At 43.2% G+C, this 134,072-nt stretch overlaps 2 protein-coding genes across 2 annotated transcripts; both read left to right on the forward strand.

The window, feature by feature from the left end:
• Window positions 1-51,318: 51,318 nt before the first annotated feature.
• UGCG (UDP-glucose ceramide glucosyltransferase) lies at window positions 51,319-97,744 on the forward strand. Its single transcript, XM_084834686.1, has 9 exons — window positions 51,319-51,773; window positions 66,707-66,848; window positions 78,147-78,249; window positions 79,604-79,705; window positions 81,368-81,480; window positions 83,803-83,981; window positions 85,525-85,611; window positions 92,724-92,913; window positions 94,116-97,744. Exons 1-9 carry the CDS (start codon window positions 51,676-51,678, stop codon window positions 94,284-94,286), a joined length of 1,185 nt encoding a protein of 394 aa, XP_084690812.1. The 5' UTR covers window positions 51,319-51,675; the 3' UTR covers window positions 94,287-97,744.
• A 32,174-nt stretch (window positions 97,745-129,918) lies between these two features.
• On the forward strand, window positions 129,919-132,280 carry LOC146352703 (uncharacterized). Its single transcript, XM_084832156.1, has 2 exons — window positions 129,919-130,655; window positions 131,533-132,280. The coding sequence occupies exons 1-2, from the start codon at window positions 130,068-130,070 to the stop codon at window positions 132,238-132,240; spliced, it is 1,296 nt and encodes a 431-aa protein (XP_084688282.1). The 5' UTR covers window positions 129,919-130,067; the 3' UTR covers window positions 132,241-132,280.
• The last annotated feature ends 1,792 nt before the right edge of the window (window positions 132,281-134,072 follow it).

The raw sequence follows: 134,072 nt of genomic DNA on the forward strand, positions 1-134,072 counted from the left end.
TAAATCAGCTATAACAACAGAATAGAATTAGCGGCAGCAGATAAAACAACCATTACATAAACACCATGGGTTGAATCCGAGATCTGCCTTCCATGGACAGAAGGGCTCCACTCACGTAAGTTTCCTTGATCTGAATTTTGGTGATTCCCCCTTCTCCTGCCGCATTGCAGCTCACCCTCTTCATGGGGGGGTCTCTTACCTGCTCCTCCCAAATTGTGAAACCAACTCTGGTTGGAAGGTCAGCATTCTATTTTCCAGGAGGAAATCACAATATGTAGTGCTGTACTAGAAGTACTGTCAATTGGGTTCCAAGTACTGCTTATATCCACTGTATTTAGTGGTGACTGCCATACCAGCTGCCATTACCCAAAAAGCATAAGGCCGTCTCCAGTAGAAAAAGGATAAAGTAATACGCACGAGAATGTTTTTAGTGCTGAATCTGCCTGTGCCTAGAATACATAGGAAGTGCTTAGATTAGGTTTTGAGAGGCCTTTTAAAAAGCTTTTCTCTACAAACTCCACCTATTTTAGCAAACAGCATCGCATTATACCGCAGTGTGTGTGTGTGGGGTACACAAAAGGGCATCACTTAAAACTCTTATTTCATCATCGAAAAAGAAAATAAATTTTCTGTAGCCTGTCATGGGCTGCAGTCTTATGTGCACTTTCAAACAAGTCCCATTGGACAAAGTGAGCCATTTCAGAGGAACGATGCATGGGCTGCATGTAAGGTCTGTGAAGAATGAATGAACGAGAGTATTTTTATCCCATTCCTGAGCCCCAAAGTGCTCCCAGAGTCACTTACATGCAATCAGTAAAACAGGACAGTCCTTGCCTGCAGGCTTACAACCTAACAAGACATGACACACAAGAAAAAGGGAATGGGGAGGGAAGAGGAAAAAAATAAGTAGTCTTTCAGGAGGGCTGGTCAAATGGCCCTCCTTCTCTTCTTATCTCTCTTTGCACCGCCTGCTGGAATGGCTGCTGGTGATGACAAAAGAGGAATACGATGTTGTCCCTTAACTGCTTCCCACGGCCAAAAATCCTGAAGCCAGCCCTGATTGGGTATCCAGGTTCCCATCTACCAAGGATGGGGAAATCAGGGTAAATAAAAACCTAAGAAAAGCCTTGCTGGATCACATCAAAAGTCCATCTAATCTGACATCCTGTTTCCTACAGTGGCCACCCAGATTTTAAATTTGTAAATAAATCTATGAGTTACCTTTCTGCCCTAATAGAGCCCCCAAGACAATGTATAATTAAAGCATAAAAACAATAAATTTAAACAACAACAACAACAAAATTTTAAAACTTTAAAACATCACCACCAGCAGAATTAAGAGGAAGACATCTTAAAATGAGGGTGCAGAGCCAATGCATTTAAAATACTAAAAGGCCATGTGGAACAAAACCCTGCCTAAAGCCGAACAGATAAGAAGCCAGTCTGACTTCCTCAGGGAGAAAGTTCTACGGGCAGGGTGCTGCCACAGAGAAGGCCCTGTCTTATGTTCCCACCAGCCAAGCCTCTCTTGGTGGTGGGACGTACCAGAAGGGCCTCTGAAGAAGGTTACAGGCAGATTCATAGGGGAGGACATGGTCAGATACCCTGACTGCATGCCATGCCAGGAAGCCTTCCAACAAGCCATGAGGGCAACTGCTGTCCCCTGCAGCTGGTATTCAGAGGCATTCTTCTGCTACTGAACTGGAAGATTTCCGTATTAAAACCATGGGGGAGTGATAGGTGAGTGTAACTCCCTACATCCTCGGCATTTAGTAGCCATCTTGTTGTTGTTGTTCAGTCGTTCAGTCGTGTCCGACTCTTCGTGACCCCATGGACCATAGCACGCCAGGCCTTCCTGTCCTGCGCTCTCTCCCGGAGTGTGCTCAAGTTCATATTCATTGCATCCGTGATGCTATCTAGCCATCTCATCCTCTGCCGTCCCCTTCTCCTTTTGCCTTCAGTCTTTCCCAGCATCAGGGTCTTTTCCAGGGAGTTTTCTCTTCGCATTAGGTGGCCAAAATATTGGAGCTTCAGCTTCATTATCTGTCCTTCCAATGAGCACTCAGGGTTGATTTCCTTTAGGATGGACTGATTTGACCTCCTTGCAGTCCAGGGGACTCGTAAGAGTCTTCTCCAGCACCACAGTTCGAAAGCATCAATTCTTCGGCGCTCAGCCTTCCTTATAGTCCAGCTCTCACAGCCATACATTACTACTGGGAAAACCATAGCTTTGATTAGACGGACCTTTGTCGGCAAGGTGATGTCTCTGCTTCTTACTATGCTGTCTAGGTTGGCCATAGCTTTCCTCCCAAGGAGCAAGCGTCTTTTAATTTCATGGCTACAGTCACCGTCTGCGGTGATCTTGGAGCCCAAGAAAGTAAAATCTGTCACTGCTTCCATTTCTTCCCCTTCTATATGCCAGGAAGTGATGGGGCCAGATGCCATGATCTTCGTTTTTTTAATGTTGAGTTTCAAACCAGCTTTTGCACTCTCCTCTTTCACCCTCAACAAGAGGCTCTTTAGATCCTCTTCGCTTTCTGCCATTAGGGTGGTGTCGTCTGCATATCGGAGGTTGTTGATAATTCTCCCAGCAATCTTAATTCCGACCTCTGATTCATCCAACCCGGCATTTCTCATGATGTACTCTGCATATAAGTTAAATAAGCAGGGTGACAATATGCAGCCTTGTCGTACTCCTTTCCCAATTTTGAACCAATCGGTTGTTCCATGTCTGGTTCTTACTGTTGCTTCTTGACCCTCGTACAGGTTTCTCAGGAGACAGGTAAGGTGGTCTGGTACTCCCATCACTTTAAGAATTTGCCACAGTTTGTTGTGATCCACACAATCAAAGGCTTTAGCGTAGTCAATGAAGCAGAAATAGACGTTTTTCTGGAATTCTCTTGCTTTCTCCATGATGCAGCGAATGTTGGCGATTTGATCTCTAGTTCCTCTGCCTCTTCGAAACCCAGCTTGTACTTCCGGTAGTTCTTGGTTCGCATACTGCTGAAGCCTAGCTTGTAGGATTTTGAGCATCACCTTGCTGGCATGTGAAATGAGCGCAATTGTGCGGTAGTTTGAACACTCTTTGGCGTTGCCCTTCTTTGGAATTGGAATGTAAACTGACCTTTTCCAGTCTTGTGGCCACTGTTGAGTGTTCCAGATTTGTTGGCATATTGAATGCAGCACTTTAACAGCATCATCTTTTAGGATTTTAAATAACTCAGCTGGAATACTGTCATCTCCGCTAGCTTTGTTGTTACTAATGCTTCCTAAGGCCCACTTGACTTCACTGTCGAGGATGTCCGGCTCAAGTTCAGTGACCGCACTATCATGGCTATCAGGGACATTCAGATCTTTCCTGTATAGTTCTTCTGTGTATTCTTGCCACCTCTTCTTAATCTCATCTGCTTCTGTTAGGTCCCTGCCTTCTTTGTCCTTTATCATGCCCGTCTTTGCACAAAACGTTCCCTTGAGATCTCCAATTTTCTTGAAGAGATCTCTCGTCTTTCCCATTCTGTTGTTTTCCTCGATTTCTTTGCATTGTTCATTTAAGAAGGCCTTCTTGTCTCCCCTTGCTATTCTCTGGAACTCTGCATTCAGTTGGGTATATCTTCCCCTTTCTCCCTTGCTTTTCGCTTCCCTTCTTTCGTGAGCTACTTGTAAAGCCTCATAATGTAGCAGCCATATCGGGGTCAGACTAAGTAGCCTCATGCAGTCTCATGCTTCATGTTCTTGCTGAGCTCTTTCTCCCTTGAATATATTGTTGTAAGCTGACGAGACACAGGAATTCCTTATCTTGTCAAAGGTCATACAACTGTATATCTTGTTCTCTGCTGTTCTCTTCTGTTCTCTCCTTATCATGGCTACCCTATAACCCAGTTCTTGTATTATAAACAATAGTGCTAAGAGAAGAAATGTTGAGGATTGCAACCCCATGCGGGAGGGAGAGGAGGAGCCATTTCATATATGTCACAATGTCTATAAAACCAATGTGCTAATGTAAATCGGGGCTTCTGGCTCTTTGGAAACGATTCCAGCCTTAAGCCCGCGCGTTAAATAAAGAATCTCTTTTTCCTTCACTCCGTGGTCTCTCTGACTCAGGGTTCTGCAACATAAATGGTGCCGTGACTCGGATGTGGCAGGCTCTGAGCCAGACAGGTGGCAGTTGCCTGCTCTTGATCGCCGCACCGGGAAGACGAGCTCGGCGCATGCCTCCCTTTCTTGGCGCCACCGACCTTTTTGTCGAGTGAATGGGAGAAAGCCTGCACCGGGATCGCCCAAACGGCAGCGAGCGGCAAGAGAACCTTGAGAAGCGGAGGAAGGAACTTGAGCCCTGCCTGTATCGCAGCTGCAATTGAGTTGAAACCCACATTGGAAGCCTTCAGGAGAAAGGCAAGTATATGGGAAAAAGAGGGCCCCGCCTTTAGGGAGAAAGGCCACTGGGCAGAAAAAAAGAGGGCCCCGCCTTATGAAGAAGGTCAGTGTTGGTGGTATACGTATACAAAAGAACCTACTCCTTGCGGGTAGAAGGGGGGCCTGATCACACCCCCGAGTGGGCGCCAGTACCTAGCACGCCAGTACTCAGTAGGAAGCTGAGGAAGCTGGGGAAGCCGTTTTCCGCTCTGGTAAAAAGTGGGAAAAGTGGGTGGCAGGGACATATGGATGTAGTGGAGAGATTGATGATTGTGTGAGTGGCTACTGCGGTTTCTGAAGCATACCGTTGACCGTCCGGGTGCCCAGGCCAGTAGCAAAGTGCGTGATGTGAAAAATCCTCTTGTGTCGGCCAGTGAGACCCCTTACTCACTGACCAATTCCCATTCCCTAATTGTGTCTGTCTTCAATTTAGGAGGGAGGCTATGGGTGGTGGGGGAAGCAAACCTTGCACCCCCTTGAGATGTATGTCAAACAAAGAAGGAAAAAGGTTTTTTTTAAAAAGATTCAGAATAGAAAGAGAAAACAGCAAAAAGCTCAAGGTCGAGCTGAGAGGAAAAAAAACAAGATCTGAGGCTGTTAATTAGAAAAATGTTGCAGGACAGTCTGGCTTTTAACAAAGCGTGGGAGCGTGAGAGTGTAAGGCCAAAGAAGTAGCTGTTAGCCTAGCGCGCCGAGAGAGGGGGGGCAGGAAAATTGCCCACAACGTTCTGAGTTGTGCAACATCATCACCTCGCCTAATTGAGATAAAATCCCTAAGAAATGGAAACTGAAAATGAAGACCCAGAAGATGAAGGCAAAATAGAAAATAAAGGTGAAGAATCAGCCCCCAGAGCACAGGCTAGACCCCTCTTCGAGTGAAAAGTGTGCCATAAGACTGTCCCAAAGCAGAATGAAGCGGAAAGACCATGTTGAAGATCTCTGTCAAGGTAACCGTGTTTAGCTTTGAACTGTGTTAGAATTGCATAGAGCCTGTAGCTACTGACCATCAGCTATATGATTTCTGAAGAGCGTAACCATTAAGCTTTTGCCGTGGGATTCCCTGCAATGAAGAAATCTCACTGATTTGAGTGTCCAGTGTTACACTGCCTAAGTGTGTGTGCTAAAGAGACCGAGAAACCAGACAGCATGTTCCTGGCCAAGCCAAAATCATGCTACTGCCATGCTCCTGAAAGCTGCAATAAACTGTGTAAGCTGAAAGACCCAACCTGATTGAGAAGAAGATATTGGAGCAACTGTCTTGAAAAACAATGAGATCTGTGTAGCTGGCTGGCTGACGCTGTCAGTGATGTTACAACTTTAAATTAAGACTGTTTTCCTGTTTGAGACCCCAGCGAAGAAAGCTAACCCGAGTTATTTGTTGCCCGTGCCAAAGCAAAGATTTGGCTGCCCTGTACCTCATCCTGTCCTGTTTTAAGCTTGGGATTTACAAATACAAACAAACTGAGAAGCTTGCCTTTGAAGTCCTGCAAATCACCCCACCGCCTTCCCGAAGATTAATGGCTGCCTGAAAAATGCAAGTATAAGGCGATGCCCATCACCCCCCAGCGTCCTGAGTTTCGGCACTCAGTGTTTCAGTGCTTTCGTGTACCAGGTTAGAAGAGAAAAAAAAAAAGAGTAAGTTTTTAAAATGTCTGTGAGAGAACCTGACAGAAGTAAAATAAAATTTACAGAGGAGTTGCCCAGGTTAAAGTGTCACGGCTAGAGAGCTGAGCTGTGCCGCTTTGTTTAGACAGAGGCCTTGCTAAAAAGTTAAAGGCCCTTGTCTGTCAGAAGGGGTGTAGGGCCACACTTTCCCTTTTTAAACTGATGCAAAAGTGGAGAGTCTTTGCTGGAAACATCACATCTTCATTGCCCAGAGCCGTCTCTGTTTGCTTCCATCAATGTCTGGGCTTTTTAGAGACACTCTGCACATGAACTAAAATTTTAAATTGTCACAAACTTGCCATGGACAGTGCTATGAAGCTTTTGATAAACTTGAACTCTCATCGCTGTGGACCGTGTGTCTATGTTTGTAGTCAGCTCAGTGTACAGCAGGCTGAGTTTGATCTATAACTTTTAGATTTCCTTCTGCCAGAACTCATGCAGCATAGAGTTGCCGATGCAAAAATGGTGACCTAGAACTCTTTGCGTGTGTGGGTATGCCCGTCCCTTGATTTTAATGAGCCCTGAGCTTTCAGCCAGAAGAGCAGTATAATTGCTGGATCTGCTCCATCATGCCTTACCATGCAAAAAGTGTTTTCCATTCATTGTGTTAAATTGCAGAAAAAGTTTGTTGTGTATATTTTATGATTTCTTAAATATCATAAAATATATGTGATATTTGCAGATTAGTGTTAGTTGCAACTCCAAATAATACTAAGTGTGGTTCCCGATGGATAACAAGGAGAAAAGACAAAAGCAAGTAGAAAAGAAGGAATAGAGAAAGTAGAAGACAGATAGAGAAGAAAAAAAAAAAGAAAGAAAAGACAAGAGGCAAAGAAAAAACATTTGTAAAAAAGAAGCGTGGCCATAGTTGCCCCCAGGGTAAATTAAAAGCAGCTGATTGTGCCTGGAGCTTATTACCTGGGGTAAAGTAGCCACAATAATGTAATAGTTCTTTAAGATAAAGAAAATCTAACTAGAAGGAGAAGAAGAGCCTATCCCAAATGTGTGTCATTGGGACTAGTGTAAGGCAGAAAGGTTTAAGTAAGTGAGTTTAACTTGAAAAAGACAAATAAAGAGACAAGGCTGGTGCATGGAGCAGAAAGTTTTATATAAAAAGTTTGAAACATGATCTGCAATACAGGCAGATCAGCAAAGAAAAAGAAAGCAAAAGAAAGAGAAAAAATTTGTCTTCCCATACTAATAAATAAAAAGTGTTATCAAGCACTTTGGGAAGCGAAGTTGTTTACAGGAAGCTGTGCCTGAGAACCAAGCACTTCTAGCCTATGCTGAAAATGCTTGCTAGTGTTGTGCTGCCTCATGGGTAACATGTATGGTATAAAAACCCATTTAGTGCAATAGCTCGTGGTTCAGAGAAGCTGTCTGATCCAAAAATTAAGTACGCCTGTGTGCTGTAAGTTACCCAATAAAGTCTCCTTGTAAATAAATCTCCCCCTCGCTGGAATCCCAAAACACAAGTGCGGCTAGAGCGCCTCACCCAGTATCAAACCCTGCTGTTAAAAGCCATGAAAGCAGGTATAAAGAAGTCAATTAATATGACCAAAGTGTCTAAAGTGCTGCAAGGTGCCACCGAGGCCCCAGAGCGTACTTGGAGCATCTTTCAAATGCCTATCGCCAGTACACCCCCCTCGACCCAGAGGCCCAAGAAGACGTAAACGAAAAAAGAAAAGAAGAAGACCCGGCAGAGGCAGAAGATTCTTAAAAAAAAGAACCAGTGTGCCCAGTGTGGACAAGATGGACATTAGTGGCATGAATGCCCAAATAAAATAAATCAAATACACAAAGGAGAAAAACAAAGGGGCCAGAATGGGCGAAGAGGGAGACAGCTTGAGAAGGGCCGTGACATTGACTGTGAGGGGCAGTGACATTGACTTCATAATTGACACTGGAGCAGCATCAAAAGCAAGCAACAAGAAGTCCAAACACTAAACAAAGTTCTTCAAGCCCAGCGTGGCTTTGTCTTAGAAAATAAGCCCCCAATTCCCATCACAGAAGTTCATCCTTTCCAACCAAGAGTTAAAGTATGAGTTAAAGAGGGAAAAATAACCCTTTGACTCCCAGATGGAGAGGACTGAAAACTGTCATACTTTCCACCCCCACAGCTATGAAAGCAGCTGGAGTTAAACCCTGGATACATTGGACACGAGTCAAGAGAGCGAGAGGGGGAAAGTAGACCATAAACAGAAATCCTGAAAATCCTTTAAAAATCATTCTGAAAAAGCAGTAAGAAGACTCAGGCTAGACCTTACTGTGGACACACCGGGAAACTGTCCCCCTGCGTACGGTCAGACCTGCAACTGGAGAATTGAAGAAGGGGACTAGACCCTACTGCAGCTTGCCAGGTGAATAGCTGCCCAGCGTACGGTCAGATCCCAAAGAAGATCAAACATGCGTGTTGTAGTGTTAGTAGTGTTGCATTGTGTTTCCTTAATAAGGTGCAAAAAGGGGGGTCTGCCCCTGGAAAAAGAAGTTTGTCCCAGTGATTTGCTGATAATTACTGGCTTCACCTGGCTAACATCACGAGAGTAAAACATTTTTGTTTGCCAAGAGGTATACCTGCAAACAGGCTTATTAGCTCTTGCCTAATACCTGTCTGTAGACATCCTGGGAAAATTCAAAAAGATACCATGTTAAGAGTTTATGGTGTAAGTTTAACTTATTCCCAAAATGCTAATTGGGGCGTGGTTGCAAAGATCCTACCCCCTACAGAGTTCACTCTACGCACCCCCATCATTGCTGAAACAAATGCTACGTGTGCACGAATGCTTAATTGTCAAAAAATTTTTCCAGAAAATACAAAGCTATCCCTGGCCCCCTTCCACTGTAATAAAATTCAAAACATATCTTTTAATGATGCCCACATACTTTTGCCTCATGGATGGTTTTAGACATGTAATTCCCGCACTTGGTCATTCATTCCTGCCAACTTGTCTGATAACCACCCATGTTGCCTCAGCCGCCAATTGAACTGGTGCCAGTTCTTCCCCTGTAGCCTGAAAAAATCCGTCAACGGCAGCCTCGAGCACTCCAACTAACTAAAAATTGTAATAGTCATGTGCAGTTATATTCTGACTCAAAAAAATTGGCCTTAGCAATGTCACTAGTTGAGGTTCCAGGTTTAGCCTTGGCTAATGGTCTAAAGAACAACTGGTTAGCTTGCAGCTTAGCCAAAAGCATAAATGCCACCTCACAAGCATTGTCATTGTTAAATAAAGAGTTGCGTGATCTAAGAGGTGCAGTTCTAGAAAACAGAGCTGGTATAGATTACCTCTTCCTTCTTCATCATTTAAGTTGTGAGACACACCAAAAGCTCTGTTGTTTTAACTTAACTGATAATGGCAATGCTGTAGATGAACAGATCAACAAGCTGCACAATATAGTAGCTAACAAAACAATAAGACAAAACAATTAGCTAAATTAGTTAACCCCTTGGCTTCCAGATCTTAGCTGGCTTAAAAGCATTGTTCATCCTAATTCTACCAGTATTGTTCATAAAAGTTCTGTTATGTCTCTGCGTTCCTTGTCTTATGCGCTGTTTAACCAATCTGTTTTATGTCTCAGCTAGTAAAACTGCTGCCCTCTACGCTCTAATAGCCCAACAAAAGGCTAAGTAATATGTATGTCACAAAAAGCTTTGTATAGTTATCAGTAATGCTATAATTGTAATGAAATTATGCATTTAAGGGGGGAATGTAGCAGCCATATTGGGGTCAGACTAAGTAGCCTCATGCAGTCTCATGCTTCATGTTCTTGCTGAGCTCTTTCTCCCTTGAATATATTGTTGTAAGCTGACGAGACACAGGAATTCCTTATCTTGTCAAAGGTCATACAACTGTATATCTTGTTCTCTGCTGTTCTCTTCTGTTCTCTCCTTATCATGGCTACCCTATAACCCAGTTCTTGTATTATAAACAATAGTGCTAAGAGAAGAAATGTTGAGGATTGCAACCCCATGCGGGAGGGAGAGGAGGAGCCATTTCATATATGTCACAATGTCTATAAAACCAATGTGCTAATGTAAATCGGGGCTTCTGGCTCTTTGGAAACGATTCCAGCCTTAAGCCCGCGCGTTAAATAAAGAATCTCTTTTTCCTTCACTCCGTGGTCTCTCTGACTCAGGGTTCTGCAACAATCAGACAGCCACTTTGCTTTCTTGCATTTCTTTTTCTTTGGGATGGATTTCGTTGCTGCCTCCTGAACAATGTTACGGACCTCCGTCCATAGTTCCTCAGGCACTCTGTCTATCAGGTCTAATCCCTGAAATCTATTCCTCACCTCCACTGTATATTCATCAGGGATATGATTTAGGTCATACCTGAACGGTTTAGTGGTTTTCCCGACGTTCTTCAATTTAAGCCGAAATTTTGCAAGAAGCAGCTCATGATCTGAGCCACAGTCAGCTCCAGGTCTTGTTTTTACTGACTGTATGGAGCTTCTCCATCTTTGGCTGCAAAGGACATAATCAATCTGATTTCGATATTGACCATCTGGTGATGTCCATGTGTAGAGTTGCCTCTTGTGCTGTTGGAAAAGAGTGTTTGCTATGATCAGCATGTTCTCTTGGCAAAACTCTATTAGCTTTTGTCCTGCTTCATTTTGTACACCAAGGCCATGCTTGCCTGTTATCCCGGTGATTTCTTGACTTCCTACTTTAGCATTCCAATCCCCTATGATGAAGAGGACATCTTTTTTGGGTGTTAGTTCTAGAAGGTGTTGTAGGTCTTCATAGAACCGATCAACCTCAGCTTCTTCGGCCTCAGTGGTTGGGGCATAGACTTGAATTACTGTGATGTTGAATGGTTTGCCTTGGATTCGTACTGAGATCATTCTATCATTTTTAAGATTGTACCCCAGTACTGCTTTTCCCACCCTTTTGTTGACTATGAGTGCTACTCCATTTCTTCTAAGGGATTCTTGCCCACAATAGTAGATATGATGGTCACCTGAATTAAATTCGCCCATTCCTGTCCATTTGAGTTCGCTGATTCCCAAGATGTCAATGTTCAATCTTGCCATCTCATGTTTGACCACCTCCAGCTTACCTTGATTCATTGATCTGACATTCCAGGTTCCTAAACAATATTGTTCTTTACAGCATCGGATTTTCTTTTCACCACCAGACACATCCACAGCTGAGTGTCCTTTCGGGTTTGGCCCAGCCGCTTCACTCTTTCTGGTGCTACTTGGAAATACCCTCTGCTCTTCCCCAGTAGCATATTGGACACCTTCTGACCTGAGGGGCTCATCTTCCGGCGTCATATCTTTTAGCCTTGTGATACGTTCCATGGGGTTTTCTTGGCAAGAATACTGGAGTGGGTTGCCATTTCCTTCTCCAGTGGACCACATTTTGTCAGAACTCTCTGCCATGACCTGTCCGTCTTGGGTGGCCCTGCACGGCATAGCTTATGGCTTCACTGAGTTACGCAAGCCCCTTTCGCCACAACAAGGCAGTGATCCATGAAGGGGAGTAGCCATCTGCCACCCCTCAAATAGCGTAAGGCCCTTTCCAGTAGAAAAAGGACGGAGAAACAAACATGACAACTGCACTGATCTTATTCAGCAGTGTGAGGCAGCCCACATCAGGTGACATATTTTGTGTGAAGTGGCCTGTGCATTCCTAATTTCTTATGTTCTCAGCTGACTGCATAGTTACACATGACTGATGTATAACACCTCCATACCTGGATGTAATTTTCACCAAGTTGATAACCAGGATAACCCACATTTTGGGCCAAGAAAAGCTGAATTCTGAAACCTGTATAAGTTAGGAAGTTTTGCAAATATAGGCTTATTTTGCATAATTTATTGTTTTTCTGATAGTCACAGGAATGGCCAAGAGGGCATTGAGTGTGGCCCTTCCTTGCCTTTTCAGATTTTATTGGGCACTGCCCTCATGATTGCATCCTGAGGGCTAGACAGTTGTTTTTTTAAAAAAAAAAAAAGGGGGGGAGCAGAGATGCTCAAGGTGCTAAATTTTGTTCTTGCACAGAGCATATACATATACCCCCACACAGACACACACACACAGCCTTGCCCTTAGGGTATATCCACATGGCAGCTTACTCTGCTTACTCTTTGATTCTTTAGCACATATCCAAGAATGCAGGAAATGCTACTATAAAAGGCAAGTTCAGTCTTCTTCATGACTCCCCTGGCCTGAAGTAATAGAACATAAGAAGCTGTCTTATAATGACTCAGATCATTGATCCATCTAGCACTAGGGAAGTCGGAGGAATCCGGTTGGGAGATAGAGCTCTGTGAGCTTGGCCCCCAGACTCTGGTTCACATATCCCCAGGCTTGCCTGATTTGACACATGCCGTCAGGCAAGCTCATGGTTTTCTGGGTTTTTTTTAAGTTGCACAAATCATGATTTGTGCAAAATTGCAGGTATAAATATTTATGGAAATCGCGATTTGCACAAAATTGTGGGCATAAATAGTGCAATTTGTGTAAAATTGCAGGCGTGGTTATTTACGCCCAGGGCCGGCCCTACCATTAGGCAGAGTGAAGCAGTTGCTTCAGGCAGCAGATGTTGGGAGGCAGCAGCATGGTGTTAGAAGAGAGGGCTGTGGACCACACGCCTGCCCTGCATCACCTAAGCTAGCTTGTGGCCTTCAGGTGTGGTAGAATATGCTGTCCCAGTTCTGAAGAAACATTCACCTGCCTGTCCAGTCAATTTTTGTCCATGGATCCAGAGGGGGTGCCATCTTGTACTTTGCCTCAGGTGGCAAAATAGTCTGGGCTGGTCCTGTTTACACCTACAGGTTTGTGCAAATTGTGCTCTTTAAAGCCACAATTTTGCGTAAATTGTGATTTCCACAAATATTTATATCCACAAATTTGTGCAAATCACAGCTTGCAGATTTTTTTTTAAAAAAGGCAGGAAAGTTCCTGAGTTTCAGGAACTGACCTGCCACTCGGCTTGCAAATGCTTCCCAAGTGGAGGGTGTCATGGGGATCAGTCAAGCCAAAAGTGAACCAGATTTCCCTGCAACAGCCATCCCTGTCTAGCCCAGTACCATTGCCACGACTGACAGTGGCGCTCCAGGGCTTCTGCAGGATACTTCCCAAGCCTACCTGGAGATGCCAGGGGTTGAACCTGGTACCTTCTGCATGCAAAGCATGTACTCTACCACTGATCTATGGTCTCTGCAGCACAGTAACTTCCTCCATAATGTACATAACATGATTCCATCCATCCATGTCACTGGGCTACATGTTAAGTGAATCCTTTCATGTTGTTACATGCATTGCTACATCTGTATATGCTTGCTCTACAGCATCATGGAGTAAACTGATGGGGTTACTTCTCTGGTGTAATTTTTAACAGGGGTCTTATTTTGAATCAAATCAGGCCTGAAGCACTTCCCACTTGAGCTGAGACACAGTGGCTCGCTACACATCACACAAAAATGTGTGTAACAGAATTGAGTCCGTCCCCCCCCCCGCCCGCCATTTATTTTAAATGAAAAGCTGCTTCACTGAGCCAGGGGTGGGGGTGTATTTAGAAGGCAGGAATGGCAAGGGAGAAGGTGCTTGATCCTTTCTCTGCCCACTGTTTCTCCACGCCAGAATTATGTAAGAAGGCTCCCAGAGTGCCTTATGACCAGTCAGCGAAATCAGGCTTACAACCAGACTTACGATCGAAACAGACACTTCATACAAGGAAAAAAGGATGGGGAGGGAAAAGGACTGCCAGCAGGCTTGGTGGAATGGCCCTGATTCTCATCTCAGCTCCTGGGAGGGGGGCAGTCCAGCTGCAGCAGAACCGTATGTTCCCTTTGCCTGCTTCTGCCTCCCTCCCTCCTCCTCCTCCTCCTCTTTATCTCCCACCATTCCCACAAGCAGCAGAAGAAATCAACCTCCCAGTCATCAGCTGCCTATTCTTTGCCACACAGCCTTCCTTGCATTGTGTGTAGGAGCGCCTGTGGGAGGGCTCGTGTTGCATTAGACTCTCCCCATGGCTGAAGCAATGTTTGTTTGTGATGTATAAGATACAACAATGAGCACGTCCTAATTGTTATGAGAAACAGGTCAGTCGTGTCTCCATTTCTCCACTTGGCTTACCAGGTGCAACCCTGCTACTTTGAACATGTTCCTACAGCTCACCTTTAGGTACAAAAATGACTTCAATGCCTTGCAACAGCTCTTTCCAGCACAGCCTGATGCATCAGGGTGTGACCCGTGATGTATGGGAAGGACGCTGCACAAACCTCCTCCCTTAAGTGATCATAAACAAATAAGTTGCAATCATTACTCTTTCATGTGCTCATCTTACAGAGGATTTAGTTTCCTGAAGCAGGCCAACCCTTATAGTGGGGTGGGGTAGGGGAGACGGGTCCTGTAGCCCTCCAGATGAAGTTGAACTCCAATCTCCATCAGCTCCAGCCAGCATGGCCAATGGTCAGGGACGATGGAAGAGTACAGGCAGGTAGCATAGAATTCTAAAGCTGAGAACGAGCTGAGGTTAGTGAGGGAGGCTAAAAGCAACAAAAAGGCTTTCTTCAGATACATGCATAGTAAAAGACAGAGGAAAGAAATGGTGGTTCATCTATTAAATAAGGATGGCAAAATGGTAACAGATGACAAAGAAAAGGCAAAAGTGCTCAATTCCTACTTCAGCTCAGTCTTCTCCCGAAAGAGGGTCTATGACCCCCCTGGCAAAGGCGAAGTACAGACTGAAGGGGCAGGATTACAGCTTGAGATCGATAGGCATATGGTCAAGGAGCACCTAATTACTTTGAATGAGTTCAGATCTCCAGGGCCAGATGAACTGCATCCTAGAGTAATAAAGGAACTGACAGAAGAACTCTCAGAACCGCTGTCTATTCTCTTTGAGAAATCATGGAGGACGGGGGAAGTGCCAGATGACAGGAGGAGGGCTAATGTTGTCCCTATCTTCCAAAAGGGCAAAAAGGAGGAACCTGGGAACTACAGTCTGACATCAATCCTTGGGAAAATTCTGGAGCAGATTATAAAGCAATCAATCTTTGATTGCTGGGGTTGGACTCAGTGGTCTTATAGGCCCCTTCCAACCCTACTATTCTATGATTCTATGAATCTGTAAGTACCTTGAAAACAATGCAGTGAGTACTCGAAGCCAACATGGATTTGTCAAGAACAAATCCTGCCAGACGAATCTGATCTCATTTTTTGATCAGGCAACCTCCCTTGTGGACTGTGGGAATGCTGTGGACATAATATACCTCAACTTCAGCAAAGCTTTCAACAAAGTGCCCCATGATATCCTGATTAGCAAACTAGCTAAAAGTGGGATAGATTAAATAACTATCAGGTGGATCCACAGTTGGCTACAGAATCGGACTCAAAGAGTGCTGATCAATGGGATTTTCTCAAAGTGGGGAGAGGTAATGAGTGGGGTACCGCAGGGCTCAGTCCCGGGCCCAGTGCTCTTCAACATTTTTTCTTAATGACTTGGAGGAGGAGGTGCAGGGAATGCTTATCACATTTGCAGATGACACAAAATTGGGCGGGATAGCTAATACTTTTGAAGAAAGAAACAAAATTCAAAGTGATCTTGATAGACTGGAGTGCTGGGCAGAAAACAACAGAATGACATTTAATAGGGATAAATGCCAAGTTCTGCACCTAGGAAAAAGAAACCAAATGCACAGTTACAAGATGGGGGATACTTGGCTCAACAATACTACAAGTGAAAAGGATCCTGGAATTGTAGTAGATGACAAGCTGAATATGAGCCAACAATGTGATGTGGCTGCAAAGAAGGCAAATGCTATTTTGGGCTGCATTAATAGAAGTGTAGCTTCCAAATCACGTGAAGTACTAGTTCCCCTCTACTCAGCACTGGTTAGGCCTCATCTGGAGTACTGTGTCCAGTTCTGGGCACCATACTTTAAGAAGGATGCAGACAAGCTGGAGAGGGTTCAGAGGAGGGCAACAAAGATGATCAGGAGCCTGGAAACAAAGCCCTATGAAGAGAGACTGAAAGAACTGGGCATGTTTAGCCTTGAGAAGAGAAGACTGAGGGGAGATATGATAGTGCTCTTCAAGTACTTGAAAGGTTGTCACAGAGAGGAAGGCCAGGATCTCTTCTCGATCATCCCAGAGTGCAGGACACGGTATAATGGGTTCAAGTTACAAGATGCCAGATTCCAACTGAACATCAGGAAAAACTTCCTGACTGTTAGAGCAATATGACAATGGAACCAGTTACCTAGGGAGGTGGTGGGCTCTCCCACACTGGAGGCGTTCAAGACGAGGTTGGACAGCCATCTGTCGGGGATGCTCTGACTTGGATTCCTGCATTGAGCAGGGGGTTGGACTCGATGGTCTTGTAAGCCCCTTCCAACCCTACTATTCTATGATTCTATAAACATCTGGAGGACCATGGGTTCCCCACCCATACTTTATAGATAAATGGTGCAAGGAGCAGCAGGGCACGAATGAGGAAGTGATGTAAACTCAGGTTTCGTTTCACCCAAGACTCAGCCCTTGAATTTACTTTCAGTGATAGGGATTAGCACTGGAATCTGTCAAAAGTGCAGATATCTGAAGAAATGCAGAGTATCCTTCTCTCACAATATGAGCAACAGGTAGCCTCCCCAAACATCTGTAATGGTGAGGAGGTATGTCCAAGGCAGAAAAGACGATCTCCTGACTGACCTGACAATTGCAGGAATCACCAGTTGCTGGATCAGAGATGGAACATAGGAAGCTGCTTTATTCTGACTGGATTGCACCATCACAGAAGGAAAATAAGCCACAGTGGCTTATTTCCCCTCCCTGTGTGTGCTGGTTACTAGCCGCCTAATTAGCATAGCTACTTTTGCCTGGTGTGGGTTGTCATGTGTCATGACTTCCAAACCTGGTGAGGTTGGGTGGCTGGGGTGGTTTACAAACCACCCTGAAACCCATGGCTTGTTTTAGGGTTGCTGGGTGGTTTGTAAACCACCCAGCCACCCACCCTCACTGGGTCCGGACAGCACAGTCGGCGAGGGTAATTATGTGATCATGCAAACTCACCCACTGAGTGAGAGCGCTGGTCCATCTAGCCTAGTATTGGCAACACTGGCTGGCAGTCAGACCCTGGAACACTGACCCTCTCCAGGGTTTCAGGCAGGAGTCTTTTCTAGCCCTGCCCAGAGAAGCCAGGGATTGAACTTGGAACCGTCTGCATGCAAAGCAGGTGGTCTCCCACTGAGCCATGGACCCTCCCAAAACATTTTGGTGCCAGAGACAGAAAATCCAAATGGCAACACATACACCCCAGATGCTAAAAATATGAGAAGAAACTAAAAAAAAGTTAAACTCTTACATTGTTGTACACCACCGCAATAGCTTGTTAACAAAGAAGGTGGCATAAAAATAATAATATAAATAGATGACAAATTGCTGCCCTGTAATGGGACCTCAGTATCTGCTGCCCCACATAACCTAGCGTAATGGTATCACCAAGTGAGATCCAGGTCCTTTCTTCGTGCATCTGTTTGCTGGTAATATCCCCCCCGGCCCCCAGGTGATAGTTTTACAGATCTACTTCGTGTTGTCACCATTTAAAGAATTTATACAAATAAAAAGGTGTGTTCAGTTGGTGCCCAATTCAGGCCTGGGCAGCTAAAAACGTTACACTGATACTTACAGATATGCAGGGTAGTGTAATATACTTTATCCTTTCTTTTGAGCCAGACAGGGATTTTTATTTTTATACAGAGTGATCTCAAAATAAAGCAGTCATAATACAGCGCTCTCTTTAGGGTAGCAACAATCACCTGCCTTCCCCACAGCTACTGCTGCAACAGGCCAGCAACAAATCTGCTTCCTGACCAGAGGTGGGAGGATATGTCATTGCCGGCTGCTGTTGGCAGGGGAGGGGAGCGCAAGCCAGCACTGCCATGGGGTAGGGGAGCACGAGCTGCCATTGTGCGCTGCTGCCGGGAGCGGGGGGGAGCACAAGCCGCCACCACATGCCACCTGCCTTCCCCTCTATACCTTGCTCTGTGGGGTCCTTTTTCAGAATGAGGCAGTGGTGAGGAGGTGGTCCTGGAGACTGCCTGTGCCGCAGCAGCACAGGCGATCTCCAGGGTCACCTCCCGCACAGTGCCCCTCAGAGCAAGGCATTTGGAGAGCTTTGGGGTTTGCTGTCTGGCTGCAGCAGTGATGCCTGGATGGTGGGAGTTTAACTCTCCCACCCTCACTGTTTTCCCGATCTAAAATGCTCCCATAGAAATATTTGTCCCACTGGATGAAAATACTGGGGGGGGGGGCAATTTAGATGATAGATAGATAGATAGATAGATAAAATTAATTTCATTTATGAGTTGTTCTATAGCCAAAGTGCTAAGAGCAACATACATAATGAAAAGAAACACAATAAAACCAATAACATCACTTAAAAACAAAAAATGTAAAAGCACAGTGGAAATGGGACCGGGCGAAAGGGTTTAACACTCTAGTGCCACTGCTTCAATCAAAGTTGGATCCCCAAATTTATTTTATTATTTTATTTATTTATGCCATTTATGTCCCTCTCTTGAGGCAAAAAGAGCACCTTACAACAAATTTGTAACATGAGGTGCATCTTCTAAACTGGCTGGCTCTCTCAGAGAATCTCTTTAAACATTTCTCTCTTCCTCTAATACTAATATAAAAGTGAATTTTATTTTTATATATATATATATATATATATATGTGTGTGTGTGTGTGTGTGTGTGTATATATATATATATATACATACATACACACACAAACACACACATACATACATACATACATACAGTTCTGAAATTTCAGAGCAGAATGGAAATTCAGTGCCCAGTTCTTTGGGGACAAGAGGGAATAGGCAAACCACAGACAATATGGTTTCATGGCTCCCTAGGAGTTCCCTCAGTGGTAGGAAGCAACTCCAGGGGCAATGTCGATTTACCGTGTTTTGTGATATCTTATTATTTACAAATGAAGCACTCAGAAGACAGTCTTTAAAGCAGCAACATTTTCTCCAAAAGCAAAAGCCTTGGAGTCCCATAGCCAAGCTGCAAAATTTAGACATCTGTCTCTTTTTCTGGCTACATTCAAACTCCAGGTATGTTAACTGAACTGGAGTAGGACTCAATAGCAGTTCCTCGATTCAGTAAATAGATTTTGATGATGCAGGACTTACTGATCACCATACTTGGAAGATGGGAAAGGATTTTCACTCTGGTCAAATTGCCTGAAGGCAAAAGGAGAAGGGGACGGCAGAGGATGAGATGGCTAGATAGCATCACCGATGCAATGAATATGGACTTGAGCACGCTCCGGGAGAGAGTGCAGGACAGGAAGGCCTGGCGTGCTATGGTCCATGGGGTCACGAAGAGTCGGACACGACTGAACAACAACTGGAAGGGATGGGGATGGGCGGGTGAAGATGTTGTTGTTCAGTCGTTAAGTCATGTCCAACTCTTTGTGACCCCATGGACCATAGCACGCCAGGCCTTCCTGTCCTCTGCTCTCTCCTGGAGTGTGCTCAAGTCCATATTCATTGCATCGGTGATGCTATCTAGCCATCTCATCCTCTGCTGTCCCCTTCTCCTTTTGCCTTCAATCTTTCCCAGCATCAGGGTCTTTTCCAGGGAGTTTTCTCTTTGCATTAAGTGGCCAAAATATTTGAGCTTCAGCTTCAGTATCTGTCCTTCCAATGAGCAGTCAGGGTTGATTTCCTTTAGGATTGACTAATTTGACCTCCTTGCAGTCCAGGGGACTTGTAAGAGTCTTCTCCAGCACCACAATTCGAAAGCATCAATTCTTCAGTGCTCAGCCTTCCTTATAGTCCAGCTCTCACAGCCATATGTTGTCGTTGTTGTTCAGTCGTTCAGTCATGTCCGACTCTTCGTGACCCCATGGACCATAGCACACCAGGCCTTCCTGTCCTGCGCTCTCTCCCGGAGCGTGCTCAAGTCCATATTCATTGCATCAGTGATGCTATCTAGCCATCTCATCCTCTGCCATCCCCTTCTCCTTTTGCCTTCAATACTTCCCAGCATCAGGGTCTTTTCCAGGGAGTTTTCTCTTTGCATTAGGTGGCCAAAATATTTGAGCTTCAGCTTCAGTATCTGTCCTTCCCATGAGCACTCAGGGTTGATTTCCTTTAGGATGGACTGATTTGATTTCCTTGCAGTCCAGGGGACTCGTAAGAGTCTTCTCCAGCACCACAGTTTGAAAGCATCAATTCTTTGGCGCTCAGCCTTCCTTACAGTCCAGCTCACACAGCCATACATTACTACTGGGAAAACCATAGCTTTGATTAGACGGACCTTTGTCGGCAAGGTGATGTCTCTGCTTCTTACTGTGCTGTCTAGGTTTGCCATAGCTTTCCTTCCAAGGAGCAAGCGTCTTTTAATTTCATGGCAACAGTCACCGTCTGCGGTGATCTTGGAGCCCAAGAAAATAAAATCTGTCACTGCTTCCATTTCTTCCCCTTCCATATGCCAGGAAGTGATGGGGCCAGATGCCATGATCTTCGTTTTTTTAATGTAGAGTTTCAGACCAGCTTTTGCACTCTCCACTTTCACCCTCAACAAGAGGCTGTTTAGATCCTCTTCGCTTTCTGCCATTAAGGTGGTATTGTCTGCGTATCTAAGGTTGTTGATAATTCTCCTGGCAATCTTCATTCCGACCTGTGATTCATCCAACCCGGCGTTTCTGATGTACTCTGCATATAAGTTAAATAAGCAGGGCGACAATATACAGCCTTGTCATACTCCTTTCCCAATTTTGAACTAAACGGTTGTTCCATGTCCGGTTCTTACTGTTGCTTCTTGACCCTTGTACAGGTTTCTCAGGAGACAGGTAAGGTGGTCTGGTACCCCCATCTCTTTCAGAATTTGCCACAGTTTGTTGTGATCCACACAATCAAAGGCTTTAGTGTAGTCAATGAAACAGAAATAGACGTTTTTCTGGAATTCTCTTGCTTTCTCCATGATCCAGCGAATGTTGGCGATTTGATCTCTAGTTCCTCTCCCTCTTCGAAACCCAGCTTGTACTTCTGGTAGTTCTCGGTTCGCATACTGCTGAAGCCTAGCTTGGAGAATTTTAGCATCACCTTGCTGGCATGTGAAATGAGCGCAATTGTATGGTAGTTTGAACACTCTTTGGCATTGCCCTTCTTTGGAATTGGAATGTAAACTGACCTTTTCCAGGCATATTGAGTGCAGCACTTTAACAGCATCATCTTTTAGGATTTTAAATAGCTCAGCTGGAATACTGTCATATCCGCTAGCTTTGTTGTTAGTAAGGCTTCCTAAGCCCCACTTGACTTCACTCTCGAGGATGTCCGGCTCCAGTTCAGTGACCGCACTATCATGGCTATCAGGGATGTTAAGATCTTTCCTGTTTAGTTCTTCTGTGTATTCTTTCCACCTCTTCTTAATCTCCTCTGCTTCTGTTAGGTCCCTGCCTTCTTTGTCCTTTATCATGCCTGCCTTTGCACAAAACGTTCCCTTGAGATCTCCAATTTTCTTGGAGATCTCTAGTCTTTCCCATTCTGTTCTTTTCCTCAATTTCTTTGCATTGTTAATTTAAGAAGGCCTTCTTGTCTCTCCTTGCTATTCTCTGGAACGCTGCATTCAGTTGGATATATCTTCCCCTTTCTCCCTTGCTTTTCGCTTCCCTTCTTTCCTCAGCTACTTGTAAAGCCTCATCAGACAGCCACTTTGCTTTCTTGCATTTCTTTTTCTTTGGGATGGATTTAGTTGCTGCCTCCTGAACAATGTTACGGACCTCCGTCCATAGTTCCTCAGGCACTCTGTCTATCAGGTCTAATCCCTTAAATCTATTCCTCACCTCCACTGTATATTCATCAGGGATATGATTTAGGTCTTACCTGAATGGTTCAGTGGTTTTCCCTACGTTCTTCAATTTAAGCCGAAATTTTGCAAGAAGCAGCTCATGATCTGAGCCACAGTCAGCTCCAGGTCTTGTTTTTACTGACTGTATAGAGCTTCTCCATCTTTGGCTGCAAAGGACATAATCAATCTGATTTTGATATTGACCACCTGGTGATGTTCATGTGTAGAGTCGCCTCTTGTGCTGTTGGAAAAGAGTGTTTGCTATGATCAGCGTGTTCTCTTGGCAAAACTCTATTAGCCTTTGTCCTGCTTCATTTTGTACACCAAGACCATGCTTGCCTGTTATCCTGGTGATTTCCTGACTTCCTACTTTAGCATTCCAGTCCCCTATGATGAAGAGGACATCTTTTTTTGGTGTTAGTTCTAGAAGGTGTTGTAGGTCTTCATAGAACCAATCAACCTCAGCTTCTTCGGCCTCAGTGGTTGGGGCATAGACTTGAATTACTGTGATGTTGAATGGTTTGCCTTGGATTCGTACTGAGATCATTCTATCGTTTTTGAGATTGTACCCCAGTACTGCTTTTCCCACCCTTTTGTTGACTATGAGTGCTACTCCATTTCTTCTAAGGGATTCTTGCCCACAGTAGGAGATATGATGGTCACCTGAATTAAATTCGCCCATGCCTGTCCATTTGAGTTCGCTGATTCCCAAGATATCGATGTTCAATCTTGCCATCTCATGTTTGACCACCTCCAGCTTGCCTTGATTCATTGATCTGACATTCCAGGTTCCTAAACAATATTGTTCTTTACAGCATTGGATTTTCTTTTCACCACCAGACACATCCACAGCTGAGTGTCCTTTCGGCTTTGGCCCAGCCGCTTCACTCTTTCTGGCGCTACTTGGAAATACCCTTTGCTCTTCCCCAGTAGTATATTGGACACTTTCCGACCTGAGGGGCCCATCTTCCAGCATCATCTCTTTTAGCCTTGTGATACGTTCCATGGGGTTTTCTTGGCAAGAATACTGGAGTGGGTTGCCATTTCCTTCTCCAGTGGACCACATTTTGTCAGAACTCTCTGCCATGACCTGTCCGTCTTGGGTGGCCCTGCATGGCATAGCTTATGGCTTCACTGAGTTATGCAAGCCTCTTTGCCACAACAAGGCAGTGATCCATGAAGGGGAGCCATATGTTACTACTGGGAAAACCATAGCTTTGATTATACGGACCTTTGTCGGCAAGGTGATGTCTCTGCTTCTTACTATGCTGTCTAGGTTTGCCATAGCTTTCCTCCCAAGGAGCAAGCGTCTTTTAATTTCATGGCTACAGTCACCGCCTGCGGTGATCTTGGAGCCCAAGAAAATAAAATCTGTCACTGCTTCCATTTCTTCCCCTTCTATATGCCAGGAAGTGATGGGGCCAGATGCCATGATCTTAGTTTTTTTAATGTTGAGTTTCAAACCAAACCTGTGTTTCAGACCTCAGGAGACAGGTAAGGTGGTCTGGTACTCCCATCTCTTTAAGAATTTGCCACAGTAGGTTTTGTGCATCTGCCTGAGGCAGTTTCTAGACATAAACTTTCTTCCTTAGGGATAACATGTCCCACCCTTATGTACTAAAACTATACAAATAACGTGAAATCTGCTCTGTCCATGTACTGGAGGGAGGGCGGACTAAGCTTGCTGCTGTGGGGGAGAACCCTGAGCAGCGGCTTACGTCTGAGTAGATAGTACTCTACAGATGCATAGGATAGTACTGTTGCATAGGATAGTACTGTTGCATAGTAGATGCATAGGATAGTTCTGTTAGGCTGCAATCCTGTATTCACTTACCTGGAAGTAAGTTCCATTGAATTCAATGGGACTTTTTTATTTGTATAGGATTGCGTTGTTAGGCATTCTGAGTGGTGCAGCCAAATGGGGGAAGAACCAAAGTCATGCCTGAGAGTGATGTCATATGGGGACCATTCTGTAAGAGGGTGGATTTATGCAAAAGTATCCTGAGCTATTTGTTCTGTCAGGAACTCTTCTCCAGAGCACTTGCTCTGCAGTTTGGAATCCAAAAACTGATTTTGTGGAGGGATGGAGGGAGGAAGGCTACTTGTGGGCAGACACTGCTGCTTTGTCCAGGGAATGGACTAATTTACTTTTAGTTTGTTCCTGATGTGGACAGTTTTGTTGAGAACTGTATAGACTTACTTTTTAAATATATAATTAAAGATATAAGAGCTATTAGCCAGTCCTTTACAGACTTTCACATATGCCTTGTGCACCCACATTCTTGTTTATCATGGACAAGTTATCCATTTCCATTGCAACTTATTTTAGGCTGCCTTCTTCAATCTGGTTGGACTACGACTCCCACTACACCATGTTGGCAGAGGATAATGGGAGTTGTAGTCTAACACATCTGGGAGGCACCAGGATGGGGAAAGCCATGTTGATCTGACTGATCTCAACTTTTGCTCCTACCACACAATACAGATTGAAAATATTAATTTAGAAATCATTAACAAAAGAAGGACTCATTTCCAGCCTGTTTGTTAGCACAGATTATTCAGTAGGTTTGTGGTGTTTACATCCTACTAGGGCTGGGCATTGCTCCAGTGTCAACAATGGAATGCAGTGAATCCAAGTCCATTTATGTGGAAAATCTGCGGGAAAATAATGAGACACTTCCAAGTAATAGGCTAAGGATCACGGTATGCTGAAGAAATATGTGAGTCACATGCCTATCAAACATCCTTCCTGGTATAGTTCTGTTATTTCTGCGAGGTTACACTCTGGCTATAATCCTGCGCACTGTTAGGCTCTTTAGATGGGACTTGGGTGAGATTCGCAGTGTTGTCATTGAGCTATAGTTGCAGAGGTGGGGCAGATAGTATTTTAGGCTACTATGCCACTTCTGCATTCTATCTACATGGCAGAGGAGACAAAAACCATTGAGCTTTTCTCCCTGCCAAGAAAGGCTTCTAAACTGAGACTGCACCAGTGAGCTCCCATTCGCGTACTTATCAAATGAGGGTTGATAATCTGAAAGAGGTAGACTCTTTCCTCCTCCCCAAGCCTGTACAATTTGTGACTCAGTTGAATGCTGTTGTATCATGTGGTGTAGCAGGTGTTTGACCGCTCAGAGAACTTTGGCTATTGGGCAGTATAGAAATGACGATGATGACGATGGACTCCTCTCCTGCGGGAGGGCCAATAGCTCAGTGGTAGAACACAGAAGGTGTTTGTGTGCAGAAGGTCCCTGGTTCAGTCCTGCTCAGCATCCCCAGTTCCCAGGCCTGGTTTGGGAAAACCTCACTAGCATAATGACCTTTCTTTGCCTAAGATGAGATCAGAGTTTTAAATCAGGTGTCCCCAACTTGGGCAGGAAGAGTAGGAAAGAACTGTTTCCTGGCCCCACCCAATCTTCTTTCCCCCCTCTCCACTCCCAGCCTGTAGCCTATTTCTCTCCCCCAACCCCTTTCCTCGCTATTTCTATCCCTTCCTAGCCCTGAGCCTTGCTCTTTCTCTCCCACTCGCCTCTTGCTGTTTTTCTCCACTTCCAGCATCTAGCTTTGCTTTTTCTCCCCCGTCCCCTTTTACCTTGCTATTTCCCCCTTCCCCCAAGACTCTAGAATTGCTACTTCCCTGCCCCGCCCCCCGCCGCCAGCTCACCTCTTTAGCTCATTTTTGGCTAGCCGGGCCCCCACAGCAGCCCTTATGTGACTAGCCACATCCATGGGAGCCATACAGCAGTATCTCAAATTCCCAATTGTGCCCATGGGTCCAAAAACATTGGAGACCCCTGGAGTAGATAATACTCTGGGGGTCTGATGGACTGATTCAGTTTCATGCATTGTCTCGATTAGACTTCAAAACCAGAGTGGGGAGATCTTAAGCACCTATCCTGACAGGCCACCACACTACGCTGCTTGGTAGCTTGGTTGGTCACTTGCTGTGCAGGCCTGTGCTAACCTGAGTTGCCACTCTTCCCTCCCCCCATTCAAATATGGCCACTTCTACCAATTGTACCTCACATACTCTGTCACAGGTTTCTAGGGTAAAGAAGAATGATCACAGCTCATTAAGAATATCTCTTACACAAGTCTCATTGAAATGAATGGGAGTTGCCCAAGAACACAGGTGTGACTTGAGCAATTCCCATGCAGCTGGATGGAGCTTATGCAAGAGAGATTCCTACTAGATTGTGCCCAGCATATAGATCACATTAGATCAAAATGTACTGTTAAGACTATAGGGCAAAGCAGTAGTACTTAAGTGAAATTAGTATTCCTTAGATGTTACTGAATATTACCTTAGTATTCTAATGTGCTCAGCAGGTACATTTTGATTTCTGGGGACTATCTTTGAAAAGCAAGATATTTAGGGCTTCTTCACATGGAGGTTTTATCCTGCTATTGAGATTGGTTACTCATTGAAGTTTGTGTGTCCTTTAGATGAGGTCATTGATCTCCAGGGTGTCTCCCACACTAAATGACCTTTATTCCATTTTTTTAAAGGTTGGAGATAACGAGCTATCAAATTACAGCACTTGACTTCCGCTTGAGTTCCCTTGTGAAAAGAGAAAAACCCATAATAAGAGGAGCTAGACCACAGAGCTATCTAGTGGCTATATAATGAAACATACGGAAGAGGGGGGAAAGGAGAGAGAAAGAAGGGAAGGGAGGAAGCGTGTGTAAAGGCAGTCTGTCATGATCCTGCATTTAAAATGAAAGCAGAAAGCCCCGTTTTAAATTCGGGATTTTAAGCTGGTGTAGAGATGGTCTTAGCAGTTTAGGAAGCTGCGCTCTGCCCCATGAGTATTAAGAGCTAAACTACACGCTATTTTAAATATGTGGCATGCAGCTGATCCTCACCATGTTTTTTACCTTGTAGTAAGTGTGTGGGGCCTTGATCTGGACCACCTATGTGAGTAGGGGAAGTTTAAACCTTCCCACCCAGCCATGCCCCCCCCCGTTGCCTCCCCCCCCAGCACAGGGGATTTATTTTTTTTAAACTCACTTGGCATGAATGGAGGTTTCCCTGGTTTTTTAGCTCCTGTGGGGGGGGGGATGGGGGGGGAGTGGCTATGTGAGAAGGTTTAAACCTCTCCATCCTATATGCAGTGGTCCCAATCTGAATTGGGCACATGCATGCTTATCTCGAGGTAAAAAAAAAGGTGAGGATCAGCTGCACGTTATATAGGGCCTGAGAGATTGCATCAGAACTCACAGGAGCATACAGACTCTTCACACTGGCTTTTCCGTTCTTGTTGGACCCAAATGGGAATGATGGAGGGTCCCCCCTCCCACTCACCGCCACCTCCAGTGTTTTTGACATTTCTAGCACAATCAACTTTTGGAACATTTATATTTGGACACTCGAGCAGGATCCATATCAGTGTCAAGGGCAGAGAGAAGGCAGTGCTCTTACTGCAGCAGCGCTAAGCAGAAATAATGGTTTACTTTTCTACATTGGCATGGATTGCATTTGGAACAGTTCACTTTTATGGGAGAAATTAAAGTGCTACACACAGGGAAATCACTAGAGGGGGGTTAAACCTGCTCCTGTCCCTGCTGATCCAAATGAATCCATCCATTGAGATCAAGACTGCTATGGCTATGCCAACTCATCCTGGATTCTATTTCTTGATTACACTAGAGTAATGTTGGAAGCTACCATAATTATCTCTATATATGATTTTTATTTATGCATTTATTTAGTTCATTTCTATACCACCCAATAGCTGAAGCTCTCTGGGCGGTTCACAAAGCATATTATAAGCTTATCTTATAATCATATTAATTAGTGTTTGGGTTTTCACTGAGTAACACCGTTCACTGATTAGCAGACATGACTATGCAAACCAAATACAACTAACCCACACCTTGAACCACAGTAAATTATAAAGCACAGTGATGGTGGATTTGGTGGAGGAGGCTGTGTATGAGTGCTTTAGAGGTGAAACAGCACCACTCCTCAGGCGGGAGGACTGCAGCAGGACAGGGGGCAAGGGGGCGGGGTTCAAATAACACACAGTAGCTTATTAACCCAGTCATATGGCAGGGCATTGTGCACTATTTAAATAAGCTACTGTGAGTAACTTATTAAGCCACCATGGGTTAATGTGACATCAGAACGCAGGCACTCTCCGTCTTGGCTCCAAGGAGGGCAGACAAGCCTCCAGACTTCCAACTCTGTAGTAGCCACCTAATCGCAGTTTGCAACAATGGAGTCCTCACTCCTTGAAGAAATGCTTTCCTGGCTTCTGCCAGACAGTATCTGGCCTCAGCAAAACTAGCATAGCAGTCTTTTCTTCTCCAGAAAGCACGAAAATTTACAGCCCTCCAAGATTCCCTATTGAAGCCTCCCACTCTCTGTCCATGAATCTCTTCTTTCAACACCCTTGTTGAACAAGAACTAGCAACAGCCAACAGAATGCTTCCTCCTCCCTTTCTACCTCAGGGCTTCAGCTTAAATACACTTCTGGTCAGAATGAGCCCACCCACATTAACTCCCAATTAACTCCTATTAACCCAATTAACTCTTTCCAAACATATAGGTCTCTATCAGTTACATTTAGGGCGGGAAACTAAAATGTGCAGTCCAATGAGAACTGAGCATGCTCAGTAAGAACATAAGAAGAACGGTGCTGGATCAGTCCAAGGGTCCATCTAGCCCAGCATTCTGTTCACACAGTGGCGAACTAGCTGTCAACAGGAAACCCAGAAGCAGAACACAAGAGCACCAGCACCCTCCCACCCATGTTCCCCAGCAACTGGTGTACATAGGCATACTGCCTCGGATACTGAAGGGAGCACATAGTACTAGTAGCCATTGATAGCTTTTTCCTCCAGGAATTTGTCTAACCCCCTTTTAAAGCCATCCTAATTGGTGGCCATCACTACGTAGTGTGGCACCAAATTCCATAGTTCAACTATATGCTGTGTGAAGAAGTACTTTATCTGTCACCAGTCACCTTCATGAGATGTCCCCATTGGATTCTAGTATTATGAGAGAAGGAGAAAAATGTCTCCCTGTCCACATTCTCCACACCATGCATAATTTTGTACACCTCTATCATGTTGCCCCTTAGTCTCCTTTTTTCCAAGCTAAACAATCCCAGCTGTTGGAACCATTCCTTAGTTGCTCCAGTCCCTTGATCATTTTAGTTGCCCTTTTCTGCACTTTTTCCAGCTCTACAATATCTTTCTTTAGGTGTGGTGACCAGAACTGTACACAGTATTCTAAGTGTGGTTGTACCATAGATTTATTTAAGGGCAGTATGAGATTGGCAGTTTTAGGTGCAATTCCCTTCCTAATTATACCTAACATGGAGTTTGGCTTTTTTACAGCAGCTGGACACTGGGCTGACATTTTCATTGAGTTGTACACGACAACCCCAAGATCTCTTTCTTGGTCAGTCACCGCCAGCTCAGATCCCATTAGGTTATACTTGAAGTTAGGATTTTTTGCCCCAATATGCATCACTTTTAGGGATGGGCAGAACACTTACCTGCCATTCCTGGAGGGAGGGGTCCGTAGGGGGGAGGCGATCCATTCCTCCCCCCCGGAATCCTCTTCAGCCTGCTCTGCTCCGCGGCAATTTTGCTTTCTGTTCTTTAACTAGTTACTGATCCATAAGAGAACCTCTCCTCTTATTCCATTACTGCTAAGTTTGCTCAAGAGTCTTTGGTGAGGGACTTTGTTAAAAGCCTTTTGGAAGTCCAAGTAAACAATGTCTACTGGATCACCCCTGTCTACATGTTTATTGACACTCTCAAAGAACTGTAAAAGGTTAGTGAGACAGGACTTCCCTTTGCAGAAGCCATGTTGATTCTTTTTCATCAGGGCTTGTGCTTCTATATGCTTACTAATTTTAATGCTTTCAACCAATTTACCCAGAACTAAGCTAACTGGCCTGTAATTTCCTGGATCCCCCCTGGATCCCATTTTAAAAACTGGTGTTACATTGGCCATCTTCCAGTCTTCTGGTACAGAGGCTGATCTTAGGGACATATTGCATATTTTTGTCAGAAGTTCAGCAATTTCATATTTGAGTTCTTTAAGAATTCTACGATGGATACCATCTGGGCCTGGTGATTTATTTACTTTCAGTTTGTCAATAAGGTTGAGAACGTCGTCCTTTGTCACCACTATTTGCCTCAGTTCCTCAGACTCCCTTCCTGAAAACATCAGTTCAGGGACAGGTGTCTGTCCTGCCTCCTTCCCTCTCCCTCCGAAGCACCGGTGCTAGATGGGCAATATTGCCCATCTAGCAGAAATGCAGGGTAGCTGGAGAGTAGAGGCGAAGATCGCCTCCGCACTCCAACTGCCCTGCATTAGATATTCAGTAGCCTCTGAGTTCAGAGGCTGCTGACTATCTTCATTGGATTGCCCCCGGAATATTTCATGCCATGTAACATTAATGCTGCACTAAAACATGTCCATGTGTTCCAGGAGATTTTTTTTTTTAAGTGTACATCACCTACGTATACAGTTAAGACTTAATATAGCAGCATAATTAAGGAGCCATCAGGAGCCAAGACACCTTAACTGAGGTGATCACAATTGGTGGCCCACTATCACTAGTGGAATTTTGACTATGTCCCCTGAGATAGTATCAGCAAACTGACTAAGCTCGACAGATGGGTTGCTCAACAGGAGTGGAAAGGATGTCCTCAGTTAGACAGTAGCCAGTGCCCAGATAGATTGTGTGAACAGGATTAGCTTCTACAATTCTTTGCCTACCCATCAAAGTCTGCGGGTCAAACTCTACTCTCAAATATTTGCCAAATTGACAGGAGGGAGGAGGGGATGAGAGTGAGAGGAATACTGTATACCATCATTGGCAGCACAACCCTATGCATGTCTGCTCAGAAGAAAGTCCCATTGAGTTCATTGGAGATTATCCTCAGATAAGTGGGTGTAAGATTGCAGCCTAAGGGCGCAATACTATGGGTATAGGCGGCCACCTCCGAACTCGGAGGCGACTGCCTATCCAATGCAGAGCAGGAGAAGCACGGAGGGGATCATTCCTTCTGCACTTCTCCTGCCCAGCATTTGCAGCTAGACAGCCCATTTCAACTGTCTAGCCGTGGGAACGTGGAGCAGGGGAGGAGGCTGCTGGACGACACATAGGATGTGTCGTAGAGGCATTTCTGCCTTTCCCGCCCTGGAACACCCCGTTTTGGCCACTCTGTGCTCCTCTTCTAAGCGCGGAGCACAAGGCCATTCCACACTGCCTGAAGAAGGGGGGAAGGGCAGTTCCCGGAAAATGACATATCCTATGGCAGAGTCATCTTGGGAAGAGGCTCACCTGGGCATGGGCCCTGGATCTTTTGAGCTGTGCCCCGGATCTTTTGAGCTGTCCTAATTGCCTTTTTTTTTTTTTTTTTTACATTTTCCCATTGACTTGCATTGGAAAACAAAAACGGCCATATCTTTTTTAGTTTGTATGATAAATACATGACATTTGGAGGCTTGGTAGCCCCCATGGAATAGATTGAATCTGCCAAATTTCAGGCAGTTAGGTATAGTAGGTTTTGTGCTAGCCATAGGTAAAATTTGCTATTTTCAAGAAAATCTGTCAAAGCAAAGGGCTATAATATTTTTGGACTTCCACATAAATTCATGGAATTTGGGGACCTAGCAGGCCCTACAGAGCTGACTGAACCTACCAAATTTCAGACAGTTAGGCCCAGTGGCCTTTGCGCTAGCCATGCATAAAGTTTCCTTTTCTCAAAGTCTAAAACAAAAAGTAAAAACTATCAAGTCACCCAGGGGATTAGAGATCCTAATCAAAAGGTGTTTAAGGTGACCATTAGGAGGTCCCTATCCCTAATCTCTGGTGTAGGGTTTTTTTGAGGTGCAAAAAACTTATCTCCCCCTACTTTTCTTTTCTGCTCTTACATGCCCACTGTTGTGAGCTTGCCTGCAATGAAATTTTGAAGGGGGAGAAGGATGGTCTGGTGTTGAGCTGAAGTGGTCCGACTACAAATTGGCCCGAGCAGAAGTGGGATGTTTTCCAAAATGCTGAATCAGGGTCTGAGTTGAAGTGGAGTGGGGAGTCAGTACACACTTCTTATGTATGTATGTATGTAATCTATACACACATGCAAGCACACTGCACGCACACACGCACGCATCACACACACACACACACACACACACACACTTTTAAGACCCTAGGATCTTTTAAGACCCTAGCAATGCCCCTGTCCTATGGCCGTGTAGCCACTGACTAGCGGCCACAGGATTGCTCCCTCTGTGTTCCATTGAATGGGGTAGCAGTCTCTATGACTCATCTCAGCATATTGATAAAGAGAACAAAGTAAAGCTCGACATAGAGCAAAAAAAGAAAAGAAAAGGTAATGCAGTGCTTTCAAAGTCATTCCCTGAGTCATGGTTTGGGGATCTTTGTTATGGTTTTATTTTATATTTTAGTGTTTTATTATCTATTTGCTGTTCACCGCCTTGGAATGTTTTGGATAACTGGTGGTCTACAAGTGCTTTAAATAAATAAACAAACAAACAAACTAACTAACTAAAAATCCTTGTGTAGCTAAAACAACACCATCAATGTGTAACAGGAAGGTATGAGCAGGCTTGGGGGAAGCCCAAGGTTTCAGAAGTACAAAAAAAACCCTTTAGACTCTGCCTCCAAACAACCCAATGAAGACTGAGCATGCTTAGGGAGCCCAGAATGCTGACTGATTGTTGGGGTGGGGAGTGGAAAATCAGAGGGGAGGGGGAATGGAATGGAGTATCCTGGAAGAGGGTATGGCTGGCTGGCACCCTGCACAGGAGCATGCCACACAGCAACATTTTGTTGCAGGTGCCACTTGTAGCAATAAAAGAAAAAGTACATAAGATAAAACAGGATACATGTATTCATCTCAAAACTAAGCAGTGCAGCTGACAAGTGTGTTGCTCTGTCATATCAGGCTTTGTGCTGTGATTGTATAATCACTATGTGCTTATTGGGAAGCATATATTTTGACAGTTTAGATGTTTGAAAGGCAAATATAGCCAAGGAGATATATTTGCTACTCAAAATCCAAGCAGAAGTTTTAAAAATATAATATGTGTGATTCCTTCCTCATGAAGAAATAGAAATGTAAAACAAAGCCAAACTCATGAGCAGGGGGGAAAAACTTACTTTTGAGTCAGATCAGTGGGTCCATCTCATCTGTGACTGATAGCAGGCCCCAGATTCAGATATCAAGTCTGACATGCTAATTGATGTGGTAAACCTAGTACCATGGTTGTTGCTATAGTGGCTTAAAAAAATTAGGTAACATTTCCTTTGCATCACAGATACATGGCGGGAACTCATCACATCCTGGAAATCTTTTGAAATCTGTGTTGTCCGGATCTTGCCATGTACTGTGACAAAGAAAGCTATTGAAAGAAGCAATCCCTTGACATGGTGAGGCTTTTTTCTACAGCTGTTCTCAACCCCAGAGCTGGGCGGATTTCCAGCAGAGGCATTCCCCAATCACATTAACCTAAAATCCTTTAACTGGATATATCAAGGATTAAATTTGGCTCACAGAACATCAGAAGCTGCCCTATACCAAAGCAGATTACTGGTCCACCACGGTCACTATTGGCTATACTGACTGGCAGTGGTTCACCAGAGTTTCAGACAGGGGTATTTCTTTTGCAGTCCTAAAAGGAGATGTCAGGGATTGAACCTGTGACCTTCTGCATACAAAGCATGTACTTTACCACTGAGCTATAGACACCCCCTCTGTAATTTGTGTAAATCATGTGTTCCATTGCTAAGCATGGTCTTTTTCCAGAAAACTGTTCATTGCTCTCTAAGACAAGATCTTGCCAAGATCTTTTGACCAGCCATGACATTACTCCGTGAGGTACAGCTATATCCAACCATATTTGTTCATACAATCTCTTCTAGGATGACCTCTGTCATACCCTTGCTCTGGTCCTTCTGGATGACATTTGCCTGCAGGCACAGATCCTTTGTTCTCTGGGGCACAGTCCTATCATTGCTTCCTTCGTGACTGGGAACTCAGTCTGGGAACTCAGAGGCATCTTAATGCAATGCAGGGTGGGAGGAGTGGTGGAGGCGATCTTCACCTCCCTGTCCTCCCACCCTGCAGATTTCACAAGCAAGCTTTTAAGCCCAACTAGCAAGGGCAATTTGGAGGGGGAGGGAAGGAGGGGAAGGGAAGGAGGCTGGAGGAGGTTTAGGATAAATCATATCCTGCCCTCTCCAGTATCCTCCCTTCCTCACCCAGCAGAACGGCCCCTTTCCTCCTCTTCCTTGGCCACTTGTCTGTCCTTGGAGGGCAGCTGGCATGTTTCTTTTGTGCCAGCTGCGAGGGGATGGGAGGGGGGTGGATCTGCAACTCCCCCTTCCGAGGTTGGAGCGCTGTCTTTGACTTCAGAAGGGGGAATATGAACAACCCTATGGTCCCTGGGATGTTTGTCCAGGATTGCTCTCTTAATCATTTATTCATTACATTTATATCTCACCTTTCCACTAAAAATTACTTCTGATGGTGGCTAGAGATAACATAACAAAGTTATAATTAAAACATTAAAATCATCAAAAACATATCAAATAAAAGCACAAACTAAAAAAATAAATTAAAATAAACTAAACGATACGTTCAAAAAAGTACATGGAGACTTTGATAGAGTAGGTTCCTCTGCTGGAGGCTCAGAGCATTATTTTACTGTAAATATTACTTGGCTTATGGGAGTCCTACAGTTCCTCCCATCTGTGGTCTGGATGAGTAGGAAGAGTTGGGAGTCTCAGAGATGTGTGTGAAGTGAGAGGGGTAAGTATCCACTGGGTGTGCGCTTGTTGCCCTTTAAATCTACCAGGCAGATATGGCCTTAAAAAGGAAAGCCATTACCAGTTTGTGATTAGATTTTTCCACTGTAAATTGTATTTATTTGATTATTGAAAGGCCAGGACAGAATCATAGGATAGCAGGGTTGGAAGGAGCCTACAAGGCCATCGAGTCCAACCCCCTGCTCCATGCAGGAATCCAAGTCACAGCATCCCTGACGGATGGCTGTCCAGCCTCGTCTTGAATGCCTCCAGTGTGGGAGAGCCCACTACTACCTTCCTAGGTAATTGGTTCCATTGTCATATTGCTCTAACAGTCAGGAAGTTTTTCCTGATGTTCAGCCGGAATCTGGCTTCCTGTCACTTGAGCCCATTATTCCGTGTCCTGCACTCTGGGATGATCAAGAAGAGATCCTGGCCTTCTTCTCTGTGACAACCTTTCAAGTACTTGAACAGCACTGTCCTATCTCCCCTCAGTCTTCTCTTCTTGAGGCTAAACATGCCCAGTTCTTTCAGTCTCTCCTCATAGGGCTTTGTTTCCAGTCCCCTGATCATCTTCATTGCCCTCCTCTGAACCCCCTCCAGCTTGTCTGCATCCTTCTTAAAATGTAGTGCCCAGAACTGGACACAGTACTCCAGATGAGGCTTAACCAGTGCTAAGTAGAGGGGAACTAGTACTTCCTGGGATTTGGAAGCTACGCTTCTATTAATGCAGCCCAAAAGAGCATTTGCCTTTTTTGCAGCCACATCACATTGTTGGCTCATATTCAGCTTATGGTCTACAACAATTCCAAGATCCTGCTCGCTTGTCGTGTTGTTGAGCCACGTATCCCCCATCTTGTAATTGTGCATTTGGTTTCTTTTTCCTAGGTGCAGAACTTGGCATTTGTCCATATTAAATGTCATTCTGTTATTTTCTGCCCAGCGCCCCAGTCTATCAAGATCACTTTGAATTTTGTTTGTGTCTTCCAGGGTATTAGCTATCTCGCCCAATTTATGTCATCTGCAAATTTGATCAGCATTCCCTGCACTTCCTCCTCCAAGTCATTAAGGAAAATGTTGAAGAGCACTGGGCCCAGGACCGAGCCCTGCGGTACCCTGCTCGTTACCTCTCCCCAGTTTGAGAAGATCCCATTGATCAGAATACAGGATGATGATTCACCCTAGTGTTGGATGAGAGGGGAGAGGTGTGGGATAAACTTCAAGGGCTTAATTCAGTGCTTCCAGTAAACTTCCCTGAGCAGTGGAATGTTGACAGGGGTGGGGACAACTCTCTCATTCGCTGAGCAGCACCTAATAGGTTGATGATGTTTTTCATGATGAAGTCGGCTTTGGCCCATGAGCAGCACACAAAGCAAGTAAAGCTGGGTTTTGGGTAGTGCATACTCAGCTTTGCATGCTTCGTGTGCCACTGATGGACCAAAGCCAATTTCAGGAAAAAGCGGAGAAAAGCTGAAAACGCTTCTCTTTGCGTTTCTGTGAAGACTGACTCCAGGAATGCAGCCAGATTCAAGAAGTAAATGGGTAGTAGTGCTGGATGTACTTCTTACTTGATTTTTAGTAGACTATAAATTTGCTCTGACTTGATAAAAACCCTGTGTAATACAATTAATGAGTTTTGGGTGGGGTGGGAGGATTTTGCAGACACTTGCATTTATGTTCCATTTTATAGAGTTTCCTCCTAGCAACCACACTTGTGATAAATGGAAATCTTCATTCACACTAGCATGGTTTTGAAGGAAAATGTATTATCAAAACACTCCTAAACAATCTTGAATTCTTGTTTTGTTTTACTTGTTTTGTTTCAAAACTATTTCAAAAGCATTTTGGAGGTTTGCTCACTATTTTGTGCCATTTGGATTGGCCCCAGGAATGGTACTGTCTGACTATGGCTTTGGGAATTTTTCAGAATTCTCATTATTCAAAGGAGGGAGAAAAACCAAGGTTTTAAAGAAAAAGACTATTTGTCTTTCAGTATTTGTCCAACTGTGACCAGCAACAGCTCTCAAGCAACAGAGATCTGTCCCACCAGTGGCTACCTGCTTCTTTCAACTGAAAGAACTGAACCTTTGCTTTACCCTGAGTTATGGCCCCTCCCTCAGGGAGATGCACATAGAGTGGCTGGGTGACCAGCCAGATGGGCAATTAATAAATTTAATAATAATAATAATAATAATAATAATAATGGATAAAGCCGCCTATTTTCACTCTGTGTCAGTGTCACATCTGTTCATTCATAAGTTTGTTCCAGCTTATTTCCAGATCAATCTGTGAATTTTTCCTTAAAAAGAGCACAAACATTAGTGTGTGAGTACAAACATAGGTTTTCACAAAATACCTATTTTTGTATGCATTTTATCCTAAAATATACATCATGCACAACATGATGAAGTCATATAATGTGTTGTCTGTCTTAGACATTGCAAAGAAGAGACATGGAGTGGAATTCCCACACTAAGGATCTCTGCCTAGGGGTGCTCACCCCTCCCCACAACGTACACAGTGGTGAAGGCTATTATCTTTGTTTTCTCTGCAATAGCCTGTTCTGCTTTCTGAAGCAAACAATTTCTGTTCTGACCACAACAGTTTCCTTCCCTAAAGCTTGAGAATGTTGCATCTCCTAATACAGTTTTCCTCAACCTGGTGTCCTCCAGATGTTTTGTATTGTTGTTGTTCAGTCGTTCAGTCGTGTCCGACTCTTCGTGACCCCATGGACCATAGCACGCCAGGCCTTCCTGTCCTGCGCTCTCTCCCGGAGTGTGCTCAAGTTCATATTCATTGCATTGGTGATGCTATCTAGCCATCTCATCCTCTGTCGTCCCCTTCTCCTTTTGCCTTCAGTCTTTCCCAGCATCAGGGTCTTTTCCAGAGAGTTTTCTCTTCGCATTAGGTGGCCAAAATATTTGAGCTTCAGCTTCAGTATCTGTCCTTCCCATGAGCACTCAGGGTTGATTTCCTTTAGGATGGACTGATTTGACCTCCTTGCAGTCCAGGGCACTCGTAAGAGTCTTCTCCAGCACCACAGTTCGAAAGCATCAATTCTTCGGCGCTCAGCCTTCCTTATAGTCCAGCTCTCACAGCCATACATTACTACTGGGAAAACCATAGCTTTGATTAGACAGACCTTGGTCGGCAAGGTGATGTCTCTGCTTCTTAATATGCTGTCTAGGTTTGCCATAGCTTTCCTCCCAAGGAGCAAGTGTCTTTTAATTTCATGGCTACAGTCACTGTCTGCGGTGATCTTGGAGCCCAAGAAAGTAAAATCTGTCACTGCTTCCATTTCTTCCTCTTCTATATGCCAGGAAGTGGTTGGCCATTTGTTGGCCAGATGCCATGATCTTAGTTTTTTTAATGGCGAGTTTCAAACCAGCTTTTACGCTCTCCACTTTCACCCTCAACAAGAGGCTCTTTAGATCCTCTTCACTTTCTGCCATTAGGGTGGCATCATCTGAGTATCGGAGGTTGTTGATAATTCTCCTGGCAATCTTCATTCCGACCTGTGATTCATCCAACCCGGCGTTTCTCATGATGTACTCTGCATATAAGTTAAATAAGCAGGGCGACAATATGCAGCCTTGTCGTACTCCTTTCCCAGTTTTGAACCAAACGGTTGTACTATGTCTGGTTCTTACTGTTGCTTCTTGACCCTCATACAGGTTTCTCAGGAGACAGATAAGGTGGTCTGGTACTCCCATCACTTTAAGAATTTGCCACAGTTTGTTGTGATCCACACAATCAAAGGCTTTAGCGTAGTCAATGAAGCAGAAAGAGACGTTTTTCTGGAATTCTCTTGCTTTCTCCATGATCCAGCGAATGTTGGCGATTTGATCTCTAGTTCCTCTGCCTCTTCGAAACCCAGCTTGTACTTCCGGTAGTTCTCGGTTCGCATACTGCTGAAGCCTAGCTTGTAGGATTTTGAGCATCACCTTGCTGGCATGTGAAATGAGCGCAATTGTGCGGTAGTTTGAACACTCTTTGGCGTTGCCCTTCTTTGGAATTGGAATGTAAACTGACCTTTTCCAGTCTTGTGGCCACTGTTGAGTGTTCCAGATTTGTTGGCATATTGAATGCAGCACTTTAACAGCACCATCTTTTAGGATTTTAAATAGCTCAGCTGGAATACTGTCATCTCCGCTAGCTTTGTTGTTACTAATGCTTCCTAAGGCCCACTTGACTTCACTCTCGAGGATGTCCGGCTCAAGTTCAGTGACTGCACTATCATGGCTATCAGGGACATTAAGACCTTTCCTGTATAGTTCTTCTGTGTATTCCTTCCACCTCTTCTTAATCTCCTCTGCTTCTGTTAGGTCCCTGCCTTCTTTGTCCTTTATCATGCCCGTCTTTGCACAAAACGCTCCCTTGAGATCTCCGATTTTCTTGAAGAGATCTCTAGTCTTTCCCATTCTGTTGTTTTCCTCGATTTCTTTGCATTGTTCATTTAAGAAGGCCTTCTTGTCTCTCCTTGCTATTCTCTGGAACTCTGCATTCAGTTGGATATATCTTCCCCTTTCTCCCTTGCTTTTCGCTTCCCTTCTTTCCTCAGCTACTTGTAAAGCCTCATCAGACAGCCACTTTGCTTTCTTGCATTTCTTTTTCTTTGGATGGATTTCGTTGCTGCCTCCTGAACAATGTTACGGACCTCTGTCCATAGTTCCTCAGGCACTCTGTCTATCAGGTCTAATCCCTGAAATCTATTCCTCACCTCCACTGTATATTCATAAGGGATATGATTTAGGTCATACCTGAATGGTTTAGTGGTTTTCCCTACGTTCTTCAATATAAGCTGAAATTTTGCAACAAGAAGCTCATGATCTGAGCCACAGTCAGCTCCAGGTCTTGTTTTTACTGACTGTATAGAGCTTCTCCATCTTTGGCTGCAAAGGACATAATCAATCTGATTTCGATATTGACCATCTGGTGATGTCCATGTGTAGAGTCGCCTCTTGTGCTGTTGGAAAAGAGTGTTTGCTATGATCAGCGTGTTCTCTTGGCAAAACTCTATTAGCTTTTGTCCTGCTTCATTTTGTACACCAAGGCCATGCTTGCCTGTTATCCAGGTGATTTCCTGACTTCCTACTTGAGCATTCCAGTCCCCTATGATGAAGAGGACATCTTTTTTTGGTGTTAGTTCTAGAAGGTGTTGTAGGTCTTCATAGAACCGATCAACCTCAGCTTCTTCGGCCTCAGTGGTTGGGGCATAGACTTGAATTACTGTGATGTTGAATGGTTTGCCTTGGATTTGTACTGAGATCATTCTATCGTTTTTGAGATTGTACCCCAGTACTGCTTTTCCCACCCTTTTGTTGACTATGAATGCTACTCCATTTCTTCTAAGGGATTCTTGTCCACAGTAGTAGATATGATGGTCACCTGAATTAAATTCGCCCATGCTTGTCCATTTTAGTTCGCTGATTCCCAAGATATTGATGTTCAATCTTGCCATCTCATGTTTGACCACCTCCAGCTTACCTTGATTCATTGATCTGACATTCCAGGTTCCTAAACAATATTGTTCTTTACAGCATCGGACTTCCTTTTCACCACCAGACACATCCACAGCTGAGTGTTCTTTCGGCTTTGGCCCAGCTGCTTCACTCTTTCTGGCGCTACTTGGAAATACCCTCTGCTCTTCCCCAGTAGTATATTGGACACCTTCTGACCTGAGGGGCTCATCTTCCGGCGTCATATCTTTTAGCCTTGTGATACGTTCCATGGGATTTTCTTGGCAAGAATACTGGAGTGGGTTGCCATTTCCTTCTCCAGTGGACCACATTTTGTCAGAACTCTCTGCCATGACCTGTCCGTCTTGGGTGGCCCTGCACAGCATAGCTTATGGCTTCACTGAGTTATGCAAGCCCCTTCGCCACAACAAGGCAGTGATCCATGAAGGGGATGTTTTGTATTACAGCTTCCCAAATTCCTAACCATTGACCATGGTGCCAGGGTGTGATGGGAGCACCATTTGGAGGGTGCCATCTTGGGGAAAGCTGTCCAAATGCATTGGGTCATCCTTACTATAGGAGAGCTGCAACTCAAACATGGTCTGCAACATTTCCTGTCTTGATTGGCAGTTATGGGGAGTGAGTTGAAGAAAAGTGAGTTAATTGAGTTATCAGGAGTGCTGTACTTTACCTATGTGTGCATCTGTCTTGCTATGTTCTGTCTGTGCTAGTGGGTGTGACATAGCTGTCAGGGACAGGGACATTTGAAGCTCAGCACACATTCATTTTTTAGCCTTGTTCCATGGGGTTTTCTTGGCAAGAATACTGGAGTGAGTTGCCATTTCCTTCTCCAGTGGACCACATTTTGTCAGAACTCTCCACCATGATCTGTCCATCTTGGGTAGCCCTGCATGGCATAGCTTATAGCTTCACTGAGTTACACAAGCCCCTTCGCCACAACAAGGCAGTGATCCATGTATCACAAGGCTAAAAGATATGACGCCAGAAGATGAGCCCCTCAGGTCAGAATAGTATAGTATAGTATAGTCCAATATACTACTGGGGAAGAGCAAAGGGTATTTCCAAGTAGCGCCAGAAAGAGTGAAGTGGCTGGGCCAAAGCCGAAAGAACACTCAGCTGTGGATGTGTCTGGTGGTGAAAAGAAAATCCGATGCTGTAAAGAACATTATTGTTTAGGAACCTGGAATGTCAGATCAATGAATCAAGGCAAGCTGGAGGTGGTCAAACATGAGATGGCAAGATTGAACATCAATATCTTGGGAATCAGCGAACTAAAATGGACAAGCATGGGCGAATTTAATTCAGGTGACCATTATATCTACTACTATGGGCAAGAATCCCTTAGAAGAAATGGAGTAGCACTCATAGTCAACAAAAGGGTGGGAAAAGCAGTACTGGGGTACAAACTCAAAAATGATAGAATGATCTCAGTACGAATCCAAGGCAAACCATTCAACATCACAGTAATTCAAGTCTATGCCCCAACCACTGAGGCCGAAGAAGCTGAGGTTGATTGGTTCTATGAAGACCTACAACACCTTCTAGAACTAACACCAAAAAAAGATGTCCTTTTCATCATAGGGGATTGGAATGCTAAAGTAGGAAGTCAAGAAATCACCAGGATAACAGGCAAGCATGGCCTTGGTGTACAAAATGAAGCAGGACAAAGGCTAATAGAGTTTTGCCAAGAGAACACGCTGATCATAGCAAACACTCTTTTCCAACAGCACAAGAGACGACTCTACACATGAACATCACCAGATGGTCAATATCGAAATCAGATTGATTATGTCCTTTGCAGCCAAAGATGGAGAAGCTCCATAAAGTCAGTAAAAACAAGACCTGGAGCTGACTGTGGCTCAGATCATGAGCTGCTCCTTGCAAAATTTCGGCTTAAATTGAAGAACGTCGGGAAAACCACTAAACCGTTCAGGTATGACCTAAATCATATCCCTGATGAATATACAGTGGAGGTGAGGAATAGATTTCAGGGATTGGACCTGATAGGCAGAGTGCCTGAGGAACTATGGACGGAGGTCCGTAACATTGTTCAGGAGGCAGCAACGAAATCCATCCCAAAGAAAAAGAAATGCAAGAAAGCAAAGTGGCTGTCTGATGAGGCTTTACAAGTAGCTGAGGAAAGAAGGGAAGCAAAAAGCAAGGGAGAAAGGGGAAGATATATCCAACTGAATGCAGAGTTCCAGAGAATAGCAAGGAGAGACAAGAAGGCCTTCTTAAATGAACAATGCAAAGAAATCGCGGAAAACAATAGAATGGGAAAGACTAGAGATCTCTTCAAGAAAATTGGAGATCTCAAGGGAACGTTTTGTGCAAAGATGGGCATGACAAAGGACAAAGAAGGCAGGGACTTAACAGAAGCAGAGGAGATTTAGGAGAGGTGGAAAGAATACACAGAAGAACTATACAGGAAAGATCTTAACATCCCTGATAGCCATGATAGTGCGGTCACTGAACTTGAGCCGGACATCCTAGAGAGTAAAGTCAAGTGGGCCTTAGGAAGCCTTACTAACAACAAAACTAGTGGAGATGACAGTATTCCAGCTGAGCTATTTAAAATCCTAAAAGATGATGCTGTTAAAGTGCTGCACTCAATATGCCAACAAATTTGGAACACTCAACAGTGGCCACAAGACTGGAAAAGGTCAGTTTACATTCCAATTCCAAAGAAGGGCAATGCCAAAGAGTGTTCAAACTACTGTACAATTGCGCTCATTTCACATGCCAGCAAGGTGATGCTCAAAATCCTACAAGCTAGGCTTCAGCAGTATGTGAACCGAGAACTACCGGAAGTACAAGCTGGGTTTCGAAGAGGCAGAGGAACTAGAGATCAAATCGCCAACATTCGCTGGATCATGGAGAAAGCAAGAGAATTCCAGAAAAACGTCTCTTTCTGCTTCATTGACTACACTAAAGCCTTTGATTGTGTGGATCACAACAAACTGTGGCAAATTCTTAACGAGATGGGAGTACCAGACCACCTTACCTGTCTCCTGAGAAACCTGTACGAGGGTGAAGAAGCAACAGTAAGAACCAGACATGGAACAACCGATTGGTTCAAAATTGGGAAAGGAGTACGACAAGGCTGCATATTGTCACCCTGCTTATTTAACTTATATGCAGAGTACATCATGAGAAACGCCGGGTTGGATGAATCACAGGTCGGAATGAAGATTGCCAGGAGAATTATCAACAACCTCCGATACTCAGATGATGCCACCCTAATGGCAGAAAGTGAAGAGGATCTAAAGAGCCTCTTGTTGAGGGTGAAAGTGGAGAGCGTAAAAGCTGGTTTGAAACTCGCCATTAAAAAAACTAAGATCATGGCATCTGGCCAACAAATGGCCAACCACTTCCTGGCATATAGAAGAGGAAGAAATGGAAGCAGTGACAGATTTTATTTTCTTGGGCTCCGAGATCACCGCAGACGGTGACTGTAGCCATGAAATTAAAAGACGCTTGCTCCTTGGGAGGAAAGCTATGGCAAACCTCGACAGCATATTAAGAAGCAGAGACATCACCTTGCCGACAAAGGTCCGTCTAATCAAAGCTATGGTTTTCCCAGTAGTAATGTATGGCTGTGAGAGCTGGACTATAAGGAAGGCTGAGCACCGAAGAATTGATGCTTTCGAACTGTGGTGCTGGAGAAGACTCTTGCGAGTCCCCTGGACTGCAAGGAGGTCAAATCAGTCACTCTTAAAGGAAATCAACCCTGAGTGCTCATGGGAAGGACAGATACCGAAGTTGAAGCTCAAATATTTTGGCCACCTAATGCGAAGAGAGAAGTCACTGGAAAAGACCCTGATGCTGGGAAAGATTGAAGGCAAAAGGAGAAGGGGCGGCAGAGGATGGGATGGCTAGATAGCATCACCGATGCAATGAATATGAACTTGAGCACACTCCAGGAGAGAGCGGAGGACAGGAAGGCCTGGCGTGCTATGGTCCATGGGATAAGAAGAGTCGGACACAACTTAACGACTGAACAACAACACATTCATTATAACCTTTGTGGTGGGTGCCATTTTGTGACCCTGTTTCTCTTTTTAAATTCATCTTTTAATTATCTCTAAGATCATGAGAATGTAAGAAGAGCCATGTTGGATCAGACCAAAGGCCTATCTAGTCCAGCGTTCTATTTCCACAGTGGTCAGCCAGATTCCTCTGGAAAGCCCACGAGCACGACCTGAGTGCAACAGCACTCTCCTGCTCATGCTCCCCAGCAACAGGTACTACAGGCATACTGCCTTTGATACCGGAGTTTGTTTGTTTATTTATTTATTATATTTATATCCTGCCTTTTCCTTCAAGGAGCTCAAGGTAACATAACCTACTTGTGAGGTAGGTTAGACTGAGAGACTTGCCCAAAGTCACCCGGTGAGCTAGCTTCATGGCTGAGTGTGGACTTGAACCCGGGCCTCCCACGCTGGCCATCATGACTAGTAGCAGTTAAAACCCTTATCCTCCATAAATTTGTCTAATCCCTTTAGAAAGCTGTTCAAGTTGGTGGCCATCACTTATGGTAGCAAATGCTCAGAAGGGTAATAGACTGCAATATTTGTTGATGTGAAGAAGAAATTACCTTCCAAGTGAGATGTGCTAATAATCTTGGGTGAGTGAAGGGGTGCTGTTTCCTGCAGTGAAATATGTTGACTTGCTTGATCAAGAATCAATGTGAATCACCTCTTCTCTTCTTTTGGCACCCTGAGTTCTGGATTCCATAGATTCAGGTATAAGAGTTTGGTGGGCAGATGACCCTAGCCCTAGATGGCTCTGTGATGAAGCAGCAGCAAGTCATCTTGATGAAAATATGAGTCTCAAACAGAATGTTTTATTTTAAGAGATGTCTACCAACTATAGCCTGGCATCTACCATGGTCACAAAAACAGCATTCAGTTTGATATGCAATTCAGATATGCCAGTAAGTGGCATCTCCTGTTGTATTTCTGATACAGGTTTCAGAGTTCTCATCTAAAGTGAGCAAGGTTGAAAATGTCAGCCTCTGCTTATGTTGTTTCTGCTGCTTTGGCTCATCTTACACCCTTTTCTTGAATTGTTTGTTTTTTCCTTTGATCATCTATAGTTGGTACCCTATTCTCTTCCTCCTTTACTTATTCTTCTGCTGCTCCTTATGCCTAGAATGTCCCCCTTCTATTTCTCAGGCCTTTTCTCCTTTTTAAAGTCCTTCTTCAAATGCTTTAGTAAAACATTTTGTGAACCAGCCTAACATCACCTTACCTGCCATCAGACTTGCTCCTCCTCATCCCCACAACTCATGCATCTTTGGCTTCTTCATGCATACCTCTGTTTCTTATCTTTCTGATGAAGTTTCCTTTTTCAGAACTGCTCCTGCAACATTCCAAAGCTATTCTCTAAACTTCTTTGACTTCAGCAAACTGCTGGGGATTTGGTGCATGAGCAGTTGAAAGAGAAACCCTGAGAAAATTATCACATGCCCACTGGCCCCTACTTTCCATTAAACTGCTCTGATGACAAATGTTTATGTCTTTTTCCTGCCTACGCTATGCAATGTCCCCAACCTTTTTTTCTGCACTACATCATCTTGGTTGACTGACAGTACATGTGAGAACATGACTTTTATTGCGTAAAGAGCCTGGTGTCTGATTCTCTCCACTGTGGCAGAGCAGAACCCTAATTTGGAAATCTAGCTGTTGAGTGTGTACCACCACTGCATGGCTTATAAGGCACAATGGTATCAGGGGAAAGTGGTTTTTTGGTGTTGTGGTCTGCCCAGACTGTTCATTAAGATCAGGGGTCAGGAACCTCTTTCAACCTGAAGGCCGAATTCAGTTTCAGAGAAGCTCTTGGGGGCCACATTCCATTGGTGGGCATGGCTGATGACAATGGGGGTGGGGGTGGGGGCAAAGAGGTGAACCAAAGATGCATTTCAACCTTTTAGAAAGGAGAAAAAACTGCTTGAAAGCTGGGAAACCACCCAATGATCAGTGGTTGGGGGAAAGGGGTGTGGTCATATGGGGAAGCCCAGAGGGGCAGTTTGGGACCCTGAGGGCTGGATTTGGCCCCTGAACCTGAGGTTCTACAGCCCTGTTTAAGATGGATGATTGGTGATGTTGCTCATTCCTGCCCATGCACCCCTGATTGTCATAACCCAAGTCTCTAAGGATTGCTAGTGGCTTGCTATATCATACCTCAGAGTGGAGAGGAGAAGCAAGCAAGCAAGTGGCGCTGCAGCTTGGAAAAGGGTTCATCTGACTGCTGTATGCAAGGGAGCTTCCGGTGCTATATCAACACCAGCGCATAGTAGCTGGAGACAATATGCTACTCATCCCCAGCCTTTGTTTCTGAAACCCAGATCCTAGTGGCTTGTTCACCTCAACCAGCAGGAAGTAAACGTGCAAGCAGCACTGGAACTTAGAGAAGAGGTCACAGTTTGAGACTGGAGAGACCGACATACAAGGGAGCTTCCTGTGCTTGCTATATCAACTTTGGTAGCAAACAGATACAGTGTCAGCACTTTAGATGCAACAGGTCTTTTGCAGCAATGTACTGGATGGAGAAAAGATGGGCCAGAACTTTTAGTTTTTTGATACAAACTCAATGTTTGCCAGAAGGAGCTGGCAATTATTGGATAAGACCTTTTCTTTTCTCCCCAGCCCTCCTCTGTTTTGGGAAGCAAGTTGTTGTTGTTCAGTCATTAAGTCGTGTCTGACTCTTCATGACACCATGGACCATAGCACGCCGGGCCTTCCTGTCCTCTGCTCTCTCCCGGAGTGTGCTCAAGTTCATATTCATTGCATCGGTGATGCTATCTAGCCATCTCATCCTCTGCCGTCCCCTTCTCCTTTTGCCTTCAATCATTCCCAGCATCAGGGTCTTTTCCAGAGAGTGTTCTCTTCGCATTAGGTGGCCAAAATATTTGGAAAAACTACCTGTTTGAAGCCACTATGGTCCCTATCTAATGAATTTTGATTGTTCTAAAAAATGACTCAATTTTTACACTCAATTTTCTTCCTTTTGATCCGAGAAAGTTTGAATTGATTTTTTTTTTTACTTTGGAAAGCTGCTGATGAATTTGATGAGTACTGTTGGGTAATCAATTAATTCTATAACAGGGGAATTCTGTAACTGATTTGTTTTGTAATTAATAAACTGTACTGTCATGGATCTGTCACAAAAGGTTGGCAGCACAGTCCTCAGTGTGCTCAAAATGATTACTGAAGAAAATGACTATTCCCCCCCCCCCCAAGCAAAAGCTGTCTTGTCTTGGAGCTGCAACTTTCAAGAAATTACGCATGTTGCATAGAAGGTCATTAGGAATCCAGATAATTAAATAAATAATAAGGTAACTGGTACCAGTAGGGAAGATATGAAGTGAGTTCATAATGAACTTTAGGTAATCGTTATTAAAATGTAGTTGGCAAACCAGTTTGGATAATATCCAAAGAGAAAATGCTGAATTATAATTCATCACCAGAGATGAAAAGGATTATGTGAGAAATTGAGAGATATCAAACTGTATTATCCCAGGTCAAAAGTATACTTAAAGTTTTTGCTTATCAACTAATGAGCAGAAAACATTGTGTAAGGTATACGTATCAAAAAGCTTGATATACAGATATCTAGAAAAATTTATAGACAGGTTTAATTGGCAAATTTTGAGTAGGGAGTTATCTTTTCAAATGTATAATTCAAAATTGATCTTATCTAGCCTGACAGGTGTAAGATAAGACTGTGAACCCTAATTTATGGGACAGTAGATATTATTAGTTATGAAATCATTTCTACACAAAAAAGGTATCAATATGTGCTGATTTTAGAATGCTGGAGTTTCTTATTAGAAGCTCACCAGGCCTGTGTAACTGTCAGCTGAATAGCCTATTCAGTACTGAATGGCGAACTTGACAACAATGACACTGGTGATGAGATCTGTCTAGATTGTGCAGTAAAGTAAATTTACTCACAAGTAGTCCCATTGACTTCTGTGGTTGTTGCACCATCTGGCCTGCTTGAGAATATGTCTTCTGAGTGATCTGTAAACTTCCATTGGCATACTTTCACCTTCCATATGCAGATGGTAGCCAGAAGTGAAATATTTCTCAACTAAGCTCCTGCACTAAATAAGAACAGATTTAGCCCAGTCCTATGCATCAGGGGTCCCCAACCCTTGGGCCATGGACCGGTACCGGTCCGTGGCCTGTCAGCAACTGGGCCACAGGGGTGTGCAAAACCCCCTCACCTTGGGTCCGTGGGGGGGGCAATCACCCCCCCCCCCCCGAATCCTTGCTGGCCCTGGCCAGCTCCGCTGTGCAGCAAGTCTGCGGAGCTACTTGCTGGCTCCAGCTGCTGGCAGACTTACAGTCACTGGGATGCAAATGGCATCCACATCGCGGAAGCCATTTGCGTCCCTGTTCTACAAGTAACAGGCTACGTAAATCTTTACTTAGCCAATTACTGCAAAGAATAGGGATGCAAATGGCGTCCGCATAGCGGACACCATTTGCGTCTCAGAGGCTGGAAGTCTGCCAGCGGAAAATCCCCCCCCCCCCCCGGTCTGTGGAAAAATTGGACCGGTTTCTGACACCAAAAAGGTTGGGGACCGCTGCTATACATGCTTCTTCATACATAAGCCTTAGTGAAGATTCTTTATAACTTTGGGAAGTATTTGAGCCTGGGATTATGGAATTTGGATTCAATGATGGAAATAGACAGAATGTTTATTTTGGTTTGAATTGTAAACTGGAATTGATGGGTAATATGAAGTGAGTTTCTTTAAAAATAAACTTTTTTTTTTAAAGGTAGATTGTGATGGAAATTTTAACCCTGCTTGAGGTAAGTCATTGGGATGGGCTATCCACTACAGGACCCCTATCCTTTCCATAGTAAACACAATGAGAAAGGTTCCTAGTGGGTGTTCATGTCCAAGGTATGTGGTGTGCCTATGAGAGCTCTGAGAACACAACCATTATATATAGCTGCCCTTCTTTCTTTTCTGCAGGACCCTGTTGCTCTTCTTAGGTGTTTATGATTTATGCAAGTGCTCCCATTTTTGCTTTGTGCCTTTTCAGTCATGTACATCCCCGCCACCAATGTTCTTTCTTTTCCACTTGTGAACTCAGCTCTGTAGGCATGGAAGCAGAGTGGTGTGGTCCCATGCCACACATCTTGATGTGTGAGTGGTGTTCCCCTGCTGCAGTCAGTGATTGGCAACTGGTCAGTGTGACCTAGTGCTGTGCAGGGGATTAATGATGATCCTGTCCAATAACTTTCAGGATGCAAGATGTTTTTTCTTTTTCTTTTCTGGGGCTGTACTCAACAGCCATGTTTTCCTTGTTTAGTGTCATGCCTATTCAAGTGAAAAGAAACTGATCTGTGATGCTGGATAGGAGGCTGCTGACTACTCCCTGTTTCCTTCTGCTCCACTTTTGCTGCTTCACCCATTGTTCAGTATTTACATAAATGGCTTGTGTTGTATCAGTTACTCATCTGTTGTGTGAGAACAACTCAGTGTAAATAGATTTATGTCCCAACTTTTTTGATTTATTTTATTGGAAAAAAAAAATATTGTAGATATGATACTTAACACATATCATATCTAAAAATAGCACAAGAGGAAACAAAAGGCCAGTAGCATCATCTGATTTTCCAGCAAGGATAATGTCTACCAAACAATGAGATAAGATTGTTACAAAGTTTATTTATACAAGAAGAAAATAGAAGAGAGATTGGGAGGTGGGGGTTATGTTGTTATACAACTTTCAAAATCTCCTGCCTCAGCCTGACATTTTTTAAGGATTAGTATGATCACAAACCTATTAAGTGGCTTCTGAAATTGTAGAGAAGTCCTACCAAGTCTTAAATCATCCCATATTTGTTTGTAATACATCAACTTGCTTGTGACTCTGAGTGACTAGCAATATACTTGCAGACAAATAATATATTAGTTACATTCACAGTCTTTTCCCTACATAACATCCTTTCCTCAGTAATGTATCAAAAAGTAACTAGAGGGGAGTTCACACTTTTATTATTTCTTTAATTCCCCCCCTTCCCCTCCCTCTCTGTCTATATTCCAGAAACACACTATATTCACACTTATCTGCCAAATATGCTTACTATCTCTTCCATTCTTGCCACCCCAAGTTTATGTACAAACCTATCCAGTCTACCACATCCATGGATGAAAGACAAAAATTCTGCCCCCAGCAGTGGTGAAAATGGGTAGGCGGAATGGGGGACAGAGAATATTATGGAGTTCCAGAAAAACATTTCACTCACATCACTAAGCTTAGGACTACCGGTGTAGCATTAGGAGTGTTGTCAGAATAATGCACTTTTCTTTTCAGGAGGCCAACCACGGAAATGTTTCCATTACAGAGAACTCAGCGGGCTTCCGGCGTTAATAACCACTACCTACTTAGCTATGGGGTTTCTGTAATCGTGACAGAAAAATATTTGGTGATGTGAGATTTCCGCTGCAGTGGCTAGCTAGCCCTGTGAATTTGCCCTGTTTCGTTGTGGTGGTTGTTGCTCGGGAACGGTGGCGTTTGTTTGACCTTGTCGATGGGGTTTGTGTTACTGAAGGTTTTACGAAGATGAGGAGTTTCGCTTGCAACGACCGCCAGGGTTGCGAGGGCTTTTTTTTGCTTTGGAATGTTACTGTATTGTTTCGAATCAGGTTGGCTGTGCGGGGAGCGGACTGGGGGAGGTGGGGAAAGCGCGCTCGTTCCACGTGGACTGCGGCGCCCGCCCCGCTGCCTTCGTCGCTTCGCCCGCCGCCCGCCTCTCGGTCCTGTGCGCGGACGGCGGGGGAGGGGCGCTGCCGCCTGTGAGGCGACGAGCGCCTCCGAGCGCGACCAGCCTCCCGCCCGCGCGCCCCGCAGTTCCGATAACGCATGACATCATCGCTCCTTCCTGCCTCCCCGCTCACCAGCGTGACTCACGCCCCCCCCCCCCAAATAGCGCGTACCGTCGGCACCTGGGGCTGGGCTTCCCAGAGGAGGAGGAGGAGGAGGGGGATGTTGTCGTCAGCGCCGAAGGGGGGGAAAGCGAAAGAGAGGGGCGAGGGGGCGTGGCCGCGGAGGGTGACAGCCACGGGGCGGGGCCTGCCGGGGTTGGCAGCGCGAGGCGAGTCCGTTTGGCTCGGCAGTGAGTGGAGGAGCGGCGCGCGAGGCAGCGGCGTCCTCCGCCTCCTCCTCCTCCTCCTCCTCATCATCCAGCGGGGAAGGCGACGGCAGAGGCTGAGCGAGTGCGTCGAAGGGAGGGGTAGCTGGCTGGCGAAAAGGCAGCAGCAGAGCGAGGAGGAAGGAACGGAAGAAAGAGAAAGAACGAAAGAAAGAAGGCGGCGGGCGTCGTCTGCGCGCCCGCCTTGTCTGTCTGAGGGGGCTACGTGAGGGCAGCCGGCGAGTGGGCGGGGCCTCGCCTAACATTCCCGCAGCTGCCGCCGCTCGTGCGAGGACTCCCCCCTCCCCCCACGCCTCTCCCTTCCCTGTGGGCAGGCGGGGATGGCGGCGCTGGCCCTGGCCCTGGAGGGACTCGCCATCTTCGGGCTGACCCTCTTCACGGTGCTGTGGCTCATGCACTTCATGTCCATCATCTACACGTAAGTGCGGCCTGCGTGCTGGCGCCTTCATCTCCCCCCCGCCGCCTCCCCCCGCCGCCGAGCTCCCCGCGCCCGCAGCCCGGTGGGGGGGGACCCTCCTCCTCGTCGCGCTCCCCCTCCCTGCTTCCCTTTCAAGCCTTCCTCCCCTCCTCCCTCTCCGGGAGCCTTATCTGGCTCGCGAGGCAGCTGCCTTGCCTTGCCTTGCCCCACGCACAACCTTGATAAACCACGAACGCTCGACCGTGAACACCCGGGCACCGATGCAGGCGTGCCCTTCTGCCCCGGTAGTCCTGTGTGTTTTCTTCTTCGTCGCCAGCTCCCACCCCTGCCGCGCACATTTTCTTTCATGCACACCAGTGAATTGCTGTTTCCCAAAGGCGCACATACATCAGTCAGCTTTCTCCCTCCATTCCGCCCCGTTACACACAGACACACACGCTGTGCATGCACCGATGAACCAGGTCTCGCGCGTAAGGTGCCCGTGGGCGCTCTGTCCCGCGGGAGTAACGCAACTACTGCTACAAGAGCAAGAAGAAGCAACCACTTCTCGTACTGACATCTCCTGTAGAATTGATGATGATAGCAATACTCCTCTTCCCCTCTAATGTGTCTGTCAGCTCATTCCTATACTGTGATGTACATATATTTTTTGAATCTGTTCCATATGACATTTATCCAGATGTCTGTGGACACTTTTGCCTCCCAGTACAGTGCATTTTTTTCTTCCCTGGAGACGTGATGTATATTCAGTCCATGAATCTGAACATAAATTTACTGTAGGTTACCCCGTAATGTAGTTGTACATACATTGTTAAGTGTGTGTTTTATTCATTGTTAATCTTTTATTATATCTTTCCTCTGAGGAGCTTGGGATGGTGCATATGGTTGTCTCCCCCCCCCCCCCCCCACACACACAATCTTTCAGTAAAGACTCTAGCTGGCAAGTTGTTCATGGTTTATCGTGTTAATTTAGTGTTAATATTGCAGTAATGCATGTTGTAATTAATTATAACTCTTAAAGCACTCTTAAATAGCTACAATGTTTTTATGTGTGCTATAACCTCAAAGAGATGGTTAGATAGCATCACCGATGCAATGAATATGAACTTGAGCACACTCCGGGAGAGAACGGAGGACAGGAAGGCCTGGCGTGCTATGGTCCATGGGGTCACGAAGAGTCAGACACAACTTAATGACTGAACAACAACAAATAACCTTGAATGGATTCAGTATGGAGGCTTTAAGGATCTTCTGGGGAGATGGGCATACATTGTTTGACTGTGTCTGCTTTAGCATGTGCAAGCAAAGTGTGGCATGGAACACATGATATAAAGTAGGATTTAATAGCATTACATAGTCTCATCTTCTTGGCTGGTCACTGACAGATTTCCACACATAGCTTTATTGTAATGGAAGGGTGAACAAATGCTTGTTGAAATATTTCTAAACATGAAATCTCTTAGGGAGACAAAATGGTGCTAGAAAAAGTTTTCTAGGCAAGGTTTTCTATTCTTTTCAGATAACATGATTGGGGAATTATTGTATGTTTGCAGAGTGGTTTGTGCAATGTTTGGAGAAGAAGGAAGTATATAGGGAAAAAGAGAGGGATCACTCTTTGTTACAGTGTTGATCTTCTTTCTTGAATGACACTCCTGATTTTTTTATGCCTGGCAATGATTAATACAAATGGCTTCCTGGGTTACACAGACTATTTGGAAACTAATATAGTACCACTAGACTTTTCTCTGTGTGTTTATATGTGTGTCAGAGGGAGTGATTTTGGGGCCTCTGCATTGGAAAAAATGTTATTTTTATGACTGTATGCATGTAAGTGTTTACAAGACTAAGGTAACAGTTTCTTAACTTCTAAAACCAATAATGAATTTGGAATTGGATATTTTTAGAATGCTGGGCTCTTGTCCTATAAGGCAATTTATGAGCCTTAATAACTTGATTGTGACACTTAGTTCTCTTAAGACACCCTGGTTTTAGCCATGAACCCTCCAAACATAAGGACAATATATCATGCTCCTCTGTGCATCGTGTTGATTGTAGAGTAACTTGTCATTCTATCCACCATGCTGGTGGGTGTGCTGCTTGTTCTTCTTGTAGTACTAATTCTTGTGAATGGTCCAGAGAGCTTCAGCTATTGGGCAGTATAGAAATGTAATAAATAAATAAATGCATCTGCATGTTTGAAGTTTCACTGCCTTGAAAGGGTTCCACCCTTAAAGGCAGCCTATAAATAATTTCAGATAGATTCATTGAGCCCTATGCTTATATCAACTTAGCACTTAAATGGCTGTTATATGAGGGTAGGTAGCTGCTAGTGTGGTAGGTGGAGCTGTTTGTGCAATGCAGAAAAATAAATATATGAATGGGAATACATCTGCTCTTATATACCTGAGGTTCAGCCCTGCCTCTAAATTATTTCAATATATGTTAGTGTTAAGGTCCTGTTTGTGACTTCATTATGGAGTTTATTATGTGTCTTAAAGTCATACAACTGCTCCTGTTGTTGGTTTAAGTCCACTAGGAAGAAACTGGTGTACAATGTTTCAGGAAACAATGCTTGTTGCAATAATACTTACAGCCAGATTCTATACAGCAAAACCTGTATCCAGTGTATAACTTAAAATGCTTTAGGATACTTTGTAGCATGGCATCCTGGAATTAGAAAGTTGGTCTCTTCCTTCATATATTAAAGGTTCTGTACTATAAAATTGATAAGATGGTTGTCCTCATATGGGTGAACTGAGTAAAATGGGTATTTGGTGCATAAGGAATGAAGATGTTGGCTTCTTTTACTTGGCTTTGAATGCTTTTTGCATATTTCTTTATCTAGTGAGTCTACTAGAAATAGTCATTCTGATCCTAAACACATGTTTACAGTTGCATTATCTATGGTTCTGATGCTGCATTTTGCATTTTATAAGTGTCCACCCTTTAATTTGACAGTAACATAGATTGTGTTATCTTTAAATAGCATAATGTTGGCTGTACTTGCAGGCAGCATAAATGCTAACCTATGAGCCCAATTTAAAAACATTGTCTTCACCATCATACTTTTTTTTTTAAACTCCAAGGTGATGTGTCAGTGCTGAGATTGCTTGTCCTTATACAGAAATCCTTCTGAATTAAGAAGCAGTAAAACCACACATTGCATGATAAATTCATTTACTAATACAGATGTGGGACAGTGTGTGAATTTTAAGAATTGTGGCAGGGAAGTGAAAAAGGAAGCTAAATACTAGAGCATTTATCCACATATCCTTAGTAGGAGTGGATACATTCCTTTGAAGTGCATCTGTACATGCATACTGACTAGCATAACTTGCAGAGCTTATCTCTTTTGGATGTGAGGGAGCAGGGGCAGATTCCACTTCTGTCCACCTCTTGAAACAGTTGATCAGTTGAACAGTGGATGCCAAAGCTGATTAACTGACTATTTGTTAGCAGATGTGTGGATCTGATCCAGTAAGGTACCTTCAGCACACCCCAACTCCCTTTAAAATGAAAAGCAGCTGTCAGGGCTACAATCTGCAGCAGAACTTTGTTTGGTAGAGGAGTTTTGGTTAACCCTTCCCCTTCAAGCTGTATAGCTGCTCAACATTGCCCTAAGCTGCTCCTCCCCAGTAGGGGGAGGATACAGATCTTGGAAGCTTTTCCCTGTGGGGAGAAAAGCAGCTTGGCAGGGTGTGATTTTGAATAGAAGTATGGCCTGAGGGAAAAGGGTCCCTCCCTCAATGATGCTCTGTTCAAGATTGCAGTCTCATGTAGTAGCTTTTAATTGAAGAAAAGTATGCATGTGTGTACATTTACGCTTCATAGTGTGTAGCTTGATCATAAGGCTATCTGTATGTGGAATGCTCTTGTAATTTTATTTTATAGCTATGAGGTAATAATTATTAAAGACACAAGCATGGATATCCATATAAATCTATAAGGAAATGTAAATAAAAATGGTCACTTTCAGGATTTAAAATATTTGAAAAAAGTGTTTAAGGAGAAATGGACCAAAAAGACAGAATTACATTGTTGTTATACTAATTTCATGGACTCAGGACTGCTAATAGTTTATCCCTCGGGCAGTTAGGAGAAGTGTATGGAAAAAACACTGACTAAATTGATAGTTTCTAGTAAGACATTTGTTGTATATTGAAATAAGCATTTTTCTTTGCCTTTGGTAAGCCCTTTCTGGTGCAATCCTATGCATGTTTAGACAGGAAAAAGTCCTACAACTCCCAATGTGATACTTATAGGGCTTTTTCTAGCCCAAATATGCATAGGATTGCACCCTTAATTTATTCGTGAAACAGCTTCAACTATCTAGAAGGAGAATATTGCTTCCCTATTTAAGAGATATTTCAGATTCAGCAATATATCGGGTACTTCATTATTGCACTGCTAGCCTTATAAAACACTAATATGTTGTTTGTACATAACCTCTTTCAAAGGTGGGAGTTGTGAACTGTCCTGGTTTTTCTTTAGCAGTTATTTTTCAGGCCTGCTTAAAGTCTTGTTTTAGATTTTAATGGCAGCTAGAAAACCAGCTTTTGTTTTTGTTTTTAAAAACACCATTAAACACACATACACACACACACACACACACATACAACAATGCAAGGCATTTATGTTCAGCCTGTGTCTAGGCTTGGGGCATCTGATTTTTAAGTTGTTGCTCTTAGTGAAGAGTGGAATAAATGAAATGAATGAATTATGCAGTGACAGCAGTTGGTCACACACTCTGCAGTGCTGGGGGTTCCTTGTTCAAATCTTTGGAGCTGGACTGAAGCAATAGTGGTGGTGCTAAGACCAAAAAGAAGCTATCATAAATGCAGAAGTACTATGAGACTTTATTTCAGAGCAGAAGAGGTGGAAAAGGAGCAGGGTCTCCCATAGCCTCTACGATAGCATCCTAAGGGCTGACAGAGCAGTCCTGCCTATCAACTTAAACATTCTAGCTCTCAGTGTTTAACTCTTTCTATGCTGTTGTCATCATTGTCATCCTTGAACTGTGGTTCCTCAACCTGAATTCAGTACTCCAGACACAATCTTAGGCTTGTGTTGTAGGCTTGCAGATTACCAACAAACAACCTGGCCATCGGGGATTAGTACGAAAGTTTTCCAGGGGACCATCATCCAGATTCCCTGCCCCTTCATGTTTTAATTTGTTAAACAACAGCAAACAAATTGGAAGGCTGGCATGCTGCAAAGAAATTGGAAGGCATGTTGGCCTCCAGCGCAGTCTTTATTTCCAAGAATGCCTCGACATAAAAATGGTGGGTGGATGCAGTTCAGCACTTTATTTTGGGGTGTCCCCAGCTGCCTAGAAAAAAGAGAAAGATAAGCCAGGGAGGGGGGAGCAACTTGGAGGGCCAGGGTGTGTGTGAGAAGGAGTATCCTGAAGGGGCTAGAAGTGGGGGGGATGGGAGGGTTGGGCTGTGCTGTGTGTAACCTGTCTTTTCTTCTTGGTTAGTGGTAGCTGGTTGTTTTGGTATGGTGTGTGTTTTGCCTGTGCGTGTATGTGCGCATGCATGTTTTCCTTGGGTGTGATGTTCATTTGTGTGTGTTTTGTCTGAGGTTTTATTGTGTGTGATGTGGGTGGGTGTCTTGTCTGCGTGTGTTTCTCTGAGCATCATTAGTTTGCCTTTGTGCAGTTAGAGATACAATTTTACATTTAGGGCTCAGACCTCGCTTCTATCTTGTATTAATTTTCTTGGCTAAGTTACTTGTATCTGAATCTTATCAGCTTGCCTTCTCTGAAATCAGTGCTGAAGCAGAAAACGTGAGTTCAAAAGAGTTAAGGAGCTCAGATGCCACCTCTACCTTGTATTCAGGTTCATGAACTAGGCTGAGAAAGTGGTTTGCCTAAGGCTACCTAGCAAAGGTGACATTTGAACTGGGGGCTTCCTGATTCACAGGTCAGCCCAGCCTTCCCCAACATGGTGCCCTCCAGAACTTCATTAGCCATGCTGGATATGGCTGATGGAAAACATCTGGAGGGTTCCAGGTTGGGGAAGGCTGTCTTAGCCACTATGCTACTCTAGTTCTAGTTCTTAAAAATATATATAATAAAAATAAAGTTATTTTCAGCAGATATCTGCCCTTTTCCTCCCCTTCCTAATGAATCTTGTAAAAGCCCCAGGGAAGAAGAGTTTAGAGACCTGAGTGAATGAGCAACAGGAAAAGCCTTCTCTCCTTGATAAGCCCGGACTTTCTTTTCCCACCTGTCCGTAATCTATTGATTTCTGCCTAGCCTTGAAGCGGGGACTAAGGACCAAACTAGAATTAACGTTTGTCACATAGTTTGTCTTTGTGGTGTTTATTTTTCTTCAATAAATAGCTTGTGTGGCATGACCCAAGCCAGATCAGGATCATGCTGTGAGGGGAGCTTTAACTCTTTCTCCTGCTGTTATCCCAACTGGAATCAGCCCTCTCCCTAATTCCTGTTACTTATTAATGAAAATCAACTTTGCAAAAACAAACTACATATTCATTTATTTACTTATTATCACATTTGTATTTATTACATTTCTATACTGCCTAATAGCCAAAGCTCTCTGGGAGGTTCACAACATAACAAAAGTTGCATATAGTTTGGCCCTGAAGTGTGACACAGAGAGGAGGGACAACTCCTCTCAGGTAGTGCAGAAAAGATGTAGGAGGCGTAGCGGATGGGCTTATTTGCAAGCCACTTTGGATGGGAAATTTGGCCCTCTGTTTGTTTGTTTTTTAAATGACTCTGGTAAAAGTGGCTGGTTACCAGAGATATAAACAATATCTACTTATCTGAGGAGCCTGAAACAACTCCTGATAGCAGTGATGAGATTTCTGCCCCCAGTCTCAACTCTCTCTGCTTTTCAAGATATCTCTTTCTAATCTGCTTGGGGACAGTGAGGAATCCTCTTTCCCACCCAAGGTGAACTGAAGGATTCAGGTTTCTAGGGAGAAGTCAGGTAATGGCCTTTAGTGTACATGCCAGTTGCTTTTGTGTTGAATTTCCAAGAGTTGAACTTGCATTTACATACAACAAAGTTTGAACAGCAGTGGCACCACTTATTTTTCAGGATTTCTACTCTGTACCACTAGTTGTAGAGTGAAAGTGATGTGGGGAAGCAGAGGAAGGTGAAGCATTCTCCTTCTGGCTGCTGCTTCTCCACTGCTAATTACACACTTTGACACCAATTTGCAGAGGAGGAGCCGTACTTTGGTTTTGGTGTATGAAGTGGCTAGACAATATTTAGTTGTGACCTAAATTGCTGTGGGGAACATGCCTAAAACCAACCCTCCTGGCTCTCAGATTTCAGTGTAAATTATTTCATTTAGAAAAGAATTTAAACAAACGAAGTGTGTGTGTGTTCTACACAGCAAATTAGACCACAGGGATGATGACCCTGCCCCAGTCACCATTTTCCTCCTCTGACTCTGCCCTCTGTTTCTCTGTGAACAAGGGGAGCTGAGATGTCAGTGGCTTGCATCAAGGGGGCAGCTCTCATGACTCTCCAGCCCTCAGAAGTCATAGCAAGAGTTCAGTAGTGCTGCACCATGTATCCACATCATGGAATGAGCCAGGCAGGACTGTTGGCTTGAGCGCTGTGCCATGAGAACCTAGTACAGCACTGAGGTGGTGGCCTTTCCCTGTAATAGCTGTGGCAGAAGTGGCCAAACTTTGGCTCTTTGATAATTCGACTGTGGCTCTTTAGTCAACAAAGATATATACATGCTTTGTGGTTTCTGGCATCCTCCCTGAGATACTGAACCAGAAGAATGGAGGGAGAGGAGACAGAAGCGGCTGCCTAAGAGGTGTGGAAAGGAGAGAGTTGGCTGGTTGCCGAGGCCTGCTGGAGAGCTATGAACAGCATGGAGAAGAGAGACCAGGCTTGGCCAATAAGACATAAACACAAGCCCAGGGCAAAGAGGAGGCTACCAAGGTCTGGAGAAGGGTCAGGCTGTGGAATATTCCCCCTTTTTTGCCCATGCTCTGTAGGCTTCAGATAGGAAGGGTGTGTGTGTGTGTTTTAATCTGCCCTCTCCCTTTTAATTCGGAGCATTAGACCAGGAAGGGGGGGGGGAATCTGCTCCTTTCAAGGCAGAAATTGTCTGGCAGTGATGATTTGTAGCATTCAAAAAAGATATAAATTTGTGCAGGCAATGGATATCTCACCTCCCTGCACAGCACCCTTTCTAATCTGATGCTGGAGTTTTTTATGGCATCAAATCTAATCTCACATAAAATTCTATATTATTTTCATGGAAGTGTTCTGCAAAAGCATGACAAAAGCAAAAAGTTGTAAGAAGTGTACGTATCAAGAAGAAAATAGAAATTTTAAACCCAGTGTGAGAAATATTTTGTGTTCTCTGTTAAAGGAAGCAAATCCCAGTGCCTTTTCTGCAATGCATCACTCACTCACTGCAAAATAAACAACTTCAAATGCCATTATGAAGGAAATTTCAAATACTCTTCATCTGAACATCTTATGGATCAGAATTAAATAAAAATCCACATTAAAATCATGGCGAAACAAGTTAGTACTTAATGCATACATATAGACTGTATATATTTTGTGGCTTTCAAACTTTTGAAGGTTGGTTGTATGTGGTTTGGAGAGACTAAAACTTTGTCCACACTGAACTATACCTTCTGCTAAATCAAGAATACGTGAAAAGGGAAGGGTAGGTTGGACTACTACCTCAACTTTCTCCCTCTATTCTTTTGGCAGGAAGAAAGTGCAACCAGCTAGCCGTGACCGTTGCTATGTATCCTGTCTGGACAACATGGCAAATTGCTCAGGCTGCTGCTGCCAGAACTGGATCCATCCTTATAGGCTGTGTGCATGGCTCTCCCATTTCTATTCTGTCTTATAAGGTACAATAACCTTTAATACAAGGAGATGGAGAAATGCGTACATACAGGCTAAAATGGTAGTACTCTATTCTGGCACATTCAAGTAGTGCATGATGGCAGCAGTATATGGTTTGTTTGTTTTTAATGGATACAACCTGTTGCCTCAGTGTTATAAGTGTGGGGTATAATCAGCTAATTTGTTTCTGGATTTGATCTCACGTGTTTTCTATTTTATTGTAGGAAAGGGAAAAGAATAAATGCCGATTTATCTTTCACATTCTTGTACTATTGGACATTCCCCCTCTGAGATAATGAAATTAACACAATGCAGAAGGGCATCTCTATTGTGTTCAGACATGGACAGAAATAATTCTCTTAACACAATTGCTTGAGGTATGTTCATACATGAAGTCTGGAATTAACAAGTTGGAGCAAGCCTTTTGGTGCAGTGTCAAAGGGCCAAACTGGATATGTCAGTGGCTGTCATGTTTGTTTATCATGTGCCTGCCCTATTCACATATAAAATGGGACAGTCTAATTTTAACATTGGTGTGTGTTGTGTGTGTTTGGGGGTGTTGAGAGACGCTAAACCCTGCCCCCTTTCCTGCCTTATATCTCTGGTTCATCACCCAAACTTCACTTTTTCCCTTGTTAAATTCATTTCTGGTAATGAGGATGGGGAATAAAATTCAGATGCTCCAATGCAGGGAGGTGAAAGAGGAGAGTTCATCTCCCTTTTTGAACTAAAAATATACCCCTATCCTCTGCATTATGCATTCATGGAGCAGGAACATGAACAACAAACATGGCAGCCCCATCATGCCTAGTTTGGCCCAAAGTATGTAGGGTGTAATGCACATAGACAAGGCTTCCACACTAGCTCCTTTCTGTGGTGCTATCATAATTTGTTCATTTACTCTTTATAGAGCATCTGTATAACATTGCTAGCCTGTTGCATTCCAGAGTTCTCTGAGTCATCCCCTGCCATGTTTTTTCAGCCCTGACCTGTGATTAAAATGTAATGGCAGCACCCACCTGTGCAGTGTGTACAGGCAACATGCTACTGTAGCCTTTTTTTAAATGGAATACTTTCTCTTAGGACGTTTGGGGTGTTTTATTGGCTCCCGTTCGTCCAAGCTGGGGGATTAAGAATGAGTAATCTCTCTAAACTGCCCAGTGCCAGTTTCTCTTCCTGCAGCGGGTGGGTGGGGGAGGTTTTAGTTACTGATATTGTTTCAATATTATTTTTTTGATGGCAAAATACCAATTTTTATTATGCTATTTCATCATTGACAAAAAGAGGAAATTGGTAATTAAAGCCTCTTGTTGTAGGGGTTGGGAGAGAAACTGACATTGCTACAATTTAGAGACCATGCAACAGGGACTTTCAGTTAGCATTAGAAAGCACCTTTGCTGAATGGAACTGTTGTGAGTACATACTAAGAAGGATCTTCCCTGTGAGGAAGGGCTTTACTGGAAAATATAACAGTATATTAAGAGTTGAGTAGAACCTTGTTTTTAACCTAAGTATGTGTGGGAAAGCAATACTTTAACTGCACTAAAGGCAGGGAAGAGAGGGAAAACACAGTTAAATACCTATAGACCTACAAGCAATAGCTGGAGGAACAGAACAGTGATCTCATAATTCTGTCACCTACAGGGAGGGATTTTCAGTGTCTACTGTTCCTGGCAAATGTTAAAGTAAATTTCCTTGAAAACTCTAGCCACAGCAACAGTTCTTGTTCCTCTACTTAGGCAATGCCCTATTGCATTCTGCATAGGACAAACAAGCCTTTCTCTATGGGCAGCTCTACACGAGCAATTTATTGCATGCTCATGATTGGCCAGTCATGGAAGTTTGCAGGTCCTTTACATGACGTTGTCAGCCTCCAGGATGTCTCCTGCACTTTTCCCTGTTTAGCCCACTTTCAAAAAGATCGGAGATAAGCTGGAATTTTAAAAAACAGACATAATTCAGCTACTAGATGGCACTGTTTCATTGAAAATATAGAAAGCCCCAGTAAGGCTGCCAAGAAAGGGCATTTTCAATTCCACATTTTGTTCGTCATCTAAAGGAGCCCATCCTAATCACGCCAGGGAAATGGATGCAGAAAGCCCGGGTAAGATTGCAAGATTTTTCCATAATGTAGAGAAGTCCTATGTAAAGGATAAATGGACACAAATATGACATCAGAAATAGCAATATTCAGGCATCAGTAGAAGAGCATTTTGCTTTTCCAGGGCAGTCTGTCAATGACGAAGTGATCATTCTTGAATAAAGGAATTTCAAAGACAGCAATCACTGCAAAATTGCTGAAGTACAATTCATCAAGAAATTCAACTGGTGTTTCCTGTTTCTATGAATAGGGACACCATTTTTTAAAAACTACACTACATATTAGTTGGCTGAAATGCTGTTAGTGGGTGGTTCTTCTGACTGGATGGAGGGTGTTTGTTCTGTTCTCGATGGGGTTGCACGTCTGAAGGAGCAGGTTTGTAGCTTGATGGTTCTTCTGGGGTCATCATTGTCACTTGAAGCTTAGGTGGCCTCAGTGGCACTGAGTGCCTTCTACCAGCTTGTGGCCCAGTTATGCCCCTGTTTGGACAGGGATAACCTGGCTTCAGTAGTCTATGCCCTGGTAACCTCCAATTTAGATTACTGCATTGCAGTCTATGTGGAGCTAACCTTGAAGACTGTTGGGAAGCTCAGCTTGTACAAAACGCAGTAGCCAGATTGATAGCAAGGACCAGAAGGCCTGAGCATATAATGCCAATTCTGGTCTGCTTGCGCACTGGCTGCCTCTAAATTTCTGAGCTCAATTCAAGGTGCTGGTTTTAAACGATAACCCTTACATTTTTCGGGATCAGAATCCGTGATGGAGCGCCTCTCCCACTGTGAACGTACCCCTACGCTGCGATAAACATCTGAGGCCCTTCTCAGAGTGCCTCCTCCGGATGGCAACAAGTGAGACGACTGTCTTGGTGGTAGCCCCGCAATTGTGGAATGCTCTCCCCGCTCTCTTCCTTGTGCTAACATTGTAATTTTTTCTGTGCCAGGTTAAGGCTTTCCTTTACATGTAGGCATTTGATGGCATATGATGGAGTTTTAATCTCAGTTATTTGGTTCTAGTATTATGCTATTAACTGTTTTGGCTGATTTAAATTGCTTTAAACTTTGGTATGTTGAAAAAATTATATTATGTTTTTATTACGTTGCATTTTGGGTTTCAGTCTTTATAAACCACCCAGAGAGCGCTGTGTGTGTGTGTGTGTGTGTGTGTGTGTGTGAGAGGGGGGGGGCAGGCAGGCAGGCATGGGATGGAGCTTCATGCTTATGTAAATTACAATCAGTATTCTAATTTATTTTATGGGTGCCTTCCCATTTGAGGCAGTTGCTTACTTTGAAAATATATTTTAACACTAAAGCGATGTGAGTACTTTGCTCATATAAGGGTTACTAAAGTTCATACATTGTGCTGCCAGGCACAGTGACTTAATTTTGGACTGTGGTTATCGTAATATGCAAAATGATGCCAACTGCTTTGCTGGTGAATTAAGCTGTTCTTATGCCATAGTAGGTGTGGGATTGTGACTTGGATATCTCATCTCAGAGAGATCTGATGAATACAATAAACTTGTTACTCTTTCAGCTGCCATATGATCCTTTGTTTGTTTTTTCATCTCAGTGAGATTTACTTGGTTATTCACACCCAAATATAATGGCTCACATGCACAGATGTTTTACTACTAGAGAAGAGTAGTAGAATTTCTATTGGAAAGAAGAGCATATTGTAAGAAATCTTTATAATAAGAAACCTTTACTATGAAAGGTGTTTACTACACTAGTTGTTAGTGTGGAATTGCTTTGTCTCATGTCACTTTTTATGGGGCATCCCTTATGACATCATTCAATTATCATCCTCTTGTGTTTTTCCTCAACTGCCTCTGTCCTTTCTCATACCCGCAAAAAAGCTGAATTATTTGTGGTGGTGTGGTTGTGGTGGAATTGAGCAGTAATTCCAGAAGCGTGTATAATTCTTAGTGCTACTTTTTTGACTTGCCAAGTGGTATGGCTTACACATGTTTGGTGATGTAATGGGCAGGTGATCTATTGCAGCTTAACATACCTTAACTATAAACTTCGTGATGGCCTCCATTTTATCACCATATTTATTTTTTAATCAATCTTCTAATTAGATATAGCAAAATAGCACTTAAATGAGAGTGTGTTAGTGCTATAATTTAACAAATGATCTAAAAACAACTTTCTGGTCACTAGCATTTTAGCAACCTGTTTTTCTCAAATGCTTCCAAACTACAGTTCTGATCTAAAGCAAATGTTAAAAACTCAGTTTTTTTATACTTCATGGGCATAAATTAGACATAGGCAGTAAAGAGATCCCCCCAAAGGATTTAATTCTTAATTTAAATAATTGATTCTTTAATATGGTGAATTGGGCCTTCCCCTTTCATATCTGTAGCACTTATTTCATGCTCACTGGTGTGGATTAAACAGAGCTGGGTGTAGAAACAGCAGAAGTGCAATACCATTAATTAGTGTGGAAAGTCTATTGTAATTCTTCTTGTACAACAGAAGAGCAATTACTAGTAGTGCTAGGAGAGGCCTGTATGAAATCCACCTAGTTCTGTTTTGATTTACCTTGGTGGGAAACAACATAAAACATTAAGCTATGCTAAAATGAAAGGTAACACACCTGTCTACTTGTGGTGAATAATATTTTTTTCCAGGTGGCCAGGCAAGGAAGCATTATGAAACAATCATATTATGGCAGACTTGTAAAAATGTTTGTGGCCTAGTAAGTTTTGTGGACCTATTTGCAAGTCTGCTAATTAAAAAAAACTCATTAATTCTCTGCATTCACAACTGCTGAAAAAAGGTACATAGCCTCAAATCCAAGGCATACAATTAGTTTTCTTTTGACACTTGGAAATTCTTTTTAGAACAGCTACACTTCAGCTGTTCTAAAAACCAAAGCACATTACATTAATGTATGTGTGCATTCTTTGAATAAACCGACTGTAATGAGTTTCTACAAGCAACTGATAAATATTTTTGGAAACATGATTTACAGAGACTCTTTTCACTGCTTAAATCAAGGAGAGTGTAAAAAGGGGGGGATATACTTGTAAACCACTTTGAACTGTGTATGTTGTCAGGTTTGCTTGTGTCCCACCTACCCTCCTCAGAGTAACATTCTACTTCATATTTTAAGGACAATTCAACATTTATTTTACAATAAAATGGAAAGTTGTAGCATTTCTTTCATGACAATCCCCGAAGTGTTGTTCAGCTTGTTTGAGAAGCTTTACTGGTCTCTGTACTTCCAGCTTTGAGCCATGACTTCATACCTACTTATTTTAATATTATGAGCATGTTTACTTTTTGCATGAAGTACCATATAGATATTGGATCAACAGTATAGATATTGGATCAAAAATGCAAATAGCATCAGTTAGGAAAGTACTGATCTGAATGGGCATGGAGGGGGAATTTAACCTTTTTTCCTGCACTGCTGCAGTCCTGATGAAAATCCTTTTTCTGAAACTGGTATTTTGCTTTGGGGGATTTCCTTTGGTGCCAGTGAGCTATTTCCTCCTATTACAGATACTAGCCTCAGAGAAGGGATTTTCCTCAGGACTATAGCAGTGGAGGAAAATGTTAACTGTTCCCCCTCTGTGCCTGCTTAGATCATGTTAATTATTAGCCTGCAACAACACAGGAAGCTGCCTTCTACTGACACAGATAATTTGTCCATCTAGTTCAATATTAACTACCCTGACTGGCACTGACTCTCTGGGGTCTCAGACAGGACTCTTTCCCTGTCCCTCTTGGAGATGCCGCGGCTTTAACCTGGGACCTTGTTCATGCAAAGCATCTGTGTTACCATTATAGCCTCCACCCCTGGCTGATGAAATATGCTTTCCGATATGCTGAAAGCTGTTCCTGCATTTTCATAACTTTTCCTAGATCCCTACTTCAAATTGTGAAAATGAAGAGATGCATATGAATGTTTAAATTCTCACACTATTCTCGTATTTCCTAAATTGCACTATTCTTTTTCAGGCATCTACACCTCAACAAGAAAGCAACAGACAAACAACCATATAGCAAGCTTCCAGGAGTTTCACTCCTGAAACCCTTGAAGGGTGTTGATCCAAACCTCATCAACAACTTGGAAACCTTCTTTGAATTGGATTATCCTAAAGTATGTACCAAGATCTCCCTCTTTTTAGAAATTGGGCTTACTCAAGCTAGCCTTTTGGATTTTGCTGTTGCCAAATAAACTATTGTAATACGTTATACTTCAGAGAGTAATATATTGGCTTTTTCCTATTATTGTATGATTACTACTGGTCACTGAACAAATGTCATAATCTATAAAATAGATTATAGCACATCTGCATGGTATTAGATCTGTGGGGTGAGTGTTCATTATCTCCTTCCCATTGGGCAACAAGCCTCTGCACTCAGCATGACATAAGAGACTTGTGCTTGTTCCCTCTCGAGACTTGTGCTTGTGCCCTCCTGCCACTCCTAGTTTTCAAAGCTATTGTTATGTAGGGTGGTGTTAAACCAACTACAGCCACACACTCCTAGAGGCTACCCAGTTTTCTAGAATAATTCAGCAGGTGCACAGGTAAGCAAGTCTGCTAGATAGCAGTGCAAACCTCACAGTACAAGAAGACAGCAAGCTTAAACTTTAGAACTGATCAGGATTTAAGTAAATCCTCCTCAAAATAAGTGATGCTCTGTGGGGCCTCCAATGTGACTTCCTCTTGGGGTGATTTGTAGACTGGAGTGCCTGTATTTTCAACATTCTCTTCCAGTACAGAATATGAAAACTGATGTTATATCATTCTTTGGTTGTCATTTCTGTGCTGTGGCATAGGCATTAGTTCCCAGAAAAATCTTCTCCATGAGCATCGTTAAAGTAAACAGGAGTATTGCAAGACCAGCTTCAGTTCCTTTTAGTAGGGCTAGCAAAAGCTGGGTGCATTTCTGGAGTGTCTGTACTTTGTGCTGGGCTAGGGATTCTGCTGGTGTACCGCTCACTCTGCTGCCCAGCAGTCTCGCAGCCTGATCTGATCGCGGTGGTCTTGGGGTTGGTGTTGGAGATTCCCAGGGTGATTTTTCTGGGGAACTTCAACATCCATGCCAAGGCCACCTTGTCTGGGATGGATCAGGACTTCATGGCTCCTGTGACAACCATGAGCCTGTCCCAAGATGTTATTGGTCCAACGTATATATGAAGATGCAGTTTGGATTTGGTTTTCTCAGCTGTACAGGAGCATAGTAATCCAAAAATAGGTATTTTACATCTTTCCCTTGTCATGGTCAGATAATTTCATATAGGCTGGAGGTTTCCACACCCGGGCTAATGGAATCTGATGGATCCCTGAGGGTTTGAGAGGATTTTCCTGCTGGTATGGCAGGTCTCCTTTGAAGTCCTAGTTACTCTTTGGAATAGAGGGATGACTTAAGCTGCGGACCTGATTAACCCTAAGTGCCGTCTTCTGCTGAGTAGAGCCTGTGTGGCTTCTTGGATCTGAACTGAGGGCAGTGAAGTGAATTGGAAGGTGGTTGGAACACAGATGGAGGCAAAATCATGATGAATCCAGTCAACAATAAGCGTTGCTGGACCTGCTCTGGTGGTGGTGATGGAGGTGAAGAAACTAGTTTTTCTTCTCCATTTCATCCTCTCTGGGTTATCCAGCAGAACATTTCTGAGTGGTTTCAGGGCCTTTTTCAGTCTGAGTGGGCATTGAGGATGTGATGGAACCCTCGGTAGCACACAGTGACATATTTGCTAGACACTTTGAGAGAAAGGTCGCTTGCATACATCATGATTTAGACGTCGAAGTTGGTGCTGTGTCTTCAGTAGAGATGTCCAGAGCACTGTCTGGTCCATTTTTGTTTGATGAATTTCAATTATTGGAACCTGAGGATGTAGACAAGATGCTTGTTCAGGCCTGGCAACCTCTTGTGTGCTTAACGCTTACCCATTATGGTTTATTAAATCTAGCAATGAAGGGATGGCTGGCTGGAGGTTGTAAATATTTCCTTGAGAGAGGGAGTGGTCCCAGCCTCCTTAAAAGACAATTTGATCACTCCTAAAGAAACCTAACTTGGACCCAGAAGGTGTTAACAGCTACAGATTGTGGCCAATATTCCCTTCCTGGGCAAGGTGCTCAAGAGAGTGATGACTAGTTGTTTTTGGATGAAACTTATTTTCTGACTCCCTTTCAGCTAGGTTTCAGGCCTGAGTTTGGGATGGATATGCCCATGGTTGCCTTGTCGGATGACCTTTTCCAGGAGAGAGACAGGGAGAATGTGACTTTGTTGCTTCTGCTGGACCTCTCAGTGACTCTCAGTATCATCAACCATGGTACCCTTCTGGGTAGACTGTCATAGTTATGTGGGGGGGGGGGCACTGCTTTATGGTGGTTGCACTCCAACCAGGATGGCCTATTCCAGAAGGTGGTGGAGGATTTTTGCTACGCTCCTTGCTGTTGTGCTTTGGGGTCCCATAGGAATCTATTCTTTCCCCCATGCTGTTTAACAACTACATGAAACTGCTGGAAGAGATAATCTAGAGTTGGGTTGAGGTGTCACCAGTATGCAGATGTCACCTAGCTCTGTCTTGTCCTTCAGATACAGGAAAGGCTGTTGATGTTCTGAACTGGGCATGGTAATAAACTGGATGAGGGTGAACAAATGGAGACTCAGTCCAGACAAGACAGAGGTTTGTTCATTTGCTCAAGAAAAAAGTATTCAACCTGTTAGGGGTTGCAGTCCTCCTAAAGGACTGGGTGAGGGGATCAAGGCAGTGGTGAACGCCTCCCTTGAGGAGGGAGTGATGCCATCAGCCCTCAAGGAGGCAGTGATAAGACCGCTCTTAAAGAAGCCCTCCTTGGATCCTCAAGTTCTGAACAACTTTCACCCAGTCTCAAATCTGCCATTTTTGGGCAAGGTGATTGAGCGGGTGGTGGCAGTGCAGTTGAAGGCACACTTGGAAGAAACTGATTATCTAGACCCATTTCAGTCGGGCTTCAGGCCTGGGCATGGGACAGAAATGGCCTTGGTCGCTTTGGTGGATGATATGAGGAGGGCTCTGGATAGGGGTGAATGCTCCTTCCTTGTTCTCCTCGACCTCTCAGCGGCTTTTGATACCGTTGACCACGGTATCCTCCTGGACCGCCTGGAGGGGTTGGGCATTGGAGACACTGTATTGCGGTGGTTCCGGTCCTTCCTCTCCGGCAGGTACCAGAGGGTAGCACTGGGAGAGGAGGTTTCGGACCCGTGGCCACTTACTTGTGGGGTGCCACAGGGTTCCATCCTCTCCCCGATGCTATTTAACATCTTTGTGAAGCCCCTGGGGGCTATCATCAGGAGGTTTGGGTGCAGTGTCATCAATATGCGGATGACACGCAGCTCTTCCTCTCATTCAAATCTTCACCAAGGTTGGCCGTAGAATCCCTGTCCAAATGTCTGGAGACGGTGAGTGGCTGGATGGGGAGGAATAGGCTGAGGCTGAACCCTGACAAGACCGAGGTACTTTTGGTGGGAGACAAGAGGAGGCTGGGGGATGTTGACCTGGTGTTGAATGGGGTACGGCTACCCTTGAAAGACCAGGTCCGCAGCCTGGGGGTCATTTTGGACTCTCAGCTGTCCATGGAGGCTCAGGTGTCAGCTGTGAGCCGGACAGCGCTGTATCAACTCCATCTGATACGGCGGCTGCGCCCCTTCCTTCCCGACCATCTGCTCCCATCAGTAGTACATGCCCTGGTCTCCTCTCGTTTAGACTACTGTAATGCGCTGTATGTGGGGTTACCCTTGAAGACGGTTCGGAAGCTGCAGCTGGTACAGAACGCGGAGGCTTGCCTGATTAAAGGCAGCCGCCGGCGAGATCACATCACTCCAGTGCTGAAGGAGTTGCACTGGTTACCAGTTGTTTTCCGGGCCAAATTCAAGGTGTTGGTTTTGACCTTTAAAACCCTATATGGTTCCGGCCCAGCCTATCTTAAGGAGCGCCTCCAGCAGCACCAGACAGGCCGCTTAACAAGATCAGCTTCGGATGGCCTTCTCTCTTTCCCATCAGCCAGGACAGCTAGACTGGTGGGGACGAGGGAGAGGGCCTTTTCTGTGGTTGCCCCCACTCTGTGGAACTCCCTCCCTAGGGAACTCCGTCATGCCCCCTCTTTAATGAGCTTCCGTCGTGCATTAAAAACGTGGTTGTTCAGGCAGGCATTTGGGGTGGGTTAGGGTATTTTAAAAAAAATGTTTATGGTAAAATTTTATTGTTTTAAATTGTTTTATGGTGGGTTGTACATCGCCCAGAGTGGCTGGGTGACCAGTCAGATGGGCGATTAATAAATTTAATAAATAAATAAATAAAGGATCAAGTTTGCAGTTTGGGAGTGCTTTTGGATCAAACATTGTCATTAGAGACTCAATCACCCTCTGTGCCTTTAATCAGCTTTGGCTGATACAGCAGCTGCAATCATATCTGGATGGAGTTAGCTTGGCCACAGTTAATTATGCTTTGGTAACCTCATGTTTAGACTGTTGCACTGCAGTGCACATGGGGCTGCCTTTAAATATTGCAACATTGATTCAACATAGAGTGACAAGATTATTAAGTGGACTTTGGTATTTCAATCATAGTATTCCAGTGCTTTACCAGTTGCACTGGCTCCTGGTCCATCTCCATGTTCAGTTTAAAGTGCTGGTTTTAACCTATACTTCCCTAACAGTTTAGGGCCAGGTTACCTGAAAAATAGCTTTCTCTTATATATGCCTACCCAAACGTTAATATCCTCTTCCGAGATGCTGCCTCGTGTGTTTCTGTCAAGTGAAGTGGGTGACTACTAAGAAGATGGACTTGTCAGTAGTGGCACCTTCATTGGCCCAGTTTGCACATCTCAAGTACTAATGGATTCTTTAAACTATGGGTAGTTATGATCATATGGGAATGAGCTTGCTTCTGCCCACTTTCCTGCTTCCCCTTTGCTAAACAACCACGAACCCAGTACTCTGTTTGTTGAGGGAGAAACAACCTAGAGTTTTAATCCAACAACAAACCATGGGTTGTATACCAAAGTGGAAGCAGGCAAGTAGGCAGGAGCCAGCACACTGACTTGCTCTTGCGTGGTCATGACTACCAATGGTTTTAACAACCAATGGGTAGTCATGATGTGCAAATTGGGTCATTATGTTCTTTTTGGTTGCAGGTGAAGACCTTTTTATTCATCCAGGCTTTTTAAACATTCATTGGGCTCTCACTGTTTCATCCAAGCTGCTAATTATTTTTTGCTGTCTTTATTATGTTGCATTTCCCTGCTTGTTTCTTTAATTATGGTCGTTCGTATATTGTAATGTTTTATTTGGTAGTTTTGATCTATAAAGTGCCTTCGATAATATTTGTTGATGGAGAGCGATATAATTTTTATCAATCACATGAAAAATGACTAGTGGATTTTTAAAATCACTGTTTATGCCTCTATAATCCATGCATTTATATTTTATCTGTAGTTGATAAGGTAGCTAATGTTGTAGATTAATTAATCCCATACAAATACAGTGTTCTGTAAACTCACAGATTTTGAAAGTGACTTGAACTTGTGATGTTGATAAGTGTCTACTGCTTTGCTGGAGTGGCTTAACTGCCCAAAACTTCTTCAGTGCGTGTTGACCAAGTGCTCTGACTCGTATCCATACTTTCACATCTTGGTTGATACTGCCCTATGAACTGCAATCACTGGGAATTCCCCTGGACAACTTAACCTCTGTCACAGATGTTGTAATAACATCCTTCTTGGAATCTAGGCAATACTCACCAGCCCTAATTCATCATCTGGGCTACAGATGACTTAATCTCTTCATTCCAAGTGGAAATCGCTTGTCATCTGACTTTTCTCATTGTTTTTATTTGGATTATTCTTGGTCTTCTCTGTGTTGAACTGTGTTAAACCTACAGTTTCCGGGGTTGACTTTCTTCCTAAGAGAAAGGGGAAAGTTGGAGTATAATGGAGAGCTAATTTGAATAAATGAAATATGAGAAGTCCTAAATGCAGCCATTTCACCAGCATTTTATGTAACCAGAGTTAGACAAAGCAGGGCACAATTTGTCTGATTGTAAATCCATGAATAAGAGGGTGATTTTTCTAGAGCACAGTTTCATAGATGAAATATATACAGTTCTGTATGCCAAGCAACTAACTGCAGAAGGTAGAATAAACTGCAAGAAATGCATTTTGCTAAATGAGATGAGACTAAAATTCACATTTTAAAATTAACCATGTTAATAAACAATAAGCAGTGTGGTTACTTTTAAGATACTTTATTATCTTAAATAACATATTTTGTTATCTTTTTTACCTTTTTGGAATGATTAATTCCAAGATAGGGTTCAACGTTACACCTTATTTTCACATCTTACATCTTCCCTTTCAAAAAAGGGAAGGTGTTTTTTTAAGTTTATAGTTAAAAAGCGACATCACTGCTCAGTGCTTTCTTTCCCCATTTTTATAACATTGGGCAGTATCCAACAGGGCATTTATGCCTCTGCCAATTCTCCTGCGCCTCGCCAATTCCCACTTGCAGAACAGAAATTTAGCACTTCCAGGGGCTCCTGGAAACAAGTGAAAACTTTTATTTCTGGAACAGGGCAGGATGGAGGAGCTCACATAAGTGAGCTCCACTGACCTGTCTTGATCCAGAAATGAGCATTTCCACTCATTTCCATTTCCAGTCTTCTTCTGGGAAACGTTAAACCTCTGTTGCGCAAGTGGTGGGTCCCACTTGCACAATGGAATCAGTGGGACCCACTGCTTGCACAGCAGAATTGGCAGGGATGTAAACGCCCCATGCAATACTGCCCATTATAATTTATTTATTGTATATCCTGTGTGAACTCAATTTTCAAAACAACTAAAAAAAAACCAACCCTAACCAGGCTATTCTGTTGAGAGAATAATTGTTCACAAATACAAGAAAAATTGCTTGTTCTTGAGTTAACTTGAGGTTGTTTAACCTGAACCTCAAGTGCCCAGGTTTGGATGTCATGGAAGTAGGAAGCAGTGCGCATGCAGCACACATCCCCACAATTCATGGATTAATTAACCCACAACTTACTGTCATGACATCTGAACAGCCCTAAAAGGTTAGCCCTCTTCTTGAATAGTGGATAAAATAATTCTTTTAGAAGCAGCTTCTGAATACTCCTGATCAGCAAGATAATTTAAATATTTTACTGTGTGAGAATATGAGTGCATGAGAGAGAATCCTCCTTCTGGCATGTCATGAAATGGGTTGAAATTATCTAGGTTGATCTCACCTTCATAATGAAACTATAGTATTCCACTGTGTGAACAAATTTATGTTGAACTGTGTTTGCCCATATCCTGATGGGGTAAAAAGTGTGTGGTGATTTGATTTGTCATGTATATCTCACCCGCTACCAAGGGCTGTTTGAGAATGAATATAGTAATCAAAACATCCTGCCCTATCCCTGTATATTTGGGTAATGTGTTTTTTATCATAATATTTCAGCCCTTCAGGTCTTCACACTTAATGATGTTGACATAGAATAATTTCCACAATATAGACAAGACATTTAGGTATTATGTAACATTTGCCTCAGATTCTAAACTTCCTTTTGCTAAGTGTATACTTATTCCAACTAAGTATAACATCCAGGTTTAAAGTAAAATTCTTCAGCCATTGAAATGTGTTAACAGTAATATTCTTGTTAGCCCAAAATCTTTGGATTGGTTGAGTTTTAGAAAAGCATGTCAGTTAAGCATTTTTGTCTGTATGTTTTGCATATATATTTATACAAAATGTTAATCAGAAGAACCAATTTTTTCACATGCACATCCCTGTAAAATCAGTACTTGTAGATAATTTGCAGCATATCCTTCATAGCATATGTATACATCCATTGCTTTCTCTTTTCTATTTTAGGCATGGTTGTTCTCCCTCCTGCCCAACAGTTGTGTTTTACTGAACAGTTGGTTCATATATGAAATTTGGATTAAAATCTAGCTCATTAAGCCCATCTTTTCTTTTGTGGGAAAAGATAACTAATATTCTGAAGTTAAGCTCTGGGAAATACTTTAACAAACAGAAATGGAACTCCACAGGAGGTTAAGTCTGGGTTATTATTCATATGCCTCTCAATTTCTTTATTTGTCTGATTATGGCTCTCTCTCTTGTTCGGTATTCACAGGAATGAATGCATTCCACTGCTTTCTGTAGGGCGAGGAAAAGGAGTTTGCAAAACCATGGGATAGAATATTATCAAGAAGGAAAGGGAGTCATGATGGTGCTTTATGTTTTCTGGAACAGGTGGTTCCTAACAACTTATTTAAATGCTGTTACTCCCAGATTTCTCCCATGCAGCACTCATAACAAATGGATGGTTTGGGTTTGTTGTATCAACTGCATGATCAAATTAATTCTAAATAAAGAAACTGATGGACAAATTATGGGAGCACACATTGATAAGAATCTTGTCAGACAATTTAAACCTCCTACGAAGTTGCATTTGTATTTGTTGACCGGCTGTTCTATAAAGTTTCCTAGGAGGAGAAAAAGCTGTCTGTTGATAGGGAGCATTTCAAGATTATTACTGTAACAATACAGATGTTGTAATGGTATCACAGTATCATAATTATTTTGATTCTTGCTACTAAACCGTAAAGTAAAGAGATGTGTTTGTATATAACAATTTGTACTTTTCTAAATTTTATTTTTATTTCAGTGATACAAATTACATGATAACAAACACCCCTAACAACAACAACAAAAACAGAAACAAAAGGAAAAAGAAAAAAAGAGAGAACAAAACCACACACACAAAAACACCCCTAACATATACACAGGGATCTTACTGTCTGTTAAAACATTAAATAATGGATTACATCAGGAATCATTGCCATTTAGGCTATATAAGAAAAATATCAAACCTTAAAATCTATACATTTTGTATTTGCTAGTTTCTTGATGACAAATCTGTCAATATGTCTTTCCAATACTTCAATTGATGCTCTGGAGGATTATATAAGGAATTTTCTGTATTTATAAATAAAATAAAAGGAAACCAAGTTTCTTCAAAATTATCCATATATCTTTCTCCTTTTACATATTTCAGTTTACTTGTCAGTTTTTCTAATAGAGCTGTTGTCCAGACTCTTATTTAACCAATTATACTCTGGAAGACCATTTACATTTTTCCATCTTTGAGCAATTTCAGATCTAGCCACAGCAAGGAGGATTCCAGTCAAATCTGTATGTCTTAATTGATCATTTTGTCCAGAAAATATGGTCAATAATAAGTCGCCCTGAAAACGTATTATCTGATTCATCATTCATGACAGGAATGAGATCACTTGTTCCCAAAAGGATTTCACTATTGGGCACTCTAACCACATATGTTTAAGTGACCCTCTTCGCTGCACCCCCTCCAGCAAATTGTGAATATGTTTTTACAGAGCGTGAGTGTTGAACAGGGCATAAATGCCATCTATGTGTCGCCCTCAGCATATTTTCCTTTGTTGAAGCTGATATGGATCTCTTTGGAACGGAGGTCCAGAACTTGTTCCATTTCTCCTCTGGGATGTCTATATCTAAATCTGATTCCCATGCAAGTTTAAAACCACGTGGTATCCCAAATTTAGCTTCGATTAACCCAAGTCTATATGCCCAAGACTTGGCCTTTAGTAATATTAGTAGTGGTGACACAGTAGTTTTCACAAATAGTCAAGGACCTTAATGATCCATTAGTTTGATAAAGTTTTTTTTACCAAATGAAAGGATTTGGTATTTTTGGTACCATGAGGCCTCTAAATTCCCTAGTTTATTATCAGGTTGGTCTATAGTTAAAGGCTTCCCACTGACAAACAGATCTGTTAAACTGTATATTCTCCTGTCTTTCCATTGTGCAAATTGGTCAAATTTATCTGGAAAAGAAAAATCTGGATGTGAGAGAACTGGAATTAAAGATGATGGCTGCAGGGCTAATATTTTTACTCATTGGTCCCAAGTTTTCAAGGTGCATGATAGAAATGGATTATTAATTTTCTTAATTTCTTTGGCTCTCCAAGGTAAAAAGGACAACATATTATAATTTGGACCAATACCATTAACTTCCATAGATATCCATTTTGCCGTATTGTCCTCTCTAATAAATTGTATCATATTTTTAATTTGGTATAAAGCAAAATACATGTCCAACTTTGGGACCACTAATTCTCCTTCTTTAGTATGTGAATACCAAATATTTGCTAAAAATCGTCTTTGTTTAGTAACAAAGTTTTCTAGAGTCTGTTACCAAATCTTCATTTTTGATTGTCCTGGATATAATGGAATTGTTTGGAAGAAAAAAAAGAAAGAATCTGGGAAGTATATGTGCCTTGAATGCAGCAATTTTGCCCAGTATTGATAAGTTAAGGATTTTCCATTCACTCATCTTGTTTTTTATCCATTTAATCAATGAATCATAATTTCTGTTCAATAACTGTTTCAAATCTTTTGTTAATATAATTCCCAAATATTTAAGATAAGAAAAACATAGTTAAATCAATTAAGTTCTTAATTTTATACTGTTCTTTTATGGATACATGGAGGGAGCAATCCTATGGCCGCTAGACAGCAGCTAGACAGCCATAGGATATGTGGTTTTCCAGAAACAGACCCCCCCCCTTACTTCCATGCTGCCTCTGAGGCTCCGTGCAACAGCCCTGTGCTTTGCACTCACAAGAGGACTGTGGAGTGGCCGAAAAGGGTCGTTCCAGGGGGTGTTCTGGGGCGGGGAGGGCGGAAATGCCTGTACGGCACATCCAATGCGTCATACAGCAGCCTCCTCCCCCACTCAGGCCTCCTGCTCAGCCCTCCAATTGGCTGTATATCTGAAAATGGAGGGCAGGAGAAGTGGGGAGGGAATGATCCCCCTGTACCCTGCATTGGATAGGCGGTCGCCTCCAAGTTTGGAGGCGGCTGCCTATCTGAAAAGGATTGCACCCTTAAACGCATTAATTTTGACTTTGCATAATTTATTTTTAGGCAGGAATAAGATCTGAAAGTTGATAATCTTTTTTTATCTGCGATAATACTGCCGTTGGGTTTGTGAGAAATAAAATTATATCATCAGCATACATATTTATTATATGTCCATAACCATTAATATTTACTCCTGTAATTCTGGGATGTGTCTTAATTAATGAAGCTAATGGCTCTAGGGCTATTGCAAGTAAGAGGGGGGACACTGGACATCCCTCTCTTGTACCTCTCTCTCTTGTACCTCTATGTAAATCAAATGGTGTAGAGTCCAATCTGTTGGTTCTTATCTGTGCCTTAGTATTTGCATATAATCTATCTATTAATGAAACAAAATATTCACCATAATTGGCTTTTTTAAGCAATTCAATAAGGTAAGGTCTCTCAACCTTATCAAAAGCAATTCGTACTGTATAACAATTTGTACTGTTTCTTTTTCCCCCAGTATGAAGTGCTCCTTTGTGTACAAGATCATGATGATCCTGCCATTGATGTGTGTAAAAAGCTCCTTGGCAAATATCCCAATATTGATGCAAGGCTATTTATAGGTGAGTGAAGGAAGACTTCTATCATGGTGTTGCCTTTTAACAGATGATTGGACCAGATGGCAAAGAACCGAAATGGAAAAAAAAAGTCTGGGGTAATACATTAACTTGCAAATATTGTAAAGGAATACATGTAGGTTAAGCATTCTTGCTGCAGAGTCACAGATTGTAAAACAAATGTAAACAATGTTTTAAAGTAAATTCTCTGTGCAGATGACTCTCCATTCATTAGGTAATTCTAGAGTTACATTTCAGTTGTAGAAGTCTTGTATTTCAGTCATGTACAAGCTGACTTGTAGATGGAGCTGCAAATGGAAATAGTCTGAACATGCCCCTGTTGGCTAGAGTTATTTCAGAAAACATCATTGCAGCAGTTCTGACTATGCTCATTCTGGATCTGCATTGACAGTTACTGTTCTTCGTCTTTATGTTTTGTGCCTCAAAATGTAAAGAACAACTTCTGGTGTCTGTCATATTTCCTGTCTGACTACTTTTGTATGTGCATATTAAAATGAGCATTGGAGCAACTAATGTACAGGTGGAGCCATGAAGGGATATGTGGATGTAGTGTAGCAAGATGCTACTTTGTCCATGCATATGTGCCTTTGCTACTTGCTACAGAAGAGCTCCACTTCTGGTCCCCAAGCTCACTCTGCAGTCAAATTCTTTTGTGTTGTGTTCATTAGAAATAAAGAACTGACCCTGCTATTCTCTCCTCAACTTATTTAAAGTATATTCACGTTGAGAACCAGGGCAGAACCTTAATGTTGCTGTGCTCAGAGCCTGACATTACATACAACATCATCATCATCACTTTTAATTTTGTGTGCCACTTTTCTACACCATGTGCCCAAAGCGGCTCACAACACAAGCACAGCAATACAAAAACAAGAATGCATCAGTATATCAGTTGGAATAATACATAATTACAATAACAACCCAACTGTTCATTTCATTAATACAAACATTACATTTTAAATTAAGTATAAAATAAGCAATTTCAACCATTAAGGCACAATATCACTTTATAGTAATCAGTAATGCATAAGTCAAAGACAAATACAGCAAACCTTTTTGGTATTAACATACAGCCAATAACCACTTTGCCCCAAAGTGCCAAATGCAGGAAATAGCACCAGGTTTCTTCCAACCTGCAGTTAGTGATCTCCTATGCCTCACTCTGTCATTCTGATATAGCTGTTAGGGCTCTAGCAGAGAATTAGGGTGATGTTTAGTCTCTTCCTCTGTGCTCTGGATGTTCCTGGTGCTTCCTTTCATCTCCATTTTATTCAGAAAGTAGTATATTCTAAAAACATGTGCATGGTTTGTGCATATAACTTAGACTTTGTTTTTTAAGGTGGTAAAAAGGTTGGGATAAATCCAAAGATCAACAATTTAATGCCAGCATATGAAGTTGCCAAGTATGACCTTATATGGATCTGTGATAGCGGCATTAGAGGTAAGTGGGTTCAGTCAGAGGCAATATAATCTTTTTAAAAGTCTCTTGACTTCATGCTCTTAAACTTGGTGGTGGCAGTATTAGTAGTAGTAGTAGTAGTATTCCGTCAGTGTATATGGCACTTCATAGAGTAACATAAGCAAAAGTCCGAAGTCCCCAATGGACTTCAAAAGTCAGAAGTCCAATGGACTTTAGAATTCAAATTTCAGGGAACTGGGGACAAATAAGGGCACGAGCACAGCAGGAGAGGCAATGGTAACCTGGGACGTATGTGAGCAAATGAAGTTTAATTGAGATTACAGTGGCTTGTCTCTGGGACAAATGGGATAACATGTAAATGCGAAGTGACTTTTTTTTAATTCATGAGATCTTGGCATGGGTTAATTACACTACTTGCCTTGCTGCATGTATCATACTTAGATGAAGCTCAGGGAATAAGATTGGACTTTCTTGGGCTAGCATTACAGTAGTAAATCTTCAATTTAAGCTAAAGCTTGTGTTTGCTGTTCCCAGTGTAGCAGCTGCATCAGGTGAATGACATTTGTTGTCTAGACTGTAGTGTCTTCTGTAAGTATTGGGTTAGCAAAAGTTATGTCAGGGCTATACAGTTAGCTAGAGCCTCATGTGGCACAGAGTGGTAGGCGGCAGTATTGCAACCGAAACTCTCCCCTCGACCTAAGTTCGATCCTAGCGGAAGCAAGGTCTTGGGTAGCCAGCTCAGGTCGACTCAGCCTTCCATCCTTCCGAGGTCGGTAAAATGAGTACCCAGCTTGCTGGGGGAAAGGTAGTCACGACTGGGGAAAGCAATGGCAAACCACCCCACTACAGTCTGCCATGAAAATGCCAGCACGAGCGGCGTCTCTCTAGGGGTCAGTAATGACCCGGTGCTTGCACAGGAGGAACCTTTCCTTTCATTCAGTTAGCTTCCTCATCTACTGTTGCTGTTTTAGTCAAGACAGTAGAACTCTTAACTCTGAGTGGGATCTAACACTGTCATTCCACTGACAGAACCGCTTCTGATAGCAGAATTGGGAGGGGGATTTCCCTTCCCCCTTCAGCCCTTGGCACATCCTCAAAACCTGCACCAGAAGGCTGGGAAAGTGTCCAGAGCAAATTTTCAGGTGGCGTGGAGGGCTGCAGAGGAGAGGGGAAGAAAGTCCAGCTGCACTAATGGACATCCGCTAGCAGAACATTGGATTTAGGCTTTCTGAATAGTTTATCTCCCTCACTTTGGTCACTATTGGAAGGTTGGCCAGAGCTTTTTTTACTAGATGACAAAGCATTCCAGACAGTAATGTTGCACTTTGTTTCAAGCAAAAACTCCAATTCTGAATGACACTTCAGCATTTGCATTTGTATTTTAACTTTTGCTTCACATTCTTAATTGGAAGTTTTTATTATGCTTGGATTTGTCTTCTGGTATTTTTTCCTGTGTGTTCAAGCTAAAACTCTAACGCAGAATGTTGTGACTATATATAATACGCAAGTGATTTCTTGGAAGTTGTCTTGTTTTTCCTGTTAATGTGAAATAGACTGTACTTGCTTAAAATCTTTGGTATAATTGAGAAATCAATATTCTCCCATAGGTTTAAGCTAAAATATATAGGCTTCTTATAAACATTAATCCATGTATGTTAACCACAGTCCAATTCTTATTTTTAGTAACTCCAGATACGCTAACTGATATGGCCAACCAAATGACAGAAAAAGTTGGACTGGTCCATGGCCTGCCCTATGTAGCAGACAGACAGGGCTTTGCTGCCACTCTAGAACAGGTAAGTGCCTTTTGTGCTCTTGCTTCTTCCCCAGTTATTTTCCTGCCTCCAGTTTTGTGTATTTAAATTCCTCAAAGCTATGATATTTTAAAGCTCAAAAAAATAGAATAAACAGCCATCTGAGTACAAGAAATATGCAAGAGTAATAAAACTTACTTGTATTTCCTTCCTGTTGTAACCTAAATCATAACTGTGGATTGTTTAATATCTGTGAGGAATAAGAGCATTTAAAGATTTTAGATGAGTGTTTTGCCCAGAATTCCATATACAGAAATTATAATGTATCAGTCTTATGTACAGGAGCCCTCTCATCTGGGTTTTCTAATGGGTTTGAGTGAGAAACTCACTGGAATGCTTCTCCTTTGCTCTTGATGATGGTTAATTCTTCTGTGGCCTATGGCGACCCTGTGACCCTCCCATCTGTGGGTGGGAGGGCACTGCTGCATCATGTAATTGTTCGTTTGGACTCTTGAATTCTAATCTGAGGGGACTGGTAAAAATGAAATTGAAAGGAAAAGTCAAGGGGGTCAGATCTCTCTAGAATGTTTGGGGGTTACTCAAAACCACAATAATAGAAGCTCAGCTAGAATGTATACCAAGACCAGTGTCCAGCTCAGCACTACTAATGTAAATTACATTGTGCTAGCATAAGTGATCTATATTGCAACGCCAATTAAGTTTGCTGGCATGACAGTTTCCCTCTATTTATATGTAGTGGCATGAGACAGTAAAGGAACCAAAGTCTCTGTAGTTAGCTGCTATACGAATCATAGGGCAGGTGATGCTTCTTTGATTTCACATGACATCCCTTTTTGTTTTGCTAACATGCCTTAACACAAAACTGAATGACACTTATTGCCACTGAAATTCTGTATTTTGATGTTGACACATTGACCGGGTTCAGACAACACACCACAATTTTAAGCTGTAGCACCTGCAGGCACCAAATTGCATATGCATCCCATTCTCAGGAGTTGTTGTGTTGTGAAACCTGGGGAACATGGGTTATGTGAGGGCTTCTCCTTTGCTCCTGATGTAGATTAACTCTTCTGTAGCTTGTAGAGGTTGGAGAGTTAAACAACTCTTGCATAAATCAAAGGTTGTTTAACCCTTGTGTAACCCATGCTCCCCAGGTTTGCACAACATGACAAACCCCAAGCAGGGGTTGCATTTTCAAAATGGCAGCCACACACACCACAGCCTCACAGTATGTTAAATAATCCACAGTGGGCTGTCATGTCATGTGAGCAGCCCCAATGCATAGTATGATCAATTATTTCAGATGATGAATGCTTCTAAGAGTGCAATCCTATGTCCCATAGACAGCATCTGGGGGACATAGGATATTTTGGTTTCTGGGATCCGAGGCTGGAACAAGGGCTTTACGCAGCTTCCTGTGCTCGTCCCAGCCTCCTTCTCTCCCTCTCCCCAAAGCCATGCCTAGATGACGAAATTGCTCATCTAGGGAAAATGCAGGGTATCCAATGCTCCAGCTGCCCTGCACTGGATATCTGGCAGTTTCTGACTTTGGAGGCTGCTGACTATCAAGATAGGATTGCGCCCTAAATGAAAGTCTGGTACTGGAGCAGCCTGTTTGACATTCCTTTCCCTTATTCATCCCACCCCCTCCACCATGAATCCCTTTCTCTCTTGTGACTTTTCTTCCATTTTCTTACTAGGAAACTCCTTTTATAGAAATTCTCCTCAAAATATTTGTGAACTCACAGCTTCTCCACTGTCTTGAATAATGTTGACCTCCCTGCAATTTTAGCTTGTGGTAGGCCTTTTAATCCATGCCCTCCAAAAGTCCCCCTAGATTGAACAGTAAAACCCCAAAGTGGCAATATGGATTGGTTCATAGAACTTTTGTGTGGCATAGAACAAATACCAAGCATTAATCTTTGTTCTTCAAAAGCAGCAGCATAGTAAATGTAGGTGCTCCAGTTTTGTGGATTGTAGAAGGGAATCCACATACAGACTGCCATTGTATCTGTGCAGATCTTTATATGGATAGCAAAATCTGCACCAAGCACAGACATGGCTGGTTGACATGGGTCATTGTACAGAGATGAGATGTTTGTTGTCTTAGCAAATTAAAGCACATTTTTACAAATGGCTACACAAATCAAATAAGGCCATTATGCTGGATATGCATAAGTACAAAAGTAGTGCGTATGATATCAGTGTACATTTTTGCAGGGAGATGATTAAAATTTTCTATGTTCAGTGGACAAAGGGTGGAAGTATGTGTGAGTGCTAAAGACAAACATGTCATGATATGAGAGACCATAGTATGATTACTTAGCTGTTTTTATTTAACAGGTGTATTTTGGCACTTCCCATCCAAGGACATATATTTCTGCCCATGTAACTGGTTTCAAATGTGTAACAGGAATGTCTTGCTTGATGAGAAAAGATGTCTTGGATCAAGCTGGAGGACTTATTGCTTTTGCACAGTACATTGCTGAGGATTACTTTATGGCTAAAGCAATAGCTGACAGGTACGATTATGATGATCTCCAGGGAAAGTTCTTCTTAGAGTACATTATTTTAAGCTTAGCGTATTTTGTACTGCAGCCTTCCCCTGCCCAGATGTTTTGGACTACAACTCCCAATATTCTTGACCTTTGGCCATGCTGGCTGGAACTAATGGGAGTTCCAGACATTTGGCGGATACATGGTCAAGGAAGCCTGCTGTACTGGTTCTGTGTATTGGTTTCTAAAGCCTACAGTAGCACACTGTTATTAGTGTAAGGGAGTAAAAGTTATGATTGACCCAATGGAACATACAGCTAAAGCAGTTTAACTCATCTATAAACTTTTTAAAGAATCTTTGTTCAGTGAAGCTAGTGAGTTATCCAGAAGTCTTCCTCACTATTCAGAGATCATTGGAAGCATTTGCTGACTCTTGTGGTATCTTCAAAGGATAGCGGGAATACACATTTCATAGAATAGTAATAGAATAATAGGATTGGAAGGGGCCTATAAGACCAGCGAGTCCAACCCCTATTTCTGCTAGCCCAATGCCCAGTGATTATATAGTTTTCAAAGGGGAGGAGTACTACCTGTTGAGCCATGTGTCTTTCATGCATATGTAGAAGAAAGGGTTTATCACCTTCTTGAATAGGATTGCAAACAGGAATTTTCTGGTGTTGGGCATCTTTACTGTTTGGTCTTTTCCTATCAATTAGAATAATTCTGCCATAACTTTTGTTATTTCAGGCAGTGGGACTCTCTCATATTAAATGGCTTTTTAAAAGAAGTTTGAAACTTGATTCAAGCTTGTCTAGTAAGTTGGGTGGTGACTGATGGATAATCAGGAGGCATGCCGCTGCTGCTACATATTACTACCTGTATTTGTTGGTTACAGCGGAGGGGTTTGAAGGTAGCCATGTGGGATGAAGTGAAGTCAAATCTCATTCCACAACCTTCAGAAATGTAATTAAGGGCCAAGCTATATGGAAGCAGAATCATGTGGTGCAACTCAAGCTGGACTATATGCCATTTCAGACTGGAGGTGATGGTTAATGTGTTTATATGACCATTAAAATAAACTCCTCACATGTAGAAAAGTGACATGGCAGAGAGAAAAGTTCTACCTTCACCTTTTCACTGATACGCTAAGTGGTATGGGGAAGAACATGCAATGCCCTGCACATGCTGTCTGAATTGGTTCTATGGCTGTCTAGCTAGAGCTGCACCACAATGATTTGTGTAGCTTGGCTCTCAGGGTAGTAAGTTACATTCTGAAGCACTGATAACACCTTAACTAGTAAGGGTGCAATCCTATGCGTGCTTAGACAGGAAAAAGTCCTTCAGTTCCCAGAATTCCCCAGCCAGCCATACTGGCTGAGGAATTCTAGTTGTAGGACTTTTTCTGTCTAAACATGCATAGGATTGCATCCTAAATAACATTAGAGGAAAGTATATTTAGTGTTCATCCTTGACACGTGTAAAAAAAAAATGGCTAGCCAACATCTTTGACATTTGAAGAGTTGCTTATTGTTTATTGTGGTTACATTCGTGGTTTGCATTCATTTTCAGAGGCTGGAAGTTTGCAATGGCCACACAAGTTGCAATGCAAAACTCTGGCTCCTATTCAATTTCCCAGTTTCAATCAAGAATGATCAGGTAAAATTCTAACTTTTCATTTTCTCATTTCCTGACAACTTCCATGTTTTACAGTTTATAGTAAACTCTCTGATCCAGTCTACCAAAAATGCGAAAGTATCAATTTAGTATTTCACACAGCTTTTCATTGAGGTACAAGTGTTAAAAGAAATATTGTCTGAAACAGTAATGCACTATAATGACAAGTGACCTTGCGGTCTTGTGTTGTTGTTTTTTGCAATATGGTCACAGTATAGGCTATGTAAGGGAACTATCCTTTATGGATTACTATACTCAGTATTTTAATAATGAACAATTAAGCATTTTCCGTTTTTTATGGTTAAGATCCAAACGCCAACTACCTGTATTCCTGATCATTGCCCATCCTGGCTATTGACAACTAGCTAGGGAGATTGATTGGATGGGTCCAAGAAGTAATTAATGTCTCTTTAAGAGAGGGAGTGGTCTCAGCCACCTTGACAGGTGGCTGTGCTGCCATTCCCTTTTGACCCAAGATATATTGATAGCTATCACCCAGTTGCTAATATCCCAATTTTGGGCAAAGTCTTGGAGAAGGTGGTGGCAGCTCAACTCCAGGTGCTTTTGAATGACACAGATTACCTAGATCCATTTCATTCCGGGTTTAGACACTGGCTTTGCTCACCCTAGTGGATGACCTTTATCAGGAGAGAGAACAGAGCAGTGTAACCCTGTTTATTCTCTTAGATCCTTCAGTGGCTTTTGATATCATTGACCCTAGTATCTCTCTGGACTGACTCTGTGGATTACTGGCTGGGGGCAGGATGATATGGTGGCTCTGCTCCTATCTGCAGTGTCAGTGCTACAAAATATCATTGCGCGGTTTTTGCTAAACTGTGGCATTTGTGTTGTGTGGTACCTCAAGGTTCCATTTTTTACTCTTTTGCTTTTTAATATCTACCTGAAGCCACTGGGTGTGGTCATCAGGGGATTTAAAATGAAGTGCCATCAATATGCTGATGGACACCCATATCTGTTTCTCCTTTCCATCTGACTCGGGAGAGCCCACACAGATGCTAAACCAGAATCTGGACTGGTAAAACAGGGTTGGTAAACTGAAGTTAGGGGCCTGTGGGTAAGGGTGTCCTGTGCTCTTGTCCAGGAATTGGGTGTGCAACCTATTCTAGATATCATTGCACTCCTCTTGAAAAAGCAGGCACATTGCTTCAAGGTACTTTGGGATCCAGCATTGTCACTGGAGGCCCAGGTGGCTTTGGTGGCTCAGAGTGCTTTTTATCAACTTTGTCTGATTCACTAGGTACAACCATTCTGGGATAGGGGTAGTCTGGCCATGGTGGCCCATGCTCTGATAACCTCCCAATTGGACTATTGTAATTTGTTGTACGTGGGGCAGCCCTTGAAAATAACCTGGAGCTTCAACTAGTGCTGAATGCAACTGCTAGAATGTGACTGGGTTTGGCCAGAGGTGATCATACTACACCAATTCTAATATAGCTGTGCTGGCTGCCTATTTGCTTCTGGGTCCAGTCTAAGGAGCTAGTGCTTTCCTTTAAAGTCCTAAATGGCTTGAGACCCAAATACTTGAAGAAATATATACTAGCCTGTCCTTGTCTTACGTTCTGCAGAGGAGGCTCTTCTCAAAGTACCATCAATTCATAACGTGACGATTATGGAAAGAGCCTGTTACAGTGCCCTCCCTGTAGAGGTGCCAACCTTGCAATAATTCCTGCACCAGATCGAAACTTTTCTGTGTTCCTGGGCATTTTAATTTGTTCAGACTGTCTTACTGTATTTTTCCTGCCTTTTAATGATGTTCTGTGATGATATTTATTGGTTTTATTTGTATGGTTGTATGACCATTTGTTTATTTATTTGTTTATCACTCTGTTACCTTTTGCTGAAGGCCGGTTTATAAAATATCAAAATAAATAAAATACAAAGTTTCTGTAGCCACTAACCAAACATAAATCAACACATCATATTTAGAATATAAAACCATTGGTCAAATAAACCTAAATAGTCCATATAATTATTTATTTTAAAGATCATTTCAACAGAACAATATATTCACATATTTATTATTCTTTTCCTAATACTGAATAAATGCATTAACCATCCAATTATAAAATATATCTAACTGTGCCTTCTCTATATCATAGTATATGTATATTAATTTTAGCCAGATCAAGTGACTGACATTTATTTTGCCCTTTCTCAACTGAAAGAATTAGAATAGTGGAAATCATTCATTTCTTCATTAAAGAAAATCATTACCTTCTTCAGCTAAGTGAATGGACCTCCTTTTTAAGGATGATGATCCCTTCTGTCTTCATAGTTTTCCTATTTGGTCTGTGTTACATCGCCTCCTGTTGTCTGAGCCCTGACACCTGTGCTGATATTTCAGGACATACATTGGGTTGTATCTAATGGTGTCATTCTGTCAGCAGAAGGGAATGCTGACGGAACAGATTCCCCCTTCCCCCTGCAGCCCCTGTGTGCACCCTAAACCTGCTCCAGAGGGTTGAAGGACCCTGTGGAGGGGGCTGCAGTGGGGAGGAAACGATGGGGAAGCCCCATTGCGTGAGCAGACGTCTGCTCTCAGGAGGATTGGATCCAACCCTTTGTTCTCTTTGATTCTTTCCTCCCCACCTCTCCTGAGACCCTGAAATCTGAGGGAAATTTGCAAAGCTCCAGCTTATAGGGGGAGAGGGAGTAATGATTTCTTCTGCACAGCACCTGTTTAACTCTAGTTTTGAATAATCAGCAGGATGTACCAGACTCAAAGGAATTGTGTAGTAGTTCACGATCTTTGGGGGCAACAAAGCTTTGGGGCTTTATGTACTTGATGGTGTGATAGGGCTTTCAAACTGTGATAAATGTTCTTTAATGTTGAGGAAATGAGAAACAGATGGATTTACAAATATCCTGAATGCAAAACAATTACCATCCCAAACAACACAACAAACCCAAACTTAAATCTCCCTCTGACACACACATGCACACACAGAGTACTTGGCTACCTGCTCCAGTACACCAGCATGTCCAGCCACTGAGAATCCAGACTGCTCCTTTCTTCATAGCTCTTGCCTGATGTGTGAATTAAAATTTTGAATAGCATTATTCTGAGTCTAATCCATCTAAGGGTGTTCACACAAACACCCCTCTGTTGAGTGGGGAAGGGTTGCGCCCTGTGGTCACACATCCTGTCAGGCACACGTTTGTGCATGCAAGGGGCCCCTATGTGCATACAAACGATCCTGGGACAATCAGGATCCTTGGCCAATCAAGATCTTCCCTCACATAGAAGAACTCTATACACATGTCAGCATGTGTGTAGGGGCCCTTTTTACCTGCACCAAACGTGCAGGCAGTGGGGAGGCACAGACACAGGGCATGTCAGGAGCCTGGGTTAACCTGCACAGGCCTGTGAATCCCTCAGTTCTTTGAGCACATGAAACCCCTTGTAGGACCTATACTTATGTTTGGGAAATTCCCACCTTCTGAAGCAGAATCCTTGGGAACACCTATTTCATTAAAAAAAAAAATCACATGTAGTTCCAGCAGAGTTATATATGCAACAGAATGCAAATGCCCAGAATGCCTGTTGAGAAATCAACTACAGGTTTTTCTACGTATATTTAAAATCACAAGTCGGTGATGACAACAACAACAAAACATGAGCAACCTGTTGCCTGACATTTCAGTTTAGGAAACTCCAACATTTCAGACTTGGATATATTTCCAACAGCAAAAAACTCAAAACATTTTAATGATATGTTTAAAACTGCATTTTAAAACTGTTCCTTTCCATGTTTTAACTGCTGTGGTATCTCCTTTCAAAATTATTTTATTGTTGCTGCTTTTAAGTACTTTTTGCTAGGTGTTTTTATTGGTTTTATTGTATTTTTATGTTATGTATGTTGCCCTGAGAGATTCAGCTATACAGTGACGTACATGTTAAAATATTGTTATTGTTGATAATAAATAATAATCCTAAAACACAACATACACACGACCTCACAGACACCACTGATGTCTCTAGTGGGCCACCCAATGTTAGGTAGTAGACAGGTTTTGACACCCCTCATGATATTGTCTCCACCATTTTCTTTACTGTCACCCAATCCTGAGTTTGGTTTATTGGTAATGTTAGATGGAATATTGGAAGTGGCTTTTATATGTATTGATAACCTTATAGCCACATTTATGTCTATCGTACCTAGTATAGGAGAATCATCTTCTCCTTGATTTTGTAGGCCAGATGTAGATCGACGTCAGGCTTCCAGTGTGATTCTGTTTTTGATGAGAATCCTGAATTTCACTAACCAAAACCAGGTGCAAAATAGTGGTGGGGACAAAGCCAGTGACAAAGTGTTGGCTCAGGAGGCAGAATCAATTACCAACTGCACTTCATGAAGCACATACAGTGGGATAACCTGCATATATTCAAGCATGAGCTTGTATATATGTTGCACACAACCTGTGGCTGAGGGGGTTGAAACCACAATTACATCAAAGACAGGACTCCCTGGCCTAACTTGGGTCAGCCAGCATTCATGTGCAATTAAGTTTTTGAACATTTTTAAAGTGTCAACTAGCCTGCTTATGTGTCAGCGGAGCATGAGACTTTGGCCTACACTTGAGTGCTGGATTTGGCCTGGGAGAAGGTCTGAGGAGGCAATTAAAGTAGACTGACTACAACTTGAGAGATATGAGATATTGTTGACTGGGAATCCAAAACAAGTTCAGTCCCACCTCTAGCTTGCTATATTAATAGTAGCCATACAATCTTCAATAGGGTTATAACAATGAACTATTCTTCGGGGTTGTTGTGTACTACAGTCTCAACCCAACCTGCCTGGAGGCCTAGTAACACCTCTGGATAACACTGTAGGGTTGTTGTAAACTACATGGAACCTGCCATCCACGTATTCAATGTGAGCTACACTGCAGGGCTGTCGTAAGCCACTTTGTCCCAACCATCGCTACTTCTAACCTGCAATATACAGACAATGAACTGCATTTGCTTTGGAATGTGCATTAGCAGGGTTCTTTAAAAAAATGTTTCACACTAAAACAAGAACTGAGTTAGAAAGAGAAGAAACTTCTCCTTTGCCACTTCCTTCTGGGGAGTGGGTTGGGATGGACATTTTCAAATCTTGGATTTCTCCATTGATTTCTATGGGCAGCTCACTTTTCCCTCCCTGGGGACATTTACAAATAACTTTTCAGTGTGAACGAGGAAATTATCCAGAGAATGAGATGGTTCTCTCTAACCTTTTAAGATATCTCTTCATCCATTCTCCTTTTGCAACCATTCCATTCTCTCTCCCCTCTGGTTTTCTGTGGTGGGGGTTTTACCCTTCCATAGTCAGTCAACGCTGTGTGGCCACTGAGCATTCAATCCTCATTGAGCTGTTTGGGGAGTTCCCCCTCCATTAGGGGCATTTCTAAAGGGTTTTTGGTACTTCTGATAACTTGAGTTCCCATGAGTCTGTAAATACCTCCCTCTTTTATATATGGGTGGTACTGTTTTGGCTACTTGGGGAATTGAATCAGAAACCGAATATATCATAAAATGAAGGTATTTGTTTCCTGGTAAGCCTTCAGTGTTTTTCCCCCACTTTATCCTATGCAATGACAGCATTTAAAAAGCACTTATCTTCATTTTTTCTTGGAGAAACAATCATATTACAACATTCTGTGTTTCATCCTTTTGAAGGTCTGCTCAATGGTATAAGATGATAGAATAATGCACAAATACTGTAGTAGTCTCTCCCTCTACTTTCATTCCATTGAGAATTCAAAGCGGTGGAATTGCCACTTTTCTCTCTCAGTTGTTTAGCTGTCTGTGTCAGTATTTTCCCTAATTTGTTTCCAGATTAAAAATATTTTTGGCTTGTGCATACCAAATATATTTCTATCTCAAATTTTCAACAGCTTAAATTGTTCTTTATAGATGTGTGACTCTGCCATACACAGTCTTTTCTATTTCCTCCATATGTTACATTTCTAGTTACTTAACCTTTATTAGATATTTTATATCTAGCCACTCATCTGATTTATTAAAAAGGAAAAGGAGACACGAGCTAAAAATCAGAACCTGAATAAATATTTAATCCATCCATTATTGGCTGGGCATCAAAAATAATTTAATTCATGCAGTAAAACCAATAATAACTAGTTTTCAACTTGCAAAGTAAAAATTCCAGATCACACATTTCTCATATTAAGTATCATTCGCATTAATATCCTTCTACCCATTGCAGCACAGTCCTATGCGTGATTATTCAGAAGTAAGTTCTTGTCACTGGGTTCACACGACATGACAGCCCACCGTGGGTTTACATTTACATGCAGGGTTTGTTGTGTTGGGTGCTATTTTTTGCATGGTGCCTATGGGCACCAGGCTTTCCATGGCTTTCTGTGTCGTGCAAACGCAGGTGGCAGGGGTTGTTTGAAGGTCAAATAACCCTCAAATAACCCATGGCTTGTTTTAGGGTTACTAGACAGGCCCACTGTGTTCAATAGTGCTTACTCCCAGGTGAATGTGATAGGATTATAGCCTTAATTTGGGTGTTCCACCAGTAAAAGCTGCCGTAGATATCATCAGCAACAAGTAATGCCACTTTGTACCCATTTTTCCCAAAATTGGTAGAAGGCATTTTAATTCCTGCATTTATGTAGAGAAGACAGTATAGTGAATAATATAGCAGAACTAATATGCAAGCAACCTGTTTGTCACTGCATGTATAACATTTAACCAGAGATGCCTTAAGACTTCTGACAGAAATTGAAAACTGACTCACTTCTGCTGTCAATGATGCAGCAGACTTACTTGATGCTAAAACAAGATTATGAAGAAAAGGGTTTTTTTTAATCATTTCAGGTATACCAGGATTATTGCAAAACCCCATAATTCTATTCCATAGAGAAGCACTACTAATAATTCACCTACAAATGCTTTCTGGATTTGGGCAACTGAATTCTCACCTATTTTCTCACAAAACACAGCACTGCATGTGAAACTTGTTAGCTTTCACTTTTAGCCCTGAATACAGAAATCAATACTGCTACTATAGCTTGACATGTACTGTCTAGTTTAAACTAAGTTTTCCCCATCTTAATTACAGGTGGGCCAAGCTACGGATCAACATGCTTCCAGCCACGATAATCTGTGAGCCTATCTCCGAGTGCTTTGTTGCAAGTTTAATTATTGGATGGGCAGTTCACCATGTGTTCAGATGGGATATAATGGTGTTTTTTATGTGTCACTGTTTGGCATGGTTTATATTTGACTACATTCAACTCAGGGCTGTCCAGGTAGGTTGTATTGATCAGAGACTTATATTTAGAACAGCATACCTCTTAAATTAACTGCAGTGGATGGTATTAGCTGCTCTAATATTACGGCATTTTAAAATATTTTCCGTGATGAATTAAAAAGGAGGATTGTAAATAGGGGTGTTTTTTTACCTTACCCACTGTAAGTTCCTTATGGGGTGTAATATAACAAGCACTGTGCAACAAAACAGCCTGTAACATAACATTTTAATCAAATTTATTTAATATTATAATGTGTTGTGATAGATGGAAAGATATAATGTCTTCATTGGATTAACTGGTTGGCTGACTCAGATTCTATACATAAATTAGCCTATATAAAAGCATGAATTAAAATGAGTAACTGATTTGCTGACAAGCTTGGTGCTGAAAGGCATGGCTAAATACCTTCAAGTATGCCACTACTTGATTCGATGGTCTTATGGGCCCCTTCCAACCCTATTATTCTATGATTCTATGATACCCCTTGGGGTGTTTGACCCTTCTGACTTGGCAAAGAAAGTGGCATCTTCAATCACTTTCTCTCTGCTTACCTATAAACTACTTGGACAGGGGAAACAAACAAACAAACAAACATTGAAACAGCCTCCAGTTACCTTCCACCTTTCAGTTGTGGAAGGATCAGCTGCTCTGAGACAGGCCGTAGCCCTTCTGATTGGCATGCAGAAGGTCCCTTCTCATCACCAGCCAGAAGAGATCTCTGATAGCAGGTTTGGGAAAGATTTTTGTCTGACATCTCGGAGAGCCTCTGCCATGCAGAGTATACAGTTCTGGGCTAGACTGACCAACAGTTTAAGTTGGCAGAAGGCAACTACATATATTCTTAAGGATAGCAATCAGTATCAAATATGAGATGCTTGTATACTACAGTGATTACGCCCACATGTATCAACAATAGATAAGTTAAGGTCTTGATAGTATTCCATTTGTATGCCCGTGGAAAGATTCCTATTGAATTGTGTTTAGAATAATTATTTCTCAAATGTTAGCTATACATTTGCTTGGAATATTGGCAAGATAATGTTGCTGAAGGGTTGGAAGAAAATTGACACATTGCTGTTGCTTAACTGATTGGCTTTTATATCTTACAGTAGTGTCACTTTTTGTGTCCATTAAGTAAATATTTAATCTAGGTGTTAACGTTGCCTCTAAGCATGAGTATCTGTTTGTATAATCCCCAGGGTGGTGCACTATGTTTTTCAAAACTTGACTATGCAGTTGCATGGTTCATCAGAGAGTCAATGACGATATACATTTTCCTCTCGGCTTTGTGGGATCCTACGATTAGTTGGAGGACAGGACGCTACAGGTTACGCTGTGGAGGCACTGCAGAGGAGATCCTTGATGTATAGCCACAGCTTTGTGACTGTGTATTTCAAGAAAAGAAAAAAAAGGAGAAAAAAGAAAGTATTATAAATTATGTTTATATAAATGCTTTTAAAAGATCTACCTTCAATAGTTTTATTACCTGTATGTTTTCGTATCTGTTCTTTAATTTATTTTGCATGGCATTTGCATCTGTGAAAAAAGTACATCTGTAGTCTTGGCCAAATGGTACCTTGTTTTATGTACAAAATCAAATCAAGAGAATTGGTTCCAGGATTCTTATTTCTTAGGAATGTTCTGCAGCAAGCTCTAAAGACAGTATCTTTCAGTATAGTAAAAGCTACTCTCTGTTAATCAAAGGACATGATCCACTGGGAATAACTTCTACACAGGTCCATTGGAAATAAATGGGAGTTGTGAAAGCACAGCTATGAATTTGTCCCAAATGGCCTTCTGGTCACTGGATTGTACTGTTGAAAAGCAGGCTAACAGCATTTTTATATAAGTGCAATTAGCTTTGGAAAGCACAAGTGGTGGGGCACAAGGAGAGAAGCTTTTTAGATGATCTATGCCTACCTCTTGTAGTTGCTGCGGAGCAAATATAAATAGGTAACTAGGCCTTACGCAAAAGTAAAAGCTGGAAATTGTATCTACGTGTGGACATATAGATTAAATAATTTTGGTCTCGCTGCAATGAGCCTAAACTTTGATGTGGTGGGTGGGAAGATTTAATGGTTAGCTATGCCTAGAGGGCATCTTTTGGCCAACTCTAATTGGTTCGGTCTTGAACCATTTTTAATCACTGTGCTGTAATTAGCCTAGCTAATCTTCTCCTTCATTCCCATCTTGACTTTTTTAAAGGGGGTATTTTTTGTTTCTGTGTGAGTGAATGTTTGAAAGTTATGGGGAGGGGTAATGCATTTCAGAAACATTTCACATATGAGCTATTTTCTTACACACTGTCTTCTTAAGAATGTAACTTCATGATGCAGGCATTTAATATCTTTTTTTTAAGTGGGCATAGGTCTCTATACACTAGTCATCCTTAAATATATGAAATTGCAAAAATACTTGTCAGTATATTAAAAGGCAAGATGAGTTTGCTGTTACTGATATGAAATTGTAAGCTTTAACTATCAAACTAGGTCTACTTTTGGCTTTTTTCCCTTCATTTAATCTGGTCTCTCATTGGATTTTTGTATTCAAATTGTAATGACAAAAAAAGACTAGATTATAAACAAGTTCTAAATGCATGCTATCTCTTACCCTCTCTCTCTCTCTTTCTCTTTCTCTCTTTCCTTAATAGCTTGTTCTCCAACCCCACTGTGGGATCATTCTTAACATGGTGAACTGGACTTGTTTAAAACTGACAAAGCAAAATTGAGAGGGACACTGCATAAGCCTTTTGTTTTCTTTTATAATTGTATTTATGCTGCTTTTTCTTCCAAATGGGCATGGCATGTTGTCACCATAACAGTCTGTTACTAAGTGCATTCCCAATACGGTAGCTTTAAATCCTAGGTTATGACACTTCTGTGACAAAGAACATAATCTGTAGCATATTAGAAATAACTATTAGTATTTATAAAAACGGACTTTTTCCAATTTACTGAGCCAGTCCATTTAATTATCTGGTATACACACAGTGTATTGTAATAGTGTGCGTATTTGTGCACACACATGTTTTGTGTGTACACAAAACCTATGAAACATTCCCCAGACCAACATCCCTCGTTCTTTTTTTTTTTTGCCTTATGACATTACAGAATTTGTTTTGAAGGGCATCTTTCTTCATGAACAGAGGCTTTTAATGCGTGTTCCATTCTTTATATGTGAATCAGGAAGTACTGCTTCCTGAGGAAGGTTGCACTTTGCAAACTAGTCTGGTTATGACCCACTCAAGTTGTGTTTTTATCATCTTCATTGTTATCACTGTTATTTAGCTTAATTTTGCTCATGATTGTATTTTTTGTGAAGTTTGGTTGATGCCATCCATTGCACTGCTAAAGTGATGCTTAGCTGGCTTGGCTTGATGCTAATCACCATGTGGGCAGTGTAACACAAAAACCAAAAAGGCTGGACAGACTTCAGTGTGTCTGTGAGTGTGTTTGTTAGCTATGAAGAATTGTGTTAAATGTGTGCGTGCGTGCATGTGTGGGCATTAGTGAAACCTTTATCATTTAAAGGCAACTGATGCTTCACTTAAATGAGCAACTTGACTTCTTGTACAAGAAGTCTGGGTTGATTATGAAATGAAAATTTACTTTGAAGAAATTGTAGAAGGGCACTGTGACAGAACAGAGCAAAGGTTCAAAATGGCTAATTTAAAACTATCTGTCAACATGTTAAGAATACCATTGTTTATTTAAAATTATTATCTTGTTTTGTTTAAAAATAAATTTTGAATACAATCAGATGCTTTGAGAAAATAAATCTATTTATTGCCTTTCTCTCCATGACATCCCTTTAAATGCTTTTCATATGCAAGTCAACTTTTTCCATTTTGTATCGTTTGCATTGTTCTCACTTCTATGATGATGATGCACTCCATAATTACAAATCTGATTTAATAAGGGTTTTTTTGTACATATATGCATACATAGGAGGTTGTCCCTAAAATGGAGAAACTCCTTTGAAGTCCAGTGAGTTGGAGATTTGTAAATATCTTACTAGTAATTGGAACCCTGTTTGAGAAGTTTTTCTGAACTCAGTAGTTTTCCATCTCAACAGCAGAGTGGATGGACCTGTATAGGTTTGCTATAGAAACATGTGTTTATACCAGACTAATACAGGATACCTTGTCTAGTGGATGCACAGGATCCAATTGACATACCTTCCATTGTTTAATTCTGTTTTATTTAAATATATGTCTTCACTTATTGGGATTGATATTGGATAGTTTTCATGATTGTATGTTTTAAAAATGGCTTCATTTTTATGTGCTTTAGGGCACAATCCTATGCATGTTTAGACAGAGAAAAGGCCTACAGCTCCCAGCATTCCCCAGCCTGCCATGCTGGCCGGGGAATGCCGGGAGTTGTCAGCCTTTTCTCTGTCTAAACATTCATAGGCTTGTGCTCTTAGTGTCTGAATTCCATGTCCTTCAGTAGGTGGCCATTTCTTTAAGTTCTGGTTAGGCTTCACCTGAAATGCTGTGTGTTTTTATGTTGTCACATCTCAAGGAAGTTGCGCAATTACTGAGGTGGTATTCATATGAGCAAAACAGATATTTTATCTTTAAAATGTGGGTTGGAAAGAATATAAAATGAATTATATTCAGTAGATTTCCACTCTCAGATCTATTTTGCATTTGGATACACCAGTATATTTTAAAGTTGAATTACTTGAGCTACATGGGAAAGCATACCAGTTAAGCCAGGATTCGGGTTGAGAGCATCAGATTTGCCATAATACCAAAACATTTCTTTATATAGATCTCTCCTTGCATCTACTCCTATTTTGAAATAAAGAAATTTTAATTTTTATACTTTTTCATTATGAATGAATATTCACTACATCGACAATGTTCCTAGAGTTGATTGTAAAAAACCAATTGAATTAGATGACAAGATACCAATTGAATTAGATGACAAGCGCAAAACAAGGGGTATGCATGTTGACAATGTAATATAACAACCTATAGCATCTCTTTAATTATACATGTAAGTGGTTCACTAGAAAATGTTAAATAAGGTAAGACACTGTCTCTGAAAAATCATTTTATATCCCTGACTAACCTTACTGCAGGGTGCACCCTTCTCATTTTTATAGTTCAGCTAAGTCCCCCACCACCTGCAAGGATTCCTCCAGGGGGCAGAACTTGGAGGCCACTGGAGCGTGGTGAACCAGATTAGGTCTACGGGCTGGGGGTTCTGCACCCCTGGTTTAGCTGCTCATGCTTTTCAGTGGAAGTGATCAGGCAGCATGCCCAGCACACTGCCTTGTTCACGATAAGCCAGAATTCTTTAGAATTATTGTGCTTTGCAAATATAGCCAATATAGAAGTGTGCCAAGTTTCATACTTTTAATCCAAAGTGTGCAATTCAATCCAAAGTGCACAATGTTATGCTTAACTGCTCCACTGGGAACAGTTGTTAGTTCTAAAACTCCTGCCCATGGAATCCAAGGGAGAACTTGGTCAGCATTGAAAGGGCTGCCATATCTCTGATGAATGTCATGTTCTGTTCTTCAACCCAAGCTCACATTTGCATCCTGACAGACAGGAAGAATTTGCTTTCAGCTGTATAGTCTTTCTTCATAACAATTGCTTTACTGTCAACATTGCGATGTATGCAAGCCATCAAAAACTATTTTGTTAATTTATTGATGGATAGATGCTTGCTTACGATGTCATTGCTGTAAATGGCTTTGCCTCCTGCAACAAGTTATGGCAGTAAAACAAGTTGCTTAAGTGTCTGTGGAAAAGGTCTCTAAATTACTGGGGATTTAGAAGAAACAACTCAAATAGCAAGTATATCAGGTTCCTGTTTAACCATAGAGATGCAACTGAGAGCCAAGTTAGTTCTATCTTTCTTGGTTTTGCTATACAAAATATTTATACAGCTTTTTAAAGACTGACACATACTGGACCTATATTATCAATCTGCAACCAAAAATAATCAGTTTGGATTCTACCCCAAAATTAAATTTTTATTGTCTGGAAGAATGTCGAGGATGGGCAATAGTGGAATCCAATAATGTGTATAGGATGTTACCCCTACCATGTGCAAGTGGAAAGTGCTTATCACATGGGGAGTGTGTGGGTGGTGTTATTTCCTCTGATGGTTATCCCTTATACTTCATGTGGTGCTACTCTGGAGGTGCCCTTGACCTTGGACTTTTGGCTGGTGAGGGGAGGCTGCTAGTGGAAAACTCTTAATGCTTTAGATCCCATCAAATAACAATATGGGATACATCAAAGACACAGCATAAAACTACCAACAGTGAAATACTAAAGCCAGATATGTATGATGCTAATAAAATAAATTACAAAAGGATAAGAGAACAGTAGCAGAATTCAGAAATGCATAGGGCTGGTATGTAGGAGGTATTTATGGAGTATATAGGAAAATGTCATATCTTAAGACTTTTTCTTCTTCAATGTAAAATATGAAATGTGTATGCTGCTGAGAACCTTGGCCATGGAGCAGGAACACTTGGAGAAATTTGCATCAATAACCAGAAGGCGATAAAGGTATGTTGCTTATTAGTGAAAGGAAAGCAGGGAAGCACCCTGGTGAGACTCCCTGAGCAGGCAATACCAGATCTTAAGCCTCTTTGGCTATTGGATGTGTAATCTCGTGACTTTCTTCCCTGTTAAGAGCTTTGTCCAGCCTGTTGCAACCCCTTGATGTTTCATTGCTTTAGTCCACAAATGTTTCTACCACAGTAACATTTGCTAGTCTGTAAGATGCCTCTGAACTCTAGGTTTTTGTCTGCCAAAGACTAAGGGTGGTCCTAGATGGAGGGCTTCTTAGTGCTACCAATTAGCATATGAATTAAAAGGTATTGTGCAGCTATTCTGTCTTTTCTCCTTAACAGTTTTTTTTTTCTGGTAAGAGAAAAGACAGAAGCAGCATTGGGAAAACATGGGAGGCCCATGAGTGCAAGATGACAACATCCGGACCCCCTGTAAAATTCCATGAATTAGGATGATGGCACAATAAAAGCCTTGTTTGGAAGCACCGGTCTTCCTTCACCTGTAACCCTCCTATGGTTTCACATGACTTCTGTCCTTAAAGTGGAACAGATTGAGCTACAAAAGAAAAGACCACCGGTATCTGGATGAGACTCTTTTCCACCTCCTTACTTCATGCCCTTCTTTCAGATTTGGTTATGTAAGATACAAGTTACATATAGTTAATAGTGCCAGTGATAACACTGCAGGGTTTAAGTGACTGATAACTAACAAGATTGTGAAGCAAAGTGATAAAAGGGAAGTAGATTAAAAAAAAGCTACTCACAGGGTCTCTTGGTTTTTTTCTACAGTTCATTCTTTTTGAGGCTACATCTTTAAAAAAGAAAAGCATTTAATGAAAACTGTTTGAAACTCAATATTTATCATTCCTTTCCTATTTAGCTTTGTTGTGTTCAAAAAGGGAATCTTTGGTAATCTAGAACACCGGCTTCAGAAATGCTATCAGAAAGAGTTCATTTAAAATGGTGAACTGCAGCAATAGATTCTTTGAAGGGATTATGAGTCATAGAGAGGATGGAGCAGTAACCTTGGCACCCTGGACCAATAATCAGGTTTTAATTTTAACTTGGATGAGATACATAGGTAGAAATTTTGTGTGTGCTTTTCCAGGACTAAGTCCCATTGAACACTGCGGGGCTTACGTCTGAGTAAATATGCATAGGATTATATTACTGGGAAGGGTGGCTAGTGCAGTACTGTGTAATCCTATGCATGGGTACTCAGAAGTAAGCCCCACGGTGTTCAATGGGGCTTAGTCCCAGAAAATTACCTATACGATATCTAAGCATAATAAGTACAATATTCTGGATATTTAAAACTGCATTGCTCTGCACCTGTGCCATTTTGTTTCATTTCTCCACCACTGCAAGGACTGCGATTGCTGATAGTGGTGGTGTCCACAGTGGATGAGGGCTTTACTGTAATAAGTAGGGAACTTTAGATCTTCCAGATATATGGTGGGGAACACAAAGTTCAAGACCACCAGCAAAACTCCTGTGAAAACTCCTTCGGGTACATTGCTGGTCAGATGTCTGCATTCAGTTATAACTGTCAGAATTAATGTCTTGAGTACCAACATGTGGTTGCCACATTCCCTTTTTGTGCACAGTTCCCTTTTTGCGCACAGTTCCCTTTTTGCACATATCCACAGTTGCAGAGCGAGTGTAATGGGGATGCCTGCTGGGCAAACCTTGCTTATTCAGTGTGCACCCACACAAATCTATACAAGAGACAGATGCAGGGCACCTGCAGATGATGACTTCACACAATATCTCCAGATGGTCAACATTGCATGTTCTGGACATTTTGAAATTTACCAGCAGACTTCCATTTCTCCTGAGGTTGCTTTTCATTAAAATATGTCAGAATTTTACATGTGTTACGTGATGTGCTCTTGTTAGACTCATATGCGAACTCACACACGTTCTAACGAGACCTGCACACCCACTTATAAGGAATCTTTAGACATTAGCAAACAGAGTGTCTATGGCTAAGAAGGCAATTCCCACCCAAAGAGATTCACACTCGGACGCCATTGGAGAAGATAATGCCACAATGGCACATTTATTGAGGTTTTCAAAGATTCAGTTGCACAAGCTGGTTTTGGGGGAATTAGCTGAGCAAATGGCTTTGTTAATGCTTAGACCAACTGGGGATGCTCCAGCCTTTACCAAGTTATGCTTTGGTGGGGAAATTAGCTGCATTCTTGGTGAAGCTGAGCTCCAGGCCGAAAGTAGTTTTCAAGACTGAGAAGTCTTTCTGAGGCTTGAAGCATGCACACAGAAAGGGGGTGGAGACTCCAATTTGTACTAAGAACCTCTAAGAGCAATATGCCTTTCTTTGGGCTGAAGCCCTTTCCTGCAGCCAGGGAACTAGTGTGCGTTGCAATTCCTGGTCTTGGGTGAAGAGAAAAGAAAGCAGGAAGACTTGACTAGGGGAGGCAAAGCACCCACTGTTGACACCTTGCTCTGGCAAGGAAGGAGCCTAGTGATTCCAGCATGAAGGAAGCTAGTGCTTCAGTGATTTCAGCATAGAGTCTTTCCTCTGGGAGAAGAGTAGGGATGTTGAAGAATTTCACCACGGATTCCAGGGAGGCTGAATGCCAGCGCATTCGCCCCCTCCCAAGAATCCATGGCGGAATGAAGCCACCCGCCCCCCCCCCCCCGCGAAATGGGCCCAGAACGGAGCCTACTTTTGTTGGCCGTACCGGTGCTCCTCGAATGGTGGCCGTGTCTGCAGCCACCATTCGCCTCTTTCAAATGGCCGTGATAGGCTACGTAAGTATTTACGTAGCCTATCACGGCTAACACAGGGATGCCATTTGCATCCCTGCGGAGGTCGTGATAGGCTACGTAAATATATACGTAGCCTATCATGGCCATTTGCGTCCCTGTCTTTTGCCATGATAGGCTACGTATATATTTACGTAGCCTATCATGGCAAAAGACAGGGATGCAAATGGCCGCGGCTGTCATTTGCTTCCCTGCGCAGCCCAGCGGCTGGATGTCTGGCTGCAGGCGGCCCCAGCCGGTGGCTCTGCGGAGTTGCCACAGAGTGGAGCCGGCCAGGGAGGATTCCGGGGGGAGGGACAGAGCGCCTCCCCTCCACTGTGGATTGCCTGGTGCGGAGCCAGGTAAGAGTTTTGTACATCCCTAGAGAAGAGACTCTTGAGTGATTTCATCAGCAGTGTGGCACCTTATCACGTGGTGGTGGTGGTGAGGAACCTAGTGATTTCAGCAGCATGGCACCACATCTCTGGGAAGAGGGGAAGGGGGAGGGAAACCTCTGGCTGCTCAAACCTGAGGCTTCTATACAGTTCAAAGAAGAGCTGTGACATCACAACTCTGATGAACCAGACACTGCTCATAGGCACTGGAAATGGTGCTACTTGCTATGGGATAAAGATTGAGCTGGGCTTTCATCCTGTCTAACGAGGGTGCTTGGGGATGATGGGTCTACTTGCTGGAAACAAAGGCCATTCTTTTGTTAAAAGACCTTACATGCTGATGACTGTCTTAACAACCAGTGTTAAGGCCGGAGTTCAACAATAGGAACACATTGCAGGTACTTGACCAAGTAACTTACCAGATACCACTCTTGCTGTCCAGCACATTCATGTTTTGCTCAGCTTTTACCCCCACCTTTGCCTTTGGGGAATGCATTTTAGGTAGTCTATTAGAAACTGAATTGCTTGATCTAGTCATAGAATAGTAGGGTTGGAAGGGGCCTACAAGGCCATTGAGTCCAACCCCCTGCTCAATGCAGGAATCCAACTCAGAGCATCCCCGACAGATGGCTGTCCAGCCTCATCTTGAATGCCTCCAGTGTGGGAGAGTCCACTTCCTCCCATGATAATTGGTTCTTAGTCTTACATGATTGCTCTCAATCCCATTCCTGTGCCTTTCTCCCACCTTTGCTGAAGCTGTGGATGAAGATGTCTGGCTTTTTGGCTGTCTCAAAATGGAGTCAGTACTGTTCACTAAAAAAGAGCTACTTCGTACCGCACGTGACTAAGCACCATCTACCTCTCAGTTCTCAATTTAGTTGACTTGCTTGCTAGATAGTAAGCATGCTTAGGACTCCAGCCTTAGTCACAAGAGCAGATCTGGAAGATGCTGAAGCGGTGTCCTTGTTTGATGGTTCCCACTCTGATTCCTTGCTAATAGAATAATGAATGCTTGAACTACCTGTGGGGGAGGGTACCCCCTTACCTTTTGTGATGGGCCCCCTTAGTTACTGATTTAGAAGACTACAATGGGGACATGATTTGGGTAAGAGTTGGAGTTGCAGGTGAGACTTGTGGCTTTCATTAACAGTTCTGTTACTTCTTTCCCTCAGAATTCAAGCACTGGAACTGTGTCTGCCTCTATAGAAACCTAAATTACATAATGCCACCAGATCCATAGGTCTGGTTTATACATACACATTCATCCCTTGATGACTGCATGTGTGAATGAACTGTTGCTCATATAGCACAATTTTCACATCTTCGTGTCCCACACCATGCTCTTCCAGTGGTATCCACATCTGGATGTCAATCATCAAATGTTCATTATAATAACTGTATATTAAGAAATTGAAGTTTGTTACATTTATATCACACCTTTCCTCCAAGGAGCCCAAGGCGGCATATGTGATACTCCTCATTTCATCCTCACAACAGCCCTATGAGGTAGTTAAGGCTGAGGGTCAGTGACTGGCTCCAAATCACCCAATGAACTCTGTGGCTGAATGGGAACTAGAACCCAGTTCTCCTGAGTTCCAGTCCAACACCCGAACCACACATAGGCTTGGAAGTACAAGGTGAAGAAACTTATCCATCTTGTCAGCTCTCTTTCACACTGTGTTCTTTGTCTCTTTGGTCACTTTTTCCTCTCTCCATTCGGCACTTCTGTCCTCCTGGGTTCCACAGCTGAGCCACCAGCTGCAGCAAACATGTGCTTTTGCTGAGTAATGTATGTTATTTGGGGATGGGGAAGGAGGGGCAGCTGTGCATAGGCTGCAGCACAGATTCCTGTTTCCCTCTGCAGCTGATGCCTCTGGCAAAGCTCTTCATATCCAAGAAATTGCAGCAATGTCTTTATCCTCAGAGACAGAAGCATGTAGACTCCTGGCAAGTTAAGGAATGTCACTGGTAGGGTGGAGCATTATCATTTGTTTTTGAAACATGTATATATGCTACCCTACATCCTATCAGGATTTCAGGGTGGTGTACAATACAATCAATTATCTCACAAAATGATAAAACAGCAGATAAAATCCTTAATTAAAATGTTTACAACACATTAAAATGCTTGGGTGAGCAAGAATGCTTTGCCTATTGCCAAAAGGTTGAAACATTGGTGCCAGGTGAGTTTCTCTAAGGAGGCATTCTATAGCTGGTCCCAGGTGCCTCTGATAAAAGTGCACACCCAGAGAAAGGCCTTGGAAAAAGATAATAAAACACAGGCAAGTTGACATAGGAAGAGATGCTCTTTTAGGTATTTGGGTCCCAAGCTATTTAAGACTTTAAAGGTACGTTCTGGCACATTGAATGAGGCCTAGTAGAGAATAGGCAGCCAATGAAGTTCTTTCCAAGTTGGAGTAAAACACACAAACCTGGCACTACCAGTCAAAATCCTTGCAGTAGAATTCTGCAACAACCAAAGCTTCCAAGTCTTCCTTAAGGGGAGCCCTATGTACAATGCATTTTAGAAATCTCAACAGAGAAGTTACAGAAGCATAGATCGCCATGACCAGACTATCCTTGTCCCACAGTCGTCACAGCTGGCAAACCAGCTGAAGCTGGCAAAAGGCACTCTGTGCCACTGAGGCCACCTGGGCTGCTAGTGACAAAGTTTGAGCTGGGGGTGCTTCCAGACAGGGGGGTCCTAGCGCTAACTATTACAAGGCATTGTGGAACTATTCACAAGTGCCATGGGGTCTTTTCTTCCTGAGCAGATTTTCCATGGTAAGAAAAAAGACAGAAGAAGCAGTGGGAATACACAGGAGGGTTATGAGTGGAAGGCAATGATGTCTATCCCGCCCCCCCCCCCCCGGCCTGAATTTTGTGAATGAGAGAGGGCAATGGCACAATAAAAGTGTCATCTGGAAGCATCCTAGGAATACCCCCAAACTGTGCACCTGTTCTTTCAGGCGGAGTGCAACCCTGTCCAAAACTGGAGAAACACTAGTTTCTCAGGCCTGAGAACCATCTACCCACGGTGCCGCCATCTTGTCAAGATTCAACATCAGTTTATTGATCCTCATCCAGACCATTAGTGCGTCCAGGCACTGGTTCAGCACCTTCACAGCCTGATTCAGATGTCATGGAGAGATCAAGCTGGGTATCATCAGCATATTGATGACACATCACCCCAAATCTCCTGATGCACATATAGAAGTTAGAAAGCATGACAGATAAGATGGAATACTGTGGAACCTGTGGTCAAATAGAAACCATTGTAATAATTCCATTGCCCCCAACTCCCCGCAATACACCAGGAGAGAGGATGCCTGGGAGAGGATTGTGGAATGGATGCTTGGGAGTGATCATGGCAACAGCCTATTCCATCTCACCTTTCCACAGTGAAACTGGGGCTTTACCAGGAATTCTGCATACTCAGAGCTGAAAGGGCTTTATAGGTGCATAATTTTGTGCTGCATTGCAGCCCGTATTTGTAATGGCCAAAGTAGCAGTGCCTTCATTGTATTTTATGCCCCAGTAAGCACGCTCACTCAGAGGTGTGAATCTTACGCTTTCTGCCATTGCTTTCTGAAGTGTCCTTTTTGTTACATCTGCATCCTGCCCTTCTTCCAAGTAACCCAGAGTGTGTTTAAGCACACTCCGTAGCAAAGCTCGCTGCATTCAAAGGTCCTGCAGCTGTAATCTTAAACATACTAACTAGCAGGTAATGGCACCTTCCCTCTCAGGTTTAATAGCAGGTGAGGGGGGATTTTAGTTGGGATCATGATGGGGAGGAAAGCGTTGACCCCTCTCCCCTGCACTGCAGTCCCAATGGAAATAAGAGTGACCATAAACTCAAGCCTGGGTTTCCCCACATCCAAACCCAATGCTGTGGCCACTGCACCTGACTTACTCCCTATATCGACTTTTTGTAAAATATTGTCTAAAGGTGCAATCCTATGCATGTTTAGACAGAAAAAAGTCCTACAACTCCCAGCATTCCCCAGCCAGGGCAGAGTACATAGTCTCCCCCTCCACCCCCTCCATTTAATCCCCACAACAACCCTGTGAGGTATGTTGGGCTGAAAGAGTGTGAGTGGCCCAAGCTTATCCAGCAAGTGTTGTGGCTGAGTGGGCATTTGAACCTGGTCTCCCCACTCCTAGTCTGACACTGGTGACCACACACTGGCTTATAACATGCCTGCAAAGCCTTTGCAGTGCACAAGGGTCCCTTAGCAAACAAATCAATGTGTAAAAAAAGGTTCCCTGAAGAAAGGAAGTTTGAAAGCTTCTGCCCTGTCTAATTCCATAACTGAATCTAAATCCATAGGTGGTGTAACTCCCATTCAGAGGAGGGCGGTCAGGAGCCAACTGGGGAGAAAAAGGTCCTACAACTCCCAGTATTGCCCAGATAGCCATGGCTGGCTGGGGAATGCTGGGAGTTGTAGAACATTTTTTTTTTGTCTAAACAAGCATAGGATAGCACCCTAAATTGTCACACTAATACATTTCCCATCATGTTCTGCAGTTCTGAAAATATGGCTAGATAGGAAAACAATCTTTATAAATGGCTATCAGCATTCCCATCACTCTTAAAAATAACAGATTTTTTTTTTGGTCTTTACACGGGCAAACATAAGCACAAGTAGATGAGAGTAAGTAACTTTTTGCAGTTGTATAACAAGCAGGCCATAAAACCCTATCTCTGAATTTTCCCATGCTCAGGTCTGTTCGTTAGTGAGCATGCTGTAATTGCAAGGTACAATCATGAGGTTGCAGAGAAAAATGAAAAGGCATAAGTAATGTAAGGCAGTCAATACATAAGAGCATTTTTAGAGAGCCAGTGGACTAAAAATAGGCATCTAAAATTAAGGTCCTAAATCTGCACTTAGACTTTGATATCATATTATAGGATCAGGGAAAGATACATAATTCATAGGTAGCCATTTGTAGCCATTTTTCAGAAAGCCAAGATCATGTAAATAACAATTGTTGGCTCATTCCATGTACAAACCAGCATACGCTAACTTTATTGTGTGTACCTGCATTCACAAACACATGGACCAATTTACAATGTGAGCTGGTCCTAGAGCAGGAGTGGGAAACCTGCAGCCCTCCAGATGTGGTTGGATTAAAACTCCCATCATCCTTGACCATTGGTAATGTTGTCTGGGCCTTATGAGAGTTGAAGTCCAATAACATCTAGAGAGCCACCCCTGCCCTAAAGGATGATTGAGAAGCTAAAGGCATATCTACACTACACACATGAAGTGGTTTAATAGTTGGAAGAAAAATTCGGAGTGATATCAAAACTGACCAAAATTTGGGATAAATCATAAATGCAAGAAGTAATTGTTACATATTTCATCTAAACAATTTCTTACTAAAACAATCTATATGTGGTACCATACATCCCAAAAGCTGCAACAAAAAAAGTGGTTTAGCTAATTTAAGGTGTTGGAGATGTAGGGAAAAAAGGGTTTTAGACATATTTGGTGGCCATGTAAATATGTAATAACTTTCTGGAAACATTGCTATTACTATCAAAGGGTTGTATCCAAACCTAGCCATCCGGTAGTGGAATGGAAACTGCGGCAAAATGGATTTCCCCTCCTCCCTGTTTCCCCAAGACTGCGCCAGACGGTTGGGGGCTCTGAAGCAGATTTGTGGGAGGGCATAGGAGACTGCAGGGGGGAGGAGACTCAGGAAAGGGAAGTCCTGTTGCATGAGTGCACATCTGCCTCCACAACATTGGGTTTAACCCCAAGTGATTATAGGGGAAATGATCACTTTAAAACAAGAAGTGTTGCTGCTAGTGCTATTGCACCATCTATGGGAAAGGACCATCCTTGTTAAATAAACTACTTGTTAATTATGGCCTGTGTTCTAATTGCAAAATCTTGGAAGAAACCAAACTTACCCACTGTGGACGATTGGCTTTGAAGTGCTTGGCAAACCTTGGTAGTAATAAAAATTGCTCAGTCCAACAGTCTCTGGGAAAATGTGCCATCTCAACTTATTGAAACCCTTCTTGATGTGCTGGAACAAAATTAAATCATATGAAGGTGTTCACCAAGAAATATTACATATTGTAGAAGAAATCTTCTGGCTGTAGACTTCTTTCTGGAGTGATAGTACCTGTATATTTCCCCCCTTTTTATTCTTATGAAAATAAAATAGTAATAAATACATAGATATGAGTAGTCATTTACCCTCCCTTAGGGAATGTAGTTCTGTGAAAGGAACTAGGGATTCTCCTCTGATCACCCTCGTTAAACTGCAATCCCTAGTATTCTTGGGGCGGGTGTGTGTGTGCAGGTAGCATGATAGTGAAATTGATGCAAACTATTAAATGTTATACCCATCCTACTTCCCTGAGCAAATTCTCCTTCTATTCTTGGGGCTTCTCCTCCAGCTCCTTGCTCTCAGAACTGCTGCCAGGCTCCTGGGCGGACAAGACAATCCACTGCATGGTTCTCCTCAGCGACCTTCAGCTGACTCCTTGTAGCCTCTCAGCAACCAAGGGCCTTACCTCCAGACTCTGCATCCATTGGTGGTGGTGCTGTTGCCACCATGAGACTTCCATTTGCTGCTGTTTTTCGCTGCCTCAAGGCTTCCATTTACTGTGGGAACATCTTGAATTGCTCCAGGCATGTTGCTGGCACATCCCCTCCATGTTGGCTCAGTTGCCCCAGCTCACAGTTTGGTTCCAAGGAAACACAGTCTCTCTCTTCCAACAGCACTCCTTTACTCACACCATTTCCCTGAGTGGTGGGATATCTTGGGGGGCACAACACTTAAATGGGTTTGTTTTCCTCTGGATGGGGGAGATCTATGGATGCTTGTGGCATTTTGTAGTATTTGAGTTTATTTACAAATATGTGAGTTGAGCATTAGTGGAAGCAAGTGGCTTAAACCAGGGGTGGGCAGAAGATACATGCTTTGTCCTTGAACTCTCAGAAGCCCCTGCCAGTAAGGCCAATGGTCAGGAATGAGTGACATCCAAAACATCTCAACATCTACTTTCTGCCCACCCCTAGACTTAAAACAAGGGTGGGCAACTTGTAGCCCTCCAGATAATTTGGCCTACAACTCCCTCACCACTGGCTATGCTAGCCTCAGGTCAATGGTAGTTGTAGGCCAAAACATCTGCAGGGCCACAGGGTGCCCACACCTGACAAAACAACCTGCTGCAAAATCCACTGCCTCTCATCAGATTGCCAGAGAGAGGCAGCCCCACAGAGGGCACTTTCTGGAGCTTGCACTTCCCCTGCCTCTCTCTGTGTGTCTCACTCAAGGAACTTTATTTATTTATTTTATTAAATTTATTAATCGCCCATCTGGCTGGTCACCCAGCCACTCTGGGCGATGTACAATAATAGAAACAGTTTAAAACAACAAAATTCTACATTAAAAACATCACATTTCTAAAAATACCCTAAAAGGTAAAGGTGTCCCCAACCAGTTGTGTCCGACTCTAGGGCGTGGTGCTCATCTCCATTTCTAAGACGACGAGCCAGCGCTGTCCGAAGACACTTCCGTGGTCATGTGGCTGGCATGACTGAACACCGAGGTGCACGGAACACTGTTACCTTTCCTGCCAAGGCGGTACCTATTTATCTACTTGCAATTTCTTGCTTTCGAACTGCTAGGTTGGCAGAAGCTGGGACTGAAGATGGGAGCTCACTCCGTCACGCAGCACTCGAGTCTCGAACTGCTGTCCTGCTGACCTTCCGGTCTGCAATTCAGCGTCTTAACCGCTAAGCCACCGTGGCCCCATTAAAAAAAAAACAAAACCCTAACCCACCCCAAATGCCTGCCTGAACAACCACATTTTTAATGCGTGGCGGAAGCTCATTAAAGAGGGGGCATGGCGGCGTTCCCTACGGAGGGCCACAGAGTGGGGGCCACCACAGAGAAGGCCCTCTCCCTCATCCTCACCAGTCTAGCTGTCCTGGCTGATGGGGCAGAGAGAAGGCCATCCAAGGCTGATCTTGTTAAGCAGCCTGTCTGGTGTTGCTGGAGGTGCTCCTTAAGATAGGCTGGGCCGGAACTATATAGGGTTTTAAGGGTCAAAACCAACACCTTGAATTTGGCCCAGAAAACAACTGGTAACCAGTGCAACTCCTTCAGCACTGGAATGATGCGATCTCGCCGGCGGCTGCCTTTAATCAGGCAAGCCTCCGTGTTCTGTACCAGCTGCAGCTTCCGAACTGTCTTCAAGGGTAACCCCACGTAGAGCGCATTACAGTAGTCTAAACGAGAGGAGACCAGGGCATGTACTACCAATGAGAGCAGATGGTTGGGAAGGTAGGGGCGCAGCCGCCGTATCAGAGTTGGTACAGCGCTGTCCGGCTCACAGCTGGCACCTGAGCCTCCATGGACAGCTGGGAGTCTAAAACGACCCCCAGGCTGCGGAACTGGTCTTTCAAGGGTAGCCGTACCCCATTCAGCACCAGGTCAACATCCCCCCAACCTCCTGTTGTGTCCCACCAAAAGTACTTCGGTCTTGTCAGGATTCAGCTTATTCCTCCCCATCCAGCCACTCACCGTCTCCAGACATTTGGACAAGGATTCTACGGCCAACCTTGGTAAAGATATGAACGAGAGGTAGAGCTGCATGCTATCCGCATATTGATGGCATCACATCCAAACTTCCTGATGATAGCCCCCAGCAGCTTCACATAGATGTTAAATAGCATTGGGGAGAGGATGGAACCCTGTGGCAGCCCACAAGTGAACAGCCACAGGTCCGAAACCTCCTCTCCCAGTGCTACCCTCTGGTACCTGCCGGAGAGGAAGGACCAGAACCACCGTAATACGGTGTCTCCAATGCCCAACCCCTCCAGGCAGTCCAGGAGGATACTGTGGTCAACGGTATCAAAAGCCGCTGAGAGGTCAAGGAGAACAAGTAAGGAGCATTCGCGCCTATCCAGAGCCCTCCTCATATCATCCACCAAGGTGACCAAGGCCATTTCTGTCCCATGCCCAGGCCTGAAGCCTGACTGAACTGCATCCTTGGCTTTGCTCGCATTGCTTCTTCACCTGCAAATTACCAGACCACTATGGGGTTGCATTGTTGGGAAGTGACTTTCCATGCTGTTATGTCCCTTGGACACAGTTAATGTGAGGGTGAGTTTATCTGCTCAACTTGCAGTCCATGCCTAAGCCTTGCTCTCCAAGTAATACACTTCTGACTCCAAAGCTTCCACAGCAGCATCCTTTATCGATACATATCTGAGAGGAGGCTAACTCCTAAGGAGCCATATACCAGACTGCCTGGCTCCAAAGCCTATACAAAGAGAATAGAAAAGGGGTCCCACCCAGGCCTCCAGAAAGGAGAGAGAAACTAACAGGTGCAGGCTTCTTAAAGATATATACACATATCACACATGCCACACTGCAGCAATGTGTAAATTGGTTCTGTGCCTTATGGGAAGCAGGAGCAAAGAGACTTAAGCTAAGAACCAAAGAAATAAGGAGGAAAGTGCCAAGAACGTCAGGCTCTAGGTTCAACTGAGAGAGGGTTGGTTCAGAGGTAGTGCGAAACCATCACAGAGCATACTTTATGTCCTGGGCTCACATGGTTCTCCCCGTGCCCTCCCACACTTCCTCTTTGATGGCAAATCTAATTTGCTCTTACGTCCAACTCAGAGACCATGGTTTGTGTTTGCCCTCCAAAGCACTGTCAAAATGGAGTTTGTGATTCTGATTTGGAGGGCAAGTGAACTGTAGTTTGTTGGCTTTGGTATAAACCCAGGAAAAGGAGAGAACTGGAGTATGTGAAGCAAGCAGGGAGTTCCTGAGCCCAAAGCAAAATTCTGTAATGCCAAACTAGAGTTTTGGTATTATATTACATGTGAACTGAGCCATATTGTTTAGAAATAGTCAGTTACTAGTAGACTAGAATAACTCTGCCCTTCTGTGTTGGAAGAAAAGACAATCTTGCTCTAAAAAGAGAAAGGAAAAAAGAACACATAGAAGCCAGAGGGGAGAGAATGTGTTAGTGGTTGGCTCAGTGACCATATTCACTAATGTTGTATCAACAGTATCATGGGGCACAGCTACAGCACAAATTAAAAGAGTGTTAAGTGTCATTCCCTCTCCCCAGGGAACTGTGGGAGGCGATGTGTGACAAAACTCCCTCTTCTCTTCACTCAGCCTACAGTCTCTCAAGATAGCGGGGTGTTCATCTTTGCTTCCACCTAGGCAGGTTGTTTCCACCTACAAGCGTTTCGTTTCCGCTTTTTACCACCTTTCTTATACTCTTTTAGAGTATAATTGTGTGTGTGAGTTCTGCCCTTTTTAAACGTTCTATTTAGGTTAAGTATAAGTAGCATGATGAAGACTTCAGTACAGACTTGATGTAAAAGAATCAAAATAATTATTTATATTATTATACAGACTGAACCTTGCTAGATTTAACTTACGCTAAACTAAGGCCTAAAACTACTAACCACTTCTCCCTATCTCTAGGGGATGTTTTATCTAAGAGATCAACTCCCTCTCTTCTGTCCTCTAACTACCTCTCTGAACTCACTCTAGCACTCCTTATCAGCATTCTCACTAATCACAGGGCCTCAAGCACTTAGCCACTCACACTGTTCTGTACATTCTCACACACCTACCAGGCAACTTCCAATATATGGAGAAGCTATAAACCTTTAACACTGTGTTTAAATAAACAAAACCATGGGGCGGTTCCGCCACACGATGCATGTCTAACAGATTTCTCTCCACCCTCATCAAAGTACAGTTTCCACACTTCCTTGGCAACTGGTTAGAAGCCATTACAGTTCAAGCAATATAAAACTGATATATGTTTGTAATGTAGATATGCCCTTAGAATTTATAGTGTGTTTATTTAATTCAGCTGATCTCTGTTCTGGATCTGCTGCCATGCATGGCATTTCTCCTGCCCACCCGCTCCCTAACATGGTAAATCTGAAGCAAATTTCACCAGCTAACCATCATTTTCATATATTTTTCTGCTTGCTTATCAAATTTGTGGAGAGCAAAACCTATCAAATGAGTAAGGACTCAGCCTGACCAGATGAACACCCAAGAGCAATAACTGACAACAGATCTCAGAAGAAGCCACTGGAAAAGAAACATCCAGATAAATGAGCCATGAAGGAAATTCAGGGTGGCACACATTAACAACCTAACATAAAGCTTTTGGCAAAGAGACTGCTACCTGATGAGTCATAACAGTTTTTTAAAAATTGAACATACTGGCAGGACCATTCCAACAAAAGCCGCCACCACGATTAAATGCAACATTAGGTTTGCTAAAGTGCTTTATGTGGAATTGCAAGTAGCGCATTCCACTTAACAGCCACCATCAAATGGCTCTGATTGGAGAATATATATATATATATATATGAATGAAATATCTCTCTCCTCTCCCCCGCCCCATCTATATATGTACACATATATAGATCTGTTGATATATAGATCTTCTGAGATCTGTTGTCAGAGAAGAGAGCAAACTTAATGTGTTGTGAGCATTCCGTTGTCAAATCTCTTGATAGGCTATTTAACCGTTTTACTCACACGCTTCCTAATTAAAGTCGTCCCTTGTGTACTGTGTTAAAAAGGCAGGAACAATGCAAATATATATCTATTCACGTCCCCCTCACCCTAGCAGAACTAAATTATAGATTCAAGGGGCAATTTCAGGGGGAAGCGCACACACACCCAAACAAGGACCTCCGCACCCCATTGCTGGACTCCTGTCATTACTTGATGGAAAGGCACTTTTCACATATACAAGTGCCTTCATATATTATCACCTCTGTAGCTCTTCTGCACTTCAGATGCAGCTCTCGAGCCAACAAAGGCTACTCATTTTGCAGTGACTGACATATTCTTCAAGATGTCAACAGGCCAAATCCACTGAGGGAAAAGGGGAAACATCGGGCATGCAGGAGAGAGAAGTAACTGAGGAGGCATGAACACCAACACTGTTGGGAGTGGGGGTTCTAGAGCCCCTGTTGTTTTTTCTTGACCCCCCACCCCTTGGTGTCAGTCAGGCTGGGAATTGCTTTGTTATGCAATCACAACCCCTCCTCCAATCACTTGAGGGTGGGATAACTCCTTTAATCCCAATTTCTCCACCTCTGTTGCCCTTACAGTATAATCCTCCTACGAATGTTTATTACTCAGAGTTAGGCAAGTGTGCATGGAATTGCAGCCTTAGATATTATGCTGAATGTTATCTGGAGTGAGACATAGCCTAATCCTCCATATAAACAAGAAACATTAAAATCGATTTTGCATTGTATTTGTCTTTGTGGAGTGTGGCTTGGCTTGGGAGATGTGAACGTGAGCATGGGAGGGGGCATAAAGAGCTCCTCCTGTGGTTGAACATTTTCTACTGCATCACAAGGCTGGCCTCCTGTGCATCCTAAAGCAAGGCGTGTGGAGGTGGCAGAATGAAGAACATGCATATAAAAAGGTGGGAAAATGCAGTTACATGTGGTGGGAAGGAACCACTAAAATGGAGCAACTTGGGGAGCTGAGTAGAGGCCCCAGGCTAGGCACTATTGCACTCCTTAGTTGCAGGCAGCTCTGTTGCAGACCAGAAGCCTTACACCCAACCCAATCCTCTCCTCTGCACAGCATGCACATACTTAAAGGTTCATGAAGAGAGTTGGTGGCTCCTGAGAGATGTGAACAGAGGGTGTGTGTCGGGGAAATCATGGTCCAAAAGACTGGAGGTCACACATGTTCTGAGGATTGGGTAAAGCACTTTATTCATGCATGAGGTTGCTCTCCTGAGAGAAGAACAATGCCTCAAAAATGGTGGCACACACACACACACACACACACATATATATATATATATATATACACACACAAACATAAGAGGTGGCCTCTCAGCGGGGCGGTTCTGCCTTCAAAGCGGCCTCCATGCAAGGGTTGCACAGTAAATAGCAAAATCTGGCGGCAACTTACAACCAACCATATTAAGATAACACAGCAAAGGTTCTGCACATGTTCAGTTATACCTTACTCACGTCATGACTCTTGGCACATACGCAATGGCATCTGTTGTCAGTGACCTGAGTACTTCAAGGCACTTCCTCCTCTCATGAACACAATAGAATTGTGAATGTGCTTTGTCCATCTCCAGCTACTGGAGATAGTCTCTCCCTGTTTGCCCACAGGGTCTTGTTTGCTTGTGTGAAGTATTTTTATCCTGTCCTCAGCCAAAAAGGTTTCTAGAGCTGCTTACATATAATCAGTAAAACAAGATAGTCCCTGCCCACAAACTGACTAATCTAATCTAATCTTTTGCTAACGTGATCTGGAGAAATCAGCAAGGTGAAGCTTTCCAGGGCATGGACATATGCATTACCACTTCTTGAAAACTATAGATCAAGCTGCTTTTAAGGGCACAGGAGCCAGTTGAGAAATTGGCAACCCCTGATTTTCTAGGCTCTTCTAGTCTTTTACTGCTTCCCCCACATGTGGGGGACTGCAAGAGGCTCTGCCAAAAAGGAACAAACTCAAGCCTGGCGAGAAAGAGAAGAGGTCGCTAAGGGCTGCAGAAGGGCAAAAGGTCAGTCAATGTTTTTTGCAATGTTGTGAAGAAAGTTTGCTAGTCTAGTTTCATTTCCCCCTTGTGGTCTGTGTGGGTGGAGTCCCACCCTCAGTACGTTTTTTGAGGATGAAGAAGTTGGTGTGTTCTAGCGTAGCCATCTTAACAAAGAGGCCTGTTTGATACCAAAGAGTTGCCAGCGTGCTGGCTAGACAGCAGGATCAGGAATGCAATGCCACAAGGTCTCCTACTTTTCACACTGTCAGGGACGCTGCTGCAGAGGCGGCTGGCGGTGGTGGACAGACAGGGTGGAGCCCCACCTCCTGCCGCATCCCTTCCCGATCTCCCTCAGCCCCCCTCAAACAGCCAGACCTTGGCAACACTGCTCAGCGGCGGAAGCAGCACGTTCCTCTCTTCTTTCTCTAGCTGGCCTGGGGGAAACACGCGAGATGGCTGCACTGGGTTTTTTATTCGTTTTTTCTGAATGCGCCAAAACAGGAGCACAACTGATCTCTCTTTGTTGGGGGAACGGTTTTCTTGCGGGGCAACATGTACAGTGCTCTCACGAAACCTGAGAACCCTCTGGAGCAGCCCCTGCTGGCGAGTCAGAGGGCGAAATCCGATAGGCAGTTCCCCCACTGTCCTAAAGTTGATGGCTGCAGAAGCACCATGGAGCCAGAGCCACCCCCCACCCATACTGTGAACAAAAGCAGAGGTAATCATGTACAGTAAAGAAAATCACCCCACCACGGAGCCCCTCAGACCATGCCCAGTAAGCGTGTTTTTGGTCTCAACGGGAGGGAGGGAGGTGACTACAGCTCAGCAGTGAATCCATTTGTTTGTGAATTTATCCACTGACTTGATTCTTCTTGCTTGCAAACGGTATGTTGCTACAGTCTTACGACTTCTCCCTCCGTCGGAGAGGGGGGTAGATTTGCAGCAGGGAGAGGGCAATCTGTTTTCTCTTCAGCTGGAGGTAACTCTATTAGAACTCCCCTCCTTTTGAACTTGAGCTCTGGAACTTGCGTATAAGCATAGAGTGCCTCTGAGCAAGCGCAGAGTGCCTTTCTTTCACCTGCCCCTGCTGCATTGCAACTAGAGGGGAATTTACTGCTGGAGGAAAGGTCCTTTTGAACTCATGAACTGGTGGGCTCTTTAGGAGTACTCTCCCCCCTCCCCAGAAGTTAATCTGAACTACAGTGAGCCCAAAGTCTATATTCCCTGGAGCTTGGGTTGTAGTTATAAAGCCCATTGAACCACTGAGCATACACAAAGACTATAAGTTGTTACAAAACACCCCAAATTCTGCTGTTTGGGGAAGATAGGGCTGTATCTGGAAGAGGACTACGGTTTTTTGGTCTTGGATAAGAGCAGAAAGGGGCCACGGTGGTTAAGACGCTGAACTGCAGACTGGAAGGTCGGCAGGTCAGCAGTTCGAGACCCGAGTGCTGCGTGATGGAGTGAGCTCCTGTCTTCAGTCCCAGCTTCTGCCAACCTAGCAGTTCGAAAGCAAGAAATTGCAAGTAGATAAATAGGTACCGCTTCAGCGGGAAAGGTAACAGCGTTCCGTGCACCTCGGTGTTCAGTCATGCCAGCCACATGACCACGGAAGCGTCTTCGGACAGCGCTGGCTCTTCGGCTTAGAAACGGGGATGAGCACCGCACCCTAGAGTCGGACACGACTGGTTGGGGACACCTTTACCTTTACCTTTAAGAGCGGAAAAGCAGGTTCCATAGGATACTGAGACCTTGCACATCCCACGTGGAACTACAGAATTCTTGCATACAAGTTTCTGGCCAGCCATTGTTCTTGATTGCCTTAATTCCTCAATTGCAAATTTCAGATCTTGCCTAAGGACAACAACCACAGAAGCTCCCACCATGAAATATTTGACACTGATTTCTAACTTCGTTTAAATAGAAGGAAAAATAAAGAATTAAATGTATTTTAAAGCTGTGAGACCCTGAAAACCCAATATTGTGTAAGCAGGCATGCCTATATTACTCTTTTGTTACCTTTGTTTAAGATGATCCCCCAAATCCCCCTGGCTATCTTGCTCATGACCTATGATAACCAGAGATCCGCAACCATCAAATCCCATTCTTTCCTCACATCAGGAAAGAAAGAGGAGCCCATTGTCTTCTTTCTTCCCTTAATGTCTGCCACTTAAAAGCCCATTTTCCAACATCCATAAGCAATCTTAGAAGAAAGCCTTGTTTTGTTTTATTTTGATTATTAAATCCTGAGAAACAAAGGAATAAAAGAAGCAACCCAAATTTATAGAACACATACAGGGAGAGAAGGAAAGAGGACTCTTCCATCCTTTCTGCTCAGAAGAGGACCGCTCCCCTTTCCACGGAAGGAGCTCAACAGAGCTTCCCATTGCTTCACAAGTCAGCAGATACAGAGAGGTAAATCTTTGCATTATCTTCTATTTTCCTTCTAAGCAATCCATACAACAATTATTATATTTTCCTCCCTGTTTCCTAACATTCCATCCCATTCCAAACTCCAAAAGCCCTTGGGTTTGGGAGCTCCCTGTTGTTCTTTTACGCCTCTCCATCCACTTTCTTCCCAAACCCCGCATTTGCTCTAACCCCCCTCTTCCAAACTCTCTCAGAATTCCCCAAAAGAGTCTGCTTCCCCCCCATTCAAATTATCCCAAGCTGAAACTCCCCCACCCTTTCTCCCCCTTCCTCCATGATCAACTACACCCCCCCCCTTGCCAGGAGTTAAAAATTCTCTTTGAAGTGCTGCACTTTTATCAAACTTCTTATAAACATGCGCGTGCGCACACATGCCTTGCTAAAAATTAAAACTGTTCTCTTTTGAATACACACAGACACCCACACACGTAATTTTCCATAAATCCCAGTGTGCCTAGCTTCACTATTGACTTTAAATGCTTGATTAGCTTTAACCTTCTTGGTGTTAATATATGATTTTAATTCCCTAGATATAGATATGATTCTAATTCCCCTGATGAGTGATTTTAATTCATTTAAAATTCTTCTTTAATAAAACAAAGAATTGATTTCAAAGACCTTGTTGTGGTTTCTGACTCTCTCACCTTTTGGGTGTATCAGGTTTTCCTAAGCACCCAGAGTTCAATGCCAAAAGAGCCCTCATTTATGTGTTTGGTTTACATGTACGTGATATGCACGTTCATCTAAATTACAGCATACTTTGTACCACTGTCTTGGCACTGAATAACCACATCCTGAAGGGAGTACCTAATTTTTACCTTTTCTTGTTTACGTTGTGTTTTGAGGTAGAGTTTAATGCATGTGTTTTGAATCAGTGCTGCAGCTTGGAACTTGGTCTCTGAGGTGGATGCAGGGAACAAAAGAAGTGTTTCTGAGAATGTGAAAAGTGTTTCTACTCCATCACTGAGCCACTGTAACCATCACAAAGGGATTTCTCTGCTTTCTTCTGGGGGGATTTATTGAGTGGTGCACCCAGAGAGTGACAGGGGAGCATGCCCCTCTTGATTCTCCTAGACATCTCAGCTACTCTCAGCTGTGGCAGGGGGTGGGGAACCTCAGGCCTGTGGGCCAAATTTGGCCCTCCTCAATTCCAATCCAGCCCTCTGGGGTTCCCCAGATGGCCAGACCCCCCTTTCCCCCAGCCACTGATCATGTGGTGGTTTCCTGGCTTCTGTGCAGTTTTTTCCACATCCTGAAAGGTTGAAATGCCTCTCCTAAAGCTTAGCTACTGGCAGGAAGAGCCCTAAGGTAAAATATGCTGGTATTTTTGGCATTTTGACCCCATTCATTTGGCTCTACCCCCACTCGCCACTGGGATGTAGCCTCCAAGACCACCTCTCAAATGGAATTTGGGCTGAATGAGGCTCCTCGGCCTCCAAGACCACCTCTCAAATGGAATTTGGCCCTTGGGCTGAATGAGGTTCCTCGACACTCCTAACTATGGTATCTTTTTGGCCCATTGAAAGATTTATCGAGCGGTGCAGGAGGTGGTGGTGGTGGTGAGGTGAAGGGGCTCATGGCCCTCTCTTGGTGGAGGGCTCAAGGTGGTTATAGAGGTGTGTCTTCAGAATGAAACAAGGCTGCCACTTGTTTGATATTGGATAATTAGGCCTCTAATAAAAGGGGTGGGGTCAATGTGCTTTGACAGAAAGTTGTTTTTAGTGACTCACTGGCGTATGCATCCAGGCCATATCTGGTTTTTAAGTTTGTGGGGAAATCTTTTTCTCTGCTACCTTATGGACAAGAAAGTGCATTTTGAATTAAGAACATCCAAATTGTGATCAAAGTGCTTGCTTCTATTTCTGGAATATATATATATATATATATATATACACACACACACACACACACATATACATATATATACATATATATACACATACACACACGCACACACACACACAAACACACACACACATTACATGCTCTGTGATCCAACATTGCTGACCTCTTGGCTGTCCGTGCCTTCTCACTTTGTAACTGAATTTTGCATTAAAAAGAATGTGTGTGAATAATTAAAGCTCAGCGCCCTGTATATGTATGTTTAAGGAAACTGTCACCAAAATGTAATCCAGTTGCTGCTTGCTAATGTTGCTTACTGCCTGCCTGCTTTAACTTAATTTACTATTTATGTATGGGGTGACTCATAATAAATAAATTCTAAACACAAATTAATATTTTTCGAAATTAAAATTAATTTCCCCTTTTGTGGTGTAGGCCCAAAGTAACATTTTCCCCATTTATTTCAGAAAAAAATATGTTTAGGATGGCAGTTTTAGTGGGACACAACTCCTCCACCTAGAGATATACTTCGCCCCTTTTGTGCCCCCCAGAATTTTTTTCCTGGTGCCGGAAAACAATTTTAACCGAGAAAACAGTGCAGGCAGAAAGGATTAAGTGGCCCTCTTCCAGTGCCACCATCTCCATACATTCCCCCACCCCTGCCTCCAGCCCATGCCCATCATTGCTTTTAAGATTAAAAAAAAAAAGTCAGGAGGTCTGACAAGAGCATCCCATGTAGTTAGCCCCTAAGAGTGATGTTGTGCCTCCAATTTTAAACCAGAGAGAAAAACTGCACAAGCTATCAGTAGGTTTGGAAACAATGTTATAAACCCCTTCCTTCTAAGGGCAAGCCAGTGATCTGTTGTCTGATTCAAGGATGGCTTCTTGATCCAAGCAGAATTGCATGCATGTTAGTGATGTCTCCAGTCAATGCCAAAAAGAGAACTTAAAAAAATGTGTTTTTTTCTGTGAGGATGCCAAAAGTATATTTAAAAAATCATGTCCCAAAGCAACACCATCAATTCAGAATTGGACTTTTATAGTATTGTTTTCTGTAATTTTACTTAGCTTTGGAAACATTCCAAAGTGTGAATTAAGAAGAGAAAAATATTTATGCAGGTTGCTTACTTTGCCCTCCTGAAAGCATTCCACATGCAGACCAAATCCACTCCTGCTAACTGAAAGTCTCCTGTGTTTTGGATGTGATTTATTCATCCACCACTTCATAAAGTGCACACTGGAGGTAGCATAGAGGGCATACATATGCTATCAACCAAAACGATCTTTGCAAGGTGTCAGGATTTACGTATCCATCAGCGTGTGAAATCCTAACCATATTTAATACTGTATCTGAGTAGTTTTTGAGCTCTGCTTTTTGGACAAAGCCAAAGTCTCTCAGGAAGTTGTCTGGGGTGCCCTAACAAAACAAACAAACATAAGTAATGGTGGATAGTTTTACTTGAAAGGAATCTTTCCCTCTGCTACATGGGATTGAGTTCTCAGGTGTGTATCCAAAAGTTAAATAGAGATACAGTGGAGAGCCAGTAGGCCAGGCAATCCCCAGTGTGGCGACCTTCAGATGTTTTGGACTATAACTCCCATTATTCTTCATGATGGGCCATGCTGGCTGGGACTGATGGGACTTGACATCCAAAACGTCTGGAAGGGACCAAGCTGGGGAAGGCTGCAATAGATCTATAACTAGCACTCTGAGCACTCTGGCCATGCTGGCTGGGGATGACAGGAGTTGTAGTCCAATACATCTGAAGGGCACCAGGGTTGGGAAGACTGTTATGCCTCCTTAATATAGTTTTAATGTGCCCTTCCTCCAATGCACTCAGGGCAGAGTACATAGTCTCCCCCTCCATTTAATCCTCACAACAACCCTGTGAGGTATGTTGGGCTGAAAGAGTGTGAGTGGCCCAAGCTCATCCAGTGAGTGTTGTGGCTGAGTGGGCATTTGAACCTGGTCTCCCCACTCCTAGTCTGACACTGGTGACCACACACTGGCTTATAACATGCCTGCAAAGCCTGTGCAGTGCACAAGTTTCCCTTAGCAAATAAAGGAATGTGAAGAAAGGTTCCCTGAAGAAAGTTTGAAAGCTTTTTCCCTGTCTAATTCCATAACTGAATACAAATCTAGTGGAGGCTGGTGGCTCTGATGTCAGCGGGGCAGTGAATCCATTCCAGGTATCAGGCAGAATCTATCAGAACTCTAAAGGAGCTCCTTTAGAGTTCTGAGAGATTCTGACTGAAACCCGGAGTGGATTCACCACCCCACTGACATTGGAGCCATCAGCCTTCACTCCAAATCCATAGGTGGTGTAACTCTCACTCATGCGAGGGAGGTCAGGAGCCAACTGAAGAAAAAGGCCCTACAACACCCAGCGTTGCCCAGATAGCCATGGCTGGCTAGGGAATGCTGGGAATTGTAGGACTTTTTTTCTGTCTAAACATGCATACGATTGTGCCATTAATCTTCCTTTGTAAACAGCCAGTGTGTCATTTTGAATCAGACTGTTATCTCAGGCAGGACTTTGGGTGTTAATTAAGCAAATGGCTAATTTAACAGACCCAAGGGGAATATAAAGCCGACCTTTCGCTTTAAGCAAAACCAGTATTTGCTTGGCTACACTGGTGGATTTATGTAACTCTACAGCTGTACTTACTTTGAATTTTAATTCTCTGTCTTTATCTTTAGAGCCATAAATTAACAATTGCCTTGATTGAGTAACCATTGTTTACATTTTATAGCAATGGCTACAATGAATAAAACTGACATGCACAATGGGTTTGGATGTGAGTGCAATGGTTTTCCCACCTCCACTGTCGCTGCTGTTGTGTAACATTGGAACACTGATAAAATTAATGGGAGATCTTTTAATCTGCAATGCTTATAGGATTCTGAACAGGATTTTTGAACTAGTTCAGCAGATAGCTGCCACGTGTGCTTGAAACACATATCTCTATACACGTCTGCAGAGTGCTGATCTGTGGTCAGGGCATAAGCCCTTCCAAAACACAAGTGACTGGGAGGAATTTAGCTCAAATGTATTGGGGTGCAGATGGGGAACCACCAGCCTGCTGTCGGAATTCAGCCAGTCATCCCTCCCTATCTGACCTGCGAAGGCTTCCTGTGAGGCCTGTGCCTCTCCACTGCACCCTGCTGCCTCAGCGAAGGGAGAGGAGGCGGGAGAGGGGCGGCCGACTGAGCCGCAGCCTTAAGGAGTGTTCCTCATCTTGGCAGCTCAGTCAGAATTCTGCTTTACTCCCTACCTTTCCTGGCTGTAAAGGTGATGGGGAAGGCAAGCCAGCTCCTGACTGAGTTGCAGCTCTGAGGAGGGCTCCATGAGCCAGCTGCCTGCTCTGCCTCACTCCCCCCTCACCTTGTCCAACCACTTCCCGAGGGCTTTGCTTGCCCCTCACCTTTGCTCAGAGGAAAAGGCAAAGACCAAATGAAGCCCACTCTCTCTTTCTCCTGTGAATGGGATATGTATGTGAATGGGGTGCATGTAGGGCCACTTCGGGGGGGGGCTAGACGGGAGGGTCCCTGGGCACCAAATCCTGGGGGCTCCAAATGACCCCCTGAAGTTGGCAGTGGTGGCCATGTAGTAGTATTGGTGGTGGTGGTGGCGGTGATCCAGCTCCTCCTAGCCTGTGTCCAGTGCTGGGAGGGCTGCCACCACCTATGCCTAGCTCTGAGGCAGATGCCTAGCTCTGAGGGATCTCAAAGTGAGACATCGGCCTGTCCAGTGCTTTAGAGAGCCACACCGGCTGCTCTCCTGCTGTGACAAATGCCACAGCAGGAGAGCACCCAGCACAGCTCTCTGTTAGCCTTTCTATATGAAGAATTTATTGTACACTCATGATTCCTCACTCACAGTAGTTTGCAAGTGCTTTACATGATGCCGACATCCTCAAAGGCCTCTCCTGTGCTTTGCAATCAGTATGGCTATTTTTTTCCAATGAGGAAAGTCTGGTATTTCCGTGAATGGTGGCATGAAACCCTGGGGTATTTGTGCAATTCCGCTATACCACATGACCACCTAGTTGTTGTGTAATGGAGCATAAAGAAAGGCAGAGAAAGAAACCCCCCAGAAAAAAACACATGTAAAGAGCCAATCTTAATCCGAAGATAAAGGGCTTTTCTACATGAGGCATGTAATCTACCACTTTACCGAGGTTTCTTCATCCAGATTCTTTTGTGGGATTAAGATTGGCTCCTTTACAATCTTGAAAAAAGCCTCCCATTGGAGGTAAAACCACACGGGGAGGGGGAGGGATTTTCAAGAGGTTGCAGTTTGTGGGGATAGGAGGGCTAACCCTTCCCTCCCCAGCTGTGACCCCACTGAAAATAGCCTCCCCATGTTACAATTGGGCCTTTAAAAAGGTTTCATTGGCAGCTGCTAGTCATCAAGTGTAATGAAATGTATGTTGTACATGCATGTATGAAAAGAATATAAATTCTGAAAATAGATATTAAAATTGTGTTTCCCACCAATCACATTGATGTGGATTTCTTCACTATGAATTCATTGTTCATTTTACATAAAGGAAATTCACTCCTGTCAAGTGTCAGAAGTCAAGTATTAGCTTAGGTTTATTTAACCCTTGCTGTACACATACATACACAAATAATGTTGGCAGAAAGCCTCTGTAGTTGAGAAAACCAGAGAGGGAAAGGGTACGACTTTCTGTTGTTGTATTCTAGTAAATGTTTTTGTGGCAGACTTAGACGGATAAGATGATTTTTACTTTGGATCAATTATTGGGTGCAGTGATTACTCGAAGCCAACATGGATTTGTCAAGAACAAGTCCTGCCAGACGAATCTGATCTCATTTTTTGATCAAGTCACCTCCCTTGTGGACCGTGGGAATGCTGTAGACATCATATACTTCGACTTCAGCAAAGCTTTCGACAGAGTGCCCCATGATATCCTGATGAGCAAACTAGCTCAAAGTGGGCTAGATGAAACAATGATCCGGTGGATCCACTGTTGGCTACAGAATCGGACTCAAAGAGTGCTTATCTATGGGACCTTCTCAAACTGGGGAGAGGTAGTGAGTGGGGTACCGCAGGGCTCAGTCCTGGGCCCAGTGCTCTTCAACATTTGTATTACTGACTTGGAGGAGGAAGTGCAGGGAATGCTGATCAAATGTGCAGATGACACAAAATTGGGCGGGATAGCTAATACCTTGGGAGACAAACAAAATTCAAAGTGATCTTGATAGACTGGATCGCTGGGCAGAAAACAACAGAATGACATTTGAAAGTACAGAATGAAAGTTCTGTACCTAGGAAAAAGAAACCAAATGCACAGTTACAAGATGGGGGATATGTGGCTCAACAACACGACAAGTGAGAAGGATCTTGGAATTGTTGTCGATCACAAGCTGAATATGAGCCAACAACGTGATGTGGCTGCAAAAAAGGCAAATGCGATTTTGGGCTGCATTAATAGAAGCATAGCTTCCAAATCCCAGGAAGTACTAGTTCTCCTCTACTCAGCACTGGTTAGGCCTCATCTGGAGTACTGTGTCCAGTTCTGGGCACCACACTTTAAGAAGGATGCAGAGAAACTGGAGAGGGTTCAGAGGAGGGCAACAAAGATGATCAGGGGACTGGAAACAAAGCCCTATGAAGAGAGACTGAAAGAACTGGGCATGTTTAGCCTTGAGAAGAGAAGACTTGAGGGGAGATATGATAGTGCTCTTCAAGTACTTGAAAGGTTGTCACAGAGAGGAAGGCCAGGATCTCTTCTCGATCATCCCAGAGTGTAGGACACGGAATAATGGGCTCAAGTTACAGGATATTTAGATTCCGGCTGAACATCAGGAAAAACTTCCTGACTGTTAGAGCAATATGACAATGGAACCAATTACCTAGGGAGGTAGTGGGCTCTCCCACACTGGAGGCACTCAAGACGAGGCTGGACAGCCATCTTCTCAGGGATGCTCTGACTTGGACTCCTGCATTGAGCAGGGGGTTGGACTCGATGGCCTTGTAGGCCCCTTCCAACCTTACTATTCTATGATTCTATGATGAGCTCTTGTTATTCTCGGCTTTGTAAGACAAATTTGATCTATCTGCTATGGCTGAATGGCAATACTTGCAATTGCAACATTTGTTAGAATCTAAATTTGGTCCCGCCGCTTTTACAGTTTTCCCTTTGCTTCAACACTTGTTGAAGCCGATCACCTATATCGACCAATACTTATAATCAGTAAATAATGTGATACACAGGGTCTTAAGGAGGAATGGAATAGGGAACGGGATTCTCTCATTTTGCTAAATCAATGGATCGCTGCTTTAGCATCTGTATCTGAAGTGTCTATGAATCTTAGGTTATGTCTTATTCAGCAAAAGCTCTTGTTTTGGGTCTACTGGATGCCACAACATCTCTGTAATAAAGGTTTGCCTAACCTGGCTAATTGTTGGAGGTATAATACAGCTAATGCTTTAACCATATGTTTTGGAAATGCCCAAAGGTCTCCTCTTTGGGGGAGAAATTATTATATGGATAAACTTTATTAGCACACTCTTTAATATTTATTGATGTAGATGTGCTTTAAAATTATTTACCTGCTTCCTGGAAGTTAATGCATGGTCAGCATAAATGGATTTTCCATGCCCTTCTGACAGCCAAAAGACTGATAGTACTATTTATTTATTTAGCACCATCAGTGCACATAAACCAATAAAACAACAAATCCCTGCCCCAAAGGCTTACATTCTAATAAAATCACAAAATACTTCAACACTGGAAGGATAAATGCCCACCTCCTATAATGCAATGGATTGAGGACCTATCAGCATTTGAAAGGGTGATATATAGGCGCCACTTGCAAATGGATACATATATGGATATTTGGTCTGCTTTTATTTAAGTTTATTTGTAATCCACTTTTTCTAGAATGCTATAGCCAATTGAAATTGATACTTTTAACTCATGTAGTTAGTAATATCCTATATACAGACACACACACACCACAACACACATACACACACACTTTATTTTTTCCTTTTTATGACCTGTTTTGTTTTGTTGAAATTTACAATTAAAAAGTAATAAAAAAATTGTTCACTTTACATAAAAGAAGTGCATTCCTGTCAAGTGTCAGAAGTCAAGGATCAACATAGGTTCATTTAGCCCATGTTGTACACATACACACACAAATAATGTTGACAGAAAGCCTCTACAGTTGAGAAAACCAGAGAGGGATAGGGTGCATTGTCATGTCTTGACTCCTGTTTTTGTTGTATTCCAATAACTGTAGTTCAGGAAATTGGCAGTACTGGAGAAAAAAATTCCCAAGTGTTTCCTCCAAGGTACACAGCAATGGGCTGCAACCCTGATCATTTTACAGTGTTGGTTACATTTGCCAGTAGATGTGAGCAAAGGTTGGAGAACAGACATCATATTCCTTCTGTGTTTGTTCTTGCCCTTCTGTTTCCTCTTCTTTGATATATACCACATCCGAGTACTCTTCACGTGCAAGACCGTGGTTATTGTTATGTTACACTTCAGGCTTTCCACCACTTTGATTAACTTCTATCTGGAATATTGCAGTGATGATCGACTACCATGGGATCCATTCATAGTCACAGTTACTACTATATTAGTGGCAGTTTCCTTGGTAGCAAATTGGATCCTTCTCATCCACACTTCCATGACAAGGTTTTACTACTGGTCCGAAGCTTTTTAACATCTATGAAGACTTAGGCAGCAATGCTATAGACACTTGCCTGGAAGTAGGTCCCATTGAACTCAATGGTTCTTATTTCTGATATAGACATGCATAGGACTGCATTGTTAGTTGCTCTTCCAGTATAACATTTTGCACTGGATGACCTTTTGGAAGTGATTGCCTGAGTATGGGTGCTTCCAGACAAGGCGTTTATCATACAATTGCACTGCCTTATTCATGGAAATATAGATGATGTTGTCTTCCATTCATAGCCATCCTGAATTTTCCCACCAATTCTTCTGTCTTTTTTCTTACCAGAAAAAAAAGTATTAAGAAAGAAAAGTCAGACTAGCTGCACAATGCCTACTGAGTGTTACTGCTAGGAGCCCTCCATCTGGAAGCACTCTACATCTACATGTGGAAAAGTAACCAGCAGGAGTCTAATGAGCTATTTTATGCATTCAACAAATTCAAGTGGTAAACTGTTTCATGGACTGTATTGTTTAATGTTACAGGTGTGTGTATGTGTGTGTGTGTGCACGATGGGATGAAGTGTCACATGCTAAATGTCCTTTCCACATAGTAAACTAGCATATTAGATGAAAGAAGCGGTCAGCATTCTGTGTTTCTATGTGCCAGAAGTTTTTACCCAAGATGGAGTATTTAAACGTATGATCCACTGCAGCCTGAAGGGGTACTGCCCAGGGAAAAAAACCTGTTTGCTTGGTTCTGCTGAATAAATGTACTGTCATTTTCACACATGATAAAGACATCCCAGAAAAGTTGAAAGGACAGGCACTTCATACAGCACATAGTTAATCTATGGAATTTGCTACCAGAAGATGCAGAACGACCACCAATGCAGATGGCTTTAAAAGGGAGTTAGACAGATCCATGGAGGATAAGGCTATCAATGGCTACTAGTCATGATGGCTATGTATTAATTACCTCCATGATCAGAGGCAAGACTCTGAATACCAGTTGCTGTGCAACAACAGTGAGACAGGGTTATTGTCACCCCTCTCAGGCTTCCCTGTTCCTTCTGAGTGCAGCTGCAATCCTCACAGTAGCTGGAGTGGGGGGGGGGGCAGGGGCTGGATTTTCCCAACAACAATATACTGTTGTGAGCTATCCCTGTTATAATGCAAAGTATTTTGAGGTGGCTTGGACCCGATCTACATGGAAATGGATTTTAATGAAATCGCTTTGGTCTGTCAGCAGCATACAAAGCAAGCAAAACAGAGTATATACTACCTAAAACCCCACTTTCATAGTTCAAACTGCACTTGAAACTTCCTTACTCTGGAGTTGGGTGGGTGGAGTCCTTCCAGGAGACCTGAATGTGATCAAACACATAGAGGGTGCTCAGTGAATAAGAGAGGCTTGTCCCCCACCCCTGTCCGTGCTTCCCTACTCAGGGAAGTTTAATAGACGTGATTAATTATGTCCCTGTAGTTTACCCCACATCTCTCCGCTCACATCCACCATTTGTCTTATAAGTGTGTGCTGCTTCTAGAATGGTTATATTGGTATTCCACTTCCCAGTGGAAGTGTGTAACCGACACCTCTTCCTGTCAGCCTCCTGTCTCCACAGAAATGACAGTCCATTCTGACTATCACAGTAATGTGATATTTCACAATCACGTCATAACACAATAGCACTATTGTGATACTGCACATTCACAGTTTGTTTTAATGCTTCATTTTAGTGTTTAATACAGTTTTGTTTTAATGTTTAGGGTTTTTTAATATTTTGTTTTTGTTTTTCTGCACCCTTTGTTTCCCCCCAGTGTTTGAAGTGTCCATTGCAGCTGTGCAGTGATTTCCCAATTACTTCCATAAAGTAACCCTCCCCAGGTGGACCAGATTCAACCAGGTGCTTTGTGCATGCACAGAAGTCAGCCGAGATCGGGGTTACAAGTGCACTCATCACTCCAAAATGGATCCAGAGTTATTTCAGATGTACTGCTCTCTGATCTCTGTTTTGGTGTGCAGTATCCGATGTATCCTCTCAATATTGCTCCAAATGCAAGAAAGAGATTCGAGCATGAAGATGGTTAAAAGACTGCTGTGCAGAAGGCACACAAAAAGAGCCATCCTACTCCAATATGGGAAGGGACACCTTCACTCCACTGCATTCAGCATCTGCACTCAGCGACCCAAAATGCAGCGACGGTGGTGGTGTTTCCCTGCAAGTCAGGTCTGGTGGGAGAACTTCGTTCTCCAAATTTGGGAGGATGAGCAATGGATTGCTAACTTCAGAATGTCCCGTGGGACCCTGTTTGAAATTGCTGAAGCTCTCCAGCCAGTCCTGGAAAGGCAGACTACCAACATGCGGGAGCCCATTCCAGTGGTGAAAAGAGTGGCCCTCTGTATATGGCGGCTGGCAAACATATGTGTGTACAGGACAGCTGCTCATCAGTTTGGAGTGGGGAGAACTACTGCGGCAGCGATTGTGGTGGAGGTCTGCCTGGCCATGGAACATCTCCTGCTGAGACAGACAGTAAAGCTGGGAAACGTTGCACAGGTATGTACGTTGTTGTTGTTGTTGTTGTTGTTAATTTCTATATTGCCCCAGAGCTGAAGCTCTCTGGGTGGTTTACAGTAGAGTGATGTGCAATAGGGAAGCCCTGGTTTTGGTTTTTGGCTGTTTCTTAGTTGCATATTTGTGAGTAGGAGTTGTTCACTTATAGAAGGCTTCTGTTGTACTTGCAGGAACAGCCCTATAATGAGGCAGCCTGATGTGGGTGCATCAGGTGGTGTGGAATAGGAAGAGTGGCGATTCTGTACCACTCTCCCCACGCAGCAGGCCTGTCACTGCCGCTGCCTCTTTCCCCGCTTGGCTGGCCAGCTGACTGGCCAATTTGCGCTTGCCTGCCAAGCCGGGTGGCAGCAGAGGTGGCAGCTCCTCTTTCTCCTCCCTCCCTGCTCACCAGCCAGCCTCTCCCACTTTCTGCTCCAGCTGCAGGGTGCCTGGGAGAGTCAGGCAAAATATTGTGAGAAGTCCTGAACTCTTGTGGGAGCAACTGGGACATTGTGAAGTCCTGAATGGTCATGGGAGCAGCCAGGATCTCTTGTAGTATTTCGTCCAACTCCCAGGAGCCCTGTGGCTGTGGCTGAAGGTGGGAGTGGCTGGCTGGCTGGCCAGTGAGCAGGAAGGAGAGAGGGAGGGAGCCACCATTGCCCACTTCCAGTCTGCCCAGAAGAAGTGGGGGTGGGGGCTACAGTGGCGGTGGCAGCACCAGGTGCAGCAGTGCCACCTCACTTGAGGTGGCAACATGGCTTGGGCCAGGGCTGTGTGCTTGTATCTCCAAATTGGCACTCAGGAAGACAGAAATTGGCCAGCAGAGAACTACCTCCCCTTTCAACAGAAACTGACCTTTCTTCCCCTTCCTCACTTTCAGATCATGGAGGGGTTTGAAAAACTGGGGTTCCCTCATTGTGTGGCTGCTGTGGATGGTTGTCATGTGCCAGTTGTTTCTCCGATAAGGCAGGGGGATGACTGCCGTAGGAAGCATTACTACTCCATCCTCCTTCAGGGAGCCACAGACCACACAGGGCGGTTCATAGACATTGAGGTGGGCTGGAGTGGTAAAAACCATGATGCCTATGTGTTCCAGAACTCTGCTCTGTTTGAGAGAATGGATGCTGGAGTCTTTCTTCCTGACAACCCCACTATTACTGTTAATGGGGTTCAAGTACCACCCCTCATCGTTGCTCATAGTGCATACCCAATCAGGAAATGGCTCATGAAACCACACAGAGGCCACGTGGACAGGCGGAAGGCGCATTTCAACTATTGCCTTAGCAGGGCTCAGAATGCGGTGGAGTGCGCTTTTGGAAGACTGAAAACTCGTTGGCGTTGCTTAACAGCAAGGCTTGAAATTGGAGAGGAAAACGTTGTATCTCTCATTACTGCCTGTGTAATTCTACACAACATTTGTGAGACCAAGGGACATGTGATTCAAGAGGACGTGGATGGAGTGGGTCACATTGAGCTTGCCACCCTGGGAGCAGTGTTGGAGAATGAAGACAGGATGCATACAGAGGAGGGTGAAAACGTGCGGGAGGCCATCACAGAGTTTCTGTGGTCTGCTCATGGTCATCCTTAATCTGTATGGGGACACAGGCATGAAATAAACACTGCAGTGCAATAAATACAACCTTCTGCCTTACTCTAATTGTTACCTATATAATCTCTGGAACCTTAGCTGGTTAGCAGGGATAGTTGATGAGGTGGGGAAGCTCGCATGGGTGCCAGTGGTGGATTAGTCTTTTAGGGAGCACCTACTCCTGCATTGGAGCAGCCCCAGCAGCACAACACTCCTGACCACTGTTGTTATTGTAATTTACCTATTGAAAGTAGTTCCTCTCCCCACAAAAGAAGATATTGTTTAAAAAAAACTCTTTTTTTTAATAACAATGTCTTAAAAAGTATATGTACTAATTATTATGTAACACTAAACCCAAATTTAAGTAAACAGTTCAATTTTACAAAGAAAACCAGGCCTGTTTCTCTTCTGCGTACTCAGCCAGGTTGAACTCGGTACTTGAGGGCTTAAGAAGTGGGGTTCCAGTAGCAGACTGTGTTCTGGTGCAGGCTGCGTATGGGGAGAATTTGTGAGGTTTTTTCCCACAGGATGAGCCTCTCTCGTGTGCCCAGGTGGGGATTTAGTTGGGGTGGCAGTCTAGCACATTTGAAGATGTCAACTGCCCGCATGGGCAGAAGCGCTGCCCTGCTGTACTGCGAGGCAACTCAGGGTGGTCTTCTAGAATTAGGTCTGGGGTTGCATCCTCACTGACAGCCTGCAAGAGTGGTTGAGTCTCCACAGGCCCTGCCTCCCCTACTAGTTTCCCCACAAGTTTGTCTAGCAGGTTGCACTGCCTGTCTAGAGAAGACAGCAGTGCGTCCCTGTCCCTCCTGCAGTGCTCATCATCTTGCACAAATTGACCCATGTACTTCTCAAATACTTGGGTATCCCATTCCAATACACACAGCAAGCAATTATTCTCCATTGTTGCATGCTGCATCAGGTGATCCAGGGGTGTGTTTCCACACTATCGGCTTCACTTTGTTTGCAACTTTGTTGCGATGTTTCCCTAATCGCATCTTCTCCTTTTCCAGTTTCCACAGCCCTTAAAGACTCGGCTTATCATCACTCTAGCCTGGGACTCTGTGCTGAGCTCTAATCGAATTATTTTCTTGATGGCTGGGTGGAGTCTGGGTTGGGTCTGATTACCTCATCAGTGTTCCCACCTCCTTGGCCGTGTTTCCAGGACAATGGAAGGAGAAGCTGATGGGGGAGTATGGGATTTTTAAAAAGGAATCAGCTTTGCTGTGAAGAGAGGCTCCCCCTCTCTCCCCTCTTTCTCCTTTCCCCTGAAAGTCCAGATGCAGCTGCATTTCAGGAGCAAGCCTCATTGAGCACAATGGGAGTTACTTCCAAGAAGACACAAATATGCTTGTGCTGAGAAAGTGGCGGGAGAACACAAGAGGGAAAGCAGCCCCCATTTTAACCCAGAGGGCCTCATTGACCACAATGGGAGTTACTTGATGAGACAGTAATGGGTTTGTTGTGGGAAAGACAGCAGTAAAAAAAGACAGAAACCAGCCCCCATTGTAACCCCCAGGATATCTATACAGAAGCTGTGAAGTACTTTCTCCCTAAGGCAATTCATCGGAGGCTTAAGATTGCACTTGGTCAAGAGAGATCCCACTTGGTCGCTTCATTGCACTTAAGGAATTGGGCTTTGAAGTGTGCTATTTCAATTGAGTGGGAATCTCTGTAAGTTCTGATGTGGGCATTCAAAGGCAAGCCTCATTCAGCACAACGGGAGTTACTTCTGAGGAGACACTTCTGAGGGATTGTTGTGGGAAAGAGACTGAAACCAGCCTCCGTGTTAATGCACAGGATCTCTATATGGAAACTGAAGGAGTTACGTC

This window comes from Heloderma suspectum, chromosome 2 (assembly GCF_057233095.1).
Source record: "Heloderma suspectum isolate Gila_16-S chromosome 2, 16-S_ref, whole genome shotgun sequence".
NCBI lineage: Eukaryota > Metazoa > Chordata > Lepidosauria > Squamata > Helodermatidae > Heloderma > Heloderma suspectum.

Excerpts from the sequence above, each read along its gene's own strand:
- UGCG (XM_084834686.1), top strand. The coding sequence starts at position 51,676 with ATGGCGGCGCTGGCCCTGGCCCTGGAGGGACTCGCCATCTTCGGGCTG. Across the intron at positions 79,706-81,367 it reads CTGTGATAGCGGCATTAGAG|TAACTCCAGATACGCTAACT; the intron begins GTAAGTGGGTTC and ends TCTTATTTTTAG. Across the intron at positions 92,914-94,115 it reads TTCAACTCAGGGCTGTCCAG|GGTGGTGCACTATGTTTTTC; the intron begins GTAGGTTGTATT and ends TATAATCCCCAG.
- LOC146352703 (XM_084832156.1), top strand. The coding sequence starts at position 130,068 with ATGGATCCAGAGTTATTTCAGATGTACTGCTCTCTGATCTCTGTTTTG. Across the intron at positions 130,656-131,532 it reads AGCTGGGAAACGTTGCACAG|ATCATGGAGGGGTTTGAAAA; the intron begins GTATGTACGTTG and ends CCTCACTTTCAG.